The sequence below is a fragment of the Entelurus aequoreus genome, linkage group LG17 (genome assembly GCF_033978785.1).
Source record: "Entelurus aequoreus isolate RoL-2023_Sb linkage group LG17, RoL_Eaeq_v1.1, whole genome shotgun sequence".
Classification (NCBI taxonomy): Eukaryota; Metazoa; Chordata; class Actinopteri; order Syngnathiformes; family Syngnathidae; genus Entelurus; species Entelurus aequoreus.
The window spans coordinates 15,230,765-15,370,764 of NC_084747.1; the positions used below are offsets into that span (position 1 = coordinate 15,230,765).

Sequence of the window (140,000 nt, forward strand, 5' to 3'; positions counted from 1 at the left end):
ATATATATATATATATTCACACATATAAATACACCTATATATACATAAATATATATATACACATATATACATACATATGTACATATATACATACATAATACATATATGCATACATCTTTACATTTTACAGTTTATCATGGTTCTTCTATACTGCAAACATGAAAACAAGACATTAACGTATTTCCCCGTTACAAATATCATAACCCAATCTAAACTTCTTTTTTTTTTTAAACTTCTTTATTTCAAGAGATACAAAACAGCATACAGCAACAACGCCATCTTTCAAAACAGCAATATAATGATCAATAAAATTAAATATATCTTATAAAACATTTTGAAATGTGGTCATAAGAAAAATATCTTCAGTAGTTGCCAGACTATCATTACTATTCAGAAAATAAAGCAAGATATTAAAGCACAACTACTATACAGTACAGGTAAATATGAAGATCCATACATGACGTGACTACATACAACAGGAAGTGATTCCTACGTGACGTCACATAAACCAAAATATTTCCATAAAACAGAAGAAGATAAACATATTTAAAAACTCAGCTAAAATATGTCTCTTCACAAACCAGGACAACATTTGGTATTTCTTCTTCCAGGAAAAAAGTATATTGTTATGTTGTTGTTGTTTTTTTTAAACAAAACTTGCTTTGAAGATTTCAGCATAGGTTTGAGGACTCGAGCAGATTGTGGGCAAACAAGCGTATTCCTAGCAAGAAGTCAGATTAAAGCAGAGTGAAAATGTCACATACATGTGCTGTGGAAATAGTTCCAATATAGATTTTACTAAATGTTATAGCAGACATTTTTGAGTATAGAAAAGAACAGATTTGATGTTGTAAAAAAAAAAAAAAAAGAAGTTGTTTCAGAGTCCCTAAGATAGTCCATCATAAAGGGAAACACGTTTTAAAACAAAAAACTGAGGATGGGAATCTACAACTCATGATCCCATTTGATTTAGAGTTGAATGATCCGCCTACGATAAGCATTCTGCTTCCTTTATGGTATTCGTCATTAATACATGGTGTGTCAGAGTAACTATACTTGTTGTTTTAGAGGGTATGAAGAGGTCCATGGCATCCTTAATGCTGTCACTAATATAGGCCCACGCTGCATTGGCTCCTTGTTCTTTTGAGAGAGAGTTCTGCTTAACATCAGCCAAGTATGAACGCATTCCATCACAATGTGCTTTGCCGTTGTTCCAAACTTTACGATATTGCTGGAAGATTATAGTGAGCCACAGTAGATACCACACAGTGGTCAGAGGAGCCAAGAGGAGCACTGAGAGTGACAACATGATTGTCTGGCGAACTACTAAGGAAGACATCCAGTTTGGAGCAAATTCCATCCTTCCCAAACCTTGTAGAATCATCAACTAGTTGGCGGAGGCTTCAGAGTATAACTAACTCACGTGCTCAATCCCCATGAGTGTCACGTCTTTTTACTTCCCAGCCAGTCTCCATGATGGCCATTCCGATCCCCAAGAAGAATAATTTCAGACTTTAGGTGGAAGTCTTGGATAGAGTCAATATGCTCAGATATTACGTTGTCCAATGAGTCATCATCTGATTGTGGTCTGCACACGCAAAACATGGCCACCATGCAACCAGGTGTAGTTCCAGGCAAATCGAGTCGTGTTGTTGGTGTTCAAGATCGGGCATTCTGGAGGCGGTAAAAGCGTCACTGAAGAAGACGACGGTTCCTCCCCAGCTAGTCACCACAAACTTAACAGCAAGTCGGTTATTCTCCCGTGTGTGACCTAATGTGCTGGGTCAAACCTTGTCTGGTATGAAAGCTTTTATTGCAAACTGAACAAGTAAAGGGTTTTTCTCCTGTGTGTGTTCTCATGTGATCAGCCAAACTGTTCTTCTGAGAAAAGCTTTTATCGCAGACTGAACAATTAAATGGTTTTTCTCCTGTGTGTGTCCTCATATGTGGGATCAAATTTCTCTTGTGAGGAAAACCTTTACTACAAACTGAACATTTGAATGGTTTTTCTCCCGTGTGTGTTATCCTGTGTTGAATTAAATTGCTCTTATGAGGAAAACTTTTACCGCAAACTGAGCAATTAAATGGTTTTTCTCCTGTGTGTGTTCTCATGTGTTCAGTTAAATTGACTTTTTGATGAAAACTTTTACCGCAAACTGAACAAATAAATGGTTTTTCTCCTGTGTGTGTTCTCATGTGTTGGGTCAAACCACTCTTTTGAGAAAAGCTTTTACCACAATCTGAACAATAAAATGGTTTTTCTCCGGTGTGTGTTCTCATGTGTTGAGTCAAGTCATACTTTTTAGGAAAGCTTTTACTGCAAACTGAACAATTAAATGGTTTTTCCCCTGTGTGTTTCATTATGTGTTGAGTCAAACTTTGTCTGAAAAAAAACCTTTTACCACAAAGAGAGCAACAAAATTTTTCTTCTGTGTGTGTTCTCATGTGTTGGGTCAAACCACTCTTTCGAGAAAAGCTTTTATCACAAACTGAGCAATTAAATGTTTTTTCTTCTGTGTGCATTTTCATGTGTTCAGTCAAATACCTGTTTTGAGAAAAGCTTTTACCACAAATTGAACAACTAAAATTAAACGTTTTTACTCCACTATGCGTTATCATGTGTTGAGTCAAATGGCTATTTTTAGCAAACCTTTGGCCACAAACTGAACAAATAAATGGTTTTTCTCCTGTGTGCGTTCTCATGTGTTCAGTCAAATTGCTCTTTTTGGCAAACCTTTGACCACAAACTGAACAAATAAACGGCTTTTCTCCTGTGTGTGTTCTCATGTGCTGAATCAAATGGCTTTTTGCAGTAAAACCTTTCGCGCAAACTGAGCAGCTCAAAAGTTTTTGACCTCTCCTCTTTTTGAGGCATTCAGAGTGTTTGTTGTCGGTGTGAGTCCTCACATCACCTTCACAGTCTGTATCGCTGCTCAAAGTTACTTCAACCTCGTCTTCAGCCTCACTATCTGGTAGTGGAGATACAACTGTGTCTAGTTGTGGTTTCTCTTCATCATCTTCAGTCTTCACAGAGACAACAGTCAGTGGCAACTTGGTGAGGTCAGCTTCTTTTGACCCTAGAAGACACTCTCCCTCCTGAGTGATCCGGAGTTCTTCCTCTTCCTTTTTTAAGTGGGGTTGCTGTGGAGTCTTCTGCTTCGAAGTGGCGCTTCCCTCTACCGACTGAGAGGGAAGTTCTTCTGGATGACCAATCAGCTGCTGGACGTCTGCAGGACACAAACAACAGAAACACAATTTAGTTCAGACATGATCCATGAGAGGTTTCTCCTTGAACTCCCGCCCCACTTTCTTCTATGTACTGTATGTGTGTGTAGTGTTTCATGGCCATTCATTTAGTGCCTTGCCAGTGTCAGAATATTATAGTAAATGTACATTTTTTAAACGTCATTAGACTTCAAACTGTTTGATCAAGCGCACAAAAATATGCAGCCTCATCATCGTCCTTCAGGCCTGGCTCCTGAGCTTCCCATAGCCCAGCTCCCACCTGTGCCTACGCCACTCGTCTCTGCTCCACGCAAAATTAAGGCTCTGTCGATAGTAACAATACCAAGTCCTATATGGCGAGTTGCTCGTATTCCGACACGTGACTTCTTCCCAGAGGTCCAGTGGTGGTCAACCAAGCCAAGATGGCTGTCGTGCAGCAAACTATCTGAGTCCTGCATATGAGGAAAACATTACATTATGCAAGGGAATATATCCCTATACTTTATCCAAAAAAAAAATGTCCAGTGATATCAAGGATTATCTGTCAGTCGCGTTCCAAGAAATATCGAACTATCTTGTGCACCAGACGCCATTCTACAAGACAAAACAGATACAAATTGGGAAAAACATGGAGGTCTACAACTTATTTGTGTGTGGCTGGGTCAAGGAAATTGGTATCAAGACTCTCCCGGATAAATATTAGAAGTGTAAAATTGAATCGGTACAAATCGAAAACCGATACAAACTTTAGAGTAGTGTTTTCCCGATTCCAATATTTTGGTACCAGTACCGAAATGTATTTCGATACTTTTTGATACTTTTCTAAATAAAGGGGACCACAAAAAATGGAATTATTGGCTTTATTTCAACAACAAATCTTAAGGTACATTAAACATATGTTTATTATTGCAAGTTTGTCCTTAAATAAAATAGTGTACATACTAGACAACTTGTCTTTTAGTAGTAAGTAAACAAACAAAGACTGCTAATTAGTCTGCTGACATATGCAGTAACATATTGTGCCATTTATCATTCTATTATTTTGTCAACATTATTAAGGACAAGGTGTAAAACATAATTATTAACCTACTTGTTCATTTACTGCTAATACCTGCTTACTTTCTCTTTCAACATGTTCTATCTACACTTCTGTTCAAATGTAATAATCACTTGTTCTTTTGTTGTTTGGATGCTTTACATTAGTTTTGGATGATACTACAAATTTGCGTACAGGATCATACATTGGTCATATTAAAAGTCCTCATGTGTCCAGGGGCGTATTTCCTGACTTTATAAACATAATATACTTTTTTTTTTAAATGAAAGAAGATTTTGTGATGCTAAAAATATAGATGTAATCATAGTAGTATCGACTAGATACACTCTTGTACTTGGTATCATTACAGTGGATGTTAGGTGTAGATCCACCCATGGCATTTGTTTACATTCAGGTACGGCGTCATTAGCGGTGACACCGGTGAGCTACGGTGTGTAGTGAAGCATGTTACTACACATGTTACATGGTACTTTTTAGAGGTGGTATAGTACCAAATATGATTAATTAGTATCGCGGTACTATACTAATACCGGTATACTGTACAACCCTACTTTAGAGATATGAATACATCCTTTGGTGAGGCTCTAGATCGATATATATCTAGTAGTCATACCGAAGACTATAAAAATGGGACCCATCACCTCCCTGCTTGACGCTCAGCATCAAGGGTTGGAATTGGGGGTTAAATCACCAAAAATGATTCCTGGGCGCGGCCACCGCTGCTGCTCACTGCTCCTCTCACCTCGCAGGGGGTGATCAAGGGTGATGGGTCAAATGCAGAGAATAATTTCGCCACACCTAGTGTGTGTGTGACAATCATGGGTACTTTAACTTTAACTTTTTAAGGGTAGGTTGATGTCTAGTTGGAAAGTCATGAATCAGTTCATTGGAGCTCTGCTACGAAATATGGCCGCTCTAATCTTGCGTGACTTCTGTGTTGACGTGACACGAGAGTTACGTTCTTGTTTGTGGCTGACAAAAGAGCAACATGGCAGACAGCCCCGAAAGAGTTTAGAAACAACGCACCCCCAAATCTTTCATCTAAAGTGTAGTAAAGGTTTCAATCAATCAACCCATGTTTACTTATGTAGCCCTAAATCACGAGTGTCTGCCACAACGACATCCTCGGCTCAGATCCCACATCAGGGCAAGGAAAAACTCAACCCAATGGGACAAAGAGAAACCTTGTATTTCTTTGAAAAAGAATGGTTAGTTAGATCAAATTTGGCCATTTGTAAAGTTTGGAAAGCAGCGATAAAGTAGCGGCAGCACGACTAATCTGAACACCCTCCCCCGTTGTGTCGCCATGGAGACACTCAAGCCAGCAATGAGGGAGCTAAGGATGCTAATGCTAGCAGAGCTACCAACTTGCAAGACTAGGACACTGATTTGAAAGATTTCCAGCTCAAACTTCGCCACAACTCTGCGAGGTAATCACAACATCTGCTATGCTGTTCATTGTGCTAAAGACAAAGACCTGGCTGCACAGTAAGCAGCAGAATGGCACTTTGGAAAAGCATTTGAATATCTACACTAAAGCTGCGGATTAGTTTACTTTGTGGGACTTAATTGTATCTTGCACTTGTGTTACTGTGGTGTTATAACCCCTCTACTTGATGCACGGCTTGCTTTTCTCTGTTTTTAATTGTTGCTGCTTGAGCTAACAACAGTAGAAACCAGGTAGCTTTTCCAAAAAGTGTGTTGTTTACGTCTTCTTTTCAAAAAGTATATGGATTGCAATGCACTGAAGTTGATACTTCTATTTGCTTAATACCGGAACCACCTGATTTGTCTGTGTCTTTTAAAAAAATGAACTCAATAATGACATTGTTATGAGCTGATACATGACGATGGAAGTTAATTATCGTCTGTATTACAAAAGCTTTTTTTTTTTTAACACTGAATTCATGTTACTGAACTTTTTGCGTTTGAATTTTGTGAACAGAATTTTTTTTACAACAAATTATGCTGACAATTTCATTGAACAAAATGTGTTGGCAAAACGAGTGTGTATAAAAATGATGTGTATAAAAAAAATGCATTGTTTAAAAATACATTTTTTTCCAATTTAGTGTATACATTTTTAGCGTTTTGAAATTATGTGTGTTAAAATTCAGTGTAAAAAAATTCAGCGCTGAAAAATGTGCTGCTTCAAAAAGCAAGACCCACTTCCGGTAAATTAAGACTGGAGCAATCGACCCCGTCTCAGATCCAGCCAATGACGATTCAAGTTTGAAGTCTTTGAAAAAAAAAAATTCAGAGTAAATAATTTCAGTGTATCAAAATTCAGTGTAAAAAAAAAAGTGTAAAACATTTCAGTGTAAAAAAAAAATTTCTGTTTGAAAAAGCAAGACTCATTTCCTGTAAATGAAGACTGAAGTATGGATGTTAATGTGTGTCTTTTATTATGAAAGTGTTTTTTGACACTGAATTTATTTTTGCCTTTGAATTTTGTGAACTGATTTTTTTTTTTTTTTACATCAAATTATGACAATTTCTGTGTAAAAAAAAAAAGTTAGATTTCAGTGCTAAAAAATTCAGTGTCGAAAAACGTTCTGCTTCAAAAAGTAAGACTCACTTACTGTAAATGAAGACTGAAGTATGGAGGTTAATTTGTGTCTTTTATTATGAAAGTGTTTTTTTTTCCATTGTGGCTTGTGCAGCCCTTTGAGACACTTGTGATTTAGGGCTATATAAATAAACATTGATTGATTGATTGATTGAAGTCACGGGACACGGGTCTTGCAAAACAGCATAAAAAGCAGTGTGGTGTTCGGGTCTGTGGGACCCGTTTTCATTTTTTGTTAAAAGAAAAATGATACAATTAATTAATTTTTCAAACTGAGACTCACTGAATTTGGCTCATTTTCTGTGAAGAACATATATCACAAACATATTTAATGACCACACCCCATACACCCCCCCTACACATTTCTATTACATATAAGATGTCCAGTGTTGACAAACAATGTTGCAACCTTGTGTGAGAACCGCGGGTACAGAAACACAAAAGAAGAATCCCTGTGGGATGCAGAAACTGGCATTGGGATAAGGTAAACATCTGTTCAGTATTTAATCATAAAAGTGTTTGATTGTGAGGCATTAAAAGCCACAAAATGCAACGGGTCCATCAGACCCACAAACGCTGGCTGAGTAACAACAATATGAACATTACAAAAGGGTTAATTCTACTTAATTTTGTATATTATATGATGATGTACTGTATATTTTAACTGTGGGTCCCTATGCATAAGCTGTATGCTTCTAGAAATTACCCTTTTGCAGAACAAACTCTGATATTAACAAAAGAAACATTAACGTAATATCAAATTGTCTGTAAATAAATAAATAAATAACTGGGCTACCTGGGCATAATACAACATAATTAACATTTCAATGCGACCCACTGGATAATTCCCAAACTATAGAAATGATTCCAATGGTTAGAATCTGCTCTTTTGAGTGACATGCGGGTTGCTACGGTAACCATAGGAAGCTCCTTTTGAAACATGCCTTTTGCTAACAATTTTTTTTTCAATGGAATTGTCAGTATAATTTGATGCAAAAAAATTCAGTTCCCAAAAATTAAATGCAAAGAATTCAGTTACATGAATTCAGTGTCAAAAAAATATTTCATAATAAAGACACAAATTAATCTCCATACATGATACATTTAATTATTATTTTTTACTGGGCAAAGATTCCATCAGCGTCGAATCACATTCATTCGTAATGTTTTTAAATGTATTGTTAGTGAATCATATCGTAACCCACAATCATATCCAATCGCCAATTAAGACAGTGATGCACTCCCCGAGGAATTATACTTCATTTTTGCTGGGATAAGGTTGCTTTTCATGATTAAACTTCATATCTACAGCCATGTTTGTTGTTGTTGTTGCACACGCTGTTTATGAGTATGCGTGTTTTTCCTTGTTTTTTTTATTTTATTTTACGATAGATGTCCTTGTTGTGTATGTCCTGAAAGCTAATATATATATATATATATATATATATATATATATATATATATATATATATATATATATATATATATATATATATATATAAACAGAGACATATACATTAGGGATGTGAATCTTTGGGCACCACACGATTCGATTCTTGGGGGTAACAATTCGATTCTGAATCGATTGTCAATTCAAAGCGATTCTCAAGTGAAAATCTATACTTTTTTTAATAACGTTAAATGCCATTTCTATGATAAACTACATCATTCCTCCATAAAATAGATAAACAGCTCTAATCAATGTCTATATTACTTGAAAATAAAATTGGTTTTGTTTAATAACATGCTTCCCAAACATTTAATAATGTTAAACACAAATAAAATAAGAAAAATATTATCTTTTGTAAAGTAAATCTGTACAGCAAATCTGGGCATCTACATCAACAATATGATTTTCCTAAATGGCTAGACAGGGTTATAAAAAACATTTTAAATCTATTTTAGATATTTTTGAAATGATAAAGAATCGTTCCAAATAAGAATTGCGATTAATCTGAAAATGTTTTTTTTTACACCCATACTATACATATATCCATATATATACATACTGTATATATATATATATATATATATATATATATATATATATATATATATATATATATATATATATATATATATATATATATATATATATATATATATATATGTATATATATATATATATATATATATATATATGCACTACGGTTCAAAAGTTTGGGGTCACCCAAACAATTTTGTGGAATAGCCTTCATTTGTAAGAACAAGAATAGACTGTCGAGTTTCAGATGAAAGTTCTCTTTTTCTGGCCATTTTAAACGTTTAATTGACCCCACAAATGTGATGCTCCAGAAACTCAATCTGCTCAAAGGAAGGTCAGTTTTGTAGCTTCTGTAACGAGCTAAACTGTTTTCAGATGTGTGAACATGATTGCACAAGGGTTTTCTAATCATCAATTAGCCTTCTGAGCCAATGAGCAAACACATTGTACCATTAGAACACTGGAGTGATAGTTGCTGGAAATGGGCCCCTATACACCTATGTAGATATTGCACCAAAAACCAGACATTTGCAGCTAGAATAGTCATTTACCACATTAGCAAAGTATAGAGTGTATTTCTTTAAAGTTAAGACTAGTTTAAAGTTATCTTCATTGAAAAGTACAGTGCTTTTCCTTCAAAAATAAGGACATTTCAATGTGACCCCAAACTTTTGAACGGTAGTATATATATATATATATATATATATATATATATATATATATATATATATATATATATATATATATATACACATATATACACATATATATATATATATATATATATATATATATATATATATATATATATATACACATATATATATATATATATATATATATATATATATATATATATATATATATATATATATATATATATATATATATATATATATATATATATATATATATATATATATATATATATATATATATATATATATATATATATATATATATATATATAAAATAATTTTGAAAGATTGCACCCGATGGCCATAAGACAAAACTGCACTTGTTGTCCATAAAGATAAAAATAGTGTTCATGTATGAGATCTAGGGCTGCCAATTATGGCCAATGTAATAATTAATATTATTGTTATCAATATTGAAATCATGATTACTGATTGTTAGGTAAAGCCGTTTTGGGGTGTGAACATAATACCCTCATGTCATCTTTAATGTCTAATAAAAAGACTATAGATAAACGTTATCCATATATCTAAAGACAATTTTTTTTATTTTCCTTTAATAATATCAACTTGTCAGCTTTTTGTCATTACATGATGCCTTTATCTCTATTTTTACATTTGGATAGAGGGAGGTTTTGTTATTTTGAAGTTACCGGTATGTACATTTATATGTATATGTAAATGCTGTATCAGGACAGATCCATTAAGAGTTTGAGCAGCAATATGTCGTATAGGAATTAACTCTACACAATAAAACATTAACAAAATGATGTGTCACATGAATGGTTTTTGAAGTAATAACTTTGTGACATAAAAAAACAAGTACTGTAAAAAAAACAAACATGGCATTTACTTGTTGATATCAAAATAAAACACAAAGCAATTTGGCTAATGAAGATGAAGTCTAATAAACAAGCTTTGTTCTTCAACAACGCCTCCCTAGTGTTTCAGTACAACAGTTTGGCCAACAACAACAAAAAACCCGGCGTGATGCCTCTCACATCAAATACACAATCTTCGCAGCCTGCGTTCAATTCGATGAGATGACAAAACATTTTAGCTAGTATTGATGTTATTTTAACACTGATACAGTTTGCAGTTAAATAAAGGAGGAGTGAACATCCCAGTCAATAAAGTAAAGACTTTATAAACAAGTTGTGACGACATTCACGACACATCGCCTGCTGCAAAACATCAAAGAGTTTTCTACTTTGCTGTATACTTTTAGTGTGGGGACAAGTGTGTCTGTCTCCAATATTGTCCACACCTGTCTCCATCTAAACACAGCAGTGCGCTCTTAAACGCACGGCGGGAAGTGAGGGAAAATGACGTTAAACCAAGCGCTTGGCTCCGTTTACTCCGAGGGGAAATCTCTGCAGCAAAGTCCGTGTAGTTAGTCCGCCATGACTCTCAAGCCAAACACCGCTAGTGCGCACGTGCCTGGCTTTGTGTTACCTAAAATGCATTAATGAACGACGGCTTTTCGGTAATCAAAAAATTAGACGGTGTTACGAAACGTAGGGAATGTTATCGCAAATTATCATTGTACCGTTTACTGTTACATCCCTCGTCTATTAACAAGTAAAAAGTGGACTCTCACACTATTAACTAGATCCACTATGGACTGGACTCTCACACTATTATGTTAGATTCACTATGGACTAGACTCTCACTATTATGTTAGATCCACTATGGACTGGACTCTCACAATATTATGTTAGATCCACTATGGACTGGACTCTCACTATTATGTTAGATCCACTGTGGACTGGACTCTCACAATATTATGTTAGATACACTATGGACTGAACTCTCACTATTATGTTAGATCCACTATGGACTGGACTCTCTCTATTATGTTAGATCCACTATGGACTGAACTCTCACTATTATGTTAGATCCACTATGGACTGGACTCTCTCTATTATGTTAGATCCACTATGGACTGGACTCTCACAAGATTATGTTAGATCCACTATGGACTGTACTCTCACACTATTATGTTAGATCCACTATGGACTGGACTCTCACTATTATGTTAGATCCACTATGGACTGGACTCTCTCTATTATGTTAGATCCACTATGGACTGGACTCTCACAAGATTATGTTAGATCCACTATGGACTGTACTCTCACACTATTATGTTAGATACACTATGGACTGGACTCACACTATTATGTTAGATCCACTATGGACTGGACTCTCTCTATTATGTTAGATCCACTATGGACTGGACTCTCACTATTATGTTAGATCCACTTTGGACTAGACTCTCACACTATTATGTTAGATCCACTATGAACTGGACTCTTACTATTATGTTAGATCCACTATGGACTGGACTCTCACTATTATGTTAGATCCACTTTGGACTAGACTCTCACACTATTATGTTAGATCCACTCTGGACTGGACTCTCACACTATTATGTTAGATCCCCTATGGACTGGACTCTCACACTATTATGTTAGATACACTATGGACTGGACTCTCTCTATTATGTTAGATCCACTATGGACTGGACTCACACTATTATGTTAGATCCACTATGGACTGGACTCTCACACTATTATGTTAGATCCACTATGAACTGGACTCTCACGCTATTATGTTAGATCCACTATGGACTGGACTCTCTCTATTATGTTAGATCCACTATGGACTGGACTCTCACAATATTATGTTAGATCCGCTATGGACTGGACTCTCACTATTATGTTAGATCCACTATGGACTGGACTCTCACAATATTATGTTAGATCCACTATGGACTAGACTCTCACACTATTATGTTAGATCCACTATGGGCTAGACTCTCACACTATTATGTTAGATCCACTATGGGCTGGACTCTCACAATATTATGTCTTATCCACTATAGACTGGACTCTCACAATATTATGTTAGATCCACTATGGACTGGACTCTCACACTATTATGTTAGATCCACTATGGACTGGGCTCACACTATTATGTTAGATCCACTATGGACTGGACTCTCTCTATTATGTTAGATCCACTATGGACTGGACTCTTACTATTATGTTAGATCCACTATGGACTGGACTCTCACTATTATGTTGGATCCACTATGGACTGAACTCTCACTATTATGTTAGATCCACTATGGACTGGACTCTCACACTATTATGTTAGATCCACTATGGACTGGACTCTCACTATTAAGTTAGATCCACTTTGGACTGGACTCTCACTATTATGTTAGATCCACTATGGACTGGACTCTCACACTATTATGTTAGATACACTATGGACTGGACTCACACTATTATGTTAGATCCACTATGGACTGGACTCCCTCTATTATGTTAGATCCACTATGGACTGGACTCCCTCTATTATGTTAGATCCACTATGGACTGGACTCTTACTATTATGTTAGATCCACTATGGACTAGACCAGGGGTCACCAACGCGGTGCCCGCGGGCACCAGGTCGCCCGTAAGGACCAGATGAGTCGCCCGCGGGCCTGTTCTAAAAAAAAATAAAAAAAAATTAAAAAAAAAATAAAATAAAAAATATATATATTTTTTAAATTAAATCTACATAGAAAAAACACAGGATACACTTTCAATCAGTGCATCAACCCAAACAACCTCCCCCATGCACACTCATCCACACCCACTCACACAAAAGAGGTTATTTCTTTCTGCTACCAATATTCTGGTTCCCACAACATAGACAACACATCTGCAAGGGACACAGTCCCTGAAGCACACATGATTGTATAGGCTGCTGGTCCACTAACATTTTCATTAATTACTATTTTTTATGTCATTATTTTTATATTGTTTTACTTTCTTTTTTATCCAAGAAAATGTTTTTTATTTATTTATCTTATTTTATTTTATTTTTTAAAAAAGGGCCTTATCTTCAACAGACCAGGTTGTCAATGAAATTAGATTTGTTTAAAGGGTTTTTTAAACCAGGCCCAGTCCAGATAATGTCCAAGTCGGACTCAGCAACACACACCTTCATTCATGTACACAGAAAAAAATTAGGGAACACAACAGATTGCATATAATTTATAAACAAAATTACATTTTCAAAATAAGCATTTATGTACAGTCCAGATTATGTCCAGGTCACTCAAATTAGGGAACACAACAACAGATATCATATAATCTATAAACATAATTATACTTTCAAAATAAGCCTTTGGCATCATTATCGTTTTCAACCATGTAACTTTCTAAAGTTAGAAAATACTGAATAAATGTTTTAAAGAATGTAATACTAAGTGAATATCTGTTTTTGGCCTTAAAAATAAACATTTTACCGAGTACTATAATTAAATTGACTAAATCATGATTGTCAATGAACTCTCCTAAAATAACAGAAACCACATTAAGCTTCATAAACAAACCAATCCTTAAACACATTTTTTCAACTTCCACCCAAAACAAAGACACAATATGACAATACCAAAACAAATGCAGGGTGGATTCAGGCTCCTGACAACAAAATCGGCAATCATCTGACTCTGTCATATTCCATAATTTTAACATTTTCCCTGTGGGTAAGAAGTTATAAATAATTTTAATTTGAAAATAACGATTTTACACATCGATAGTGGTTTTATAGATTAGTTTGAATATGGCATCCCATGGCAACGGGCAGTCAAAAAAGTCCTCCCATTTTCCATTTGTGTTGTATGAGGCAGCCTTCAAAGATTTCTTTATTAAATAAAAATTATATATTTTTCTATTTATTTTAGTTCCTTTTGCCAACTAGAATTTCTTAATAGAGGTTCACAAACTAATAATTTAGTAGTTCCATAATTAATTATTTGTTTCCATCTTTTCCCAATTACTCCAGTTAGTTGATAAAATGAAAAGCTTGAGCAAGCATCACCATACATAGCTCTAAATTCATCATACTTCATCATTTTACCATTCTCATTGATAATATCATTGACAAAAATGATTCCTCTTTCAAACATATTTTTCCAAAAGAAAGTCTTTCCATCTATTACAATATTAGAGTTCATCCATATTAACTGCTGCAAAATATCGTCTCTTTTTTCTGGCACATAAAATTGAAAACACCACTATGAGTAGAGTGTTTCCTTTATGAACCCCGCCATGTTTCCCAGCAGACTCTCTGGGAGGGGATCACTTGTAAAAAAGGATACAATTTCTTTTGATACAGTACATGTTTTTTGTCCAACAGGACATTTGTGTACCACTCAATGTTTAAATACATCTTTGGAACAATTGATGCTTTTAAAGACAGACACATAGCTTCAAGGTTGAGAAGTTTCAGGCCCCCATATTCATACTCTTTGTACAAAACCTTTCTTTTAATCTTTTCTGGTTTGCCGTTCCAGACAAAATCGAAGACCCTCCGCTCATAAATCTTAAAAAAGTTTTGTGATGGAGCTGGTAATGACAAAAACAAATAAATAAAATGAGGAATAATTAACGAGTTGGCAATAGACATTTTACCATACAAGGTTAGGGATTTCCCTTTCCATAATTGCATAATTTTGTCCAGCTTTCTTAGTCGATTATCATAATTTACTGAGCCTAGATCTTCCAGACTTTCTGGGACAACAACACCAAGTATGTTAACTGATCCATCTGTCCACAAAACAGGCACTTTGCATTCCATTCGAAAGGACGTTCCCTTTAGATTTCCAATCCTTAACATTTTACATTTATCATAATTAAGCTTAAGGCCAGATTGCTGTGAAAATATGTCCAAAAGATTAAGAAGGTTCCGCAAACAATGAGGAACAATCTTATCTTTGTGAATCAGCCTTTTCTGACATGAACTTCATCAAGAACAAACACAGAACACGCCTCACTGATGCACATCTGCAAGACTCACTCAGAGTTGCAGTGTCAAGTTACACACCAGAGTACAACACACTAGTTAACAGCATGCAATGCCAGGCTTCCCACTAACTGACAAAGAAACAGATAACAGATTTGGTGTCCAGTTCAAAGTGTGACAGGATTTAAAAATTTGAGAGTTTACTTTTGTATTTTACATGAGTTATTATTTGTACAAACATGGTGCAAAGTAATTCATGATTTGTTAAAAAATGTTAGTGGCTAGCTAGTTAAAATGGGATATTGTGATTTCACAAGACTGTCTTAGAAGTGATCATTTGAAAATGTTCAATTTGAAAAATGTGCACTTAGAGAAAATATAAAAAATAAAGTGTTGCATATTGATATTTATCTGTTTCTATATATATTTATTGTGAGAAATCATTAAGATGATCAGTGTTTCCACAAAGATAAATATTAATAATAACAGAGTTAAAGGTAAATTGAGCAAATTGGCTACTTCTGGCAATTTATTTAAGTGTGTATCTAACTGGTAGCCCTTCGCATTAATCAGTACCCAAGAAGTAGCCCTTGGTTTCAAAAAGGTTGGTGACCCCTGGACTAGACTCTCACACTATTATGTTAGATCCACTATGGGCTAGACTCTCACACTATTATGTTAGATCCACTATGGGCTGGACTCTCACAATATTATGTCTTATCCACTATAGACTGGACTCTCACAATATTATGTTAGATCCACTATGGACTTGACTCTCACAATATTATGTTAGATACACTGTGGACTGAACTCTCACTATTATGTTAGATCCACTATGGACTGGACTCTCTCTATTATGTTAGATCCACTATGGACTGAACTCTCACTATTAGGTTAGATCCACTGTGGACTGGACTCTCTCTATTATGTTAGATCCACTATGGACTGGACTCTCTCTATTATGTTAGATCCACTATGGACTGGACTCTCACAAGATTATGTTAGATCCACTATGGACTGTACTCTCACACTATTATGTTAGATCCACTATGGACTGGACTCTCACTAGTATGTTAGATCCACTATGGACTGAACTCTCACTATTATGTTAGATCCACTATGGACTGGACTCTCTCTATTATGTTAGATCCACTATGGACTGGACTCTCACAAGATTATGTTAGATCCACTATGGACTGTACTCTCACACTATTATGTTAGATCCACTATGGACTGGACTCTCATTATTATGTTAGATCCACTATGGACTGGACTCTCACTATTATGTTAGATCCACTATGGACTGGACTCTCACTATTATGTTAGATCCACTATGGACTGGACTCTCACAATATCATGCTAGATCCACTCGACGTCCATTGTACCGGTCGCCCAGTTGGGGGTCCCCACATCTGCGGTCCCCTCCAAGGTTTTGTCATTGTCATCCCATTGGGTTGAGTTTTTCCTTGCCCTGATGTGGGATCTGAGCCGAGGATGTCGTTGTGGCTTGTGCAGCCCTTTGAGACACTTGTGATTTAGGGCTATATAAGTAAACATTGATTGTTTGATATACACAAAGACATCATGACTCTCATTAGCTACATTGTTAGCTGACTTTTGCTAGCGTTTATTTACGAGTTAGAATGCATTCAAAAAGACAAACATGCGTTCTTGCCTTACATAAGGACTGTGAATGACAGGCAAACTTCCAAAAAAAAAGTGCAGTTGCCCTTTTAAGGTATATTCGATTTTAAAACATGTCAAATTGATGTTGAAAAGACCAATTTTTTTAAACGCATCATGACACTATATTCTCACTCTGGCCATTTTCTGAAACTTGACAGCCCTGATGTTATTTTAGTTTTTGTATTACCTCCAATCCTCTGCAGGTTGATGTGGACATGTGGTCCAGTCTTCTCTTCACACACTGCACATCTCTTACTCTCTTCTTTCTTCGCATTCAAGCTAACAATCATGGCCGTTCTTTGTTTGCGGCGTTCAACAAAGTCAGCTAATTTATCATCAACGCTCTTTTCGGGGCTTCCGCCAGCCTCCAAAATGACGTTGTTGGAAACTTCAACTCGTTCATCTTCATTTGAAGTTCTGGTCTTTTTCTCCGTTGCTGATTCTCTTTCACGTTCTCTTTTCTTGAACGTCGCCATCTTAGCAGAGTCGTCCACGTTCTATCAAGTCTTCAATCTTCACTTCACTCCATCGCTCCAAACTCAACTTGCGTTTCGTGGGCTTTAGAAAAGAGGAATATTTAACAATCTACATAACCGTTAGAATATTAGTTTGAAACTTCTTCAGGAGGACAAAGCCGCTCTGTCGGCCATCTTGGTCACTGTCACTACAAGCAGAGTCCACGCATGCGCACCACGTCATTTCCGGTACGTGTATATATTTATTAAAATATATATTTTTAAACAATTGAAATATTTATTGTACACATTTAGTCATTCAATTATCTTTTTTTTTTTTTTTACTTTATTTTGATTTATATAATTATCGCAGGAGGCTGCAATATATATATATATATATATATATATATATATATATATATATATATATATATATATATATATATATATATATATATATATATATATATATATATATATATATATATATATATATATATATATATATATTGCAATATCGCCCATCACTACTACACATATATATACTTTGTATCCCTACAAAATAACACCCATTTCATCATATTTTAACAATTGTTCCTCTTTTTTTTATTGTACTAATTCTACAACTGATCAATAATGTTGCCAGTCAGTGTATTTTTTTTTAAAACCTTTATTTATCTCACTTTTATATTTTTTATTTTTTTAAATAAATGTTTTTATTGAATTTGACAGGTATTACAATATACAATAGAACAGTAATCACATTTCCTCCTTTTTTTCCCACCCACTTCCAAGAACAGCAACCCAACACATACCCCATACACACAAACCCCCCCACCCCCCAGGTCCTACATAAATTAAAGGTACAGTCACAAACGGAAAATAATTATTACATCACTTTCTTCTCAACATAGGCAGATAGTAAATATACACCCAGAATGAATATAAATAAAAAATAAAAAAAGGAAACTGGTTTGTGAAAGGTGAACTTTTCATGTGTCCTATAGCGTCTTTAATTTAGCTATGTAGTCAAGTCAGTGTATTTAAATTTTTTTTTTTTATAAACCTTTATTTATAAATTTTAACATTTACAAACATCCATTTTCTACCGCTTGTCCCGTTCGGGGTCGCGGGGGTACTGGAGCCTATCTCAGCTGCATTCGGGCGGAAAGCGGGGTACACTGTCCCTGGACAAGTCGACAGTTGAGAAATAATAATCAAAGTACCGTATTTTTCGGACTATAAGTCGCAGTTTTTTTCATAGTTTGGCCGGGGGTGCGACTTATACTCAGGAGCGACTTATGTGTGAAATGATTAACACATTAGCGTAAAATATCAAATAATATTATTTATCTCATTCACGTAAGAGACTAGACGTATAAGATTTCATGGGATTTAGCGATTAGGAGTGACAGATTGTTTGGTAAACGTATAGCATGTTCTATATGTTATAGTTATTTGAATGACTCTTACCATAATATGTTACGTTAACATACCAGGCACATTCTCAGTTGGTTATTTATGCCTCATATAACGTACACTTATTCAGCCTGTTGTTCACTATTCCTTATTTATTTTAAATTGCCTTTCAAATGTCTATTCTTGGTGTTGGCTTTTATCAAATACATTTCCCCAAAAAATGCGACTTATACTCCACTGCGACTTATATATGTTTTTTTCCTTCTTTATTATGCATTTTCGGCAGGTGCGACTTATACTCCGAAAAATACACTACCGTTCAAAAGTTTGGGGTCACCCAAGCAATTTTGTGGAATAGCCTACATTTCTAAGAACAAGAATAGACTGTCGAGTTTCAGATGAAAATTCTCTTTTTCTGGACATTTTGAGCGTTTAATTGACCCCACAAATGTGATGCTCCAGAAACTCAATCTGCTCAAAGGAAGGGCAGTTTTGTAGCTTCTGTAACGAGCTAAACTGTTTTCAGATGTGTGAACATGATTGCACAAGGGTTTTCTAATCATCAATTAGCCTTCTGAGCCAATGAGAAAACACATTGTATCATTAGAACACTGGAGTGATAGTTGCTGGAAATGGGCCTCTATACACCTATGTAGATATTGCACCAAAAACCAGACATTTGCAGCTAGAATAGTCATTTACCACATTAGCAATGTATAGAGTGTATTTCTTTAAAGTTAAAACTAGTTTAAAGTTATCTTCATTGAAAAGTACAGTGCTTTTCCTTCAAAAATAAGGACATTTCAATGTGACCCCAAACTTTTGAACGGTAGTGTACGTTAAGTACAAAAACAGTACACAACCGTACAAAAACAGTACAAAACAGCGCCAGGGGGTTGTAAATTCAAAGTAACTAGAATAGAATGCAATATATGTATATATAACAAACATACTTGCCAACCTTAAATCTGGAACACAGCATCATCGTTTTCACAGCTTTTTGGTTGTTAGAGGTAGAGAGTGTTTTAATTCAGAGTTCTAAATCTTTTTTAAAGGCACAAAAAACAGGTCGGGTATTGAGAAACTTACATTTATGAATACACAACTTAGCCAATAGTATAATGAGGTTGCAAAGGTAAAATTCCTTTTCAGTCAGTGTATTTTAAGCAGTCATGTTCATGCACGCGGTCACTGGTTTTAATTTAAAAAAAATATTTATTGAAATGACACTGTAATATAAAACACTACATACAAAACAGACAGAAAAAAAAAATTGTGGAAATGTACCGCGTCGTTGGCCAGCTGCAGGAGCTCCCACAGAACACGTATGTATTTAGATTTAGATTTCTTATCTGTTGTTTCTGTCATTTATCATATGTTTATCTTCTCCCTGAGTTTTTATTATATTCGTGCTCTATGTTTGTTCTGACTGTTCTGTTTTAAATTTTCTTGAATATTAGTTGTAAATGCTCTACTTTGTAAATTTTTTTTTTAAAAAGAAGAAAAAAAAAGAGGGGAAATAATTGTGTTTTGTACTTCAGTGTTTTTCAACCACTGTGCCGCGGCACACTAGAGTGCCGTGAGATACAGTCTGGTGTGCCGTGGGAGATATTCTAATTTCACCTATTTGGGTTAAAAATATTTTTTGCAAACCAGTAATTATAGTCTGCAAATGATGTGTTGTTGTTGAGTGTCGGTGCTGTCTAGAGCTCGGCAGCCGGTAGCTAATTGCTTTGTAGATGTCAGAAACAGCGGGAGGCAGTGTGCAGGTAAAAAGGTGTCTAATGCTTAAACCAAAAATAAACAAAAGGTGAGTGCCCCTAAGAAAAGGCATTGAAGCTTAGGGAAGGCTATGCAGAACGAAAGTAAAACTGAACTGGCTACAAAGTCAACAAAAACAGAATGCTGGATGACAGCAAAGACTTACTGTGGAGCAAATACGGCGTCCACAATGCACATCCGAACATGTCATGACAATCAACAATGTCCCCACATCGAAGGATAAAAACAAGTAAACTATTCTCGATTGCTAAAATAAAGTAGATGCGGGAAATATCGCTCAAAGGAAGACATGAAACTGCTCAAGGAAAATACCAAAAAAAGAGAAATAGCCACCAAAATAGGAGCGCGAGACAAGAACTAAAACACTACACACAGGAAAACAGCAAAAAACACCAAATAAGTCACGGCGCAATGGGACAGGTGGTGACAGTACACCTACTTTGAGACAAGAGCTATAGTGATGCATGCTTGGTTATGCTTTAAAGTCATATCCAACAATTTCGACAACGACTTTTTACTGTCAACTGAGTTTCTTTTTTTTAATGATTTCTGCTGGTGGTGTGCCTTCGGATTTTTCAACGCAAAAATTTACCTTGGCTCAAAAACGGTTGAAAAACACAGCTCTACTTTACGGCAGTATATATATATTTTGAAAATATAGGCATTTTAATACATATATATATTTTTTTTAGAACAAGCGGTTGCCTATCCCATCAGGCACAGGACATTGATACAACATTGACCATACATGCATGTCCTTTAAAACTGACTTTGAAACAATGTTGCAAACATAGTTGTATTTGTAAATTGAGACAATGTTGATGTCCAACGTTGTAGGTTGGGAAATTACCCAATTTCAAAGGTCAAATCAACGTCACAACCTGACATTGAAAGAACGTTCTCAAAAGCATGCATCGTTTCAACGTTGTATTTGGGTTGTGGAAATGGAAAATTGGATGGGAAATGACCAAAATTCAATGGTCAAATCAACGTCGGAACCCAACATTGATTAAACGTCGTCAAAAAGCATGTTGTTCTAACATTATGTTTGAGTTGCTCAACGTCAGGACCTAAATCAACACCTTCTCAACGCTGTTTTAATGTCTTGTGGCCGCTGGGATGTCACACTAATATACGTACAGTATATCCATCCATTCATCCAGCCATTTTTCAAACCTATAATATATATAAGGATTGTATATATTAAGGATGTATTTTACCTAAGGAAATGTTTTATTTAAAGGAAATATTTTACACACACAGATAATGTGCGTAATCACTGTTCCAGAATAAACATAAATCACCTTTAACCAAATATTAAGTTGTATATAAATCTAATCCATTGTTATTATTATTACTTAGGTTCCCACAAATGTAATGTAATAGAATAGAATAGAATTAAGAATACATATTATATATGATATTAAAAATAATATATGATATAATATGAGATACAATGATATAATATGATAAAATATAATATGGCATAATATGATAACTGCTAATCAAGTCAGATAGGAAATATTTGTGATATCAATAATACATTTGCTGAAACACAAACACACACGTGCGCACACACACACACGAGTTTGTGGTAACAACCATTTAACAATTATTTATAGAAAATAAAGAGACTCTTATGGACAATGTTATGGATAAAAAAAACTGTTTTCATTTTTAGTGTGTTGTTTTTTGATGTGGGGACACTTTCTACAAAGGGTCAAATGGGACAGAAATAAATACATCTTAAAATAATTACCTAAATGTGTCATTGATCAATACAATTTTAAATAAATAATTGTGTATTTAAATGTGTCGTGAAATAACTTATTGTAAATTATATTCACCACCTAACTATTTAATTAATTATTTTACAATTTAGTTAATTGGTAAATGTATCAAACTAACATTTCATATATTTGGACAATTTAAATGTTTCACAGTTAAACTCTTTCACAAATCATTTATTTCCTGAACCTGTGCGGCAGCTTCATGAATTTAATTCATCTGTCAAACTCAGCAAAGTCAGGAAATCCTAACTAACTATTGAAATTAAACCTAACTAAACTTAACTATTGAAATTAAATAAATGTGTCATTGATTTACTCTTGACCAGACATTTGCAGACTGCTATGCACTCTGTATGTTGTCTGACACTTTTGTACCAAATAAACCAAATTAAAAAAAATTAAATTGGTATAACTTTATTTCAGACATTCCATAGTTAGAAAGTTTTCCACCACAGAGCCGAATATAAAGCCAGATATAACAGAACATGTTTGAAAGCACTGCCTTAGGGGCATGTCTATGGATATTCTCATCCATCCAGCTCATTGTAATCTCAAGGCATTCAACTGGACTGTTTGGTTTGTCTTAGAAGACGTTTTGCCTCTCATCCGAGTAGGATTCATAAATTCATGCTCAAAGACAAGTTGGTCAAATTTAGTCAAGTGGCTGGTGCCATTACCTCAGTAGGCTTCATCAGTTCATGCTCATAGACTTACATCGGTCAGATCTAGTCTAGCGGCTGGTGTCAAAATCCCAAGTATTTATACTCCAAAACCAGGCGGGTGTGCCTGGGTGAAGATGGTTTCGCCCTATCGTAGTGAGAAACGAGCAATCCTAACTTTCAAAGCCAACGGCAGTCGTTGAAGTGTAATTCCCCCTCGTTAGCATTGAGGTATTGTGTGGCAGAATGATCTCTGTGGATCGACTACTACCAGTCCAAAATAGTCGGAATCACCCACGTTAGCATTCCATTCAGTTGTAAACAAATGGCACAAAGGAGCATCTGTGACCAGAATGTTTCTAACTCTTGTTATTTGTTGGAGGCTAAATTGAAGAGTCTCTTAGAAATGGTTGAAAGGACAGTGTTGTATGTGAGAGAAAGGTGGTGTCGCAGACCACCTCCTCTGTTCAGGGATAAACCGTTTTTTCAACCTTGACATAAATGGCTTCCCTCACTCCTCTTTCGTACCATCCGTCCTCCATGTCCAGAATTTGTACATTTTTGTTCTCGAAGAAGTGTTGTTTCTCCCAGAGGTGCAGGTAGACAGCTGAGTCTTGGCCTGAAGAGTTTGCCCGTCTATGCTGTGTCATGCGTCGGCTTAGTGGTTGTTTTGTTTCCCCAATATATGAATCAGTGCATTGATCATCACACTGCATAGCATACACCAGTTTGTTTTTGTAGGTGTGGAGTGTCCGGTCTTTAGGATACACTAGTCTGTCTCAGGGTGTTGCCTGGTTTGAAGTGTACTGGGATGTTGTGTTGGTTAAAAAGTATTCGGAGTTTCTCAGGTAGACCTGATACATGTGGAATGGCAACATTTTTTGCATCTGTCACCTTTTTTCCACTCTGTTTTTGTTATTTCTGGAACTGGATGCACTTTTCAGAAATGACCAGCTGGTATAACCACAGGGCTTCCCTCAAATGCCTGTGCTCTTTCTCTTTGGCCTGTGAGCTGGAAGGAACATTATCAGTTCAAAACTGGGTTCTGATAACGCCCAGTTTGGGTTCCAGTGGGTGGTGTGAGTCAAAAAGTAGGTATTGAATGGTATGTGTGGGTTTTCGGTAAAACCCGACATGGAGGCCCCTGTTTTCTCCAAAGTGGACATCACAGTCCAAAAAAGGCAACTTACTGTCTTTGACATCCTCACATGTGAACTTGATGTTTTTGTCCACTGAGTTATTGTGCTCAGTTAAGGCTTGCACCTCTTGGTTTCTGATTTTCACCCATGTGTCATCCACATATCTGTACCAATGACTTGGTGCTGTTCCCTTAAAAGAGCTCAGAGCTCTCTTTTCCATGTCCTCCATGTAAAGGTTTGCTACTCTTGGTCCCATGGCACAACCATGTTTTTGTCGGTAAAACGTTCCCATGAATTGAAAGTATGCAGTGTTCAGGCAAAGTTCCAGCAAAAGGCAAATCTGTTCTAGGTTTAGTGTGGATCTATCCTGTAAGGTGTGATCACCTGGTAGAAGTTGCCTCACGGTCTCTACTGCATCCTGGGTTGGAGTACAGGTGAACAGGGAGGTGACGTCGAATAAAATCATAGTTTCTTTTTTGTCCAGTTTTAGATCTCTGATCTTCGCTACAAAGTAAATTGAGTTTTGGACATGATGTGGAGTTTTGCCAACCAAAGGTGCTAAGATGTTGGCCACATACTTCTTTAATCCTCTTGGCCCCCTTGGGAGCATAGGGCGATGGTCTTCGCTTCTTGCCAGGAGATCCCAATCTTGGTCAGTTCATCAAGAGTGGACCGCCTCCAGTTGAGTTTTGGTCTCCCTGGCTTCCTCTTGCCTTGAGGGTTATAGTCCAGGGCTTGTCTTGCTAGGTTTCTCGGATCCTTCCTAAGTGTATGGCCGATCCATCCCCACTTTCTGCTTTTGATTTCATTTTGAATATGCTCTTGGTTCATGCGTCTCCACAGGTCTACATTGGATATCTTGGGCCACCAAATCCTCAGTACGTACCTGAGACAGTTGTTAATAAACACCTGTAGTTTATGGATGATTGATTTGGTGGTTTTCCAGGTTTCACAGCCATAAAGAAAGACAGATTTTACATTTATATTGAAGATTCTGATTTTGGTGTTTCTGGAGAGCTGGGAAGAGAGCCATACAGGTCGGAGAGTTCCAAAGGCATGTCTTGCTTTGCTGATGCGCAGCTCGAGATCTTTATCAGCTCCTCCATCTGTGCTGATGTTGCTTCCCAGGTAGACAAAGTCGACCACATCTTCCAGGGGGTGCTCCTCGATTGTGATAGGTTGATAGGATTTGGTGTTGAGCCTCATGACCTTGGTCTTCCCAGTGTTCATCCTGAGGCCTATCTGTTTACTGTGTTCATGCAATCTGGTGGTCTTGCCTTGAATGTGTGTGTGTGTGTTCCTGGGATCAGAGCCAGGTTGTCAGCAAAATCAAGGTCTTCTAGTTGTTCAAAAGGGTTCCACTGTAATCCTGTCCTCTGGCCATCCACTGAAATTTTCATTGTCCAGTCGATGGAGATGGCCACATACTTAGCAATTATGTATGTCACAGAGTTGATTCTGCTGACAATGGGTCTGAGGAGAGCCCCTTCTTTGTGTATTTTTGGACGGCCATAAATGCCAGGGATGGTTTCTTGTGGGTATAATCGGTAATACAATGTTTGATGGCTTCTGACTTTTGTAGAGTTTATAAGTACTCAATGATTCTCCTCTTGTACCCCCTTGTTGGGTCCAGAGTCTTTGAGAAGTGTAAGAAACTGGCTTTGGTAGTCAGTTGTGTTGAGAATTACGGTGCATCTCTCCTCATCAGCTGACAGGATTGGGATCCTTGCTTGGAGATGTTACTGCTCTACTCTTCTCATAGGAGAGGATTGGGAGTCTATGAGCATGAACCGATGAAGCCTACTCGAATGAAAGGCAAAAAGTCTTCTAAGACAAACCAAACAGTCCAGTTGCGATCGATTGAATGCCCTGAGGTCTCATTAGAGTAAATGAAGTTAAAGTCTAAGTTTCCCCCAGAAATAACTCACAACCTAAAGTGGGTTTCAGCTTTTTCCAAAGTATGTTGCAGGTCGGGAAAGAATCAAAGTCCATATAAAAAAAACTTGAGGCACATAGACTCCAATAGCTTTTATTCTACGGACGAACTGATTTTCTGAAAATTGAATTTACACTGTGTGCATGTACAAAACTATGATACAACATTGTCACAACACAAATGCAATTTCATGTTTACTTCTGTAATCCAAAAGGAAGGTAAGGAAAACACCAGCCATGTTGTTCAAATCCAAATTTGTGTAACTGCTGTTCTAATTCACGGGGGAGTCTGGTATCATACACACAGCAGATCATCACTTTTTAGCGGACTTCTTTTTTTTGTTTTTCCTCCTCTGTGTTTCATTATGTGTTGAGTCAACTTTGGTCTGCCCAAAAAGCTTTCACCGCAAACTGAGCATCTAAAGCGTTTCTCTCCACAGTGTGTTCTCATGTGTTCGGTCAAATGTTGCTTTCGAGTAAAGCTTCTACCGCAAACTGAACAATTAAATAGTTTTTCGCCTGTGTGTGTTCTCATGTGATCAGACAAATTGGTCTTTTGAGAAAAGCTTCTACCGCAGACGGAACAAATGAATGGTTTTTCTCCCGTGTGTGTTCTCATGTGTACAATCAAACTGCCCTTTTGAGAAAAACTTTGGCCACAAACTGAACAATTGAACGGTTTTTCTCCTGTGTGCGTTCTCATGTGTTCAGTCAATTGCCTGTTTTGAAAAAAACTATGACCACAAACTGAACAACTAAATGTTTTTTCTCCAGTGTGTGTTTTCATGTGTTGAGTCAAATTGCACTTTAGAGAAAAGCCTTTACCACAAACTGTACAAATACATGTTTTTTCTCCTGTGTGTGTTCTCATGTGTGGGGCCAAACTGCTCTTTTTAGTAAAGCTTTTACCACAAACTGAGCAGTTAAATGGTTTTTCTCCTGTGTGTGTTCTCATGTGTTCAGTCAAATTGCTCTTTTTATTAAATATTTTAGCACAAATTGAGCAGCTCAAAGTCATTTTACCTTTCTTATTTGTAGAGCATTCAGAGTGTTTGTTGTCAGTGTGAGTCCCCATATCACCTTCACGGTCTGTATCGCTGCTCAAAGTTACTTCAACCCCGTCTTCAGCCTCACTATCTGATAGTGGAGCTAAGAGCGTGTCTCGCTGTGGTTTCTCTTCATCATCTTCAGTCTTCACAGAGACAACAGTCAGTGGCAACTTGGTGAGATCAGCTTCCTCCCGTCCAAGAAGACACTCTCCCTCCTGAGTGATCCAGAGTTCCTCCTCTTCCTTTTTAATGTGGGGTGGCTGTGGAGTCTCCTGCTTCAAAGTGGACCTCCTCCCTGGCGACTGAGGGGGAGGTTCTTCTGGATGATCAATCAGCTGCTGGACGTCTGTAGGACACAAATAAACTTTAGCTCAGACAAGATCTAAGAGATGTTTCTCCTTGAACATGCTACCTACTTTCTTCTATGTACTGTATGTGTGTGTAGTGTTACATGGTCATTCTTTTAGTGCCTTGCCAAAATGATGGATCAATATTTACATGACTTGGCTTAGACTAGGACAAGTGGAGCTAGAATCACAGAAAAATAGAAAACACTCCTTCAGATACTACAAACCAAACCTAACATTTTAGGAGAGATGTACACTAAACCTTGTGAAAGTTTAACAGTCGTGTGTGTGACATCTCATGATTAGTTAGTTGAGTATTTGACGCTGCTGAACAAAATATCACAGCAATGAAACAAATAGGTAATAAATAACTGACTTATGGTTGGGTTGTAACCACTACATGTAAAATTAGAATTATTTTCTATAAAATGTATTAATATCTTTGGGTGACTGAAGTGGTTTAATAGGATTTACATTATTTCTTACAGGGAAACAGTTTCTTTTTTTTCTATATATACATTGTGGTTTTCAAAAATATCTTTAACACCGATTTATGATTAAAACCGAGGTTCTACTGTAGTGAGTCCAAAGAATTTGAGAAATACGTGTCCATGTCTGAGGATTGTGTTTCTTGTAGAATCATATGATACAATTTGGACTTTTTTAACATACATATTTGAAGTGCTGCGAATGGCAGGCGACCAGTCTGGGCTGCAACCTGCGCTTTGCCCAAATACGGCTGGGATAGGATCCATGTTACCCGTAACCCTCGTGAGGATAAGCAGCATAGAAAACAGATGGATATTTTTTCAAGGGGAACTGCACTTTTATCCTTCACAATTCGTATGTAAGACAAGAACACATATGTTTTTCTTTTTGTTTTTATGCATTCTAATTCGTAAAATACGACCAACGCAGATCATAGACGTAAGTGGCATGCCCGTGACCATCGATCCCTCAGGGGGTACCGCATCAAAAAGTGACATCAGTGTGTGTAAAGGATATCACCACATGGGCTCAGGAACACTTCAGAAAACCACTGTCAGTAACTACAGTTCATCACTACATCTGTAAGTGCAAGTTAAAACTCTACTATGCAAAGCGAAAGCTATTTATCAACAACACCCAGAAACGCCGCCGGCTTCGCTGGGCCTGAGCTCATCTAAGATGGACCGATGCAAAGTGGAAAAGTGTTCTGTGGTCTGACGAGCCCACATTTCAAATTGTTTTTGGAAACTGCGGACGTCGTGTCCTCCGGACCAAAGAGGAAAAGAACCATCCGGACTGTTATTTTCAGGTGGGTGCCATGATTGGGTTGATTTGCACCTATTATCATAGGCGCAAAGTTCAAAAGCCAGCATCTGTGATGGTATGGGGATGTATTAGTCCCAATCTGGAGAAATAACTGCACGTAACATTGAATGCCTGTGACCTTCGATCCCTCAGGCATCAATGTGTAAAGGATATCACCACATGGGCTCAGAAACACTTCAGAAAACCACTGTCAGTAACTACAGTTTGTCGCTACATCTGTAAGTGCAAGATGGGGGGCGGCACAAAATTAACTTAAGGCGGCCGCCACACAATTTTGAACGAAAGAAAAACCCTGTATAATTAATTAAATAAAACAGAATCCGGTGGTGGTGGTGGTGATGAAAAAATTATACTAAATCGTAACGGCCATTTAGTTATGCCCAAATGACGTCTGTTCATACATCGCGCTTCCAATGAGATCCCGTTTTTTCTTTTCCACCTTGTTAGTTAGGTTTCCTTCCTTGTGCTAATTAATACAGTGAGTAAATACACTAAAAGATGCACAGTGATTGACAAAGTTCATTTGATTTAGTTCATGTTCAGATGAGAAGAGAGAGAGAGAGATCAGAAGGCATAAGAAAAAGTATCTGCATTTGATTGTTTACATTTGATTATTAGCAATCCGGGGAGGGTGTTAGTTTAGGGTTGTAGCTGCCTGGAGGTGAACTTTTATTGCGGTTTTGAAGGAGGATAGAGATGCCCTTTCTTTTATACCTGTTGGGAGCGCATTCCACATTGTTGTGGCATAGAAAGAGAATGAGTTAAGACCTTTGTTAGTTCGGAATCTGGGTTTAACGTGGTTAGTGGAGCTCCCCCTGGTGTTGTGGTTATGGCGGTCATTTACGTTAAGGAAGTAGTTTGACATGTACTTCGGTATCAGGGAGGTGTAGCGGATTTTATAGACTAGGCTCAGTGCAAGTTGTTGGTCCCGGGGACTCACTACATTGAACACCTATCAATACCACAGCATGAGTATTGTGAATGACAAACAACATTACAAAAATAGTGGAGTTTGCCTTTGAACGCCGAATTTTCAAAGATCCAACATATATTTTAGTTTGTAACAGATAAAAACAAAAATGCAAGTATTTAAAAATTTTAACAGGCATTTGTAAAAGTGCTGCAAATGTTTGACAGACATTAGTCATGTTGGTGTTCCTCACTCGGAATCTGCCAGACTTAAGTTTGTTTTGAATATGTAATGTTTATATTGTTACTTTGCAATTTTGTTTAAAAAGGTCCTCACTTGATTGTCAGTTGAGTAATGTCCAACACTACCTCTGCCTAAATGTTCAATATTGACGTGAAACTTTGTTGTTCGATACTTTAATTAGTCATTTAATTTATTGTTTTGCTTGTTGATATCTGAGGGGGCCCCACAACCCTTCCTTGATATATCGTATTGCTTTTGATTGTGATTTGTATTCAAGTGCAACACTTTGCTAACAGACAAAGTATTTTTATTGTTATTATTTGTTTGTTTTAACTTCTAGATTTAAAAGTTTACATTTCAATTACGATGTTAAAATATACGAGAAATACACGTTTATTGCATTTGAAAGGATTTACATGAATTATTATTATTATGTATTGTCATTACATCCGCGGTTAATTTGGTCTAAAAAAATAATAGCAATAATATCGTTTATCAGCAATAATTTGTTGGTCAATATATCGTCAAGCGAAATGTGTTATCGGCCCAGGAGAGAGGGGCGGTATAGCTCGGTTGGTAGCGTGGCCGTGCCAGCAACTTGAGGGTTCCAGGTTTGATTCCCGCTTCCGCCATCCTAGTCACTACCGTTGTGTCCTTGGGCAAGACACTTTACCCACCTGCTCCCAGTGCCACCCACACTGGTTTAAATGTAACTTAGATATTGGGTCTCACTGTGTAAAAGCGCTTTGAGTCACTAGAAAAAAGCGCTATATAAATATAATTCAAAAAAATTCAACTTCCCAACAAAAAGTTGCCAGTAATTATATTATTTTTGTCCTTTTTTTTTTCCTGTCAAAAACCCGGGACTTTTTCTGACACAAAGTCTGGATTTTTTCTGTCAAAATGTCGGGATTTGTTTCTGTCAAAATGTCGGGATTTTTTTCTGTCAAAATGTTTGGATTTTTCTCTGTCAAAAAAATCGGGATTTTTTTCTGTCAAAAAATAGAGATTTTTCTCTGTAAAAAATCAGGATTTTTTCAGTCAAAAAATTTGATTTTTTTCTGTCAAAAAGTCTGGATTTTTTCTGACACAAAGTCGGGATTTTTTCCTGACACAAAATCTGGATTTTTTTCTGTCAAAATGTCGGGATTTTTTCTGTCAAAAAATCTAGATTTTTCTCTGTAAAAAATTCAGGATTTTTTCTGTCAAATTTTTTTTTTTTTTCTGTCAAAAAGTCGGGATTTTTTCTGACACAAAGTCTGGACTTTTTCTGTCAAAATGTTGGGATTTTTTCTGTCAAAAATCTGTATTTTCTCTGTCAAAATGTTGGGTTTTTTTCTGTCAAAATGTCTGGATTTTTTCTGTCAAAGAGTCTGGGCTTTTTCTGTCAAAAAATCTGGATTTTTTCTGACACAAAGTCTGGATTTTTTCTGTCAAAATGTCTGGATTTTTTCTGTCAAAGAGTCTGGGCTTTTTCTGTCAAAAAATCTGGATTTTTTTCTGTCAAAATGTCTGTATTTTTACCTGTCAAAAATTCTAGATGTTTCTCTGTAAAAAATTCAGGATTTTTTCTGTCAAAGTTTTTTTTCTCTCTGTCAAAAAGTCGGGATTTTTTCTGACACAAAGTCTGGATTTTTTCCTGACACAAAGTCTGGACTTTTTCTGTCAAAATGTTGGGATTTTTTCTGTCAAAAATCTGTATTTTCTCTGTCAAAATGTTAGGTTTTTTTCTGTCAAAATGTCTGGATTTTTTCTGTCAAAGAGTCTGGGCTTTTTCTGTCAAAAAATCTGGATTTTTTCTGACACAAAGTCTGGATTTTTTCTGTCAAAATGTCTGGATTTTTTCTGTCAAAGAGTCTGGGCTTTTTCTGTCAAAAAATCTGGATTTTTTCTGACACAAAGTCTGGATTTTTTCTGTCAAAATGTCGGGATTTTTTTCTGTCAAAAAATCTAGATTTTTCTCTGTAAAAATGTTTGGATTTTTCTCTGTCAAAAAAATCGGGATTTTTTTCTGTCAAAAAATCGAGATTTTTCTCTGTAAAAAATCTGGATTTTTTCAGTCAAAAAATTTGATTTTTTTCTGTCAAAAAGTCGGGATTTTTTCTGACACAAAGTCTGGATTTTTTCCTGACACAAAGTCTGGACTTTTTCTGTCAAAATGTTGGGATTTTTTCTGTCAAAAATCTGGATTTTCTCTGTCAAAATGTTGGGTTTTTTCAGTCAAAATGTCTGGATTTTTTCTGTCAAAGAGTCTGGGTTTTTTTTGTCAAAAAATCTGGATTTTTTCTGTCAAAAGTCGGGATATTACAAACTACAAGTGTGTGTATTTGTATTTAGTGATGTGACTTTTTCTGACCTGTTTACATCCAGTGAATGAAGTAGTGGTCAACCAAACCGATATGTCTACCACGCAGCAAACAGTGTGCAAGCTATCTGAGTACGCGAGGCGTCTAGATTTTACAGCTAAAGTCAGATTTGGGTAAAACAATCTAATTATGTAATAGAATTGATCCCTATACTTCCTAAAGGATTATCTGTTGGTTGCATTCCCAGACATGTCAAACTATCTTGTGCTCCACGACAAAACAGATGAACACAAACCGAGGTACTACACTGTAGTAAGTCCTAACTCCTAAATTACTCAGAAATAACTGTCCACGCCTGAAGAATGAGTTTCTTGTAGGAATATACAATGAGATTTGGACTTTTTACAGTTTAACAAAAGTGCGTTTTTTTAAACAATATATTGTGAAGTATCTAACATTCTACGATCCAAAATATATTTTGGGTTGTTTATAAAACTAAAATTCAAATGATTTGAATTTACTTTCGTAACTTTCTTTGACTTCATGAGCTGCGACACTTGTGGAGAACTTCCCAATCAAAAGTTGCCAGTAATCATATTATTCTTGTTCTTTATTACCTCCAATCCTCTGCACCTTGATGTAGACATGTCTTCTCTTCACACACTGCACATCTCTTACTCTTCCCCAAAATCATTATTTTCTTTACACAAGAGGTTGTTTTGCTCTTCCACTTTCTTCATTTGACTTTTGCATTCTTTCATCTCCTCTGATGTGAACTCCACTGCCTTCTTCAAGCTAACAATCATGGCGGCTCTTTCTTTACATTCTCCAACAAAGTCAGCAAATTTCTCCTCGACGCTCTTTTCATGGCTTGAAATAGCTTTGGAAGAATGAAACTTCCACTCACTCACCTTTATCTGCAGTTTCTGTCTTTTTGCTGGAAGTTGATTCTCTTTCATGTTCTCTTTTAGCGGACGTCGCCATCTTAGCATAGCAGTAGTCGTCCATCTTCTATCACGTCTTCAATCTTCAACCAGATGACACTCCATCGCTCCAAAGTCAACTTCCGTTTAATTTGGCTTTAGAAAAGACAAATATTCGGGGATCTATAAAACTGCTGAATCGTAAAAGTTCAACTTATTCAGGAAACACAGCCGCTTAGTTCGCCATCTTGGTCACCATTAATGTTTTTTTTTGGAGCTGCGCGATCCGTTTGCGCATGCGCCGAAAGTCAACAACTTCCGTTTCCTACAATACGTAATTTCCCCCCTAAGGCAGGGGTGTCAAACTCAAATACAGAGTGGGCCAAAATTTAAAACTGAACAAAGCCGCGGGCCAAGGTTGAACAAATTAACCTTTTAATAGGGACCCAAACAAGTTTTGTATTGAATATTGAACAAGCAAGGCTTATATAACTTTATAGTGACATGCAAAATCCAGTTTCAAATAATAATAATAATAATTAAAAAATATCAATGGCATATCAAATTCAATTTAAATAAAAATTGAATGCCTCTTTTCTATTTGCAGCCTTCTGAGGTAAATATCAACATTAACTTTTTCCACAGGCTAATGATAAATAAATGATAAATGGGTTATACTTGCATAGTGCTTTTCTACCTTCAAGGTACTCAAAGCGCTTTGACAGTATTTCCACATTCACCCATTCACACACACATTCACACACTGATGGCGGGAGCTGCCATGCGAGGCGCTAACCAGCAGCCATCAGGAGCAAGGGTGCAGTGTCTTGCCCAAGTACACAACGGACGTGACTAGGATGGCAGAAGGTGGGGATTGAACCCCAGTAACCAGCAACCCTCCGATTGCTGGCACGGCCACTCTACCAACTTCGCCACGCCGTCCCCATAAATTTGAAAATAAAATAACAAGGAATAAACCAACCATTTAGGACTTTAAACTGCTCAGTTTGCAACACACTGATCTAATCTGATGTGCCCAAGCCAGATACCTGCCATCTTTTCTTGGATGCTAGTTCATTAATGTCGGGGCTCAGACTTTGAGCTGAGGCAACCTTCATTATCCAACCAAGGTGTTCATCAGTCTATAATATCTCGTAGTCCAGTGGTCCCCAACCTTTTTGTAGCTGCGGATCGGTCAACGCTTGAAAATTTGTCCCACGGACCGGGGGTGGGAGTGTGGTGGGGGGTATTTTTATTTTTATTTTTTTCCATAAAGAAATACAATCATGTGTGCTTACGGACTGTATCCCTGCAAACTGTATTGATCTATGTTGATATATAATGTATATATTGTGTTTTTTATGTTGATTTAATTAAAAAAAAAATTAAAAAAAATGTTTTTCTTGTTCGGCCCGGTACCAATCGGTTGTTGGGGACTACTGTCGTGGTCCAACCGGACCACAGTCTTGGGGGCGTGCCTTAAAGGCAATGTCTTAATTTAACATCCTCTACGAGCTGTCGTCACATCCGCTTTTCATCCATTCTAACAACGTGACGGCCCAGTCACAAGATATGTGCGGCTTCTGTACGCACACACACGTGAATGCAACATATACTTTATCAACAGCGATACAGGTTACACTGAGGGTGGCCGTAAAAAACAACTTTAACACTTATAGAAATATACGCCACACTGTGAACCCACACTAAACAAGAATGACAAACACATTTCGGGAGAACATCCGCACTGTAACAAAACATAAACACAACAGAACAAATACCCAGAACCCTTTGCAGCACTAACTCCCCCCCCCCCCCCCCCCCCCCCAGGGGAGCAAGTGAAATTACACGGCGGGCCAGAGTTTGACACCCATGCCCTAAGGTAACCATCCATCCATTTCCTACCGCTTGTCCCTTTTTGGGGTCGCGGGTATGCCTTTTATTATTTCCTTTAAAACAACATGTCCGCAAAAACATCTAATGATAACATGAAACAATCGAAAACTTTGATAAATGTAAATGAAGTGTATCCATCAACGTCGTTCATACAATTTTCTCTGTTGTATTCATAAATTAATTGGACAAAACATGCTCGTTGCAAACTTTAATCAACTAAACTTTGTGGTGTTTTATGTAAATCAATTTAATTAAATTATGTTTCTAAGAATATAAATAATTAAATAATATATCACAATAAATAATAATAATAAACAATAATTAAATAATTAACTAAATGGTCCCTAGTGTGTGAATGTGGGTGTGAATGTTGTCTGTCTATCTGTGTTGGCCCTGCGATGAGGTGGCGACTTGTCCAGGGTGTACCCCGCCTTCCGCCCGAATGCAGCTGAGATCGGCTCCAGCGACCCCCCGTGACCCCAAAAGGGACAAGCGGTAGAAAATGGATGGATGGATGGAAAGTCAGAAATATGTATATTTCCTATCTGGCTGAATTAGTTGTCATTCATTTTTAGATTATTTCCCTATGTTTTTAATAACTTGAATTACTATACAACATGTACATGATTTTTTAAATGAAATATGGAGGGAATATGACATTTAAGATCCTTACTTTTGGGATAATGCTGTGTTTACTACCATGTCTAAATTGTATTTTTGTTGTGCAGCCAGCAGGGGTCACTGTAGTTTGTTTACACTGCTTTGTGTTGTGCTGGTCCTTCTTTTCACTTCGTGTTGAGTAAGTGATGTGCCATACCACTTATTTTCTTTCCGATCCGATACCGAGTAAAACTCAGGCTGGTGTCGGCGATACCGCTCCAAAACTGATACGTGTCTGCTAAAATTAAAACGTTGCATATTTTCAAATAATAACATATATATCTAAAAAAACAAAAAAAACAATGGTAAAACTGTAAGGAAAAATTAGCAACAAATCGGAATGTAATGAGAAAAAGCTGACATTTTTAAATTAATAATGTTAATATACTTAGGTTTTTGTCTTTAAATATATGTAATATCTGTTTTAGCATTAAAAAAAACAAATTTTATATATATATATATATATATATATATATATATATATATATATATATATATATATATATACATATATATATATATATATATATATATATATATATATATATATATATATATATATATACATATATATATATATATATATATATAATAAACAAATTAAAATAAATACAAAACATATATATATAGATATATTTTTTATTATATATATATATTTATATATAATTTTATAATGCTAAAACAGATATTACATATATTTAAAGACAAAAAACTAAGTATATTATCATTATTAATTTAAAAATTTCAGCTTTTTCTCATTACGTTCCGATTTGTTTTTTCTTATATACAAATATATATATATATATATATACAAATATATATATATATATATATATATATATATATATATATATATATATATATATATATATATATATATATATATATATATATATATATATATATATATATATATATATGGACTCTTAAAGACAATAACATTGAGGGTTGGAATTAATAATAATAATTATAATAATACCTGGGATTTATATAGCGCTTTTCTAAGTACCCAAAGTCGCTTTACATAACCCATCATTCATTCACACCTGGTGGTGGTAAGCTACTTTCGTAGCCACAGCTGCCCTGGGGTAGACTGACGGGGGTTAAATCACCAGAAATGATTCCTGGGCGCGGCACCGCTGCTGCCCACTGCTCCTCTCACCTCCCAGGGGGTGAACAAGGGGATGGGTCAAATTTCACCACACCTAGTTTGTGTGTGACAATCATTGGTACTTTAACTTTTAACTTTACGCCATTACATGGCAAATTGACGCATCCAGCTCACCATACAACAGTGCAGCTAAAAGATGTAACCTGTACCTGCAATAATTGTATTTTATTATATACCACCCTTGCATGTCCACTTTAAATAAATGCAACAAACTGGTCTCATCCTGCCGGCACAGAAACAAGGCACTGTGTAACAATGGCCACACCCCTATGTAATGTACCCTATATACACATGTAACAGCCACAGACACTTGAATAAATTTTTTTTTTTTTTTTTAATATATATATATATATACACACACACACGTTAGGTCAGGAAAAAGCACAAAGGCGATATCATCCCTACAAGGCTGTTTCACAGGTTTCCTGCTCGTCGGGGGATTCTATTTTATATTATTATTTTATTTTAATAAAATCCCCAGACAAGCAGGGAAACCTGCGAAACAGGCTTGTAGGGATGATATAGCCTGTGTGTTTTTTCCTGACCTAAAGTATATTCCGCTCTACCTCGGTATTGAGCACTGTATAACGGATAAACCCCAGAAACCTGAACTATATATGTTTATATATATATATATATATACAGCTGTCAAGTCCTGTTGACCTACCTCTGACAGGACGACAGCCTTCTCTTTCTGATGTAAAATTCCAAGCTCTTGCACGCACCCAAAGTTGGTTAGTCCAAGTGCCTAAAGTTATGTTTGGCCTGTGTGGACCGCTGATGACCGAGATACAGGACACGTTCGGCAGCTTGGTACCCCAAGGTCAGAAAGGTTAAGAACCACTGACAATAGAGGATACCTGATAACTTACACTCTAAGTCAGAGCTGTGCAAATATTTTGACTCGGGGGCCACATTGACCGAAAAAAATGTGTCTCGGGGGCCAAAGTGTGTATAAATGATATAGACACATTTAGCTGTAAAAATCTGCTGTACAGTATGTTTGTTTGGGTCCCTTTTTTTCCAGGAACACTAATACCAAAAGTCACAATGTTCGATAGAGTTCTAAAAAAGTTATGACAGACCGCCTCAAAAAAAACGGAATGGAATTTTACAGTTCTTTTACTGAATGGGACACCCAAAATGTACATTAAAATAAAGAAAGTGGAATTTACAATATTAACTATGAACAATAAAACACTGAATATTAACAACATATGAACGTTGCTCCTCTTTTACTTCTCAGACCAAGCAAAATGTAAAAAATGCCAAAATATGAATGTAAAGTGTAATAAACACCTACAATATGATATCACGTAAAAATCTGTTTCTGACACACGCGTTTCGGGCTGGCTGCTCTGAAAACAAACCCCGCCCACTCTGGTTTGTTCCAAGCCTGAGCTGCTCTGACATAGATTACCGTAATAACTCCTATAACACCCAAAAGCGCAGATTTCGGCCATTGAAATACTTTCTATAGTTCAAGAGTTACGGTAATTCAAAAACAGCACTGCACATCATAATGACGCCGACAGTTTTGATGTTAAAGGTCTAAAAAAAAATTATGTAGAACATCCAGAACAATTTAACGGGATGCATGCGACCCGCGGGCCAGATTTTGCCCAAGTCTGCTCTAAGTGGATGTAAAACACTATGACACAACATTGTCACAACACAATTTCATGATCATTTTGGTTAGGGCTACATGATTAATCATCCATCCCTCCATCCGTGTTCTCTCAATTACAACAAAAAAAAAAGAACAAACATCGGCAAACCAATTTTCTGCTACAATGTCCTTCTGCGAAAGCGCTCTTTATTAACATATGGCGCTCCAGACAGACATTTATTTTTAGCCACAAATTAAATTTGCTACATCATTAAAAAAAATGCATGGTTGCTGTGTTCATCGTAACTCCGCTTCACGTCAAATACCTCATCGCACCTGCTTGGCCAGAGAATGAAACTTAGCAGAAGGATGTGTGACTTTGCCGCTATATGTAGCGAGTAGAGGTACGGATTAAAGGTGAAAGAGAGGAGTGTGACTTGTGTCATGTATTTATTCGGTAATCAAAATCAAGCAGTCACGAAAGGCAAAGTATTCGCTGCATCAAGCGGCGATCCGCCACCACAAGCCCGAGCCTATGCAAGGCGTGCAGAAAACCTCCGGAAGCCACATAACCTTCATCACTACTATGGGCGCTAAGAAGACAAGCGCTTAGACACACTCTTTCGCCTACACTTTGCCTTCCAGGTGAAATAAGTAAACCAGTGGTGTTCAAAGTGTGGTCCAGGGGCCATTTGTGGAACACAGTTTTGCTATGGACCCAAGGCACACAGTACAAGTGAAATACACAATAATTTAATTAATGAGAATTTTTTTTTTTACCAAAAAGCCATTAAGTAACAAGAAATATATTAAATGATAGCAATAACATATAGACACATATTTATATTTTGATATAGATAACTTTTCTTTAGTTTTTATGTCAGTTTATTGCATTACAAATTAAATTATGTAGTTTAAAAAAAAGAAAAAGTAATCACAATCGAAAATCTAGTCTTCAAAAGACAATAAATATGGATTTAATTTTTGGCCCCAAATTGTACAGCCCTAACATCTGCAATCCAAAAGTAAAGTGAGGTAAATACTGTCTGTTGTTCTTAACCAATCCAAGTTGTGGAGCAGCGGTTCTTAGCATCATGCTAACTTACACGAGATCGTGTATGATATATCACTTTTGTTATATGCCAACCAGCACCATATAACACCAGTTATGGTATTCTGGCACACGTTAAAGGCCTACTGAAAGCCACTACTACCGACCACGCAGTCTGATAGTTTATATATCAATGGGGAAATCTTAACATTGCAACACATGCCAATACGGCCGGGCTAACTTATAAAGTGACATTTTAAATTTCCCGCTAAACTTCCGGTTGAAAATGTCTATGTATGATGACGTATGCGCGTGACGTCAATCGTTGAAACGGGAAGTATGCGGACACATTGAACCCTATACAAAAAACTCTTGTTTTTATCTCAAAATTCCACAGTATTCTGGACATCTGTGTTGGTGAATCTTTTGCAATTTGTTTAATGAACAATGAAGACTGCAAAGAAGAAAGCTGTAGGTGGGATCGGTGTATTAGCGGCGGACTACAGCTTACAGCAACACAACCAGGAGGACTGAGAGGTGGATAGCAGACGCGCTAGCCGCCGAACTCACCTTAACTTCCTCCGTCTCCGGGCCGCCGAACGCATCTGTAATCGGGTGAAGTCCTTCGTCGCACCGTCGATCGCTGGAACGCAGGTGAGCACGGGTGTTGATGAGCAGATGAGGGCTGGCTGGCGTAGGTGGATAGCTAATGTTTTTAGCATAGCTCTGTGAGGTCCGGTTGCTAAGTTAGCTTCAATGGCGTCGTTAGCAACAGCATTGTTAAGCTTCGCCAGGCTGGAAAGCATTAACCGTGTATTTACATGTCCATGGTTTAATAGTATTGTTGATTTTCTATCTATCCTTCCAGTCAGGGATTTATTTATTTTGTTTCTATATGCAGTTAAGCACGATGCTATCACGTTAGCTCCGTAGCTAAAGTGTTTCCCCGATGTATTGTTGTGGAGATAAAAGTCACTGTGAATGTCCATTTCGCGTTCTCGACTCTCATTTTCAAGAGGATATAGTATCCGAGGTGGTTTAAAATACAAATCCGTGATCCACAATAGAAAAAGGAGAGAGTGTGGAATCCATTGAGCCAGCTTGTACCTAAGTTACGGTCAGAGCGAAAAAAGATATGTCTTGCACTGCATCTAGTCCTTCACTCTAACGTTCCTCATCCACAAATCTTTCATCCTCGCTCAAATTAATGGGGTAATCGTCGCTTTCTCGGTCCGAAACGCTCTAGCTGCATTGAAAACAACTGTTGACGTCACGCTACTTCCGGTACAGGCAAGGCTTTTTTTATCAGCGACCAAAAATTGCAACTTTATCGTCGATGTTTTCTACTAAATCCTTTCAGCAAAAATATGGCAATATCGCGAAATGATCAAGTATGACACATAGAATGGATCTGCTATCCCCGTTTAAATACAAAAAAATCATTTCAGTAGGCCTTTAATATCCATTAAATACATCATTTATGGATGCATGAATAAGTCCAACATTGTCTTTCGTGGCTTAATGCTTAATTTGTGGACCCAAACAGATGTAAAGCAATGATGTACCTCCATACCTTTTGTACTTTTACTTCCTGTGAGTGTTACTTCAATTGTGGTCAACTAGATAGCCTGAAAAGTGCAGTTTGGTATTACTTATAAATGCTGAGAAAAGTATTTGTTCTTAAGAGAGTATCTATCCACTCCACCACATTCACATATTTGTGGATGATATTTGGTTTGTGTATTGAGGTCTAGTCTTTAAAATACACTTATATATCTGTGCTGCTAAAGGTGAATAAACAATAAGTATATTGAAGGTTTTCCCCCCATCTTGGAAAGGGACCGCCTTTAGGTCAACGGTTGCAATCCAGCAATTTCATAGAGAATAGGGAGGGTTTTTCTTCAGTGTCTTTCATTAAGTGTCGCGAAAAACACTTTTACCAAAAACTGAGCAACTTGATTGCTTTTCTCCTGTGTGAGTTGTCATGTGTTTAGTCAAATTTCTTTTTTGAGAAAACCTTTTGTCACAAACGGAGCAATTTAATTGCTTTTTACCTGTGTGTGTTTTCATGTGTTGAGTCAAATACCTTTTGAGAGAAAAGCTTTTACTACACGCTGAGCAACTGAATTGTTTATCTCCTGTATGTGTTCTTACGTGTTGAGCCAAACTGCCCTTGTGAGTAAAGCTTTTATCACAAACTGAGCAATTAAATGTTTTTTCCCCCGTGTGTTTCATTGTGTGTAGAGACAACCCTGCTCTGGAAAAAAAGCTTGTACCGCAAACTGCGCAGTTAAATGGTTTTTCTCCTGTGTGCGTTCTCAAGTGTTGAGTCAAGCTGCCATTTTGGGTAAAGCCTTTGCCGCAAACTGAACAATTAAATGGTTTTTCTCCTGTGTGTGTTCTCATGTGTTGAATCAAATGAGTCTTTAGAGAAAAGCTTTTCGGACAAATTGAACAATTGAATGGTTTTTCTCCTGTGTGCGTTCTCATATGTTTATCCAAATTGCTCCTGTGAGTAAAAATTTTAGCACAAACCGAACAGCTAAAACATTTTTTGCCTCTCTTCTTTTTAGAGTGTTTGTTGTCAGCGTGACTCCTCATATCACCTTCAGAGTCTGTATCGCTGCTCAAAGGTACTTCAACCTCGCCTTCAGATTCACTGTCTGATAGTGGAGCTAAGAGGTTGTCTACTTGTGGTTTCTCTTCATCATCTTCAACCTTCACAGAGACAACAGTCAGTGGCAACTTGGTGAGATTAGCCTCCTGTGGTTCTAGAAGACACTCTCCCTCCTGAGTGATCCAAAGTTCCTCCTCTTCCTTTTTAATGTGGGGTGGCTGTGGAGTCTTCTGCTTCAAAGTAGAGCTCTCTCCACACAGCGGAGGGGGAAGTTCTATTGGATGTTCAACCACCTCCTGGACGTCTGAAGGACACCAATGAAAAGAGTCTGATGTTTTGTCTTCATCTTCTTCAGTCTTCACAGAGACAATAGTCAGTGGCAACTGAGTGAGATCAGCCTCCTCCTGCCCGAGAAGACACTCTCCCTCCTGAGTGATCCAGAGTTCCTCATCTTCCTCTTTAACGTAGAGGGGGTGTGGAACCTCCTCATTCAAAGTGGAGACCCCCCCTTGCAGAGAGGGAAGTTCTTCTGGATGACCAATTAGCTGGGGGACGCCTGCGAGACACAACACAAACACACTTGAGCTCATATGGCTGTGAAAATCTTAGATTTTATCACAGACATTTTTTCATTGTCAGATTGTTTCTTACTTTTTAAAGAAACAAGAGCAATAATTAAAACCTTTTTTTTGTTTAAAAACTAGTCGTTTGAAAGGAGACAATGACACGACTTAAGATGACACATGGCACCAACATACACTACATCTTACTCTTAGCAAAATGTGTGTGTGGGGGGAGGTGTGGCTAGCGCGCCTGCAGGAGCAAAGGTCACCGCCTCTGTCTATGGGGCTGAGGACGAGCACCATCGGATGGGGGCGGGGCATGTGCTGACGGTGAGACACAGCTGACAGGTGATTAGATTTCCCAGGTGGTACATGTTAATGTAATCATCTGTTGTCTTTAACAGTGAGCGGCCGGGAGCAGAGGGGGAGAGAGGATACGGACGTGACTGAAAAGTCACGTTCTGGGGGAAAAAGACTTTTGATAAAACCTATGGACATTAAAACCTTTGTTAAAAACTGCACGCTTGGCTCTTGTGCTGGGTCTACAGTGGAACTGCTAGGAAGAAACTTCCACAGTGTGTTTTTAGAACAAATCTAAATTGCTCTTTTTATTTAATTTTTTTTTTTTAAAAAGGTCTCTTTTTTGAGACTTATTTAAGACCATAACAAATAACATTTAAGACATGAAAGAAAATAGGAAGCCCAAAATTCAAGACTAAAGTTTATGCCTTTATTTTAAACATAACATATTTTAAGTCCGCTTATGGTCGCACTGAAGACTTAATACAAGATTTGGAAAAAAATGAAGACATTTGAAGGCCTTAAATCGTACTCATTGGATTTTAGACTATTCAAGAACCCTCGGATGTTTCATGAGTTTCACTCTGCTTTCCATTGACTTTTTGCTAGCGCACTTGTTTGTCCACCGTGTGCTTGAGTCCGAGGCAACAACTGCCACAGTGCGCACAGAGCGACAACATGACTACTGCGAACAGGGAGGAGTTTGTCCCTAAAAACAAAAAAGTATGGTTTGTGGTTTGGAACTTGTTTGGGTTTGCGGCAACTGACGTGCAACAAGTGAGTGTCAGCACAGTTTGTTTACAGCTCATGGCAACAGAAGGCAGCAGCACAACTCCTTCCGCACTCAACATCAATGTTTGCCAACAAGAGCCTTTAGTAAAATTAAAAATGATGTTAAATGTTAATTTATCCATTTTATTTGTCATGTATATGTCCTTTACAGGGTCAAAAAGTGGCCTAGTGGTTAGCATGTAGTAATCTCCTTTTGGACATTTCTCCGGGTAGTCCGGCTTCCTCCCACATTCCAAAAATATGCATATTAGGTTAATTGTAGACTCTAAATTGAATGTGAATATGAATGATTGTGAATTGGCTGGCGACCAGTCTAGGGTGGTACCCCGCCTCTTGCCCCAAGTCAGCCGGGATAGGCTCCAGTTTACCCACGACCCTAATGAAGATAAGCGGTATATGGGTGGATGCATTTCATATTGTATTGTATTGTTTTTGTACGATTCAGTTTTAAACAAACCCTTTAGAACTAATTACAGTACTAACCAAAACCAAGGTACCACTTTAAAATGTTATTGAAAAAGAAGTGTCCGAGTCTAAAGAATTAGTTTTTTGTAGGAACATAGGATTACATTTTATATATATTTTGGTTTGTAACAGATCAAATCAAACATTAAAATGTTAAATTTAGCTTTAGTGACTTACTTGTACTTTAGGTCAGTCCCTCTAGGAGTTGCAATGTAATGAGCAAATCCAACCATCCGTCCATCCATTTTCTACCGCTTATCCATTCAACCAATCTTCGCAAAATAAGCACAGCCTCGCAACTTTTCACCATATTTTGGCCAATCCAATTTGTCTCTAAACGGCGCTCAAACACGCATGATCAAAATATGTTTGTTTGCTCTTATGAAGATGAAGGAGGAACAGCAATAGAATATCAACTCTTTATTGCTTTACACAAATGTTGTCCTCTAGTGCAGTGGTCTCCAACCTTTTTGTAGCTGGGGACCGGGTTCTTTTTTTTCTTTTTCATAAAGAAATACAATCATGTGTGCTTACGGACTGTATCCCTGCAGACTGTATTGATCTATATTGACATACACATACACAATATGTATATATTGTGTTTTTTATGTTGATTTAATTAAAAAAAAAATTAAATAAATAAAACTTTTTTAAAAAAATTATTTTTTTTTTTTTAATTTCTTGCGCGGCCCGGTACCAATCGGTCCGCGGACCGGTACCGGTGGTTGGGGACCACTGCTCTAGTGTACCTTAAACATACTTCCGGTTCTTCTCTAAGGCACTAAGCCAGGGGTGTCCAAAACTACGGCCCAATTTGGCTCGCCGACGTCTTCAAATTGGCCCGCAAGACATCGTGAGTCTTGTCGGCAGGGAGATTGTGTTAATTTTTAAAGGCTCGCGTTTTCTATGCTGCCATTTTGTCACCATTTAGTGGACAACATGAGTTTTTCCTGGTCAATGATCTTTAATTATGTCCCGAATGCGCAGCATTTATTTATACAAACAACCTTCTCTAGTCATGGCGCAAAAAAAAAAATCCAACCAACACAAAATGTCAACGGATATGGTCACTAAACTGTGTGGATATTATTTTAAGAAACGTTTAATCACCATAAAAGATTCAAAATTACACCCATCTACATCCGTTACAAAGCATGATGGGAAAAATGCAAAACACTCCCCAGACTTATTAATGTTTGGTGCATTTTAGCTTCTTGATATTTCTGATTGGTTACAAAACTTTAAGGAGGTCCTCACGGAAGGAGACAAGGTATAAGTCAAACTTTCACATACTCTTCATAACCAATTATATTATTTATATAGCCATTATAGTAAAGCACTAAGCCTTCTGGGTAATGTAGTTTATAGACATTTAGCAACCCACCGGCGTCCTGACTTCCTAGTTTATATGCATTTATAATTTATTTAACCTTTATTTATCCAGGGTAAGGCAATTCGGAATGTCATTTTATTTGCAATGCTAACCCAGCAAAGATGCAGAATTTACATGTTACAGATGTTGAAGTTTGATGACAATCTCTCATCGTCTCTCAGATATCAACAAAAATGTAAAGGTGTAGGAACATAAAAGAATGTTTAAGATGGACAAACACTTGTCAAGCATTAAATGTGAATGACAGAGCGGACAACTAGGATTCCATAACACATTTATAAACCAGTGTGGTAGGGATTGGGTGCAAAGTGGGTGACATTTTTTAATGTGTGTGAGCAAAGGCATTCGAGGTGGAGCACATGTGAGCAACATCAGACGTGCACACCGTGGCCATACCAGTAGCACACCTTTCTCGAACCTGACATCATACCAATTTGAAAGCCTCATTATTTTAATCAAATGACAGCAGTCATTTCCATGGGATTATTTTCTAATATAGGTGATTTGGCCCACTTACAATACAAATAACAGACATAAGTTAGTTTTTCATGAGCTATATGCTAGTATTGTATGTCTGTGTGGGGGTCCTGCTTTGGAAAGAATTACAGAAAGATTACATTTAGAAACATTCACATGTTGCACAATGAGATGTAAGCATGGGATAAAGAGTACATTCCTGTAACTTTCTGTCTGTAAAATATTTTTTTATGAGCATTTATGTAATCTAGTAACAGCATTTCATTATTAATATCTATAAATTAACATTCTGAATAAATTAGAGTACAATAAGCTCACATCTGATTGGGGAGTCATAGTGTAACAACCTGGAATTTACACTCAATGTGTGGTGTTGGAGTGGTCCGACTTTTTGTGTGGCCATAAACGCATCACTGGCTAAGTGCCATGAGAGCGGCTCCTGCTATTATGTCAAATGTCAAAGAGTTGCAGACGCAATGGCAGAGGGGTTAGTGCGTCTGCCTCAAGAAGGTCCTGGGTTCGATCCTGTGCTCGGGATCTTTCTGTGTGGAGTTTGCATGTTCTCCCCGTGACTGCGTGGGTTCCCTCCGGGTACTCCGGCTTCCTCCCACCTCCAAAGACATGCACCTGGGGATAGGTTAATTGGCAACACTAAATTGGCCCTAGTGTGTGAATGTTGTCTGTCTATCTGTGTTGGCCCTGCGATGAGGTGGCGACTTGTCCAGGGTGTACCCCGCCTTCCGCCCGAATGCAGCTGAGATAGGCTCCAGCACCCCCCGCGACCCCGAAAGGGATAAGCGGTAGAAAATGGATGGACGGATGGTCAAAGAGTTGGTTTAAGCCTGGTTTGTATGACTAGCTTTGCGAGATATACGTTTTTCTAATGTTTTAGGTCTGGTTACGCCCGACGATAAGCAGTTCTGCTCAATAAGTGGTCATCCTGTCCTCCTTAGAGCGTCTCAACAATAATAACAATAATTACCATCTTCAATATGATGAATTGGTTTCCCCCGAGTGCCAGCTAGAAGAGATCGCTGATAATATGCGTGTTCCAGTTGTATCCTCTTTGACAGGGGAGGCGATGCATCCGCTCTGTGTGTCCTCCGATGTCTTGTCGGCAGCACAATCATCGTGCTAAATGCAAACAGTGTTGGCACGGCATTTGTTCTCAACTTCTTTAGGCCGTCCGCTCTACGTTGCTCGTATTGTGTCTCATCAAAATGATCCTTTAAAGAATATGGGAAAAACAAGACCATATATTAAATAATGTACTGCACTGTAGAGGTTTGCACAGGGTTAGGATTTGTGCCAATGACGCATTACATGTACCTTTGCTCTGGACTTGGTAAACTTAAGTGAAATTACTGTATTTTCTGGACCATAGGGCGCACCGGATTATAAAGCACACCGGATTATAAAGCGCACTGCCGATGAGCGAGTCTATTCATACAAAAGGCGCACCGGATTATAAGGCGCATCAAAGGCCTACTGAAATGAATTTTTTTTATTTAAACGGGAATAGCAGATCCATTCTATGTGTCATACTTGATCATTTCGCGATATTGCCATATTTTTGCTGAAAGGATTTAGTAGAGAAAATCGACGATAAAGTTCGCAACTTTTGCTCGCTGATAAAAAAAGCCTTCCCTGTACCGGAAGTAGCGTGACGTCACAGGAGCTAGTATTCCTCACAATTCCCCGTTGTTTACAATGGAGCGAGAGAGATTCGGAGCGACAAAGCGACGATTACCCCATTAATTTGAGCGAGGATGAAAGATTCGTAGATGAGGAACGTTACAGTGAAGGACTAGAGAGGCAGTGCAGGACGTATCTTTTTTCGCTCTGACCGTAACTTAGGTACAAGCTGGCTCATTGGATTCCACACTCTCTCCTTTTGCTATTGTGGATCACGGATTTGTATTTTAAACCACCTCGGATACTATATCCTCTTGAAAATGAGAGTCGAGAACGCGAAATGGACATTTAAAGTGACTTTTATCTCCACGACAATACATCGGTGACACACTTAGCTACTGAGCTAACGTGATAGCATCGTTCTCAAATGAAGATAGAAACAAAATAAATAAATCCCTGACTGGAAGGATAGACAGAAGATCAACAATACTATTAAACCATGTACATGTAACTACACGGTTAAAAATTCTCAGCCTGGTAAGGCTTAAAGGCCTACTGAAAGCCACTACTACCGACCACGCAGTCTGATAGTTTATATATCAATGATGAAATCTTAACATTATAACACATGCCAATACGGCCGGGTTAACTTATAAAGAGACATTTTAAATTTGCTGCTAAACTTCCGGTTCGAAACGCCTCTGCGGATGACGTATGCGCGTGACGTAGACCGGGGAACACGGGTATGCCTTCCACATTGAAGCCAATACGAAAAAGCTCTGTTTTCATTTCATAATTCCACAGTATTCTGGACATCTGTGTTCGTGAATCTGTTTCAATCATGTTCATTGCATTATGGAGAAGGAAGCTGAGCAAGCAAAGAAGAAAGTTGTCGGTGCGAAATGGACGTATTTTTCGAACGTAGTCAGCAACAACAGTACACAGCCGGCGCTTCTTTGTTTACATTCCCGAAAGATGCAGTCAAGATGGAAGAACTCGGATAACAGAGACTCTAACCAGGAGGACTTTTGACTTCGATACACAGACGCCTGTAGAGAACTGGGACAACACAGACTCTTACCAGGATTACTTTGATTTGGATGACAAAGACGCAGACGTGCTACTGTGAGTATGCAGCTTTGGCTTCTAAACATTTGATCGCTTGACCGTATGTGCGCAACTTTTTTTTGCGTATGTACGTAACTTTTTTAAAATATATAAGCTTTATGAACCTTGGGTTAGGTGAACGGTCTTTTGGGCTGAGTGATTGTGTGTGTTGATCAGGTGTTTGAATTGTATTGGCGTGTTCTATGGAGCTAGGAGCTAGCAGAGGAGCTAGGAGCTAGCATAACAAACACGCAGGTGTTTTTATGCAGGATTAATTTGTGGCATATTAAATATAAGCCTGGTTGTGTTGTGGCTAATAGAGTATATATATGTCTTGTGTTTATTTACTGTTGTAGTCATTCCCAGCTGAATATCAGGTCACCCCCGGCTCTCACAGCATCTTCCCTATCTGAATAGCTTCAACTCCCCACTAGTCCTTCACTTGCACTTTACTCATCCACAAATCTTTCATCCTCGCTCAAATTAATGGGGAAATTGTCGCTTTCTCGGTCCGAATCTCTCTCACTTCATGCGGCCATCATTGTAAACAATAGGGAACTTTGCGTATATGTTCAACTGACTACGTCACGCTACTTCCGGTAGGGGCAAGCCTTTTTTTTTATCAGATACCAAAAGTTGCAATCTTTATCGTCGTTGTTCTATACTAAATCCTTTCAGCAAAAATATGGCAATATCGCGAAATGATCAAGTATGACACATAGAATAGATCTGCTATCCCCGTTTAAATAAAAAAAATTCATTTCAGTAGGGCTTTAACAATGCTGTTGCTAACAACGCTAAGGCTAATTTAGCAACTTAGCAACCGGACCTCACAGAACTATGATAAAAACATTAGCGCTCCACCTACGCCAGCCAGCCCTCATCTTCCCATCAACAGCCGTGCTCACCTGCGTTCCAGCGATCAACGGCGCGACGAAGGACTTCATCCGTGGGTTTGGCGGCAAGCATCGGCTAGGCGTCTGCTAAGTAAGTAGTCCTTGTTGTGTTGCTGTAAGTATTGTACTTAGCCGCTAATACACCAATCGATCCCACCTACAACGTTCTTCTTTGCAGCCTCCATTGTTCATTTAACAAATTGCAAAAGATTCACCAACACAGATGTCCAGAATACTGTGGAATTTTGTCGAAGAAAACAAGAGGTTTTTGTATCTGGTCGATGGGGTCCAACCACTTCCGTGGATTTTGTGACGTCACACGCATAAATCATATCCAAAGGAGTTTTTCAACCGGAAGTGTGGCAGGAATTTTAAAATTGCACTTTATAAGTTAACCCGGCCGTATTGGCATGTGTTTCAATGTTAAGATTTCATCATTGATATATAAACTATCAGACTGCGTGGTCAGTAGTAGTGGCTTTCAGTAGGCCTTTAAAGGCCTACTGAAACCCACTACTACCGACCACGCAGTCTGATAGTTTATATATCAATGATGAAATCTTAACATTGCAACACATGCCAATACGGCCGGGTTAACTTATAAAGTGACATTTAAAATTTCCCGGGAAATATCCGGCTGAAACGTCGCGGTATGATGACGTATGCGCGTGACGAAGGCAGTTGAACGCGTCATCTTGGAATAGGTCCCTCCCAATTTAAACAGCTCTGTTTTAATCGCTAATTTCCACAGTATTCAGGACATCTGTGTTGGTGAATCTTTTGGAAATTTGTTCAATTAACAATGGAGACTGCAAAAAAGAGAGTTGTAGGGAAGCGGTGTGTTGCTGCTGGATGTAGCAACACAAACCAAAACACAACCGGTGTTTCATTGTTTCTTTTCCCAAAAGATGGCGGCCAAGCTTTACTATGGAACAAAGAAGTCAAGCGAACACGGTTGGATTGGACGACACATACGAAGTACAGTGTATTATGCAGCGAACATTTCGAAAGATCATGTTTCGAAGAGGGTCCCTTGCGAATGGCAGAAATGGGAATCAGCACTCGTCGACTCGTGCTGAAGAAAGGTGCGAAGCCAACTATTTTCGATAGACCACGGACAAGTCCGGAGCACCCTACCCCCTCCACAAGCGGACAGACTGGGCACATGAGGTCTGCATTTGCCAAAAGGGAAAGGAAGAGGGTAAGAATCTTGATATCCAGTTTTCATAGTCAGACTACACTGTTCCAATATCCATTTCTTTGTTCTCAATTGTTGAAACCCCCCCACCTCCACACCCCGGATTGTAAATAATGTAAATAATTCAATGTGATTATCTTGTGTGATGACTGTATTATGATGATAGTATATATATGATAGTATATATCTGTATCATGAATCAATTTAAGTGGACCCCGACTTAAACAAGTTGAAAAACTTATTGGGGTGTTACCATTTAGTGGTCAATTGTACGGAATATGTACTTCACTGTGCAACCTACTAATAAAAGTCTCAATCAATCAACCAAAACTAACACACACAGTCATAGACTACTCCAGTGGTTCTCAACCTTTTTTCAGTGATTTTCCCCTGTGAACATTTTTTTAATTCAAGTACCCCCTAATCAGAGCAAAGCATTTTTGGTTGAAAAAAAGAAAAAAAATACAGCACTATGTCATCAGTTTCTGATTTATTAAATTGTATAACAGTGCAAGATATTGCTAATTTGTAGTGGTCTTTCTTGAACTATTTGGAAAAAAAGATATAAAAATAACTAAAAACTTGTTGAAAAAATAAACAAGTGATTCAATTATAAATAATATTTTGTACACATAGAAGTAATCATCAACTTAAAGTGCCCTCTTTGGGGATTGTAATAGAGATCCATCTGGATTCATGAACTTAATTCTAAACATTTATTTTGTTGAAGTATTATTCAATAAATATATTTATAAAGGATTTTTGAATTGTTGCTATTTTTATAATATTTAAAAAAAAATCTCTCGTACCCCTTGGCATACCTTCAAGTATCCCCAAGGGTATGCGTACCCCCATTTGAGAACCACTGGACTACTCCATGAACAATGAAATAAATTAACAATAAAATAGTCTACATATAATTATTGCTTCAAGTTCTAGTCAAGTTCTTCTGCAGTATAAAGTATCGTACATTTACTGACATTACTGTCAATAGTGTCAATACTGTCAATAGATTACAATAGACAATAATATAAAGTATTGTACATTTGTACATTTACAGACAATAGATCAGATCATGGACAGTACGACTACGGCATCAGTGGCGGATGCGGTGGATGAACCAATGGCAATGGCACTAGATTTGCCTGATGAGGAGGGCGATCAAGATCAGGTTCGATTTGTTTTCCTAATCAATGTTCAAATGGATTACAGTTCAAGCCCAATCCAAAAGTATTCATAATTAATGTAAATGAGGTATCCATATTACATGTAGCTGTTTCTCCATTTCCAGGGAAATACAAGAGAACAAGGATGCCAGACGGACTGGGTACCGATTGGGACAGCACCAACAGCAATGACCAGTAGCAAGAGCACCCAAACAGGGAAAATACATCATAGATCAAAGGGTATGTCTATTTCGGTGACGAACATGATTCTGCACATCACAGTACACATTGCACGCTGCCTGTGCAGAGTAGAGTAGACAGATAAATTAGGTGATTCAAAGACAATAATTATTATGTGATTCTAGTTTAATTTTAACAGATTATATAAAACAACTTGTGCTTGATTTTATTGCTAGGACACCAGGTGACCCCAGATATCCTCGAGAGGGTTAGAGCTCGGCCGGCCAGGGTTAGTGAAGTCCCATTGTCAAGTGTAGCAGCTCCATCTGACAGCCCCGAGATGCAGACTAACATAGCAGCTCCAGGTGTGTCTGGAATGCAAGCCAAGCTACGACCACCTCCTGCATTGTTTGATGAAGGACCAGCATCAAGTCCCACTGCGCCTTTTGTTGGTGGTTCTTCCGATGACAGCTATGTGCCGAGTGAGTCAACGACATCGGATCCGTGTCAATCTGACGGGTCGCCAGATCGCCCATGTACTCACCAGATGCATGAAGAGGGCTGCCACAAGGAACCGAAGTACATCATCTTTGAGTCGTGCCTCCAGAGTCTCGTCAAGTGGTGTCACTGTCCAGTCTGTGGCAGCCAGGACATAAGCCCTTCTTGGGATTCGAACGGTACACAGCTGACCATGACTCTTCAATGTGCATCATGTGACCAGAGGAGTAGTTGGAGCAGCCAGCCAAACATTGGCCCTTATGCCGCGGGCAACATCCTGCTGTCTGCTGGCATCCTCTTCGCTGGGGCATCTTCTGGCAAGGTGTTGCAAGTGCTGAACAGCATCGGAGTGGTCACGTATGTGAAGAGGACATTTTTCAACCACCAGGAGCTCATCCTGCAGCCAGCCATCAAAAAGGTGTGGGAGGAACAGCAACGGACGCACCTCACCATGCTGCAGGTGGAAGGCCGACCCCTCGTCCTTGGTGGTGATGGGCGAGCAGACAGTCCGGGACACAGCGCCAAGTTCGGTACCTACACCACAATGGAGCTTGTGGCCAATGTGGTTCTCGACCTTCAGGTTGTACAGGTACGACCATATAATCTCACTAAAACACTAGTAACACAATAAGCAGATAAGGGATTTTCCAGAATTATCCTAGTAAATTTGTCTAATAACATTAACCATTTCAATGTATACTAAGCCCCTTTTTCATTTTTTTCTTTGCTCATTCCTTTTCTGTTATATATATTTCAGAGCAACGAATGTCTTGGCAGCTACCATATGGAGATGGAAGGACTGAAGAGGATGGTGGAACTGCTGATCAGCTGGGACCTGGATGTCGGGGTGCTGGTGACAGACAGACACAGACAGATCGCTAAATGGATTCGTGAAAACATGCCCAATACACGGCACTGCTATGACATCTGGCATGTTGCAAAATGTTAGTTGGATTATTTGTATGCATGACAAGTTGTGAAGTAGTGTGTACATATCAGTGATCAGATGAATGCGATATTGTATTTAATCCACAAATTTCTGTTTTTTTCTGTTTGTAGCCATCGGAAAGAAACTGAAGGCCATCGCCAAGCATAAGGACTGTGAAGACCTGAAGCCCTGGGTGCAAAGTATAATCAACCACCTCTACTGGGCAGCAGTGTCTACACCGCCTGGAGAGGGGGAACTTCTGGTTGCCAAGTGGAAGTCTGTGGAGCGACACATTCAGAACATCCACAAGGACCATGGCGACCTCTTCCCAATTTGTACTCATGGACAACTGCAACGGCAAAAGAAATGGCTCAAACAAAGTGAGTAGGCAAATAAGTTGCCCGAAAGCAGTGAGGGACTAGCAGTATTTTCCTGCACATCTTTTGAAAGTCAAAAAATTCAGATAAACTTGTAAGTAAATAACCAGTTTAAGTTGACTGGAACATTTTTGTAGAAACGTTGTTCTATTTTAAATTTATGTTTAGGTTCACGCTCAGCAGTGAAACTGGAGGAGGTGGTCAACAACAAGTCCCTGCTAAAAGATATCGCCATGCTGTCGGGTGAACACCAGACTTCCAAGGTGGAGGCGTTCCATAGCCTTATCATACAGGTGAGAATTAGACTGATCGCCTGTAGGTGGTGTCGGTGGTTACCACCTGCCACTAGGACTTTGGTGGCCAGGGAGCAAAATACTAGAGCATACTAAATGAAGCCTTGATACAGTCAGTGTAAGCAAGAGAATGTTGGAGGTCCAACATAGTGGCTGGCATCTTGGTGAGAAAGATTGCAAACAATTCTGGCGTGGTGTTAACATTGAAAACAAAACAGCTTCATTACTGCAGGAGATCAAGCTTTAATAGCTGACTATTAACAGTTTAATACACAAACATTTGTATTCAAATTTACAAACAATTTATAAATTTACACACACATTGTATGGACGCATGACTGAATAAAGTGTCTTTTATCTTATACAGTTCGCACCGAAAATGTATGTCTTCTCATACATCGGAATGCTGTGCAGGTATGTTTCCACACTAATCTAAGTGTCACTAGTGTGTGCCATACTTTAGTACTAATTATTACATTATTCTGTTACCACACCTAGGAACCTGCTTGCTGGGCTGCACTGGAACGAAAATTCGAGCCGCCCTATAGCCACTACACAAGCGGGTGCTGAGCGCTATGCAGTACGCTACCCGAAGTATAAAGCAGGGGGCCATGTGGTCAAGAAAATCGCGACAGAGCCAACATACCGTAAGTGTAGAGGACACAAAACATGTAAACACTTGACACTTTGTATCATGATAATAATACTGTCAAGTTTCACTCTCCATGAGTATATTATGTTGTGAGCAGGAACATGTACAATTGTATTTTGCAGGCTACGTAGATGACTTGATCAGGGAGGTTGTTGCTGGCTGCAGACAGACCCCTGACGAGAGAACACCACTCAGCGTCACTGTGGATGTGCCTCCCTTCCTCTGCGATGAACTGGAGAAGCCAGACAAGGAGGAAGCCATCGCCAAGCACAGGAGTCGCTTCGGTAAGTGTGAAATGCCCTCCCGGTAACAGTTAGAGATGCTACCTCAGTAGAAGCATTTAAGTCCCATCTTAAAACTCATTTGTATACTCTAGCCTTTAAATAGACCCCCTTTTTAGACCAGTTGATCTGCCGTTTCTTTTCTTTTCTCCTCTGCCCCCCCCCCACGTGGAGGGGTTATTCCGGTGACCATGGATAAAGTGCTGGCTGTCCAGAGTTGGGACCCGGGGTATACCGCTCGCCTGTGCATCGGTTGGGGACATCTGCGCTGCTGACCCGTCTCCGCTCGGGGTGGCCTCCTGCTGGCTCCACTGGACCCTCACTAATATGTTAGACCCACTCGACATCCATTGCTTTCGGTCTCCCCTAGAGGGGGGGGGTTACCCACATATGCGGTCCTCTCCAAGGTTTCTCATAGTCATTCACATCGACGTCCTACTGGGGTGAGTTTTCCTTGCCCGTGTGTGGGCTCTGTACCGAGGATGTCGTTGTGGCTTGTACAGCCCTTTGAGACATTTGTGATTTAGTGCTATATAAATAAACATTGATTGATTGACTGATTGATTGATTGATTGATTTTATTGATTAAGTACAGTGGCCATGTAGATTCTGTTGCAGTCACTGCACGTCTTGGAACCCCGTGTAGTCCATCGATGGGAATGTTGTCCTAATCTTATGTACTACACAAGCTGGTAGTACCACCCTTATGTCCTTTCCCAGATATCCCCAGCAGAAGCGGACAAACTGTCGATAGGCTGTGTGTCGTCTCCGCCTGCAAGTAGCAAATGATGGCAGCTGTTATTATCCGGACATGGATACACAGTGACTCACTGTTCTCTGAGATTCAAAAGACATTGTCATGCATTCTATTCATTTGTCATTTACTGTTGCAGTAAATTGTAAATATTGTTGACATCTACGGTCCATCTATGTAATACTTCTATGATATATAATGTCATGTGCATTGTAGCACAGTACATTTCACAGAATAAGAATAAGATAAGAAAGTGCTCATTCTGACTTATCTTCCAAAGGTTGATAGAATAAAGAATTATTTAAACTTATTAGTGCCTCACTCATTTTGCTGTTGCTGCAGCATGCCATATTGCTGTTTGTAGGCGTTATACGCTGTCTGCAGCACCCATTCATCCAGACACACAGATGGAAAGCCATGGTGGTCTATGATGCACGTCTTCACCCCCTCCTCCTCCATCGTTCTGGTCACTGCCTCTATTTCACTACAGCAGACACACTCAGCCACTGTCTCCATGTTCACACAGTTTTGACATGTACACCTGGAAATAGAAATGTTCATAATATTTGTAAATCAATTCATATTATTGACACCTGCAATCTGCAAACATGTGGAATAATTAATATTATCATTGTCTTGTTGTGGATCTTATTAATCTGCATGCATATTTTTAGTATTGCCGGTATATGGAGCTGTGGCCCATAGAAATAATGGGTAATTAATTAGGTTTGACATTGTGTCAATGATAGATACTTAGTGTATAGATAGGCCTGGGGTGTAAGTTGTAACACTAACAGTAACACATTGTGTCAATGATAGATACTTAGTGTATAGATAGGCCTGGGGTGTAAGTTGTAACACTAACAGTAACAGTGCAAGACTAGGCCACAAACTAAAACTAGTCTATAAATAAATAACATATTACCATTCTGTATTCTCAAGGCGATCTATGTCGTGTGCTCCTCCAGCATCAATAGCAGCAGCGTCCTCCTGACCGTCTTCATCAGCGTCGGGTTCAAAGCGATATGGCTCTATCCCTCTCACAGCTTCTTCCCTATCTGAATCGCTTCCACTCCCCACTAGTCCTTCACTTGCACTTTCCTCATCCACAAATCTTTCATCCTCGCTCAAATTAATGGAGAAATCGTCGCTATCTCGGTCAGAATCGCTCTCAGATCTGGCGGCCATCATTGCAAACAATAGGGAGCTTTGCGGATATGTTCAATTGTCCACGTCACGCTACTTCCGGTAGGGGCAAGGCTTTTTTTTGTCAGATACCAAAAGTTGCTATCTTTATCGTCGTTTTTCTATTCTAAATCCTTTCAGCAAAAATATGGCAATATCGCGAAATGATCAAGTATGACACATAGAATAGATCTGCTATCCCCGTTTAAATAAAAAAATTTCATTTCAGTAGGCCTTTAAAGGGGTCATATTATGATTTTTTCTAAATGTAAAAGACTTCCTTGTGGTCTACATAACATGTAATGGTGGTTCTTTGATCAAAATGTTGCATAGATGATGTTTTACAGACCATCTTCAAGTCGCATTCTGACAAGTCGCTTCAGGTGGGCGGTCTTATTTACGTGGCTCACTTTCGACAGCGTCTTCTCCCCGTCATCTTTGTTGTAGCGGTGTAGCGTGCAAGGACGGGGGTGGAAGAAGTGTCAAAAGATGGAGCTAACTGTTTTAATGACATTCAGACTTTACTTCAATCAACAGCGGAGCAGCATCTCCTCATCCGGAAACAACAACGCCGGAAATGTGTCCCGTGAAAAACCGTCCGACCGGAACTCTCTAATAACTAAAGTTCTGTGGGTGAATAATGTAAACCCACTACACCACACCGGTATGTTTTATCGCTTCCATAGCGAGATATAAGTTAGAACTTTACGCTACTTTATATTAGAAATGGCAACAGCAGAGGGTGAATGTCCCATAACAAGAAGATAGAGAAAAAGAAGAAGCTTATCGACTACGGTGGTGGCACGGACTACAGTGGCGGACACGCGCAAATTTTCAGGACTTATGCAGATCTCAAATACACATCAGCAGGCACCAGAAGGTAAGAAAAGTTGGTTTTGCATAATATTGTGAAACAAAACGCCAGATAATATGTCTGTTATTGGGTGCCATTTTGCAGTCCTTATACACACACCACAGTAATACTTGTATCTCTGACTATGGTAGCCGTAATGGGCCGACAATCCATCAAGCGGTGTGGCTTCAAAGTCATACCAAAACATTTTGACAGATTTTTGAGTGCCGTGTGTAATGTTCTTTATTTTCAATGGAACATTTCAAGTTTTGGTGTTGTTTACTGGCGTCATATTGCAGTCTACACGTACCAAAATGATTCCCGGGCGCGGCGCCGCTGCTGCCCACTGCTCCCCAAGGGGATGGGACAAATGCAGAGGACAAATTTCACCACATCTAGTGTGTGTGTGACAATCATTGGTACTTTAATCTTTAATCTTAATCTCTTGCGTGTGACTACCATCTACTGGTCACACTTATCATTACACCATGTACCAAATACAATTGCTTCAAGGTCGGTACGCACAACCAGAATTATTCCGTACATTAAGCGCAGCAGGTTATAAGGCGCACTGTCGATTTTTGAGAAAATGAAAGGATTTCAAGTGCGCCTTATAGTCGGAAAAATACGGTATATTTATACCGTATTTTTCGGATTATAAATCGCTCCGGAGTATACGTCGCAACGGCCGAAAATGCATAATAAAGAATGAAAAAAACATATACGTCGCACTCGAGTATAAGTCGCATTTTTGGGGGAAATGTATTTGATAAAATCCAACACCAAGAATAGACATTTGAAAGGCAATTTAAAATAAATAAAGAATAGTGAACAACAGGCTGAATAAGTGTACGTTATATGAGGCATAAATAACCAACTGAGAACGTGCCTGGTATGTTAACGTAACATATTATGGTAAGAGTCATTGAAATAACTATAACATATAGAACATGCTATACGTTTACCAATCTCCTAATCGCTAAATCCCATGAAATCTTCTTCCTCTGTGTCGCTTCTAAACAACTCTGCCAACTCCAAAGATATGCGCCGCTTCCTCTTGCCGTTTTCTGCTGCATATTTCACTACGTCCAGCTTGTAATCTGCAGTATATAATTTCCTTTTTGGTGCCATTTTTGTTCAGTCCTTCTCAGTTTTTATAAGTTACCGCCAATGTTGAAATGATCCATTTTTATAGCTACGGACGTAGTAGCAGGTAGCATTCCATGACCCACAATGCACTTATGCCATGACGCACAATGCGCTTCTGCCATGACCCGCCCCCGCCAAATTTTTATTGGTTGACGTGTGTGTGTGACGATTGCTGACATGTGTGTGACGATTGCTGACGTGCGTGTGACGATTGCTGACGTGTGTGTGACGATTGCTGACGTGTGTGTGACGATTGCTGATATTCGCCTCGTCTCTTACGGGAATGAGATAAATAATATTATTTGATATTTTACGGTAATGTGTTAATAATTTCACACATAAGTCACTCCAGAGTATAAATCGCACCCCCGGCCAAACTATGAAAAAAACTGTGATTTATAATCCGAAAAATACGGTAATATGAATCTCTACAGACCAAATTACACGACCGTATCGACTATTGTTGGATACAAAGCCCACGAAATACAGATTTATCGTTTTAAAGTATGCGCTGATTGAGCAGCTGAAGTTCAATTTTTTACTCAATGTCTCATAGTTAAATGTAAGGCTAAACGATTAATCGACATCAAGGTTTTAATTAGTGCGATTACGTAACCGCATGAGGCGGAGTTGTTTTTTCCTCCGCCGTCACCGACGTTTGAGTGACAAGACATGTTGGCCACTCCGAATTGTTGAGCCTCGCGTTTCGTCCTCGCTTCATTCAAACGGGGAGACAAGATCTCACTCTGTGCATCCCGCTCAGGTTTATTTAACGGTAGAATTAACTGATGGCAGTGAGCCCTCTGTTCAGTCATTCAAAATCTTTGTCTCGGTGGGCCGAGAGCCACTTACCGAGACCGCACACACAGGAAGCACGTACAGAGAACCTTGCAACTTGCCAGTGAGAAGTTACGCAGCGTAACAAAAATTAGGAGGAAAAAAGGATTGTGGGACTATTTCAACTTCAAATCGGATGGGCAATATGAGCCCATCAACACGGGTGAACGAGCAAGAATGCCGTGATGTCAACAAAAGAAAAGACGTCCGACCTAGTTGGGACAAACAAAGCACTTTAAGATGTTCAATATTTAGATTACATTTTTGATTAAAAAAATGGGAGTCTACTTTTTTTGCTTGTTTATCTATTTAGTATGACAATGTTATTTACTAGTAGGGATGATACTCGAAACCGGTTTTCCCGGTTGTTTGATAATAAAAGAACCGAGTCCTCGGACTCGAATCCCTTTTTGAGAACCGGTACCCGTTATCGAGACCACTATAGTAAAGAAAAAGAGTTGATTCTTTATTCGAATCCCGTCCCGACCAGAAATGCTCCGTGGGACATCACAAGAAATGACGTCACGTAGCTCAGTCATTAGGAGCAGATAGCGAAAGCAGGAAAACAATGGACGGGAAAAAGCGCTCCAAGGTGTAATAAAGTTCAAAACAAAAGCTATAATCCATCGAATAACTTTACTGAGAGATTTGAGCAGGGTACAAACACTTTTACGACCAACCGGAAACATAGCAACCAGGCTAGCAACGCACCTCCTTTACGGCAGCTGTCGCAACGTTCTTAAATCAACCGCAGCACATACATATATATACAACATATCTCCCTTTTTTAACTTTTGTTTTTCTCTCCTTGTAAACAAAACAAAATCACACTGTATATGTGTTGTCTGTCTAATTATAAATAATGCAGACGAGGCGTGTTGGCTGAGTTCTTGACGTTTACTTTCACAGTGTGGCAACATGCAACACTTTTCGGGGCTACCGCGCATGCGCGTCACTCCCGTTGCATGCTGGGTAATGTAGTTGTTATATTCTCTAGCTCATAACATCTTTCCCCCTATAAAGAAATAATGTTAACTCAATAAAGTGTATTTCTTTTTATAGCTTTAACTTTTCATTTTTTAGCATTGTTACCACATTTGCAAACAACTTTTCTCTTCATAGAATTTTCTTTCAATACGGAAATAAAGTGCAAAAATGTCAAAGCATCATAACTAAATAAATGATAAATAACAAAATAACAAACAGTTATGTCAAATAGCAGCAGAAGTGCACTTTTTGGAGAGTTGTATTATTTTCAGTTTTGTGCCCAAGGGACTGATTTTATTTAACACTATATTATTATTTATACACCTACAGTGATCACAGAGACAGGTTGTTTTTGTGTTACTGTATATATTTGTTTTTCTGAAAAATCCCACTTAATATACTTTGGGTAACAACAGTCAATATTTATTTTTTTTATTTTATTTTTTTAGGTGAGTAACAGTCAATATTTATTTATTTATTAGATTTTATTTTTTTAATTACACAATAAAAGTGAGCTTTTGTTAAACCAAATATTGTGTGTTTTTTTCCATATACAACAACCTATCTGGACTCGATAAGAGAATCGATAAGGAATCGGTTCGATAAGAGGATTCGATAATAGGCTCGAACTGGATAATTCCTTATCAAACATCATCCCTATTTACTAGGGCTGTGAATCTTTGGGCACCACACATTCCTCCATAAAATAGATAACAGCTGTGCTAAATTTCTATATTACTTAAAAGAAAACTGTTTTTTTTTATATATATATATATATAAAATGCTACCCAAACATTTAATGAAGTCAAATAAAAACTACGGCAACAAGTGAAGTATCCCATGTTAGAATAATTTTAACTAAGTTATCACAAAATGTTGTGTTTCAATGAGTTCCCGGCGAGAAGACAAAAGCTGTCTTTGATCCTACCAAGAAGAAGGCTTGTAAAACTCCACTGTGTAGGATGGGAAGCAACATGAAGGTGTTATGTTTCTTTGATGTATTGTACTCCACAGAAAGATTTTGTCTTGACCAGAGAACTACAAAGCCGAGAGGAAGCAGGGCCTACTCCCCTCAAGGCACCTCTTCTTCGAACTGTTTTACGACCTCTTCTTTGAACTATTTTACGACCTTTTCTTTTAACTGTTTTACGACCTTTTCTTTGAACTGTTTGTAATCAATGGCGATGGCTGTTTACGACCCGTGTCCCTTAGAAACAGCTGTTGCCATGTAATGAGGGAAAGCCCAAATAAAAGAGGAGGCGTACAATCTTTCGCCAGAGCGTGATGGAGACTGTGCAAGAGTACAGCCCAGACGCCTCTCCTCAATTGAGCCAAATTTAATTCTGTCTCTGTTTAATTCCTTGCTTCTTGTCTTGTTTAATAGATGTCATCCGTGTTTGAACCTGACATCCCACACTTCTCTTTTTTAAAGTAAATCTGTACAGCAAATATGGACATCTACATCAGCAATAGGATTTGCCTGAGTGGCTGGATTTTTGATTTTTTTTTTAATTTATTAAGATTAGTTACAAATTAGAATCGCGATTCCTTTGAAAATCGTTATTTTGACACCCCTATTATTTACCTTCCAATTACAGTACAATGGTAAACAATTCTACAGTAATGAGAAATAAAAGTGTATATCCTTTTAAATGGTTACCTGCATTAATATTATTTATTATGATTACATTATAAACACTGTATCATTTTTTATCGATTATTCCTTCAGTTTAAGAGCATGATGTAGACAAAAGCTCTTAGTCTGTCTGCATAAAGCCAAATATATTTTTTAAGTACATGTTTGCATATTGTTTTAATGTGTGGCACCTTGAGACAATAATATGTTTATTCACAGTCAAGAAGTAAGACGTCTTCCTTCGCTTGTTATTCTCGCAGTTTTATGCATCAATATGTATAAAACATAAACCTCACAAATTGAATTGCACATTTGGAGAGAAAAATCGCAATTCGTTTTTTTCCCTTTTTTTAATTTCATTTGGGATTTAAAATGTACGTAAATACTACAACATGTTTATATTAATCAGATTTGGTCTTGACCTCTGTATGTATGATGAGATTATCGCAGATCTTCAAGATGCAACCTTTTAATCAAATTTGAATAATAGGATATTGAAACTGATTTAGTGTATTTAAAGATTTCTTTTTTATTTATAAATGAAATTGTAAATGGGTATTTGGTGGGTAGATTTGGAAATGTATTGTATTGTATCTTGTATATTATATGATGATGTATATTTTAACTGTGGATCCCTGTCCATAAGCTGTGTGCTTCTAGGGATGACCTTTTTGCAGAACGGACTCTGATATTAACAAAAGAAACAATAATATAATACAAAACTATGTCTGTGTGTAAATAAATAAATATATAGGTATTAGTTTGGATTATCAGTGACACATGCCGAAAAGTCGCAATTTTGAAGCAAAGTTTTGTTAGGCAAAGTGTATTCATTCATTCGGTGTTACTGAGAGTGAGAGGTATTCCACGTTTCCCATGTGTATGCATGCTTACCTCGCACAAGATACTGTAGTCGTTGGCTCTCCAGCCTTCCCGGCCAACGTTCACTTCCCATATTTTTCTCCTTTCTGGGTCGCGGGGAAAGCGGTGCATATGCTTCCCCGAGGTATTTCGATAGGAGCAGCCCGGTGCTGCACAACAGGGCATGTTTACACGTGGGAAAACTCTTCAAAACCCTGTGAATTAAAATCGATGTCCGATGAGGAAGTGCAAGCTAGAGTTAGCTAGCTATAGCAAATGTGCATGCATAGCGGTAGCTAGAGATGTCCGATAATGGCTTTTTTGCCGATATCCGATATTCCGATATTGTCCAACTCTTAATTACCGATTCCGATATCAACCGATACCGATATATACAGTCGTGGAATTAACACATTATTATGCCTAATTTTGTTGTGATGCCCCGCTGGATGCATTAAACAATGTAACTTTACCATGAATTGATTAACGTGGACCCCCGACTTAAACAAGTTGAAAAACTTATTCGGGTGTTACCATTTAGTGGTCAATTGTACGGAATATGTACTGTACTGTGCAATCTACTAATACAAGTTTCAATCAATCAATCAAAAACAAGGTTTTCCAAAATAAGAGAACAACTTCAACTCCAGCTATGGAAAAAAGTGCCAACATGGCACTGCTATATTTATTATTAAAGTCACAAAGTTTGGGGGGTGTATATTGTAGCGTCCCGGGAGAGTTAGTGCTGCAAGGGGTTCTGCGTATTTCTTCTGTTGTGTTACGGTGCGGGTGTTCTCCCGAAATGTGTTTGTCATTCTTGTTTGGTGTGGGTTCATAGTGGGGCGCATATTTGTAACAGTGTTAAAGTTGTTTATACGGTCACCCTCAGTGTGACCTGTATGGCTGTTGACCAAGTATGCCTTGCATTCTCTTAAGTGTGTGTGAAACACTGGGTCGGCACGCTGTTTGTACGCAGGAAAAGCGTACGGTAAAACATGGACATAGGGCCTACGTCCGTGTTTTACCGGATACGTACCGCTCCGTACAACGGCGTTTTAAAAAGTCAGTGATGTTACTTCTTGAAACCGATACCGATAATTTCCGATAATATCAGCCGATATTATCGGCCATCTCTAGCGGTAGCTTAACCCTTGTGTAATGTTCATATTGTTGTTACTCAGCCAGTGTTTGTGGGTACTGTGGGACCCCATTTTTATGACTTTCCTAGTTTTTATGAAAATCCTAGCGCCAACACTGATGGAGTTTTGGTGCGTGCAAAACAGCAGCAGGCGGCTGTGGCTTGCGGGCCGGTTCTAATACTAATCAAATATCAATCCGGGGGCTATAGATCATTCATTTGCGGGCCTTGACTTTGACACCCCTGATTTAGGAGATGGTTTCAAACGGAGTTGACCTAACTCGATATACTACAACTCTGTGTCTGGGCTTTTGTCAACATCCATCCATCCATCCATTTTCTACCGCTTGTCCCTTTCGGGGTCGCGGGGGGTGCTGGAGCCTATCTCAGCTGAATTTGGGTGGAAGGCAGGGTACACCCTGGACAAGTCGCCACCTCATCGCAGGGCCAACACAGACAACATTCACACTCACATTCACACACTAGGGCCAATTTAGTGTTGCCAATCAACCTATCCCCAAGGTGCATGTTTTTGGAGGTGGGAGGAAGCCGGAGTACCCGGAGGGAACCCACGCAGTCACGGGGAGAACATGCAAACTCCACACAGAAAGATCCCGAGCCCGGGATTGAACTCAGGACCTTCGTATTGTGAGGCACATGCACTAACTCCTGTTTCACTGTGCTGCCCGCTTTTGTCAACATTTGAAGTTTATTTTTCCTTCATTCAAATCTGCCAGTTATCACATAAAATATCATAAAAGTTGAGATCAAATCAAGTTGTCTTTCAAAATTCAACAACATGGTTGTTTGAAACATTTAGGAATGAGTAAACCTCCACTCCCTTGCAAAATGCTCAAGGTTTCATTCTCTGGTAGCAGCCAGCCCAGCTGGAACACTTCACTCTTCACTCAACACATTCGCCGTAACGTCATCAAAGCTCACAGCATTCGCACACAACGGCAACATTTGGGAAGCAGGATGTGTTGATATGAAAAAAGTAATCAAACAAAGCTTGTTTAGGTTTCACATACAGTATGTATCTCAAAGCACATAATTGTGATGCGTATAAGAACCCTTGAATAAAGTTTGGACCTGAGGCATCCCCAGTTTTTAACCCCAGTAGATGCACTAATAATATTATTAATAATAATATAACAACTATTTTGATGATACATTATTTCGATTTTTATTGTCCACTGATGATAATTCTGCATAAATCAGATACGCTACTTTACAATCTGAAGGGAAACTTGACATATTTATAATCATAATGACAGGTTGTATGATTATTAAAATACACATTCTGGCTATATTGGATTAATTTTGTCGGCATTATTTATTTTTTAAAAACACTAAATCATTTGGGGGTTAAGGGTTATTTAGGGAGCATTTAGCACCCCTAAAAAGGCCAAATGACACCACTGGTTGGAGCTCGTGATGAAACACATTTCTGATGAAACAAAGACCATCCATCCATCCATTTTCTACCGCTTGTCCCTTTTGGGGTCGCGGGGGTTCTGGAGCCTATCTCAGCTGCATTCGGGCGGAAGTCGGTGTAAAACGCATAAAACGTTGGCTACAATAGCCAATCGATGGGAGTGTTTACATGCAAAAGAGGATTATAGAGTAGATACACTATATTGCCAAAAGTCTTTGGCCAGCCATCCAAATTATCAGAATCAGGTGTCTTAATCACTAGGCCCGGCCACAGGTATATAAACTCAAGCACTTAGGCATGGAGTCTGTTTCTACAAACAGTTGTAAAAGAATGGGCCGCTCTCAGGAGCTCAGTCATCTCCAGCGTGGAACTGTCATAGGATGCCACCTGTGCAACAAATCCAGTCGTGAAATGTCCTCGCTCCTAAATATTCCAAAGTTGGCTTTATTATAAGAAAATTGGCTTTATTATAAGAAAATGGAAGAGTTTGGGAACAACAGCAACTCAGCCACGAAGTGGTAGGCCACGTAAACTGACAGAGAGGGGTCAGCGGGTGCTGAAGCGCATAGAGCAAAGAGGTCGCCGACTTTCTGCACAGTCATTTGCTACAGGGCTGGCTTTGGAGGTTGCCAGGAGAACGGTATATGTTGGACTGCATTGTGCCGAGTGTGAAATTTGGTGGAGGAGGAATTATGGTGTGGGGTTGTTTTTCAGGAGTTGTGCCAGTGAAAGGAACTTTGAATGCTCCAGGATACTTAAAACATTTTGGGCAATTCCATGCTCCCAACCTTGTGGGAACAGTTTGGAGCGGGCCCCTTCCTCTTCCAACAAGACTGTGCACCGGTGCACAAAGCAAGGTCCATAAAGGCATGAATGACAGAGTCTGGTGTGGATGAACTTGACTGGCCTGCACAGAGTCCTGACCTGAACCAGATAGAACACCTTTGGGATGAATTAGAACGGAGACTGAGAGCCAGGCCTTCTCGACCAACCATTGATGTGTGACCTCACCAATGCGCTTTTGGAAGAATGGTCGAAAATTTCTATAAAGACACTACGCAACCTTGTGGACAGCCTTCCCAGAAGAGTTGAAGCTGTAATAGCTGCAAAAGGTGGACCGACATCATATTGAACCCTATGGGTTAGGAATGGGATGGCACTTCAAGTTCTTATGTAAGTCAGGGCAGGTGGCCAAATACTTTTGGCAACATAGTGTATCTCAAAGCACATAATTGTGATGCGTATAAGAACTCTTGATTAAAGTTCGGACCTGAGGCATCCCCAGTTTTTAAAGACAGGGGAGGCTTAACCACAAGTAGATTCACTAATAATAATAATGATAATAATATAACAATAATTATGATAATACATTATTTTGATTATTATTGTCCACTGATGATAATCCTGCATACATCAGATAAGATACTTTACAATCTGAAGGGAAACTTGACATATTTATAATCATAATGACAGGTTGTATGATTATTACAATTTGCATTATGGCTATATTCGATTAAATGTGTCTGCATTATTTATTTTAAAAAAAAAAAAACACCAAATAATTTGGGGGTTAAGGGTTATTTAGGGAGCATTTAGCCCCCCTAATAAGGCCACCACTGACACCACTGACAACACAGTTCTGATGAAACAAAGACATAAATATGACAATATTGTGGACTTTCTGATCATGGAGTGCACATAAAACATTGGCTACAGGTTACCCACATATGCGGTCCTCTCCAAGGTTTCTCATAGTCATCCACATTGACGTCCCACTGGGGTGAGTTTTCCTCGCCCGTATGTGGGCTCTGTACCGAGGATGTCGTTGTGGCTTGTACAGCCCTTTGAGACACTTGTGATTTAGGGCTATATAAATAAACATTGATTGATTGATATGTTAATCCCATTTTTAGAAAGTCAACAACCTTATTAAAGTTTTTTTTTCCCATACAAATCTTGACGACAATACAGGCTGCATGTAAAAACCTTGTTATCGTTGTTCAAAAAGGTTGTTTCAACCAATTTAAGTCAATCATTCCTTTTTTAGTGCTTGTAAACTAGTGTGTGTATGCGGGACAGCGATGTCAGGAGTCTAATACTGTACAATAACAATAAGTCATATCAAAGAACAATATGGGGGTCACACAAATAAATTCTAGGCTCAGTGTTCTGGCGAGAAGTGCTCCATATTGGATTTCCTACCTTGCACCTACTCACGCGTATGAATCCAAGGAACGTGTTAAGGTAACCGCAATTAATGTAACTCTTTCATGTGAGTAAATAGTTATACTAACTAACTCTATATTATTGTATTTTGTCATAAGAGTACATATTTCACACTACAAATAATCAAATGTATGATTTGATTAGTTGTTTTTTTTGTTGGGAAACTGAAAGCATCGGATTTTCGACATCGTCACATCCAACCATAACATAATACATTGTACTTGATTGTTTAACAGTTTGCAGTGTAAAATATGTATATTAAATAACAACAAATATTTGTAGCTCTATTTAATGTAACGACTTGTCGAGAGTGGAGGCTGCCTTTCATCCGAGTGCAGCTGGGATAAGCTCCAAGCGGTAGTGAACGGATGGTAAATGGTAAATGGGTTATACTTGTATGGCGCTTTTCTACCCCTTTTTAAGGAGCCCAAAGTGCTTTGACAGTATTTCCACATTCACCCATTCACACACACATTCACACACTGATGGCGGGAGCTGCCATGCAAGGCGCTAACCAGGACCCATCAGGAGCAAGGGTGAAGTGTCTTGCCCAAGGACACAACGGACGTGACTAGGATGGTAGAAGGTGGGGATTGAACCAGAAACCCTCAGATTGCTGGCACGGCCACTCTCCCAACTTCGCCACGCCGTCCCCCATAGATAGATCGGGCGGGGGTCAGCAACCTGCAGCTCTCGAGCCACATGCGACTCTGTAGTGCTGTCCTTTTGGCTCCCTGGAGCTTTTGCTAAAATTTATGAAAATGTAAAAAGATGGGGGAAAACATTTTTTTGGTTTTAATATGGTTTCTGCAGGAGGACAAACGTGACACTTAATTGTTAGAAATCCCACTATTTATATTAAACATGCTTCACTGATGGGAGTATTTGGCGAGCGCCGTTTTGTTTTACTAATTTTGGCGGTCCTTGAACTCACCGTAGTTTGTTTACAGGCACAACTTTCTCCGACGCTGACACGGACATACGTGGTTTATGCCACTCCTTCTTCTTTGTCTCATTTTGTCCACCAAACGTTTTATGCTTTGCGTGAATGCACAAAGGTGAGCTTTGTTGATGTTATTGACTTGTTGGGAGCGCTAAATCCATTGGAGGAAGACAGCCTGAAGTTTCCTTTAAGTTGGACACACACATCTATACTTTTGGCCATTCTAAGTCAGTAATTTCCAGGAGTTATCGCACCCTCTGAAATGCATCCCTTTTACTAATGTTGTCCAACTTTGCAAAATGTGTAGAATAAATATTACATTTTAACATTTCTGTCAACAAAGATTTGCCTCAGCCTGCGACACATAGTCATTTTGATAGTAGGCTAATATAGACACTTGCATCATGTGTTGTCTTCATCATAACACTTATATACGACTTTTAAAGTCATTTTGATGGTAGGATAATATAGCTCACTGGATCGGTTCACAGCCGAGTGTCAAGCGACTGGGATGGGAATCAGCACCTCCAAGTCCGAGTCCATGGTTCTTGCCCGGAAAAGAGTGGAGTGCCATCTCCGGGTTGGGGAGGAGATCTTGCCCCAAGTGGAGGAGTTCAAGTACCTCGGAGTCTTGTTCACGAGTGAGGGAAGAGTGGATCGTGAGATCGACAGGCGGATCGGTGCGGCGTCTTCAGTTATGCGGACTTTGTATCGATCCATTGTGGTGAAGAAGGAGCTGAGCCGGAAGGCAAAGCTCTCAATTTAACGGTCGATCTACGTTCCCATCCTCACCTATGGTCATGAGCTTTGGGTTATGACTGAAAGGCATATTTGCCAACCTTGAGACCTCCGAATTTTCAAGTATTTCTAATATATATATATACATAAATAATCCGTTTATGAATGAGTATATCCGTTCGGCCACCGTGTTCAATGGAGAAGTCTGATCTACAAAATGTGCAGGCAGCATACCCCTTCCCCTTCGAGCTGTCCTGGATGAACTGAAATTATTTTTTCCAATCATTTTGGAACTTGCAAGCGTACTTCTTCTTCTTACTCGTCGTCGCCATGTCTCTTTTTCGTTCTTGTGCTTCGTCTCTGTTATGTTTTTGGACATTACTACTTGCCGTAGTTTGGAAGCAATGCATGATGGGAATCCGGCTGTTGTGTGTCAGTGTATTAACGTGCCAGCTGGAATAAAAACACGCTGAGAAATAGCTCCATGCCTGCCTACTTTATGGGTTATAGATAAACCTATGGATAACGGAGACATATATAATAGTCTCCTTTTCAGGTGAGAGAGGACGCTAAAGGCAGTGCCTTTAAGGCACGCCCCCAATATTGTTGTCCGGGTGGAAATCGGGATAAATTCGGGAGAATGGTTGCCCCGGGAGATTTTCGGGAGGGGCACTGAAATTCGGGAGTCTACAGGGAAAATTGGGAGGGTTGGCAAGTATGCCGAAAGGACAAGATCACGGGTACAAGCGGCCGAAATGAGTTTCCTCCGCCGGGTGGCGGGGCTCTCCCTTAGAGATAGGGTGAGAAGCTCTGCATCCGGGAGAAACTCAAAGTAAAGCCTCCACATGGAGAGGAGCCAGATGAGGTGGTTCGGGCATCTGGTCAGGATGCCACCCGAACGCCTCCCTAGGGAGGTGTTTGGGGCACGTCCGACCGGTAGGAGGCCACGGGGAAGACCCAGGACACGTTGGGAAGACTATGTCTCCCGGCTGGCCTGGGAACGCCTCGGGATCTCCCGGGAGGAGCTGGACAAAGTGGCTGGGTAGAGGGAAGTCTGGGCTTCCCTGCTTAGGCTACTGCCCCCGCGACCCGCCCCTCGGATAAGCAGAAGAAGATAGATGGATAGACACTAACATCGTGTGTTGTCTTCATTAAAACACTTACACAAGGCTTTCATTTTTTTGCGGCTCCAGACAGTTTTATTTTTGGTCCAATATGGCTCATTCAACATTTTGGGTTGCTGACCCCTCGGATAGATTGATTGATTGAAACTTTTATTAGTAGATTGCACAGTACAGTACATATTCCGTACAATTGACCACTAAATGGTAACACCCCAATAAGTTTTTCAACTTGTTTAAGTCGGGGGTCCACGTTAATCAATTCATGGTAAATACATTCATGGATTGGACTGAAGTGAAATCTTTTAATGCACATTTACACTTCCGCATTCCTTGGATTCTTATCCACTTTCTTCATTTGACTTTTGCATCCTTTCATCTCTGATGTGAACTCCACTGCCTTCTTCAAGCTAACAATCATGGCGGCTCTTTGTTTACGTTCTTCAACTAAGTCGGCTAAAATCAAATCGACGCTCTTTTCAGGGCTTGAAATAGCTTTAAAATTATGAAACTTCGAATCACTCACCTTCATCTTTCGTCTTTATCTCCGTTGGTGATTTGCTGGAAGTTGGTGGCGCTGATTCTCTTTCATGTTCTCTTTTAGCGGACGTCGCCATCTTAGCATAGCAGTAGTCGTCCATCTTCTATCACGTCTTCAATCTTCACTTCAGGTAACACCCCGTGGCTCCAAACTCAACTTCCGATACGTGGGCAAGATATATGTGTTGCTATATTTGCTATGAATCTGTTAAATCCTAAATTTGAAACTTCTCCGGAAAACCACTCGGTCCGCCATCTTGGTTTTTTTTTTTTTTTCGCTTTTTGGGATTCGCTGAGCTGTCCGATCGGTTTGCGCATGCGCCAAAAGTCAGTGACTTCTGCATTGTTTCACCCCAGTAAAAGGCATGACAAAAACTGGCTATTTAACACACTTTATTGTGTATATTTCATAAAAGAGCCTTTACTTAATACAACATATATAATAAACTAATAAAAAATAAGTTGCTTTTGTTGTTGCTGTGCTGCTCAATAGTTTTATCACAAAAATATAACCGTGCTATAACATTGCGCCACAAAAATATTTCTATTGGAATATTTACATGATTTACATTTGCAAACATTCACCCATTGCCTTAATTTTTTTTTTGTTACAAACTAATCCATCTTTTGAGAAAATGACATTTGGTCAGTAATGTACCTATTTAATGACAGATGTATTTTCACTGCTAAATATAATAGAGTAAACAAGGTCAGATAGCATATTTTCCAAACCCAGAATGTAGCACTTGTGATCTTCCTTACAGGTGTTTAAACCTGGTCGAAAATAAAATTATCAAAAATTATTCTGTTTGGATCAAAAGATCTGAAAAAAATATCTGAAAAGTTTATTTTCATTTTTATTTTTATTTTATTTTTTATTTTTTTATATATTTATTTATTTATTTATTTTTAAAAAAAATATATATTTTTTTACTTACGTTCTTTAGTTGACAGCATTTTTTTTCTTCAAAAATATCGTAATTTTACTATTGTTTGGAATATATATATATATTTATTCTCATTGATGCTTTTTATTGTTATTCTTATTGTAATATTTTTCTATTTTGTTTCCACTTATACCCCCATTATTTACTTTTTACTTTTAAATTCCATCTCAATTCTGTACACTGCTGCTGGAATTTAAATTTTCCTGAGGGAACTCTCCTGAAGGAATCAATAAAGTACTATCTATCTATCTATCTATCTATCTATCTATCTATCTATCTATCTATCTATCTATCTATCTATCTATCTATCTATCTATCTATCTATCTATCTATCTATCTATCTATCTATCTATCTTAGAGGGCTCATGTCAGCTCAAGACTTAGAAAAACTTGTACATGCCTTTATTACCAGTAGGCTAGACTATTGTAATGGTCTCCTTGCAGGTCTTCCCAAAAAAACTGTCAGGCAGCTACAGCTTGTTCAGAACGCTGCTGCTAGAGTTCTAACAAAGACCAAAAAATGTGAGCACATTACACCAATTCTTAAATCCTTACATTGGCTCCCTGTACATCAGAGAATAGATTTCAAAATCCTCCTGCTCACATATAAATCACTACATGGTCTAGGGCCCAAGTATATCACTGATATGCTCCCACTATATATGCCCTCTAGATCACTAAGATCTTCTGAGACCAATCTGTTAGCGGTTCCAAGAGTAAACTCAAATCAAGGGAGATCATCATTCAGTCACTATGCAACACATAGCTGGAATAAACTTCCTGAAGATGTCAGACTCTCCCCAACTCTCACTACTTTTAAAACTAGACTGAAGACTTTTATGTTCACCTTAGCTTTCAGCTAAATCTTTTAATCTTTTAACTTTTAACGTCTGCACTGTTTTTATTTGTATTGTCTGCATTTTAATTTTGCTTTTATTTTCTTTCATTTCACTTTGTTGTCTGTGAAGCACTTTGAGTCTGCCTTGTGTATGAAAAGCGCTATACAAATAAAGTTGCCTTGCCTTGCCTTGCCTATCTATCTATCTATCTATCTATCTATCTATCTATCTATCTATCTATCTATCTATCTATCTATCTATCTATCTATCTAAACAACGGTACGTATCTGATAACCTCGTGATGTGACGTTACATAAAGCAAAAATAATTGCTATAATTGGAAGAATATATACATATTTAAACACTCATTGTAGCTTTTTCATTACGTTTATTTTGAAATAAAGAAAAGTATATCAGTGATCAACAAATGGTGTTAGTATTGTAAGGAAGTCCATAAAAGAAGCGTTCGACTGAACACGTGACAACCAAAACATCAATGACGTCACACTGCTGACATCTAGTGGCGGTATTGGAAACTGCTTAGGATAAGAGTAAAAGAAAATAGAGGCAGTGCAAATAAGATCGTCCATCCATCCATCCATCCATTTCCTACCGCTTTCCCTTTTGGGGTCGCGGGGGGTGCTGGAGCCTGTCTCAGCTGCATTCGGGCGGAAGGCGGGGTACACCCTGGACAAGTCGCCACCTCATCACAGGGCAAATAAGATCGTCTTTATTGTCAATAATGTAACATAATAACAACACAACATTGTCACAACACTAACACCATTTCTTTATTCCAAAATAAACGTAATGAAAAAGCTACAATGAGTGTTTAAATATGTTTATCTTCTTCCAATTTAAGCAATTATTTTTGCTTTATGTGACGTCACATCACGAGGTTATCAGAAGATACGTACCGTTGTTTCCAAACAATAGTAAAATGACGATATTTTTGAAAAAGAAAATGCTGTCAACTAAGGAACGGAAGTAAAAATAAAATAAAAATAAAAATAAAAATAAAAATAAAAATAAAAATAAAAATAAAAATAAAAATAAAAATAAAAATAAAAATAAAAATCCATCCATCCATCCATTTCCTACCGCTTGTCCCTTTCGGGGTGGCGGGGGGTGCTGGAGCCTATCTCAGCTACATTCGGGCGGAAGGCGGGGAAATAAAAATTAAAATTAAAAATTAAATTAAAATTAAAATTAAAATTAAAATTAAAATTAAAATTAAAATTAAAATTAAAATTAAAATTAAAATTAAAATTAAAATTAAAATCCATCCATCCATTTTCTACCGCTTGTCCCTTTCGGGGTGGCGGAGGGGGGGGGGGGGGGTGCTGGAGCCTATCTCAGTTGCATTCGGGCGAAAGGCGGGGGAGAAAAAAAAACAAAAAACTAAGGAACGGAAGTTGCTGGTCTCCCGCGCATGCGCAAAGTGATTGAGCAGTGGCAAAGCGAAAAGACCAAGATGGCGGACTGAGCGACGTGGCTTTCCAAAAACGTTTCACATTTACTATCTTACAGCCATATAGATTCAAATGTAACATCATATACCTTAAGATTGGCCTTTTCCCAAAGCCGGCGAAATGGAAGTTGACGTTGGAGCGATGTAGTGCTATCTGAAATGAAGATCGAAGACGTGATAGAAGATGGACGACTACTGCATGATGGCGACGTCCTTTAAAAGAGAACATGAAAGAGAATCAGCGCCACCAACTTCCAGAAAATCACTTACGGATAAAAGGACGAAAACTGCGGACGAAGGTGAGCGGGGTGAAGTGATTTTGGAGGCTATCGTGAGCCCTGAAAAGAGTGATGATGAGACATGATTGTTGAAGAATGTAAAGAAAGAGCCGCCATGATTGTTAGCTTGAAGAAGGCAGTGGAGTTCACATCAGAGGAGATGAAAGAATGTTTAGCTGTTGTTACAAAGCAAAATATATTTTGGATCGATAAATATTAGGTACTTAAAATATGTATTGTGAAAAAGCAATTTTCTTAATGTGCAAATAGTCAAATCTCAATTATATGTTTTGATAACTGAACTATTTACTATTACAGTACAGTATTACCACTACATGACTATTTAAAGTTAAAGTACCAATGATTGTCACACACACACTAAGTGTGACGAAATTATTCTCCGCATTTGACCCATCACCCTTGATCACCCCATGGAAGTGAGGGGAGCAGTGGGCAGCAGCGGTGGCCGCGCCCGGGAATCATTTTTGGTGATTTAACCCCCAATTCCAACCCTTGATGCTGAGTGGAGGTATTGGGTCCCATTTTTATAGTCTTTGGTATGACTCGGCCGGGGTTTCAACTCACAACCTACCGATCTCAGGGCGGACACTCTAACCACCAGGTCACTGAGTAGGTAAAGTATTTAAAGTAGTACCTCCGTTTTTGTTAGTAATCTGAACAAAAGCTTTTGTTGAAAACCAAATCGTTAAAAAACCGTAAACAATGTCTCCATAAAACCATGATCATTTTGGCCACGGTAACAGTGATAAGAAATGTTCATGTTGTTACATCCCTGATATAGTGTTAGGAAAAGTATTGTGATGTATCGCAATATCAATTTGTTTCCCCCCGCTGGTTTGTAATATCATAATGTCCGTCAAAACAGGTGTTTTCTGTGACTGTAGCTCCACTTGTCCAAGCCAAGTCATGTAAACATTGATCCACCATTCTGGCAAGGCACTAAATGAATGGCCATGAAACACTACACACACACACACACACACACACACACACACACACACACACACACACACACACACACACACACACACACACAGTACACAGAACAATTAGTTGAGCGAGTTCAAGGAGAAACATCTCATGGATCACATGAGCTAAAGTATGTCTGTCTTGTTTGTGTCCTGCAGACATCCAGCAGATGATTGGTCATCCAGAAGAACTTCCCCCTCGGTCAGAGGGGAGCTCCACTTTGAAGCAGGAGACTCCACAGCCACCCCACATTAAAAAGGAAGAGGAGGAACTCTGGATCACTCAGGAGGGAGAGTGTCTTCTAGGACCACAGGAAGCTGATCTCACCAAGTTGCCACTGACTATTGTTTCTGTGAAGATTGAAGATGAAGAGAAACCACAAGCGAACAACATTTCAGCTCCACTATCAGATAGTGAGGTTGAAGACGGGGTTGAAGTAACTTTGAGCAGCGATACAGACTCTAAAGGTGATATAGAGACCGACCGCAAATACTCTGACTCTTCGAAAAAGAAGCAAGGTAAAAATTGTTTGACGCGCTCAGTTTGTTCGAAAGCCTTTAGTAGAAAGAGCAATTTGACTCAACACGTGAAAACACACATAGGACAAAAAACATTTGATTGTTCAGTTTGCGATAAAAGCTTCCCCCAAAAGAGCAATCTGACCGATCACATGAGAACACACACAGGAGAAAAACCCTTTATTTGTTCAGTTTGTGCTAAAAGCTTTACTATAAAAAATAATTTGACTCAACACATGAGAACACACACAGGAGAAAAACCATTTACCTGTTCAGTTTGTGGTAAGAGCTTTTCTCAAAAAAATAATTTAACTCAACACATGAGAACACACACGGGAGAAAAACAATTCCATTGCTTAGATTGTGGTAAAAGCTTTACTAAAAAGTGCCATTTGACTCAACACACGGGTACACACACTGGACTAAAACCATTTAGTTGCTCAGTTTGTGGTAAAAGCTTTTCTCGTAACGGCGATTTGACTCAACACACGAGAACACACACAGGTGAAAAACCACTGAATTGTGTAGTTTGTAGTAAAAGTTTTTCTCGAAACAGCGATTTGACTCAACACATGCGAACGCACACAGGAGAAAAACCATTTAACTGTTTAGTTTGTGGGAAAAGCTTTTCCCAGAAGAACAGTTTAACGGAACACATAAGAACACACACAGGAGAAAAACCATTTAATTGCTCAGTTTGTTGTAAAAGCTTTATTAAAAAGTGTAGTTTGGTTCGACACAAGAGAACACACATTGGAGAAAATGCATTTAGTCGTTCAGTTTGTGGTAAGAGCTTCTCTCCAAAAAATAATTTGACTCAACACATAAGAACACACACGGGAGAATAATCAATTAGCTGTTTAATTTGTGGTATGTTGCTCATATATTGCCACATTTTCCCAAACCTCAAAATAAGTTCACCGCTCACAAATATGTGAAGGCTTCGTACAAAGTAGGATTGATTATCTGGAGCATAATCTTATCTCCTCATGACCCCATGTCTTCCGCGTGTATGAAACGTCCCTGAATAGCAAAATAGATGATGCTTGTAGTGCTTGGTTACTCCTTCTTCAGATTAGACAGACCTGAGGAATTGTGTCTTCTTCAGTGATGCTTTCACCGCCTCCAGAACACCTGACTTTGAACGCCAACAACATGAATCGATCTGCCTGAAACTACACCTTCCAGGTCGCCTGGGGTTCATGTTTTGTGTCTACAGACCAACACAGAATCTCTCCAACATGCAGTCCAAAAGCAGCCAAGTTCTCTCAACCATGAAAATCTGTCCCAAAAATGTTCTTCTGGCACTTTAAAGACTAAAGGCCCTGATGGGATCTCAGCAACTGTACATAAAAACTGTGTGCTGGAGATTGCCCCAGTACTTGCCAAGATCTTCCAGATTTTCCTGGATACAAAGACAGTTCAATCCTTCTGGATATGTGCCCATATGATTGATAGTGTACCTAAGATGGGGAAAAAACGAACTCTATTGAACTACAAGCTAATATCCCTGCTACCTATTACATCCAAAGCATAATATGGGTCCACATTCACAAACACCTCGATAAACATCAAATTTAATCTGATAACAAGTACGGACTATGTGAGAAGCCATCTACAATTTACATGTTTTCTTATGTCACCCAGTGGTGGAACAATGCTCTCAACACGCAACAAAAATTGGAGTACTTGTCTTAGATATAAATAAAGTTTTTGATCGTGTAAGGCACTGCGGCTTCCTGACAAAACTGACCTCATATGGTATCCAAAGAGACCGACATGGTTAGGTACCATCTTTCTTAACAGACACCAGTCTGTCCTACTGGATGATTCCACTTCTTTAGCACTGCCTCCTCTCTGCTGGTGGATCACATCCTTAGTTTTGTGTTTGTTTAAAAAAAAAAATCCTTTATGACGGACTATATTAGGAAATCTGAAATAGTTTTTACTAAAACCCCTATTAGAAATATTTCCACAGATGTGAAGAATGCATGTTTGATTGATTGATTGAAACTTTTATTAGTAGATTGCACAGTACAGTACATATTCCGTACAATTGACCACTAAATGGTAACACCCGAACACGTTTTTCAACTTGTTAACACGTTAATCAATTCATGTATGCAACATTTTCATTCTGCTTTAATTTGACTTCTTGCAAGGAATGCGCTTCTTTGCGCAAATTATTCTCGAGTCTTGAAGCCAATACTGAACATTCTTAACCAATTTTTGTTAAAAAACAAACAAACACACAATATACTTTATTTGACAGAAGAAACATCAATTATTAATGTGGATTGTGAGGAGCCATATCTTTGTTATTCAAGTGTTTAAATATGTTTTTCTTCCATTTTATGGAATTATTTTGGTTTATGTGACATCACGTGGATTCACTTCCTGTTGTATGTAGCCACGTCATGTATGGATCTTCATTTTTACCTTTACTGTATAGTAGTTGTGTTTTAATATCTTGCCTTATTATCTGAAAAGTAATGATTGTCTGGCAACTACTGAAGTTAATTTCCTGTTAACACATTTTGAAAATTAATAGAAGTTTTTTATTTTTATGACACATTGTTGATGTTTTGTAAGACATGGTGTTTTGTATTGCTTTGTTATTGAAGTAAAACAAAAAAGTTCATATTTACATTTCATTGTGCACAATTTAATATCTTAGTTGCTCGGACAGTAATTTTAGATTAGGCTGTGATGTTTTTAATGGGGAAAGACGTCAATGTGTCTTGTATTCATGTTTGCATTTAAGATAGCTAGCGATTAGCGTGGTAGCTGCTAGCTAGCGACGTTATGGACATTAGCTGCTTGCTAGCATTCAGCATATTAGCTTTTTTCTCCAAGAAATGAGCAGCATTACCAGTCTGTGAGTTCATCCAAATCCAGTTACAATCACGGTTTTACGAAAAATTTTTATTCTAAATGGTAATTGTGACCTTCGGGAGTTTTCAAGGAACTTTAATGTCACACAAGCACACGTGATGGCACAAAATGTACTACAGCAAGAACAATGGTATGAACATGATCATTTAAATAGAGTATAATATATAGAGTACAGGTCAAAAGTTTGAGCACACCTTCTCATTCAATGTATTTTCTTTATTTTCATGACTATTTACATTGTAGATTGTCACTGAAGGCATCAAAACTATGAATGAACACGTGGAGTTATGTACTTAACAAAAAAAGTTGAAATAACTGAAAACATGTTTTGTATTCTAGTTCCTTCAAAATAGCCACCCTTTGCTCTGATTACTGCTTTGCACACTCTTGGCATTCTCTCGATGACCTTCAAGAGGTAGTCACCTGAAATGGTTTTCACTTCACAGGTGTCATAGTTTTGATGCCTTCAGTGACAATCTACAATGTAAATAGTCATGAAAATAAAGAAAACACATTGAAATGAGAATGTGTATCCAAACTTTTGGCCTGTACTGTATACTGTGCACGTTAATATGAATCTTATGAGAATAAATATAAAAATAGAATGTAAAAACAATGACAGCAAACCAAATACAAGACCAGTTCAGTGCAGTTGGGACACGTGTGCAAGGCAGAAGGGGTCTTAATACATATTTTTTTCTACATTTAAAACACTTCCTTGTGGTGTATAAAACATGTAATCGTGGTTCTATACTCAACATTTTGCTGCAAAGACCTTTATCTGAAAACAAGCCGTTTTGAGACGCGAGGTTGCAAGATGCAAATTTACCCCTCGTCACACTGCAGCCATGTTTGTAGTTTTAGAGAGAAGCTTCCCGCAAGGTACTGGGGGGAAAAAAGTATCTTACTTTACTACAATTATATTCATCTGCCCGGGAGTCTGTGCTGAGCAGCTGGCTGCCATCTTTAGCTCATCACTGGAACTGTGCCAGGTGCCCTCGCTTGCTTCAAAGCCTCCACCATCATCCCAGTCCCAAAGAAACCTGCCATCACCGGACTCAATGGAATCTATGGCCGTGAAGTCCTTTAGGAGACTGGCGTTGTGCCACCTGAAGGACATCACATCTCCCCTGCTGGACATTGAGCAAACAGATCAGTGGAGAACGCAGTCAACATGGGACTAAACCACATCCTGCATCACCTCGACTCCGCTGTCTGGTTTGGCTCGGCAACCAAGCTGGACAGATACCGACTGCCACGGACAATTAGGACTGCAGAAAAGATCTTCGGTGTCGACCTTCCACCCCATCCAGGACTTATACCGGTCCAGGGTCAGGAAAAGGGGAGGTAACATCACTGAAGGCACCTCCCACCCTGGTCAAAAACGGCTCAAACTCGTCCTCTTTGGCAGGCGATACAAAATCGCAGTCCTTCTCAAATACTGGTGTGGTGGAATTTCTGACCTTTGTACCATATTTTGTGTCTGTCAAAGTCCGGAAAGAGAGCAAGGTCGAAAAGCATTAAGGAGGACACTACAGAAGTGGAATGTCTGCTCGTTTCTCTTTTTTCTATTCTGTAACATTGGAAGAGCAAATGTGGCTTAGAGTTGAACGTACGGTCGGACTGACCATTGTACAAAATGTTTTGATGGTTTGTTATGGCTAAGGGATTCAAGGATGTTGCAGAACAAACAGGTCCAAAACAACTGGACCTTGACCCACCAGGGAGACAGATAAATAACCAAGTAGACCAAGTCTATGTATGATTCGCATGATTCTCGATTCATCCAACGTCTCCGTTAACTCATTCTCTTTCTATGCCACATCAATGTGGAATGCGCTCCCAACAGGTATAAAAGAAAGGGCATCTCTATCCTCCTTCAAAACCGCAATAAAAGTTCACCTCCAGGCAGCTACAACCCCAAACTAACACCCTCCCCGGATTGCTAATAATCAAATGTAAACAATCAAATGCAGATACTTTTTCTTTTTGTTATGCCTTCTGATCTCTCTCTCTCTCTCTATGTCCACTACTTGCTGTCCATATCCAACCCACCCCCCCCCCCACCTCCACACCCCTGATTGTAAATAATGTAAATAATTCAATGTGATTATCTTGTGTGATGACTGTATTATGATGATAGTATATATGATAGTATATATCTGTATCATGAATCAACTTAAACAAATTGAAAAACTTATTCGGGTGTTACCATTTAGTGGTCAATTGTACGGAATATGTACTTCACTGTGCAACCTACTAATAAAAGTCTCAATCAATCAATCAATCAAATGTTTGCATGGCAATTCAATCCAACCTTGTACCATTTGATTATGGGTAAATAAAACTTTTGTACTAAATTCACTTTTGTTGCTGTTTAAGATTCGGACATTCCACCACACTGGGGGTGGGGTGGGGGGGGGGGGTGCATGGTGCATGGTACCTTGGGGAACATACTTTATGTGCCGTACCAGAATATGATGAAGCCTATGTAGCGCTTGGCTTCAGTGTAACCATGGTGGGAGACGAGGAAAGACCAGTGTGTTGTTTCCTTTAATGTTAATAAGCGTACAATGTTATGCAGAGATATAGTTATAGCAATTTTATCCACAATTTATACTATTTACAGTCATGGTGGCGAGTGGGGCGCAAAATATTTACTACTTCCAGAAATTGTACAGTAAGTGATTTATGAATGAAAATATGTAGGTCATTTATCAACTAAAATACAAGCTAAACATTGACACGTACTGTACACGCATCAATCAATCAAAATGTATTTATATAGCAATTATCACAATTGTTTAAGAGCAGCTGGTTAAAAAAAATGGACGGATGCCTCAAAGGGCTTCACAAAGTCACGACGACGAAAGGGTGTGTGTCCACAAAATCTGTATTGGTTGTACCCACACCTATATCTGTGTCGTGTGGGGTTGTCTGTGTTCCTGCACAAAGAAAAGAGAAACTGTTTGGCCTACTTTCACTGCGAGTGGTACGATACTTTACAAACCTTTACTTCTGATATGCGGCTGGAGGGTCTTTATGGAAAGCTGTGTCCCAACGGAGCAAGTCTTTGCAGATTGTGTCTGGCAGCCTTTATCACAAGATGTCTGCTGGCTTGTTACGGCTCTCTGTGGAAACAGAGAGCCTTTAAATGTGTGCAGCTAGCTGTTGGATATCTTTTTTCAGTCTGTTGTGGCCAGTGCTCTGCACTTTGCAGTGGTTTGCATACACGCTTCGCTTTGTTTTGACACACAATACGGCGGACGTTGTCGGATGACGTCATCGGAAAACCTATCTATTGTGTGTAGAATTTTTAGGAAAAATATGAGTATATTCCATTTTGGAATAAGGCTGTAACATGAGAAAATGTTGGAAAGGTGAAGTGCTGTGAATTTTTTCCGAATGCACTGTGTGATCCAGTTCAAGAAACGGTTCAAACACATTTACAAAGTACAAATAAAAACAATCCTGATAAACGCTTATTGAAAATTAAATAATCTTAGTCATCTCATTATGTGAATCACAATTCAGCTATGAGAACTGTTGCGTTATTCTTTGATTTAAATTGTGTTGCAAATTGAGAACAAGAAGTGAACAAACGTGTTAGTAATTGCTACGCATTGATTGAAACTTTTATTAGTAGATTGCACAGTACAGTACATATTCCGTACAATTGACCACTAAATGGTAACACCCGAATACATTTTTCAACTTGTTTAAGTCGGGGTCCACGTTAATCAGTTCATGGTAGTGGAAAGGGGGTAGGAATAAATCAAATCTGCTTCTTCCTACTCCTTTTTTGGACATGGTGTAAATGACAAATTGGAAACATGTCATGTGTCATCTTGTAAATATATGCATATTCGAAAAAAACAACATTTTATAGCTAATCTGAAAAAAAGTATGTCCACAACGTAGTCTAAATTAAACGGTAACAAGAAGTATTAAAAGCCTCAAACCCAAAGATTTTACACACTTTAGTGGAACATCAAAATGCCTGATAAATTAAGTATTAAACGTTTGTTTACCTAAACTTAAACAAGAATATCTCGTTACCACTGATGCCGGTAGCGCGTTACTTAGTAACGCGTTAGTCTAATATGAAGTCTTTTTTCATTAACGACAAATCTAACGCGTTACTATTTCCAAACCAGTAGTCAGATTAAAGATGATTTAATCCAAGTCACTGTACGTTACTATTTTTTAATTTTCCCTCGTAAAAATAAGTTTTTTTTCTTCTTGCCGTCTTGGAAAGTGACGTCACGTAAGCGACAAGTCACGTTTTTAGCATGAGGATGACACACGTGTGCGACACCGAAGTAAACAACAATGGAGGGCGGAGAGAGAAGCGCGTTTTCAAGTTGGAAATACAGTCATTATTTGGAGTTAAAGAAGTTGGTCGGGCAGTACGTTGTCGAGGAAATGCTGCCCTTAAGCACAGTTGACTCGCCCTCGTTTCATGCCATAATAAACAAGATCCTCACTATGATCAACGCGGACTTGCCTCACAGAACATCCTTTTTGTCTTACCTGGAGATGGAGTATGAACAGATGGAGAGCAACCTGAAAGCCGCACTGAATGAGGAATAGACTGTCTGACAAGAGGTTTGAGAGGCTTTTGTTAATGAGGTACAACCACTGGTTTACTCGCCCCACGCCACTGTTTGACTCATAACTTGATTATTAAAAACAGAACAATTAGAGCTAACATGTGGTGTTATACTCTGTTTTGTAAAATCACACCTAGCTGCTCTGATGTTGTGAACAACAGGTTCAGTGTTCATAAGAAAAGTGAAACATAATTTAATAGTTACATTAGGGCTGGGCGATATATCGCTAAACTCGATATATCGCGGGTTTGTCTCTGTGCGATATAGAAAATGACTATATCGTGATATTGGAGTATACGTTCTCACGCAGTTGCTTTTATCTGTGGGAATTACACTGCATGCGTTCTTCACTCTTTCTTGCCTCTCCTTCTCACAGAGACAAAACAAGCGCACCTTCTTACATACGTCACATACTACAACGTCATACGCCCTCGCGGAGCATAGAGGTAGCGGCATGGGTAACGTTAGCTGTGTTGCGAGTGTTAATACGAGAGAAAGAAGGTGCAAATCTGGTAACAAATGAAGGAAGATTTAATTCCCAAGAAAAACAGCAGGGGGTCCATCGTCTGGCGGTGGTTTGGCTTCAAGTGGGAATATGTCGAACAGACAACCTTAATTTGTCAAGTGTGGGGCAAAAGTTGCTACAAAAAGTAGCATTACTGCTAATATGTAGCATCATTTGAAAAGTCACCTGCTAGAGAATGAAGAGTGCTTGACACTCCGCATGTCAACATCTCCTTTCAGTGCCACACCCACAAAATGCCGAGGCAACCATTTCCAGATCAACACCGTATAAAAAAAAATAGTCAACAACAGAAGGAGATAACGTCCGCAGGAACCTACCACATAGCGAAGGACATACACTATTTGATTTCCTATTATGCAGCTCATTTTTATTTGACACTTATTGAAATATCTTGTGTGACATCATGCACAAAAGTGCACTTTATTTGTTTTAAACTATTTTAGTGATTTTCTGTACAAAAAGTGTACTTTAATTTAGTGTTGTTTTGATATGTCATCTTAGTGACATCATGCACAAAAGTGCACTAATAGCTGGTTTTAAAATGTCTCTGACAATCTTGCACTTTCTGTTTTGAAATGACATGAATGTTTGTGCCACTGCTTAATAACTGTTTAATAAATACAGTTGTGGTAAATTGACTTAGTTGTGATTTCCCTCTCCGCATGAAAGTTTAAAATGAGCATATATTAATGCAGTATGAACAAGAATGTTTTAATGTAGACACATAGAATCATCATACTGCTGTGATTATATGCATCAAGTGTTCATTCAAGGCTAAGGCAAAATATGGAGATATATATCGGACATGGCCTAAAAATATCGAGATATTAAAAAATGCCATATCGCCCAGCCCTAAGTTACATGTATATTTGTAGGTTTTGCCAGTCAGGTAAAAAAGACAGTATTTATTTTATTTTATTTTATAAAAAAAAAATTTTTTTATGTCAACTGCTGTAAAGAAAAACTGATTATTTTTTTATATATAGATAAAACAAGTATTTATGTCCAGTAAAGAAAGACTGTCATTTTTTTTTTTAATATGTAAAACAACTATTTATGTTAAGTGCAGTTGTTGATGTTAAATAAAGTGATTATTGGCAAAACCGCCTTGTCATTTTTTTATGTTGAGGCGACAGGGGGTAATGTCGGTACCATGAATTGATTAACTTGGACCCCGACTTAAACAAGTTGAAAAACTTATTGGGATGTTACCATTTAGTGGTCAATTGTACGGAATATGTGCAATACTGTGCAATCTACTAATAAAAGTTTCAATCAATCAATGCTGAATGTAACTAATAAAGTAACTTGTAATCTAACTTAGTTAATTTTAAAATCAACTAATCAGTAAAGTAACTCATTTACTTTCTAAAGGAGTAATCATTAGTCATTAATCAGATTAGTTGTTCAAGGTAACTGTGGCAACACTGCTCGTTTCCAACTCCAATGCTTCTTCGACCCAAGTTTGTAAACAATAAACCAAAGCTAAGTTATGTAGCTAACGTAATAACTTTTGATATAACATTTTTTTGCATAGACTGCTCTGCAATTAAAAGTAGTGTTTATGAACAACATTATTTATATTGCTAGAGGTCGGTAAGTCTGCTTACTTTAAAAGGAGCTAACATTTCTAACTTCCTGTCATTACTTACCGTGTCATCGTCTCCTCCACTGCCATAAATAGTCGGCACCGACCCGGGCATTAAAATGAGTTTTCCTGAGAACCCGTCCTGATACTGGCCCAGGTTGGAGAAGCAGCAATCTTCGAAGTGGTTCGCACACACGAAGAGATACTTCTTCACAATTAAAGGCACATTGCCACGAAACACAAAAGTTAGCCAGGCTCTTTTTACCTTTTCCGACGAGGCAGAAAGTGTTGTGTATAGCGACCTGTGTTGGTTCACGCAACCAATGACGGAACATTTTCGTTCTACTTGTCTTCGTATCTTGGGCATTTTGGCCCAAGCACTGTAATGCTGAAAATGGCTCCAGCAAAAGCGGTTCACGCATGCGCGAATGTACGTCACTTCCGTCGACTTGTTTTACGGCACTGGCCGCCGTCGGCATAGAGATCTTATAAGGGTACGCAGCATCGAGCCCTACTGCCTACTGGCGCTGACGAGACGCAGGGCCGCCATCTTGGAGTGGTGATCCGCTCCACTCAGTGCAATTCATTTGGCAGGAGCAATTAACTGTCAGCTCATTTAATTAATCTTACCTCACTGAATACCACTGAATTTCAAGCGGTTTTTTGTCATACGTGTAGCTATGATAAAGGACACATGTTTTGGCGTGTTTACTATTCATAGTTTGCTTAATAGTAATAGAATATTCTTATATGCTATAAATGACCAGACGTCCGAGATCAAAACTGGGAATATAATCCCAGAGAAGGGGGAAAAAAACGGTCAGCTATTTTTAAATTCAAGAAACAATATGATTAGGTTATATATACATGCGTATATCCTACATAAACAATGTATGAATACATTAGATACCGGTATCTATATATCTTATAGGGACCTATAGACTGTATCTCTGTTGCTGCAGCAGCAGAGAGTTTATTCTGTTTGATTGATTGATTGATTGACTGATTGAAACTTTTATTATTAGATTGCACATTACAGTACATATTCCGTACAATTGACCACTAAATGGTAACACCCGAATAATTTTTTTAACTTGTTTAAGTCGGGGTCCACTTAAATTGACTGTCTTGACACTTTGTATTGATATTTTGTATTACATTCTTCCCTTAAATGATCATGTTTACAGTGATTGTTTTATATGTATTTTTTATGTATGTCGCTTTGGATAAAAGTGTCTGCCAAATACTTAAACATAAACATATGTAAACACCTGAAAGTCTTTATATCAGCTAAAACCATACTTGCCAACCTTGAAACCTCCGAATTCGGGAGATTGGTGGGGGCGGGGGGATTAGGTGGGCAGTGTCGGGGTGGGCGGGGCCGGGGGTGGGGTTAAGGGGGAGAAGTATATTTAGAATTAAGTTAAATTCAGGTATTTCTTATATATATGTATATATATATATATATATATATATATATATATATATATATATATATATATATATATATATATATATATATATATATATATATATATATATATACAGTATATATATATATATATATATATATATATATATATATATATATATATATATATATATATAATGTATTTTATTATATATATATACATATAAATAAAATAAATACTTGAATTTCAGTGTTCATTTATTTACACATATACACACATAACACTCCTTGTTGTATTTGAAAGTGCAATGCTTTGCAGCCAGTAGCACAGCCTTTGAAGGAGCATAGGTATGGGCAGGGTAATATACTGGGTTGGAGTCAATAACCAGGCGAGGTGATGAAGTTAGGTCTCTTTACTTCATACTTCAGAACCGACTCCCACACTTGCCGTCAGGGTGCGCAGTACAACGTAAACCGTCGGCCAACCAAAAAGTAACCACAGAACACTATACCCAACATTCACCAGGAGATGGCAACAAACAACTTAGATCACTCTATTATAGGCAGCATCTGTGAAATTTCATTTGCAGGAAAGGAGTGAGTTTAGAGTTGAATTGTCCATCCTCGTTCTATTCTCTGACTGTCACTCGTCGTCGCCATGACTGTCTCTTCTTCGTCTCTTCTTTGTCTCCTTCTTGTGGTGTGTGCAGTTGTGCACTCTCCAAAAGTCGTAGATGTTATAACGTGACTGGGCCGGCACGCTGTTTATATGGAGAAAAAGTGGACGCGACGACAGGCTGTCCTCACTCAGGTCCGCACGACCTGGAGGGGGCGTGCCTTAAGTCCGGCTGGAAATCGGGAGAAATTCGGGAGAATGGTTGTCCCGGGAGATTTTCGGGAGAGGCGATGAAATTCGGGAATCTCCCGGAAAATTCGGGAGGGTTGGCAAGTTTGGTGTCTCATGCACTGTAATGTCAGTGTCTCATACCCTGGATGTTTTTTTTTTAATCTCAGAATTAGTGTAAAGAAATACTATATTCTAATAGAAAAAATTTGGAAACGCTTCACAAATTTGCGTGTCATCCTTGCAGGGGCCATGCTAATCTTCTCTGTACCGTTCCAATTTTAGTATGTGTGTTACCTAAGCAACACATTTTAGGAGAGTGGCACAATAAGTATAATAATACTGTTTTTTTAATGTACGTTACAAACACGGTGGCAGTGTTACGACATTTTCACCATAGAAATAAAGAATTTATTGTTCATTGTTCTTTAGCTTCATATTTCAGATCATGTTTTTGTTTATGTGGAATCACGACCAGCAATGCTAAGAAACTCTGTTCCAAGTTCTAAATTAGAGCTGTCTGATTCGCTCTCACTGAGCCGTTGGACAAAGCTTCGAATTAACATAACAGACCTGTGATTGGTCCAGCCCCTCTTGAGTCCGCCCCATAAAGGTTGTGTTGTCACGCCAATTTTCTTCCCCCTACAACCCCCCCCCCAACAACCCCCCCCCCCCATTTACTTCCGGGGCTGCGTCCAATAAAATCACAAAGTTGCCGGGGGTCCTTAACCGGGATTTGGGAAGTGAGTCACATTGACGGTTGGCAAACGCTGGACTGTGAATGGGCAGGAGATGGCAGGCGCAAGTGACGGATCAGGAAGTGAGATGGGAGGAATTGAAACAGATGGCGGGAGGGGAGATGACTGGAATTTGGTAGGGGAAAAAAACAAGAGAAAGCGTAAAAAACAGAAACAGCAAGCGGATAGAGTCAACTTAGAAGGAACGGATAGTGAGGGAAGTGGTACACCAATAGCAAGTCAGAGTGAGGAATATAAAATTATCATCAAACTTTCTCAAGACGGTGCGTCGTTCGGTGAGTGGAACCCAATTCTGTTGACAAAAGCGATACATAAGTTTTTGGGTGAAGTAAAGAATGCCAAAGTGTTGCGGAATGGTTCATTGTTGATATTCTGTAAAAATAGTATGCAACAAGGAAAGGCCATAAGACTGGACAAGATTGATGGTAAAAAAATGCAGTGCTCAATACCTGAGGATAGGAAGAAGTCGACTAGGGGAGTCATCTCAGGTATACCTACGGTTGTGTCAGTTGACCAGATTAAAGATAATGTGGTGGGTGCAAAGGTTTTGGAAGCCAGGCGGCTGAAAGCGACCAGAAATGGAGAGAAGTGTGATAGCTTGTCAGTGTTGGTTACATTTGATGAGCCCAAGTTGCCGAGCAAAATTTATATAGGATATATGAGCTATGAGGTGAGACCATATGTTCCGCCACCACTGCGATGCTTTAAATGTCAAAAGTATGGTCATGTAGCAGCAATTTGCAAAGGCAAGCAAAGATGCGGTAGATGTGCAGGTGAGCATGAGTACGGTAAATGTGAAGTAGGGGCTAAGCTAAAATGTTGCAACTGTGGAGGAGAGCATACTTCTGCGTATCGAGGGTGTGAAATGAGCAAAAAAGCGGCTGAGGTACAGAGAGTCAAAAGCTCCCAGGGAATTTCATATGCAGAGGCGGTGAAGAAAGTAAAGCAAGCAGACGCCCCTAAACCAGTGGCAGAAGAAACAACACAGCACAGTGACAGCAGACCTTGTGGAGGATGTGCTAAGCCAGACATAAAGGAGGATATGCTGAGTGTAGGCAAGAATGAATTTGTACTGTTTATGGTTGAGGTGATCAACTGTTCGGCACAAACAAGCAGGAAAACTGAAAAGATTAAGATCATTGTGAGAGCAGCTGAGAAATATCTTGGACTGGAGGGGATAAGCTGGGAAGCAGTAGAGGACATGTTAGCTAGAGAAACACCTAACTCTCAGACATGGGCTGGTGGATCTTCATGTTCTTAATTATTTTACAGTGGAATGCAAGGAGTCTTACCTCTAACGGACAGGAATTTAAAAAATATGTGTCAAATTTGTCAGACAAACCGCATGTAATATGTATCCAAGAGACATGGTTAAAACCACAATGGGATTTTGTTATGTATGGCTACACTGCAATAAGGAATGATAGGGAAACTGGGAATGGTGGAGGAGTGGCAACATTTGTGAGGAATGGGTTGAGATATAGTTTAGTCAAGATAGGAAAGGAGCAAGAATCTATTGTAATCAAGGTATGGACAGAAAAGAGTAGCATTACAATAGTAAATTACTATAACCCATGTAATAGACTAAGTACTGATATATTGAATGATGCAAGTGGGCCGACACAAGGGAAGGTAATATGGTTAGGGGACTTTAATGCGCACAGCACATTATGGGGGAGCAATAATACAGATGCAAATGGGTCAATAATAGAGGAGTTTATAGATGATATGGGTTTGGTGTGTATCAATGATGGAAGAGGTACAAGGTATAATAGCTCACAGAATACAGAGAGTGTAATAGATCTAACGCTCACATCCACTATAATTGCAGGTGTTAGTACTTGGGAAGTATTGAATCAGTCAACAGTAGGAAGTGATCATTATCCAATAATGGTCAAGATTGGAATAGAAATACATCAAGAGGGGGGAGCAAGGACACCAAGGTGGAGGTTGGATAAGGCAGATTGGGGTGCATTCCAAAAAATAAGTGAAGGCAGGTGTGTAGAGCTACTGGGAGAGAATATAACAAATATAGAAGAAATGAATGGAAAATTGGTAACGGCAATGATACAGACAGCAGAAGAAACTATTTCAAAGAGTAGAGGAAGCAAGCGGAAAAAGAGTGTGCCATGGTGGGAGGACAATTGTAGCAAAGCAATAAAAATGAGAAATAGAGCATTCAGACAGTTGAAAGTTCACCACACGCTAGACACATTGATACAATACAAAAGAGCACAGGCAGTAGTTCGGAAAACAATAAGATCAGCAAAACGGACATACTGGAGACAATACTGCAATAAAATTGGGAGAGAAACACAGCTGGCAGAAGTGTGGGGAATGATTAGGAAAATGAGCGGCATAAAAAGTAACTTTGAGATACCAGTGATGCATAGCAATAATACAACAGCAATAAGTACTGTAGAAAAGGCAGAGCTCCTAGCAAAGACATTTGTGAAGGTTCACAGCTCAGAAAATTTATCTGTTAAAGCTAAGCAGTGTAGAGACAACACCCTTGCACAAAATATAGGAGGTACAGAAAGAAGAAGCATATTGTCAGGAGAAGACCTGGACTTACCGTTTACTCTATTTGAGCTGAGGAGAGCAGTTTTAAACGCACGACAAACTTCACCAGGGAAAGATGGTGTATGCTACAGTATGTTAGCTCATATGACGGATAGTGCACTTGAAGCAGTGTTAAGGCTATTTAATAACATATGGGACACAGGTAAACTCCCGTCGACATGGAAGCAATCAGTTATAGTACCAATATTAAAACCAGGTAAAGACTCATCAAATCCCTCTAGCTATAGACCCATTGCTTTAACATCACATTTAGGGAAAACTATGGAACGGTTGGTGACAGAGAGACTGTCACATTTTCTTGAGAGTAGAAACCTTCTCTCAAACTATCAAAGTGGATTTCGCAGGGGAAGAGGGACAATGGATAGTGTCTTATGTTTAGAGTCAGAAATTAGGAAAGCCCAGACCAACAGAGAAATGGTGGTGGCGGTAATGTTTGATATTGAGAAAGCATACGATATGTTATGGAAGGAGGGACTACTCATCAAACTCAAAAAATTAGGTGTGAATGGAAAACTGTACAACTGGGTGTTAGATTTTATGGTTGGAAGAACAATAGAAGTGAAAGTGGGTACAGAATATTCTAAAATATATCAAGTTGAGAATGGAATACCACAGGGAAGTGTCTGCAGTCCAATCCTGTTTAATGTCATGATCAATGATATTTTTGAGCAAGTGGAGCGAGGTATAGGGAAGTCATTGTATGCGGATGACGGGGCATTATGGATAAGGGGGCGGAATCTTGCATATATTCAGAAGAAATTGCAGGCAGCAATTAGGACGGTGGAGCAGTGGGCAGATGAATGGGGTTTTAAGTTTTCTATCGCAAAGACACAAGGGATTTGCTTCTCTAGACGTCACAAAGAGGTTTCCTTGAAAATATATGGTCAAAAAATTGAGCAGGTTAGTGTCGTTAGACTGCTTGGAATGTGGATGGATGAAAAGCTGACTTGGCGGCAGCATATTGACAAAGTGAGGGATAAATGTAAAAGAGTCAACAATCTCTTAAGATGCCTTTCAGGAAGACACTGGGGTGCAACTAGAGCGTCACTGCTGAATATATATCAGGCCATCATGAGAGCAACGCTAGACTATGGGGGCATAGGCTATCTAGCAGCAGCAGACAGCCACCTGAAAAAGCTGGATGTGCAGCAGACACAGGGTCTGAGAATATGCAGTGGGGCATTTAAATCCTCTCCAGTAGCAGCCATACAGGTAGAAATGGGGGAACAACCATTAGGGATCAGGAGACTGAAACTGCTGTTAGCGTACTGGGTCAATCTCCAAGGGCATAGTGTTTCACATCCTGCTAAAGCCATCCTAGAGGACTGTTGGGAGCATAATGAGTCACATTTTATGAGTTTTGGGTGGATAGGAAATGTAAAGGCAGTACAAGCCGGTTTAGGTCATATTCTATTCAGTCCGACAGTCCCATACTCATGTACTCCTCCCTGGTTGTTCATAGAACCGACAATACATTTTGAAATACAGCAACAGTTAAAGAAAAGGAATAGGCAGGCCTCTGCGGGAGGGGTAGCCGAAGGCTATTTGGAAAAACATTTCTCAGACAAAACGCTGATTTTTACTGATGGGTCAAAAGACCCTGATACTGGAAGAACAGGAGCTGCAGTTTTCATTCCACAATACAAGATACACATCAAGAAAAGAACCACAGACCATCTATCAGTATTCACAGTTGAGCTTGCAGCTATCATTTTAGGGTTGGAATGGATAGAAGGAAATAACCATAAAAATACACTAATAGCATCAGACAGTTGGGCAGCACTTACAAGCATCAAAACCATGAAGTCATGTAGGCAAGATCTCATTTTCAAAATATATAATCAACTGCACAGAATGAATAAGAGGGGATTAGCTGTTTGCTTCATCTGGGTTCCTGCCCATGTAGGGATAGAAGGGAATGAGGGAGTGGATATTCTGGCCAAACAATCACTCAGATCACACACTGTAGATATGGACATACCGTTATGTAGGGAAGAAGGTAAATCAATAATCAAGAAACATGTGGGTAAAGTGTGGCAAGAATATTGGGACATCCAAGACACGGGAAGACACCTTTACAACATACAGAAACACGTTGGGTTGGGAAGGAGGAGGGGCAGGAGCCGGAGGGAAGAAGCAGTGATCACACGACTTAGGATAGGGCACACAGGACTGAATAGTTCACTACACAGGATAGGAAAACACCCTGATGGCAGATGTGACCAATGTGGGCAGGATGAAAGTGTTCAGCATGTGTTGTTAGAATGTAGAGGGTATGAGGAGGAAAGGAGAACGCTAACAGCAGCGGCAGAGGAATCCAGGATGATATTAAGTGTTGGGAACCTGCTAGGAGCAGAGGCAGAAGCTATGCTCAAACATCTTATGGCATATCTGATAGACACAGGCCTAATGGAGAGGATTTAAGTTCCCTATTTAGTTGTTTTGTTTCTTTATTTCTTTATTTTATTTTCTTTTTTTTTCTTTATTTTTCTTATTATTTATTTTGTTAATTATTATTTGTATTTATTTTGAACCCCAATTTACAGTCCCACACTCCAGTCCAGTAGGTGGCGGTAATGCACCTTTGTTGGTTTGCCAACCGCCAATAAACTCCATAGAAGAAGAAGAAGAAGAAGAAGGGTCCTTAACCGGCACGCGACTGTCCTGTTTCGCGCCTGTACAAAAAAACAAAACAATATTCGATTTCTTCAGATTCCAGCAGCTGTCAAAGACGAAGTCAAATTCAGACAACGACGACGGTAATTTATTACTTAAAAATGTTTACGTTTAGTGTGTCAAAGTTTTGGGCTTTTTTTCCATGAATAGCGTTAACGTTGTGGTGTGCGTTTTAACACGTTTAACACGAGGAGGAGAAGTGGGGTTGTATTCTTCGACACATTTAAACAATTAACGCAAATAAAACATGTTTTGATCGTGTGTGTGCAAGTACTGTATGGTTTAACTTTGTAACGTTACTGTTGTGGTGTAACTTTTAGCATGAGGAGACATCAAGCAGCTTGCTGTGAGTGTTGTCTTCAATTCAACACGTTTAAACAACAAACGAAAAAACACGTTTAATTGTGTGTTTGAAACGAAAAAAACATGTGTTAAATGTAACAGACATGTCTTATTTGTGATTAAATCGGCGCAGGGAACAGTGTATGACTTTGTTTGTTTGGAGAACAAAAGGAATCCTAAGCTAAAATGGCTGCCATCATCCCCATCAAACTTTTTTTCCCCCCTCTACTACTGTTGTTGCTGGTACACTACCACAAGTACTACTACTACAAATACAAGTACTACTACTACTACACTACCACAAGTACTACTACTACTACCACTACTACTACTACAAATACAAGTACTACTACAAATACAACTACTACAAATACAAGTACTACTACTACAAATACTGCTACTACTACTACAAATACAAGTACTACTACTACAAATACAAGTACTACTACTACTACAAATACAAGTACTACTACAAATACAAGTACTACTACTACTACTACAAATACAAGTACTACTACTACTACTACTGTTGTTGCATATGATTCTTCTGCCACTGGGAATATTTGTATATCATTGTTTACATGTAAACTACTAGAAGTACAACCATACATTTACAATGCATATAATTGACATGCTTAGTCAAAAACACATTAAAGGCCTACTGAAAGCCACTACTACCGACCACGCAGTCTGATAGTTTATATATCAACGATGAAATCTTAACATTGCAACACATGCCAATACGGCCGGGTTAACTTATAAAGTGCAATTTTAAATTTCCCGCCACACTTCCGGTTGAAAACGTCTAGATATGATGACGTATGCGCGTGACGGAATCAGTTGATGCGGAAGTATTGGTACCCCATTGAATACAATACAAAAAAGCTCTGTTTTCATTTCAAAATTCCACAGTATTCTGGACATCTGTGTTGGTGAATCTTTTGCAATTTGTTTAATGAAGAATGGAGACTGCAAAGAAGAAAGTTGTAGGTGGGATCGGTGTATTAGCGGCGGACTACAGCAACACAGCCAGGAGGACAGAGATGGATAGCAGACGCGTTAGCCGGCGAATTCACCTTAGCTTCCTCCGTCTCGCCGACCGCATCTGTGATCGGGTGAAGTCCTTCATCGCACCGTCGATCGCTGGAACGCAGGTGAGCACGGGTGTTGATGAGCTGATGAGGGCTGGCTGGCGTAGGTGGATAGCTAATGTTTTTAGCATAGCTCTGTGAGGTCCGGTTGCTAAGTTAGCTTCAATGGCGTCGTTAGCAACAGCATTGTTAACCTTCACCAGGCTGGAAAGTATTAACCGTGTATTTACATGTCCATGGTTTAATAGTATTGTTGATCTTCTGTCTATCCTTCCAGTCAGGGATTTTTTAAATTTTGTTTCTATATGCAGTTAAGCACGATGCTATCACATTAGCTCCGTAGCTAAAGTGTTTCGTCGATTTATTGTCGTGGAGATAAAAGTCACTGTGAATGTCCATTTCGCGTTCTCGACTCTCATTTTCAAGAGGATTATAGTATCCGAGGTGGTTTAAAATATAAATCCGTGATCCACAATAGAAAAAGGATAGAGTGTGGAATCCAATGAGCCAGCTTGTACCTAAGTTACGGTCAGAGCGAAAAAAGATATGTCTTGCACTGCATCTAGTCCTTCACTCTAACGTTCCTCATCCACGAATCTGTCATCCTCGCTCAAATTAATGGGGTAATCGTCGCATTCTCTGTCTGAATTTCTCTCGCTGCTGGTGTAAACAATAGGAAAATATGAGCATTCCTTCCCCCGGAGTCGTCACGCTACTTAAATGAATGAATGAATGATCTTTATTGTCATTGTGCATGTACAGGTACAGGTCCAACGAAATTTAGGTTGCTTCCCTAAGGTGCTTTGCATTTAAAAAAAAAAAAAAGAAGAAGAAACCACACTATATATACAAAAACAACACAATATACACAATATGCAATATGGCCTAAGACCACTCTAAGAGGCAATGTAAAAAAAAAAACGAGACAGTAAAAAGTATAAAGTGACTAGTGAACTGACTAGAGAGGAGTAATGCTGGTTCCCAGTGTGCTGAGGGGGTGGGAGTCAGCATTTCCTACCTCCTATGCTGTGCAGGCATTTTATTTTGGATTAAAATATGTAAATAAATATGAGAAATATTGTCCAGTTGGCGTGTAATCGCTGATTGCACAGTCCCGGATCGTGATTGACCGGTGGCATGAGTTTTTTTTTTTTTTTTTTTTTTTTAAATTTTTTTTACATTCCAGCTGCGTTTAGTGCAGTTATGGCCCGGGGGTAGAAACTGTTCTTGAGTCTATTTGTGCGGGTTCGCATGGTTCTGAAACGTCTGCCGGAAGGCAGCCGATCGCAGTGGCTGTTGCCGGGGTGGGATGGGTCCTTGAGTATGTTGGCTGCCTTCTTCAGGCAGCGGGAGTTGTACAGTTCTTCCAGGGAGGGGAGGGGACACCCGATGATTTTTTTGGGCCGATTTGACGACCCTCTGGAGAGCTTTCCTCTCTGCTGCTGTGCAGCTGCAGAACCATACGCAGATGCAGTATGTGAGGGATGCTCTCCACAGAAGGACACCAGTAGATCCTGTCTCAGGTGGAGATTCCTGAGTACTCTCAAGAAGTAGAGCCTCTGCTGTGCCCTCTTGACGATAGCCGTGGTGTTGGTCCTCCAGGACAGGTCCTCCTCCAGGTGAACTCCCAGGAAGCGTAGGGATGAGACTCTTTCCACACAGCCCCCGTCGATGTACAGGGGCTGTATGGTAGTTTTTCCTCCTCCTGCTGTCCAAGATCACTTCCTGGGTCTTGAGCTGGTTTAGCTACAGGTTGTTCGCCCTGCTCAACACTGCCAGCTGCTCCACCTCGTCCCGGTATGCCGTCTCGTCGACCCCAGAGATGCAGCCCACCACCGTTGTGTCATCGGCAAACTTTATGATGTGATTGCCGGGGTGGGTGGCTGTGAAGTCGTGGGTGTAGAGTGAGTAGGGGCAAGGCTTTTTTTTTATCAGATAGCAAAAGTTGCGATCTTTATCGTCGTTCTCTACTAAATCCTTTCAGCAAAAATATGGCAATATCGCGAAATGATCAAGTATGACACAGAATGGATCTGCTATACCCGTTTAAATAAAACAATTTCATTTCAGTAGGCTTTTAAATGCTGTTCCCCCGGATAAAGCAAAAAGATTTAACTAGATAGAATAACAACAATAACTGTGTTTATAAACGTGCATGTGACTTTATGCTTTGTTTTGGCAGACAATAGCTTCCTTGGAAACACAACATGGATTTTCACCCATTGTTTGTGTTTCATGGCTTCTGCACTGAGCTAACCCTGGAGCGTATGGCGGAGGCAACCAAGGTGGCGAAAAATAAGTAATCGATTACAATTACATCGATTACAACTAGCGAGCAAGTACACAGGTAACGTGGACGGGGGGTGGAAGCTTTGCTGCTGCGGCGGCCATGAAAATCCATTCCGGTCTCATTTGATGTCTAATTGTGTTCAGGAGAGCTTATTGGCATCCAGCACCTGTATGCGCAGACTGGCGCCGTGCTGCAGTCCCACGCCGTGGATTATCCGGACCAGCCTGATGACTCAGCTGACCTGAAAGACGAGCAGGGGGACGAAGACCAACTCGAGGATGATGAGGGTTACGATGACGTGCCAGTGGGAATCGAGCAGTATCCAGGTGACCGCCATTCCTTCCCTCCCGATGATGAGCCGGCAGAAGAGAAGTAAGAAGTAAGTGTCGTCTTTCTCCTGACTTACCTGACGATTTCGAACGTGAGTAATAAAGATCTGTTTTTTGACACAGGATGTGTTGGGTCCAGACGGGAATGGCGGATACCAGCATGTCTGTCGCTTGGCCACCGCCCTTGTTGCGCTGCTGCGCCAAATGTTTGTGCAACCTCGGCAGGAGAGGCATATTATCGGACTTTGGCAAAAGCTGACAGACGTAGACAAAGCTCCTCTCAGCCTTCCCCCTCGCCACGCTCCCAAGCTGAACAAGGGACGCTTCAAGGTCTCCAGGCAGCACCACTTGGAAGGGATGGCCAGTGTAAAACGGTACATGCGCAAAACAATTTATTTTATTATATCAACTTGTGTCCTTTGCAAGACAATTTATTTTATTTTTCAATGTGTGTACTAATCAGTGTGATGTTGGTGTTCTTTCCATCTAGTTTGTACATCGGGCGGGGCGCCGAGGTTGCGCACTCTCCGGACACAAGCAGGTTGATGGAGGCCGTCTTTATTCAGCAGTCGAGCCACCACAGGCAAGAGCGCATCATTTCGGGGTTCCGGCAGAGCCGATGGTCGCTGATAATGCGGGACTACACGCGCATTCGCGAGAACCTGTCCAGCAACCGGGCCATCAAAGCTGCTGGCTGCAGCATTCGCCTCTTGGAGGTCAACCACCGCACGCTCACTCAATGGTGACGCTTGTGTAATAATACTATGTATGCTCCGTAAAACAGTGCTGATTATTGATGGAAATGCTAATACATTTATGTATATATACACACAGGTTCAACAAGCGGTGTAAGGACGGCCTAGCTTGCACACGGAGGGGGCCTGTGGTGCCAGAACTCTACCGTGCTGTTGTTGTTGCTGCTGCACCACCAGGGTACCACGCTCAACTGCCTGGTATCGGAAAAAGAAGGCACACAGCCTAGGTCAGGGGTCGGCAACCCGCGGCTCCGGAGCCGCATGCAGCTCTTTGACCGCTCTTTGACCACTCTGATGCGGCTCAGCTGCATACTTGCCGACCCTTCCGATTCCTTCCGATTTTCCCAGGAGACTTACGGATCTCAGTGCCTCCCGGGGCAAATATTCTCCAATTTTCACCCTAACAACTAAATTAAGGGCATGCCGTGTTGGCACTGCATTTAATATCCTCTATAATAGGGATGTGCGTATCGATCCTGTGGTATCGATATATCGATACTCACACGCTACTCATTTGGCATCACTTTTCTGAAAAAAGAATCGATATAAACAAAAAAACGGCGTGTGGGGGGTGCAAGCATCACTTTCAGATGTTTTTGATGACTTACTTAACTTACTATGTGCTGGGACACCCCTGTACCTGGCAGAGTATAGAGCTGGCCCAGTCACGTGACAGGAGACAGCGAATGAGCGTCGTCAACGTGCAACACACACACAGCCAGCCGACAGCGATGCAGCCAGGCATATCCAGTGTTGTTAGTCATGTTTACTGAATTTTTTTGTTTAAATGATTATCCTAAATTCAAATAATTTCCACACAGGGGAATTTACTGTTAGTTGAAAATTGCTTGAGTAATTAAAACAAGATCAGAAAGAGATACAATTAGGAGATTCTTCATCTTTGCATTACAGTTTTATTTTTTTCCAAGAAAATCTTGAATATATGATTGAATGTGATTTTGGTTTTAATCTGGAACATGATTTCTTACATTTCGAAAACATTAGCCTATTTCATATTTCATTAATTGCTAATTATATCACAAACTTTAAAAAATAACTGCAGCTTCTTGCAATTCGGATTTGACTGTTAATTGGAAAGCCCTAATATTTAATTATTATTATATATAATATATAGTTATTATTATATATAATATTTAATTTATTTTTCATATTTATGTTATTTATTTTAATTTTACTTTTGTTATATATTGACCATAATAAATGTGGTATAAATGGTCTGTATTTGTCTTGTGATTTGTCTTAAATAATAACAATAGTAATAATATTTTTGACTGACAAAAAATTGCCAATTAGAAATTATTGGTATCGGTATCGATGAAAATGCAAGAAAAAGTATCGGTATCGTATCGAATCCTAAAAGTGTGGTATTGCCCATCCCGACTCTATAACCTGTACAACCAGCGTGCCAGCCCGGCCAGATGTTGTATGTAGCGCCTACGTGCACACGTGGGAGACAGCAAGGCATACTTGGTCAACAGCCACACAGCTTACACTGATGGTGGCCGTATAAAACAACTTTAACACTGTTACGTTACAAATATGCGCCACACTGTGAATCCACACCAAAAAAGAATGACAAACACATTTCTGGAAAACATCCGCACCGTAACACAACATAAACACAACAGAACGAATACCCAGAATCCCATTCAGCCCTACACTGACGCCACCGTCAGTGTAAGCTGTGTGGCTGTTGACCAAGTATGCCTTTCTGTCTCCTACATATGCAAGCAGAAGTAGCATTCAACATGTGACTAAATAAGGACGTTGCTTGGGCAGGCTATAGAGGGTGCTAAAGTCAGTGTCATCATGCCCTAAATTTCGGGTGTCTCCCTGAAAAATTGGGAGGGTTGGCAAGTATGACGCTGTCAAGCTATCATGTAAAATTCTCGGGCCGCACTAACATTCAGTTGTCATATTAAGATGCGGGCTGGGGCGCGTGTCTGAGACCCCTGGTTAAAACATAGCACAAAGCAATAAAAGCTTTGTATGCAGTGTTATTTCATTTTAAATTTCAAAAGAGTTTCGTGGCTCCCATTGTTTTCTTTAATTTGTGAAACTCGTCAAAATGGCTCTTTGAGTGATAAAGGTTGCCGACCGCTGGCCGAGGTGGTATTATGGACATCGACGACCTCAAGCGAACCGAGACATTCAAGTGCAAACGAGACCTCCTCCAACACGAACATTATTGTTTTTGCACTTTTTGGCTTCTTATTAAATAACTTTTTTAAATAGATTCAATCTTGCACTTGGAAAGTTTAAGTGTGGGCTTTAGTTGATATAACACTCCCGTCAGGGGGTGCATTCTACGGCGGGGGTGCATTATCCAGCACAACAGCGGCGCATGGACTTAATTTATAAGTAAAGGTAAGACCATAATAACGTTTTTTTTTAATTAAATGTGCTTTCTTGTGTGCTACAGTTTGTATGTGTAAAGTTAAAGTTAAGTTAAAGTACCAATGATTGTCACACACACACTAGGTGTAATGAAATGTTTCCTCTGCATTTGACCCATCCCCTTGTTCACCCCCTGGGAGGTGAGGGGAGCAGTGGGCAGCAGCGGCGCCGCGCCCGGGAATAATTTTTGGTGATTTAACCCCCAATTCCAACCCTTGATGCTGAGTGCCAAGCAGGGAAGAATGCTGGTATGAGCTTTTAAACACAACCTGTTAACTGCTGCCAATCAAATGGTGAATAAGATACTCTTTAGGGTTCATATAATTGTAAATCTGACTGTGATGAAGTCAGTGCCTCACCAGCCATGAACCTCACCGCACGTCACTGATTTTATATATATATATATATATATATATATATATATATATATATATATATACATATATATATATATATATATATATATATATATATATATATATATATATATATATATATATATATATATATATATATATATATATATATATATATATACTTCATCATTCTATAATACATTATATTTATATAGAATTCTACACAGTGCTGAAAGACATTTTAGAAAACAGAGAAAATAAGAAAATAACTAAATTAAAAAGATTTATGGAATCAAACCTTCTCTGTGCCTTGTGATGGAATTACAAAGTTGCCAATGTTTTTCCAGGGCTTGGAAAATAAATCGTTGGTCAGTGTTATATATATTTGTTTTATAGCATTATTGTGTCGGTTGTAATTAGAGATGTCCGATAATATCGGACTGCCGATATTATCGGACTGCCGATATTATCGGCCTATAAATGATTTAAAATGTGATATCGGAAATTGTCAGTATCGGTTTCAAAAAGTAAAATGTATGACTTTTTAAAACGCAGCTGTACGGAGTGGTACACGGACGTAGGGAGAAGTACAGAGCGCCTATAAACCTTAAAGACACTGCCTTTGCGTTCCGGCCCACTCACATAACATCTACGGCTTTTCACACACACACAAGTGAATGCAAATGCATACTTGGTCAACAGCCATACAGGTCACACTGAGGGTGGCCGTATAAAGAACTTTAACACTGTTACAAATATGCGCCACACTGTGAACCCACACCAAACAAGAATGACAAACACATTTCAGGAGAACATCCGCACCGTAACACAACATAAACACAACAGAACAAATACCCAGAACCCCTTGCAGCACTAACTCTTTCGGGACGCTACAATATACACCGCCCCCCCCAACCCTGCCCACCTCAACCTCCTCATGCTCTCTCACGGAGAGCATGTCCCAAATTCCAAGCTGCTGTTTTGAGGCATGTTAAGGAAAAGAATGCACTTTGTGACTTTAATAATACATATGGCAGTGCCATGTTGGCATTTTCAGTTGATTTATTTTGTAAAACCTTGTTACATTGTCTAATGCATCCAGCGGGGTATCACAACAAAATTAGGCATAATAATGTGTTAATTTCACGACTGTATATATCGGTATCGGTTGATATCGGAATCTGTAATTAAGAGTTGGACAATATCGGATATCGGCAAAAAAGCCATTATCGGACATCTCTAGTTGTAATCGAAGTCAGTGTTAAGAAAAATGACAAATAAAGTCTGGGCTGATATCCAGAATACAAGCACAAATCATACAATAGCTAACTAACTCAGCCAGCTGCAGAAACTGACAACAATGTCGCTGGTAGGCATAAATGCAGTACAATAATCTTCGATTCCCAAACTATAACTAATAATAATGTTCCCTCTTACATGTGAAAAGTAATCCCCCGTGACCGGTTTTCCACGGTCCACCGATTTGCACAAGAACACGTCGCACAATACTCTGCCATCGTGTTCTTTCTGCTGCTCAAAGAGGAGTAGAAGACCGGTTCAAGATGGCGGCCGACCTTCCTGCGCCCCAGCACCCAATGCGGCATCTATTCATGGGAGTAATCTATTCATGTGTGACGTCTACGGCTCAGGCTGGAAGGCGAAAAAGAGCAAGATGGCGGAGTGAGCGACGTGGCTTTTTCAGGGAAGTTTCGCATTTGCGGTCTTACAGATATATAGACTCAAATACAGCATCATATATCGCAGGATTTGTCTTTTCCAAAGCCCGTGGAACGGAAGTCGGGTTTGGAGCGATGGAGTGTTATCTGAAGTGAAGATTGAAGACGTGATAGAAGATGGACGACTACTGCTATGCTAAGATGGCGACGTCCGCTAAAAGAGAACATGAAAGAGAATCAGCGCCACCAACTTCCAGCAAATCACCAACGGAGATAAAGACGAAAGATGAAGGTGAGTGTGTTAAAGTTTCCAACAATGTATTTTTGAAGAGAGCGGTGACGAGAAATTATCCGACTTTTTTGAACAATGTTGCAATTTAAAAAAAAAAAAGTTCTTAAATTGCATAAAGTCAAAATCTCAATATATTCTCATTCTTCGAACGTGGACATTTATTTTTTAGTCAAAAACACTACGTGGTTATTTACAGCTAGAATTCACCAACTCGAGTATTTCATATATATATATATATATATATATATATATATATATATATATATATATATATATATATATATATATATATATATATATATATATAGTGGGGCAAAAAAGTATTTAGTCAGCCACACATTGACAATCAATGGGTGGCTGACTAAATACTTTTTTGCCCCACTGTATATATATATATATATATATATATATATATGTATAAAATACTTGACTTTCAGTGAATTCTAGCTATATATATATATATATATATATATATATATATATATATATATATATATATATATATATATATATTTATTTATTTATTTTATTTACATATAAATAAAAGAAATACTTGAATTTAAGTGTTCCGGTGGCTATCCATTAGATGGCAGTATTGTCCTGTTTAACTTCTCCGTTCATGATGAGTATATCATTTCGGCCACCGTGTTCAATGGAGAAGTCTGTTCTACAAAATGTACAGGCAGCATACACCTTCCCCTTCGAACTGTCCTGGATGAACTGAAATTCTTATTTCCATTCGTTTTGGAACTTGCAAGCGTATTTCTTCATCTTGCTCGTCGACGGCATCGCCATGTCTGTAATTTCCTCGTTCTTCTGCTTCGTCTCCTTGTTGTGTGCGCAGTTGTGCACTCTACTCTCTAAAAGCCCTAGATGTTATGACGTCATTGGGCAGGCAAGCTGTTTATATTGTGAGAAAGCGGACGTGAGAACAGGCTGTCCCCACTCAGTCTCAGGTCCGCATTGAGCTGGAGGGGGCGTGGCCTCCAGTTCCGGCTGAATACCGGGAGTTTGTCGGGAGAAAATCTCTGCCGGGAGGTTGTCGGGAGAGGCGCTGAATACCGGGATTCTCCCGCTAAAAACGGGAGGGTTGGCAAGTATGGGTTGTGCTGATGCCTTGAGAGACTGTGCTAGACATTAAGTTGACAGCTTCGGCTTTTAGCTCGATGCCTAGCGCTCTCATCTAGAAGAGTCCGGATCGAGCCCAGGGCAGGATGCAGTAAGGACCAATTAGGTTACACTTAGTGTCTGTCAACTGGTGATAGTACATGTCTTTAGAGTTTTGTGTGTCAGTAAACATCCCATTTATGTTGGTGTTGTTTAGGGAATACGGGGACAAATACACCCAGAACCAGAATGAGATGTGACATAGCACACCTTAAATTGCCCATAGACAAGATGGAGGACTGCAGGAATTAATGTAGGTCCTGATGACAGAAGGAGGTACAGTATTGTGTGTCAGGGGTCTAGCGACAGGAACAAAATTTGCAGGCACAACCGAGACTTGCAGGCACCTACAGTATGCTTAAGCAACGGAGCTGACGTAAACAATACGTGGTCTCTCCAATCCAATCCAGTCCACTTTATTTATACTGTATAGCACAATGTGAAAAACAAAAGTTTCACTAAGTGCTGCACAGTCGTTAAAATATAGGAATAATTAATGTACCAGTAGAGTGGAAAAACGAGTTGACTTTACATGCTTAAAGGCCTACTGAAATGAATTTTTTTTATTTAAACGGGAATAGCAGATCCATTCTATGTGTCATACTTGATAATTTCGCGATATTGCCATATTTTTGCTGAAAGGATTTAGTAGAGAAAATCGACGATAAAGTTCGCAACTTTTGCTCGCTGATAAAAAAAACCCTTGCCCCTACCGGAAGTAGCGTGACGTCACAAGCGGTAGTGCTGCTCACAATTCCCCGTTGTTTACAATGGAGCGAGAGATATTCGGAGCGAGAAAGCGACGATTACCCCATTAATTTGAGCGAGGTTGAAAGATTCGTGGATGAGGAACGTTAGAGTGACGGACTAGAATGCATTTCAAGAGATATCTTTTTTCGCTCTGACTGTAACTTAGGTACAAGCTGGCTCATTGGAATCCACACTCTCTCCTTTTTCTATTGTGGATCACGGATTTGTATTTTAAACCACCTCGGATACTATATCCTCTTGAAAATGAGAGTCGAGAACGCGAAATGGACATTCACAGTGACTTTTATCTCCACGACAATACATCGACGAAGCTCTTTAGCATGAGCTAACGTGATAGCATCTGTCTCAAATGCAGATAGAAACAAAATAAATAAATCCCTGACTGGAAGGATAGACAGAAGATCAACAATACTACTATCAGGAGACACCGAACCAAACACTGGACATGTAAATACACGGTTAAAGGCCTACTGAAAGCCACTACTACCGACCACGCAGTCTGATAGTTTATATATCAATGATGAAATCTTAACATTATAACACATGCCAATACGGCCGGGTTAACTTATAAAGTGACATTTTAAATTTGCCGCTAAACTTCCGGTTCGAAACGCCTCTGAGGATGACGTATGCGCGTGACGTAGCCCGGCGAACACGGGTATGCCTTCCACATTGAAGTCGATACGAAAAAGCTCTGTTTTCATTTCATAATTCCACAGTATTCTGGACATCTGTGTTCGTGAATCTGTTTCAATCATGTTCATTGCATTATGGAGAAGGAAGCCAAGCAAGCAAAGAAGAAAGTTGTCGGTGCGAAATGGACGTATTTTTCGAACGTAGTCAGCCACAACAGTACACAGCCGGCGCTTCTTTGTTTACATTCCCGAAAGATGCAGTCAAGATGGAAGAACTCGGATAACAGAGACTCTAACCAGGAGGACTTTTGATTTGGATACACAGACGCCTGTAGAGAACTGGGACAACACAGACTCTTACCAGGATTACTTTGATTTGGATGACAAAGACGCAGACGTGCTACTGTGAGTATGCAGCTTTGGCTTTTTTTTGCGTATGTACGTAACTTTTTTAAAATATATAAGCTTTATGAACCTTGGGTTAGGTGAACGGTCTTTTGGGCTGAGTGATTGTGTGTGTTGATCATGTGTTTGAATTGTATTGGCGTGTTCTATGGAGCTAGGAGCTAGCAGAGGAGCTAGCATAACACGTACCGTACCTACGTGCGCGTCACGTACGTAACTTTTTAAAAATATATAAGCTTTATGAACCTTGGATTAGGTGAACGGTCTTTTGGGCTGAGTGATTGTGTGTGTTGATCATGTGTTTGAATTGTATTGGCGTGTTCTATGGAGCTAGGAGCTAGCAGAGGAGCTAGCATAACACATACCGTACCTACGTGCGCGTCACGTACGTAACTTTTTAAAAATATATAAGCTTTATGAACCTTGGATTAGGTGAACGGTCTTTTGGGCTGAGTGATTGTGTGTGTTGATCATGTGTTTGAATTGTATTGGCGTGTTCTATGGAGCTAGGAGCTAGCAGAGGAGCTAGCATAACACATACCGTACCTACGTGCGCGTCACGTACGTAACTTTTTAAAAATATATAAGCTTTATGAACCTTGGGTTAGGTGAACGGTCTTTTGGGCTGAGTGATTGTGTGTGTTGATCAGGTGTTTGAATTGTATTGGCGTGTTCTATGGAGCTAGGAGCTAGCAGAGGAGCTAGGAGCTAGCATAACAAACACGCAGGTGTTATTATGCAGGATTAATTTGTGGCATATTAAATATAAGCCTGGTTGTGTTGTGGCTAATAGAGTATATATATGTCTTGTGTTTATTTACTGTTGTAGTCATTCCCAGCTGAATATCAGGTCACCCCCGGCTCTTACAGCATCTTCCCTATCTGAATAGCTTCAACTCCCCACTAGTCCTTCACTTGCACTTTACTCATCCACAAATCTTTCATCCTCGCTCAAATTAATGGGGAAATTGTCGCTTTCTCGGTCCGAATCTCTCTCACTTCATGCGGCCATCATTGTAAACAATAGGGAACTTTGCGTATATGTTCAACTGACTACGTCACGCTACTTCCGGTAGGGGCAAGCCTTTTTTTTATCAGATACCAAAAGTTGCAATCTTTATCGTCGTTGTTCTATACTAAATCCTTTCAGCAAAAATATGGCAATATCGCGAAATGATCAAGTATGACACATAGAATAGATCTGCTATCCCCGTTTAAATAAAAAAAATTCATTTCAGTAGGCCTTTAATGCTGTGCCGCCTGTCGAAGCCTGGCAATGCTGTTGCTAACGACGCTAACTTAGCAACGGGACCTCGTCAGAGCTATGATAAAAACATTAGCGCTCCACCTACGCCAGCCAGCCCTCATCTGCTCATCAACACCCGTGCTCACCTGCGTTCCAGCGATCGACGATGCGGTCCGGAGACGTAGGAAGTCAAGGTGAGGTCGCCGGCACTAGCGTCTGCTATCCAACAAAGTCCTCCTTGTTGTGTTGCTACAGCCAGCAACACAACAATACACCGATCCCACCTAACACGTTCTTCTTTGCAGCTTCCATTGTTCATTAAACAAATTGCAAAAGATTCACCAACACAGATGTCCAGAATACTGTGGAATTTTGTCGAAGAAAACAGAGCTCTGTGTATTGTGTCCAAACACTTCCGTGGACCTCGCGACGTCACGCGCATACGTCATCCTCCAAAGGCGTTTTGAACCGGAAGTTCCCCGGGAATTTTAAAATGTCACTTTATAAGTTAACCCGGCCGTATTGGCATGTGTTGCAATGTTAAGATTTCATCATTCATATATAAACTATCAGACTGCGTGGTCGGTAGTAGTGGCTTTCAGTAGGCCTTTAATTGCTTCATTGTATCCAATAAACCATATGCAATTGCTGTATATTTACAATCCGCAAAATATATGAAAATTCCGTCTAAACATTACGTCACTGTAATAACGCTTCTGCACTCTGACCATGTTATTAGATCAGTCATACTGGGAATACGAAACAATTGGAAAGACATGTGCTGTTTATCATTCACAATCCTTATCAGAATCAGCTTTATTGTCATTACGCAGGGTAACAAGATTGAGGCCATTCCATACAGTGCGATGTGTGCATGCAAGAAAACAATGTGTAAATATATAAACATATAAAAAATATAGAAGTGCAAAGAAAGGTGTGGAAGAGAACAGTGTACACTCTATACTCTCTGTACAATGTACACTCTATACATAGAAGGCAGTTATGAGGCACAATGGGGCAGTCCGTTCAGGGTGGTCATGGCCCTGGGGAAGAAGCTGTTCTTTAGCCTGTTTGTCCTGGTTTTATGTAAGACAAGAACACATGTTTGGCTTTTTTAATGCATTCTAAGTTGTAAATAAAAAGCAAACAATTGAGTGAACAGATGGAGTGTCCTCTATTGCTATTGTTGACTCAATGAGCCGGCGGATGCTCTTGGTTCGTCTGAAACTTGCTAAAAGTCAATCTACAGTATAATTCAGTGTTTTTCAACCTTTTTTGAGCCAAGGCACATTTTTTGCGTGGAAAAAATCCGGAGGCACACCACCAGCAGAAGTAATTAAAAAACAAAACTCAGTTGACAGTAAAAAGTCGTTGTCGCAATTGTTGGATATGACTTTAAAGCATAACTAAGCATGCATCACTATAGCTCTTGTCTCAAAGTAGGTGTACTGTCACCACCTGTCACGTCACATCATGACTTATTTTGAGTTTGGTGGTGTTTTCCTGTGTGTAGTGTTTTAGTTCTTGTCTTGCGCTCCTATTTTGGTGGCTTTTTCTCTTTTTTGGTATTTTTATGTAAAAAGTAAAGTTAAAGTACCAATGATTGTCACACACACACACTAGGTGTGGTGAAATTTGTCCTCTGCATTTGTTCACCCCCTGGGAGGTGAGGGGAGCAGTGGGCAGCAGCGGTGGCCGCGCCCGGGAATCATTTTTGGTGATTTAACCCCGAATTCCAACCCTTGATGCTGAGTGCCAAGCAGGGAGGTAATGGGTCCCATTTTTATAGTCTTTGGTATGACTCGGCCGGGGTTTGAACTCACAACCTACCGATCTCAGGGTGGACACTCTAACCACTAGGCCAGTGGTTCTCACATGGGGGTACGCGTACCCCTGGGGGTACTTGAAGGTATGCCAAGGGGTACGTGAGATTTTTTTTAAATGTCTGTCAAAAAGAACTGTGAAAAGAAATGCAACATTGCAATATTCAGTGTTGACAGCTAGATTTTTTGTGGACATGTTCCATAAATATTGATGTTAAAGATTTCTTTTTTTGTGAAGAAATGTTTAGAATTAAGTTCATGAATCCAGATGGATCTCTATTACAATCCCCAAAGAGGGCACTTTAAGTTGATGATTACTTCTATGTGTACAAATCTTTATTTATAATTGAATCACTTGTTTATTTTTTTTAACAAGTTTTTAGTTATTTTTATATCTTTTTTTCCAAATAGTTCAAGAAAGACCACAACAAATTAGCAATATTTGCACTGCTATACAATTTAATAAATCAGAAACTGATGACATAGTGCTGTATTTTACTTCTTTATCTCTTTTTTTTCAACCAAAAATGCTTTGCTCTGATTAGGGGGTACTTGAATTAAAAAAATGTTCACAGGGGGTACATCACTGAAAAAAGGTTGAGAACCACTGCACTAGGCCACTGTAGCAGTTTCATGTCTTTCTTTGAGCGATATTTCCCGCATCTACTTTCTTTTAGCAATCAAGAATATTTCAGTTGTTTGTATCCTTCTTTGTGGGGACATTGTTGATGGTCATGTCATGTTCGGATGTACTTTGTGGACGCCGTCTTTGCACCACAGTAAGTCTTTGCTGTCGTCCAGCATTCTGTTTTTGTTTACTTTTTAGCCAGTTCGGTTTTAGTTTTGTTTTGCATAGCCTTCCCTAAGCTTCAATGCCTTTTCTTAGGGGCACTCAGCTTTTGTTTATTTTTGGTTTAAACATTAGACACCTTTTTACCTGCACACTGCCTCCCGCTGTTTCCGACATCTACAAAGCAATTAGCTACCGGCTGCCACCTACTGATATGGAAGAGTATTACACGGTTACTCTGCCGAGCTCTAGACAGCACCGACACTCAACAACAACACATAATATGCAAACTATAATTATTGGTTTGCAAAAAATATTTTTAACCCAAATAGGTGAAATCAGATAATCTCCCACAGCACACCAGACTGTATCTCACGGCACACTAGTGTGCCGCGGCACAGTGGTTGAAAAACACTGGTATAATTAATGCATCTCTCACCTGGTAGTAGACACATGTGGCCATGGACAGACAGGCTGACCAACTTTCACGTCCCCCAAGAAGGCGAAAAAGACACAAAAACACGCTAGTTGAGGCATATTTTTTAACCCTTCGTGAGGATTCTGTTCGAATCTTCATCTAAACGGAATTATGTGAGCGTCCCGTCGGTTGGCATCCCAGCGAGAGTGGAAATTGTGCAGTAAGTGTTTGTTTTATAATGGTTAGTTTGTATGTATATTAGCACCTAGCAATGATGCTATAGTTTTTCAATAAAGCTGCATCCCTTTAGCTCTCGCCTTCTAAAACTTATCGCTCATCTTCTTTGTGTTCGGGCTCAAAAATATAAGGTTCTGGATTATAATTTTTCCCGAAGTAATCAAAGTCTGTTTGATTAGCATTGTTGTTGATGGGGAAGGGATCTGTGGTTCGACATTTTTAGAATACCTTTGTTCCCTCAAACATTTAAGCCAGGAACACCAAGCTTTAAAGTACAAATTTGTTTTGTCTGTGCTTCTTGAGCAAAGTAGTTTTGACCAGGAAGGTCATATAACAAGTTAATTATATCTGGCTGCTTTTTAAATATGCTTTTTTCTATACCGTTGCAACTAGGAACATATCTATTCACACAAAGTTTATGTCTTCATCATTTTCAAGCGCATCCATCTCCCTCGCCTTGTTTATTTGATAGAATCGTGTAAATTACAACTCGACACGCTGTCATGAACGCTTCCTCATCAACACATTATTGTCTCAAATACATACATCTCTCTAAAATATACCGCTATAATTCGTCATATCGGTTTATTTCCCAGCCCTAATTCACAAATTCCTTGTCTACTGTTATTACTTACCATTTCATTGTCTCCCCCATTGCTATGAATAGCAGCCCGCCATTAAAAGTAGTTTTTCGGAAAATCCGTCATTTTGTTAAGGTTTGTGGGTGAAGCGGGACTCTTCTTTGCACACGCTCGGAGCAAATTATTTTCAGTTAAAAGCACATTGTCACGAATGGTAGAAAAAGCAAGGCACTTTTTGTCAGGTTCAAACACTGATGACATCTATTAAACAAGACAAGAAGAAAGGAATTAAACAGAGACAGAATTAAATCAGGCTCAATTGAGGAGAAACATCTGGGCTGTACTCTTGTACAGTCTCCACCACGCTCTGACGTAAGATTGTACGCCTCCTCTTTTATTTGGACTTTCCCTGATTACGTGGCAACAGCTGTTTCTAAGGGAGGGGGGTCGTAAACGGCCTTCGCCTTTGATTACAAAACAGTTCAAAGAAAAGGTCGTAAAACAGTTCAAAGAAAAGGTGCCTGGAGCTTGCAGCAGGTCCTGCTTCCAAACCGCTTTGTAGATCTCGGGTCAAGACAAAATCTTCCTGTGGATTACAATAGAAGAAAGAAACTGACGCCCTCATGTCGCTTCCCATCCTACAAAGTGGAATTTTACAAGCATTTTGCTTGGTAAGATCAAAGACAGCTTTTGTCCTCTCGCAGGGCGAGCTGAACTCAATGTAACACAAAGTTGTGTGATAACTTAGATACAATTATTTTGACACTTTTTACTTCAGATGAGGCTGAAAGTTTGTGTCGTGACTTGCAACCAACACCAGAGCGTTTTCTTTATATATTGACCTACAAATTATTGCCATTGTTTTTTGGCGACCAAATTAACCACTGATCTAATGACAATACATAACAATAATGGACGTATACATTTTCAAATGCAATCAACTTGTATTTCCCGTATATTTTAACATTGTATTTGAAATGTAACCTTTTAAAAACCAAGGTAAGTAAAACAAAAAAATAGTACAAATGAAATGTAGTCTGTAAGTAAACTGTTACACTTGAGTAAACATCACAACCAAAAGCAATACATTAGTTATTTTTCTGTTACGAAGGGGTTCTGGGAACCCTCAAATATACACAACCAAAAAAGTAAACAAACTTGGCTAAATCCAGATATTCTGACCAAAATGATCATGGTTATCATTATTATCCTGGTATTGTTGAATGTGCTCAAAAAGTACCTATACACACACTATAACTCTTATTAACCAAGTTGTAATTTTTTTAATAATTAAAATAAATGGCAACACAACATTCCTTTTTGGCAGAGGAAACATCAAATATTGTTCTGGCTTCATAAGGGCCATATTATTTTTATTTGTTTAAACATATTTAAATATGTTTATCTTCTTCCAATTTAAATTATAGAGGGTGATCAGTTGTTTCACTTCTGGTTTATGTGACATCACGTTGAGTTCACTTCCTGTTGAAAATATCTCGTTTCCGTCTGTTTCAACTTGACTCTGTCGAGTTTATCGATCACTTTGTGCAAAAACAGCACATCCTTTATGTGTGATGTGAATACTGTAGCTCAGTTGATTAGACAGTAGTGTGTTTGTACAAGTTTAGATTGGGGAATGACGTTTCGTAATGGGGAATAATGTCAGAATAATTGTATCTAAGTTATCACAAAACTTTGTGTTGCCATGAGTTCCCGGCGAGAAGACAAAAGCTGTCTTTGATCCTACCAAGAAGAAGGCTTGTAAAACTCCACTGTGTAGGATGGGAAGCAACATGAAGGTGTTCTGTGTCTTTGATGTATTGTAATCCACAGAAAGATTTTGTCTTGACCCGAGAAGGAAGCAGGACCAGACTCTCCTCCAGGCGACCTTTTCTTTGAACTGTTTTACGCCCTTTTCTTTGAACCGACCTTTTCTTTGAACTGTTTTGTAATCAACGGCGATGGCTGTTTACGACCCCCGTCCCTTTAGAAACAGCTGGTGCCATGTAATCAGGGAAAGTCCAAATAAAAGAGGAGGCATACAATCTTTCGTCAGAGCGTAGTGACACTGTACAAGGGTACAGATGTACGCGTTTCTCCTCACTGAGCCAAATTTAATTCTGTCTCTGTTTGATTCCTTGCTTCTTGTGTTGTTTAATAGATGTCATCAGTGTTTGAACCTGACAGGGAATAACGTTAATGTCTGTTGTTTGCATGTTAGTATTTAAGCTAGCAAGCTAGGGCCAGTCCGTCAGTCCGTATCAAAGTGCAGTTATTAAGGATGGTTTTGCGACCATTTTAATTTTATACGGTAATACAATTATATACATGGAGTCTATTAGATTGATATAAATGTCAGGAGTAAATAAATAATTAATACAATACCAGTTTTGTTTTTGTTTTTTAACTTAAATTATATTTGGGGTTTTGTTTAGCACTTTGCCTGTCCTTGCTATTAAATGGACACAAGTTGAATAGTTATTTTTTTATTTTTGTACAGCCTAATGAACAGCCTAGTTGCAGTATAATTAAATATTTATGAATGAATTAGCCATTTTTTTTGTTTGTAAGCACATGCCTAAAAATATCCCGAGCTGCATTCAAAAGTTAGTCAGTTTATAATCTGATTTGTCGACTAATCGGTAAAATAGACGATAACTAGTCGACTAATAAAATAGTCGTGAGTTGCAGCCCTTTTCTATATCTGGGGTTCTTATAATTTTTGACCTCTGGTCGCAACTTTTCCACAACAGAGGGGCCCACTAAAATATTATAAATAACAATGAAAAATATATATTTTTTTACATATAATTATGTGGCGCTAAAATAAATAAACTAAAAAAGTTATATATAACAGTAAATATTTTTCTTAACTAAACCATCAATAAAATTAAAGTTCAAACGAAAATAGAGCTTCCCCACTTTAGTCTTAATTCTTGTGCTTAAAAAAACTCCTGTATGACTTTTGCTCCAGACTTCGGTTTATTTGGCATTGTCATTACTGCCACAAGTGGTGGAAAACTGTATTAGAACTGAGTTAAAAAAATGTTTTGGGATATTTTAGGATATTGAATCTGTCCCAATAATTTACGCTTATTTTCATTGTTGCTGTGCTATTCGTTTATGTATTTATTTGTTACATGTTATTAATTGTTTTCTATTGGATTTCAACTGCACCTAACAGAGTAGCCACTTGTATTTACATAATGCTTTATGCTTGATGTCAATAAAGTGTTTGATTCCATCGATTGCAATTGCACAGAAAATTAAGTTTCTTGCTACCTCAATGTAAACAAATATATATATATATTTTCCGAAAATAATAAACATTTTACAAAAAAAAATACATTGTATGAATTTAACGATGAACGATATAGTGATAGTATTACCGTTTAGAACTAAAATTATCGTAAAACCATGATTGATAACCACACTAAACTCATACTTTTTTAACTGCAAGCTACAGCCAGATCGCCAGCTAACTTAAATGCTAACATGAATATAGGAGACATTAACGTCTTTCTCCAATAAGAAACGATGTAATAAACTTATATAAAGACTTTACTGTCTGAGCAACTAAGATGGTTTATTGTGCATATTGAACCAACAAGCTGGGCTCTCTTAGCAAAAAGTGATTGGTTTATACTTGGAACAATGATGACAATAGGAAATGAAAGTGAAGCTCCCCAAACCCCTGTTTCTGCTTTATCATTAACAACACTAAAACCTTTATGAATTAAAATGAAAGAAGATAAACAAATTAACACTAAAATGAAAATAATATGGCTTTTAAAAAGTAAGGTTTATTATGCCAAGAAAGCATATTGTGGGTCTATTTATTTAATATTTGTTTATAAAACCTGGTTAAAAGATTTCAGTAAGTATATAAGTACTTTTTGAGCACATTCAACAATACTGTGATGATAATAACATGATAATTTTTGGTCACAATAACCATAATAGGAAATGTTCATATCTTTACATCCTTATTATATTGTTAGATAAAGTATATATCATGTTCCCCCCTTGCTAGTTTGAAGTATCTTAATGTCCACGGAAACAGATGTTTTCTGCCAAGTCATGTAAACATTGATCCGTCATTCTGGCAAGGCACTAAATGAATGGCAATTAAACACTACACACACATACAGTGCATACAAGTAAGTGTGTATAGTGAGTTCAAGGAGAAACATGTCATGGATCATGTCTGGACTTAAGTGTATTTGTGTTGTTTGTGTCCTGCAGACGTCCAGCAGCTGATTGGTCATCCAGAAGAACTTCCCCCTCAGTGGGGGGTGAGCTCCACTTTGAAGCAGGAGACTCCACAACCACCCCACATTAAAAAGGAAGAGGAGGAACTCTGGATCACTCAGGATGGAAAGTATCTTCTAGGACCACAGGAGGCTGATCTCACCAAGTTGCCACTGACTGTTGTCTCTGTGAAGATTAAAGATGATGAAGAGAAACCGCAACCAGACAACCTCTTAGCGCCACTATCAGATAGTGAGGCTGAAGACGAGGTTGAAGTAACTTTGAGCAGCGATACAGACGGTGAAGGTGATATGAGGACTCACACTGACAACAAACACTCTGAATGCTCTAAAAACAAGAGCGATAAAAATAGCTGCTCAGCTTCTTTAAAAAGGTTTGCTAGAAAGAGTGATTTGACCAAACAAATGAGAACACCCACAGGAGACAAAACATATAATTGTTTAGTTTGTAACAAAAGCTTTTCCCAAAAAAGCAATTTGACAGAGCACATGAGAACGCACACTGGAGAAAAACCATTTAATTGTTCGGTTTGCGGTAAAAGCTTTACTCTAAAAATTAATTTGACTCAACACATGAGAACACACACAGGAGAAAAACCATTTACTTGTTCAGTTTGTGGTAAAAGCTTTTCTCTAAAAGCGAATTTGACTCAACACATGAGAACGCACACAGGAGAAAAACCATTTAATTGTTCATTCTGCAGTAAAAGCTTTTCCCAAAAGAATGGTTTGACTGAACACCTGAAAACCCACACGGGAGAAAAACCATTTATGTGTTCAGTTTGCGGTAAAAGCTTTTCTCAAAATAGCAGCTTGACCGAGCACAAAAGAACACACATAGGAGAAAAAACGTTTAATTGTACAGTTTGTTGTAAAACATTTACTAACAAAAGCTATTTGACTCAACATATGAGAACGCACACTGGTCAAAAAACATATAGTTGCTTAGTTTGTGGTAAAGGCTTTTGTCGAAACGGCGAATTGACTCGACACATGATAACACACACAGGAGAAAAAACACTTAATTGTTCAGTTTGTGGTAAAAGCTTTTGTCGAAGTGGGGATTTGTTAAAACACATGAGAACACACACAGGAGAAAAACCATTTAATTGTACAGTTTGTGGTAAAACCTTTTCTCAACAGAACAGTTTGACCGACCACGTAAGAACACACACGAGAGAAAAACCGTTTAATTGCTCAGTGTGTGGCAATAGCTTTTCTCAAAAGTGTAGTTTGGTACGACACATGAGAACACATTAAGTTGTTCAGTTTGCGGTGAAAAATTCCATCATAATGCAGAGGCTATTAGACATATTAGAACTCACACAGGAGAATAGTCAATCAGCTGTGGTTTTTTTTTTTTTTTTGTCTTATACTTCTCAAATGTGTTGACATCCACCAAAGCCCAGGACCTCCTCACAATAAGTTGTCTGATTATTTTACAAATATCCATTGTCGATGTACAAAGTGGGATTAAATGGAGCATAATCTAATCTATTTATGATCCTGCTTCTTCTGTGTATCTGAAACTAAAGCGTAATATAGACGATTTTTGTAGTGCTTGGTTACTCCTTTTTCAGACGAGACAGAGCTGATGAGTCTTGCTGGGAAGGAATTGTAGTCTTCTTCAGTGATGCTTTTGCTGCTTTCAGAATGTCTGACTTTGAACCCCAACAACATAAATTTTAAACTACACCTTCCAGGTCGCCTGGTGTTCATGTTTTGTGTCTACAGACCAACATCAGATGATGACTCAGTGTACAAAAAAAAATCTCCTAAAGTTCTCTCAAACATACATTTTTGTCCCATAAATGTTGTTATAAAACTGCTTTCTCCTGACTCTTCAAAGACTAAAGGCCCTTAAGGGATTTGGACAATTGCACTGGAAAACTGTGTGCTGGATCTTTCCACAGTACTTGTCAAGCTCTTCCAGATTTCCCAAGACACAAAGACAATTCCGTCCTTCTGGAAATTTGCCCATGTGATTGATAGCCGAACCTAAGAACGGAAAGAAAGCAACATCTGTTGAACTACAGTTGAGGCCAAAATTAGTAGCCCCCATTGTGAAATTAGACAAAACTCTTGATTACTCTCTGGAAATAACCACATTAACAGCAAGTGTTTATACTGCATGTGTTTCCAAAATAATATATATTATATTATATTATATTATGTATATTATGTTTGTTTTGATTATTGTATTGCTAAACTGAATTGAAACAAGAAAGGGAAAAATTAGACGTTCAAAATTATTACCGGTAACCACCTTGGCAATTAATAGTAGATAGTGTACCCTTTCTAATCCACTACTGACAACAACCTCTTAGTACAGGCCTGGGCAATCATTTTGACTCTGGGGGCCAAATGTAGAGAAAAAAATGTGTCTGGGGGCCGGTATATCTATGTATGTGTATATATATATATATATATATATATATATATATATATATATATATATATATATATATATATATATATATATATATATATATATATATATATATATATATATACAGTGGGGCAAAAAAGTATTTAGTCAGCCACCCATTGATTGTCAATGGGTGGCTGACTAAATACTTTTTTGCCCCACTGTATATACATATATATACATACATACATATACACTACCGTTCAAAAGTTTGGGGTCACCCAAACAATTTTGTGGAATAACCTTCATTTCTAAGAACAAGAATAGACTGTCGAGTTTCAGATGAAAGTTGTCTTTTTCTGGCCATTTTGAGCGTTTAATTGACCCCACAAATGTGATGCTCCAGAAACTCAATCTGCTCAAAGGAAGGTCAGTTTTGTAGCTTCTGTAACGAGCTAAACTGTTTTCAGATGTGTGAACATGATTGCACAAGGGTTTTCTAATCATCAATTAGCCTTCTGAGCCAATGAGCAAACACATTGTACCATTAGAACACTGGAGTGATAGTTGCTAGAAATGGGCCTCTATACACCTATGTAGATATTGCACCAAAAACCAGACATTTGCAGCTAGAATAGTCATTTACCATATTAGCAATGTATAGAGTGTATTTCTTTAAAGTTAAGACTAGTTTAAAGTTATCTTCATTGAAAAATAAGGACATTTCAATGTGACCCCAAACTTTTGAACGGTAGTGTATATATAAGCTGTGAAAATGTGTTTTACAGTATGTGTGCTTGGGTCCTATTTTTAGTAACATCAATACAACAATAATGTCTGATTGAATGCTAAAAACGTTATGACAGACCGCCTTTAAAAAACGGAATGGAGTTTTATATATTTTTACTGAATGAGACATCCAAAATGTACATGAAAATAAAGAATGTGGTATTTACAATATTAACTATGAACGATAAAACACTGAATATTAACAACATGAACGTTACACCCCCTCTCCATCGACATATTTTACAATCAAGCTAAACACAACAAAAATGCAACAAACACAGCGAAATATGAAAAAACCCACTTACAATCTGATATATCTGACATATCACTAAGCTTTAGAACTTTGTTGTAAAAATCTCCTTCCGCGTCTGTCCCTGACATCCGCATTTCAGGCTGGCCGCTTTGGAAACACTCTGTGGAAACGCTCCCCACCCACACTGCTTGGTGCCTCGTCTGAGCTGCTGTGACTTAGATTACCATAGTAACTAATTAGATGACCATAGTAACTAATTAGATTACCATCGTAACTAGTATATCATGCAAAAGCGCAGATTCCAAACGTTGAAATACTTTGTATAGTTCAAGACTTACGGTCATTTGAAAAAATCACTGCACATCATAATGGCAGCTACACTTTCCATCTTAAAGATCTAAAACAAATATTTGGGAATGTTCGCTGGGCCAGATTGAAAAGCTTAAGGCATGTGGCCCCTGGGCCTTAATTTTCCCAGGTCTGTCTTAGTCATTATTTTCTTGGTTGGCACATGCCTCCTGGGGGGTTTTGGCCCATTCTTCCATTGCAAATTGTTCCAGCTGGTCCAAATTGTGTGGTTTCCGAGCATGAACATTCTCCTTGAGCACCTGCCACAGATTCTCAATAGGATTGAGGCCTGGGCTCTGTGTGGGCCACTCCAGGGCCTTGGTATCGGTATCCTTCAGTAACTATTTGACCAATTTCGATATGTGCCTCGGTCATTCTCTTGCTGTTATAAAATTGTGTTCTCTTGACACTTCAAAGATCAATGGACCTGATGGGATCTCAGCAACTGTACTTAAAAACTGTCTGCTCTTCCAGATTTCCCTGGACTCAAAGACTGTTCAATCCTTCTGGAAATGTGCCCATATGATTGATTGTCGTACCAAACAAAATCTGTTGAACTATAAGCCAACATCCTTGCTGCCTGTTATATCCAAAGCATAATATGCGACCGCATTCACAAACATCAAATTCTAAGTGATAACAAGTAAGAATTCCGCAAGAAGCAATCTACAACTGACATGTTTCATTAGGTCACCTAGTGGTGAAACAATGATCTCGACACACAACAAAAAATTGAAGTACTTGCCTTAGATATAAAGAAAGATTTTAATGGTGTATGTCAAAACTGACCTAATTTGGTATCCAAAAAGACCGACATGGTTAGGCATCATCTTTCTTAACAGACACCAGTCCGTCCCGTACTTCTTCAGCACTGCCCCCTATCTGCTGGTGGATCACATCCTTATTTTTTCCTTTGTTTGAACATTTGTTTTCCCTTAATGAATTCTGAAATAACTTTAACAAAAATTCCGACTGGAACCATTTCACGGACGAGAACAGTGCATGTACACTACCGTTCAAAACTTTGGGGTCACCCAAACAATTTTGTGGAATAGCCTTCATTTCTAAGAACAAGAATAGACTGTCGAGTTTCAGATGAAAGTTCTCTTTTTCTGGCCATTTTGAGCGTTTAATTGACCCCACAAATGTGATGCTCCAGAAACTCAATCTGCTCAAAGGAAGGTCAGTTTTGTAGCTTCTGTAACGAGCTAAACTGTTTTCAGATGTGTGAACATGATTGCGCAAGGGTTTTCTAATCATCAATTAGCCTTCTGAGCCAATGAGCAAACACATTGTACCATTAGAACACTGGAGTGATAGTTGCTGGAAATGGGCCTCTATACACCTATGTAGATATTGCACCAAAAACCAGACATTTGCAGCTACAATAGTCGTTTACCACATTAGAAATGTATAGGGTGTATTTCTTTAAAGTTAAGACTAGTTTAAAGTTATCTTCATTGAAAAGTACAGTGCTTTTCCTTCAAAAATAAGGACATTTCAATGTGACCCCAAACTTTTGAACGGTAGTGTATGCAACATTTTCTCTCGGCTATCATTTGACTTCTTGCTAGGAATACACTTGTTTGCCCACATATGCTGGAGTCCTCAAGCAGTAGTAGTAGTAGTATGGCTCTAAAGAAGGTAGGTAGGTAGGTCTTTAGTGTCATTGCACAAGTACAACGGAACTTTGTTTACAGCACAAACCCATTCAAGATTAGACAAACAAACAGTGTACAGGGTTACAGAACAGGAAAACTGATGGGTCGCCACAAGGCGCCCCGTAAAAGATGGGGAAAAGGTAAACGCTGGGGAAGGATGAGTAAAAAAATACAATCAAGACTGGGCTCCTGAGGGGGCACAGTCTGGAGTGGGAAAAAACCTCCATAGCAAAGCACATATACATATTACAACATACATCTCCAGATATCTAGCAACAGAGGGGAGGGAGTCGGGACTACGGTGGAAGGCTGCAGCTCTTCAGGCGCTGCCCAGCCGTCCATCACCCCTAAGGGATTCACGTCAAGGGCGTTGAATGGTGTGTGGCGTATATTTTTTGTGGATGCATGTTTGTGTGTAAGCCTGCCGCGTGTCTCTGTTCCGCGGCCTTGGTGTCGTGCAGTCGCTAGTCCAAAGTCAACAACAACAGGTGTGTGTCCATGAGAGACAAGAAGGGAGTTTGTTGTGTCTTCGCTGCACTGTCCTTCGGGAGAGTCTCGAAGCCAGGGAAACAATCCAAGTTAGAATGTTTTGTATGCTCGTGAAAATAAAATTTGCTTTTCACTCTAAATTGTCTATGACTGGTCCTCAAAAATTCATCATGTGGGGCAGACAGTCCGATGTTATCCAAATCACAAGAGTGTCCACAGTTCTTCCCGCATCCTCCAATCCTTGGTGGCAGCTTTGGGGTACTTTGAAGACTGCCAGCAACTTCCAATTTGTGGACAAACCAGAGCAACGCTTACTCCAATCAGCAGATGTCCTGTTGTCATAATTCCGAATAGGTGGATACCTTCACGTCCTCGACAGAAAAGGGTCGCCAGGCACGCGGCACTCCTTCTCCCAAGAGTCCTGTCGCGTATCCGGCAACAACCGCTCCGTCACGACAAACAGGTTCCCCCAAACCCAAGATCTAGTCAATTTCGTTGATGCTAGTTAAATAGTTCCAATGTTTAGATTTGCAGAGCAGTGCAAAAAGAGGCAACAAGAAAGTTAAGATAAGACAAGACAAAGAAGCAAGCAGGAGAGATAAGGGAGAGGAAAGGGGAGCGTCCGCCCTCGATGAGTGCCAGAAAGATGAAGCCTCCCAAAAGGAGCCCCTTCGTATCGCGCATGCACCTATCTCAAGGCGCGCGATATAACCCGGATGCAGATACCATTCAATAAAAACGTGGCAACAATTGTACTATTTGAAGAACAGAACATTTTGAAGTGCATCGATGGGAGAAAATAAGAACCAGATTTATTTAAGAGGGTGTCATGATTCGTTGCCCGGATCATGTTTTGTATTAGTTAAAGACTCCCTTAGTTCTGTTTCAGCACCCCTGGGTTTGTGTGTTCTTGGTTGCTATGGCCGCTGATTAGTGTTCGGGACGCTAACCTGGTCCCGGGCACTAATCAGAGAGCTATTTCAGTCTGGCTGTCTTGTTTGCTCCATACGACAAGTAACGTGTGCACTGCAAAAAGTCAATGTTCAAAAACAAGAATAAAAAATACAAAAATTAGAGGTATTTTATTTGAACTAAGCAATATAGCGGTATAGCTCGGTTGGTAGAGTGGCCGTGCCATCAACCTGAGGGTTGCAGGTTCGATTCCCGCTTCCGCCATCCTAGTCACTGCCGTTGTGTCCTTGGGCAAGACACTTTACCCACCTGCTCTCAGTGGCACCCACACTGGTTTAAATGTAACTTAGATATTGGGTTTTCACTATGTAAAGCGCTTTGAGTCACTAGAGAAAAGCGCTATATAAATATAATTCACTAATTCACTTCACTTCACTTATCTGTTAATAGAACAAGAAAATGTGGCTTGTCAAGACTTTCCAAAACAAGTAAAATTAGCAAACCTCAATGAACCCAAAAATACCTTAAAATAAATATATTCTCACTAATAACAAGTGTACTATTAATGAGTACGTATTTTCTATTGTTTCATTGAAAATAAAACAGCAAAGTCGATTTGGCTGTCATCTGTTTTAATATGAGACACAATTGTGTCAAAGTCATGATTTTTTTTTTTCATGCTTGGAATAAGAAATTATTACTTTAAAAAAGTAGTTTTATACTTGTGAGTGTTGATGACACAGCTTTGCAACAGTTGATATTCTAGTTTCAAGCATGTTTTACTCAATATAGCTCATCAAATCTCAGCAACAAGCTGTAATATCTTACTGAGATAATTTAGGACCAAAACCCTTAAAACAAGTAAAACACTCTAACATAAAATATGCTTAGTGAGAAGAATTGTCTTATCAGACAGAAAATATATCAAATATCACCCTTATTTGAGATATTTCATCTTACTTAGATTTTAGTTTTTGCAGTGTGAATACCTTAGTGAGTCCTGTTTTTGGACTAAGTAAGCTTCGCCATAGCTTCCCATGCTATCGACATGCTTTTCTGTTTGATTTATTTTTCCTGACGGATTTATGGTAAATAAATCATTGTCTTACCTGCACCCTGCCTCCGGAGTTCCGTCTGCATCCTGGGAAAATGGGTTATGGGTTATACTTGTATAGCACTTTTCTACCTTCAAGGTACTCAAAGCGCTTTGACACTATTTCCACATTCACCCATTCACACACATACATTCACACACATACATGGCGGGAGCTGCCAAGCAAGGCGCTAACCACGACCCATCAGGAGCAAGGGCGAAGTGTCTTGCTCAAGGACACAAAAGGTGCGGGGGCAGAGAACAAACACACCAGAACCTAAGTATACCACAGTAAGGAGCCGCAGATGCCTGGTGTGACATCATAGGGCAACTGGAAAAACAAGACATTTATCCGCGCTAAGAGGAAATAGGCGCCCCCCAGTGTACGGGAGGCACACGGCGTATGACAAATAGTTGCATTAGAGAGAGTTCATGGACACGGGGACTTCCCACGTTGGTGTGAAAATACAACAAACTGAACTATTTGAAAAATCAGACTATTTTGTCAATGGAGTGAAATCTTGAAAGCCATTTTTGTTTAAATAAAAAACAGACATACAAATGCCCCACTATGGACTGGACTCTCACTATTACGTTAGATCCACTATGGACTGGACTCTCACACTATTATGTTAGATCCACTATGGACTGGACTCTCACACTATTATGTTAGATCCACTATGGACTGGACTCTCACAATATTATGTTGGATCCACTATGGACTGGACTATCACTATTATGTTAGATCCACTATGGACTGGACTCTCACTATTATGTTAGATCCACTATGGACTGGACTCTCACACTATTATGTTAGATCCACTATTATGTTACTATTATGTTAGAGCCATTTTTGTTTAAATAAAAAACAGACATACAAATGCCCCACTATGGACTGGACTCTCACTATTACGTTAGATCCACTATGGACTGGACTCTCACACTATTATGTTAGATCCACTATGGACTGGACTCTCACACTATTATGTTAGATCCACTATGGACTGGACTCTCACAATATTATGTTGGATCCACTATGGACTGGACTATCACTATTATGTTAGATCCACTATGGACTGGACTCTCACTATTATGTTAGATCCACTATGGACTGGACTCTCATAATATTATGCTAGATCCACTCCACGTCCATTGCACCGGTCGCCCAGGGGGGGTCCCCACATCCGCGGTTCCCTCCAAGGTTTCTCATTGTCCCATTGGGTTGAGTTTTTTCTTGCCCTGATGTTGATGTAGGATGTTGTTGTGGCTTGTGCAGCCCTTTGAGACACTCGTGATTTATGGCTATATAAGTAAACATTGATTGATTGATTGATTGATTGAAACAAATATACTTTCCTTGGCAGAAGAAACATAAAATACTGACCTGTATTCTGAAGAGCCATATTTTTGTTATTTGAGTGTTTGGATATGTTTATTTTCTTCCATTTTATAGAATGATTTTGGTTTAGGTGACGTCAAGTAGGTTCACTTCCTGTTGTATGTAGACACGTCCATGTATGGATCTTCTAATTTGCCTTTACTGTATAGTTGTACGGTATACTGGTACTACTAAAGTACTGCGGTATTAATTAATTAAAAAACGGTACTATACTGCCTGTGAATATTACTACTACTACTACTAATAATAATACTTTTTTCTTTTACGGACATAACGGCACCGTCATCACATTGTAACATTGCTGATAAACCGTCCAGAGGCGCATGTTAGGCAACGCACACGCACGTAGTACCTACAAGCAGAAACAATGTGAAGACGGAAGAGGAAGAATGGACGCTGTCAGGTTCAAACACTGATGACATCTATTAAACAAGACAAGAAGCAAGGAATTAAACAGAGACAGAATTACATTTGACTCAATTGAGGAGAGACGTCTGGACTGTACTCTTTGCACAGTCTAACCACGCTCTGACGAAAGATTGTACGCCTCCTCTTTTATTTGGACTTTCCCTGATTACATGGCAACAGCTGTTTCTAAGGAACGGGGGTCGTAAACAGCCATCGCCTTTGTCACAAAACAGTTCAAAGAAAAGGTCTGTTCAAAGAAAAGGTTCCTGTAGGGAAGTCAGGTCCTGCTTCCTCTTTGCTTTGTAGATCTCGGGTCAAGACAATATCTTTCTGTTGATTACAATACATTAAAGAAACAGAACACCTTCATGTTGCTTCCCATCCTACACAGTGGAGTTTTACAAGCCTTCTTCTTGGTAGGATCAAAGACAGCTTTTGTCTTCTCGCCGGGAACTCATGGTAACACAAAGTTTTGTGATAACTTAGATACAATTATTCTGACAGAGGCCCTTTTGCCAAAAACCTAACAATAAAGGTGAAGCTATGAACACTGAAGCGCCACTCTGTAAGCGGCGCTATCAAACATGGCTAGCTAGCTAGCGGCTAACGTCCATCCCCAGTGTTTTAGCTACTTCCAAATCACTAATCCTCGCCACTATGGCAACAAATAAAGTGCGTTTCTTACAAGTATCATCCCTGCAGGACGAGGAATAGCTAAACATGCTTCACTACAAACCATAGTGAACAAACCGAATGCGCATGTTGCCCGCCCTCTTAAAAGGGGAGGGGGTGTCGCACTAATATACAATGAAAATTTCAACCTTACCCCTAACCTAAATAATAAATATAAATCGTTTGAGGTGCTTACTATGAGGTCTGTCACACCGCTACCTCTCGACCTGGCTGTTATCTACCGCCCCCCTGGGCCCTATTCGGACTTTATCAGTGAATTCTCAGAGTTCGTTGCTGATCTAGTGACGCACGCCGACAATATAATCATAATGGGGGACTTTAATATCCATATGAATACCCCATCGGACCCTCAGTGCGTGGCGCTCCAAACCATAATTGATAGCTGTGGTCTTACACAAATAATACATGAACCCACGCATCGCAACGGTAATACAATAGATCTAGTGCTTGTCAGGGGTGTCACCACCTCCAAAGTTATGATACTTCCATATACTAAAGTAATGTCCGATCATTACCTTATAAAATTTGAAGTTTTGAGTCTTTGTCAACAAGCTAATAATAATAATAACTGCTATAGCGGCCGCAACATTAATGCTGCCACAACGATGACTCTTGCTGACCTACTGCCTTCGGTAATAGCACCATTCCCAAATTATGTCGGCTCTATTGATAAACTCACTAACAACTTTGACGATGCCTTGCGCGAAATTATTGATAGTATAGCACCGCTAAAGCAAAAAAGGGCCCCTAAAAGGCGCACCCCATGGTTTACAGAAGAAATTAGAGCTCATAAATTATCATGTAGAAAACTGGAACGCAAATGGCGCGCGACTAAACTTGAGGTTTTCCATCAAGCATGGAGTGATAGTTTAATAACTTATAAACGCATGCTTACCTTAGCTAAAACTAAATACTACTCAAATCTCATCCGCCTCAACAAAAACGATCCTAAATTTCTGTTTAGTACAGTAGCATCGCTAACCCAACAAGGGACTCCTCCCAGTAGCTCCACCCACTCGGCAGATGATTTTATGAATTTCTTTAATAAGAAAATTGAACTCATTAGAAAGGAGATTAAAGACAACGCATCCCAGCTACAACTGGGCTCTATTAACACAAATACGACTGTATATACGACGGACACTGCCCTCCAAAATAGTCTCTCTATTTTTGATGAAATAACATTAGAGGAATTATTACAGCGTGTAAGTGGGATAAAACAAACAACATGTTTACTTGACCCACTTCCTGGGAAACTTATCAAGGAACTGTTTGTATTATTAGGTCCATCAGTGTTAAATATTATAAACTTATCACTTTCCTCCGGCACTGTTCCCCTAGCATTCAAAAAAGCGGTTATTCATCCTCTGCTCAAAAGACCTAACCTCGATCCTGACCTCATGGTAAACTACCGACCGGTCTCCCACCTTCCGTTTATTTCCAAAATTCTCGAAAAAACTGTTGCACAGCAGCTAAATGAACACTTAGTGACTAACAATCTCTGTGAACCTTTTCAATCCGGTTTCAGGGCAAATCACTCTACGGAGACAGCCCTCGCAAAAATGACTAATGATCTATTGCTAACGATGGATTCTGATGCGTCATCTATGTTGCTGCTTCTTGATCTTAGCGCCGCTTTCGATACCGTCGATCATAATATTTTATTAGAGCGTATCAAAACACGTATTGGTATGTCAGACTTAGCCTTGTCTTGGTTTAACTCTTATCTTACTGACAGGATGCAGTGCGTCTCCCATAACAATGTGACCTCGGACTATGTCAAGGTAACGTGCGGAGTTCCCCAGGGTTCGGTTCTTGGCCCTGCACTCTTTAGTATTTACATGCTGCCGCTGGGTGACATCATACGCAAGTACGGTGTTAGCTTTCACTGTTATGCTGATGACACTCAACTCTACATGCCCCTAAAGCTGACCAACACGCCGGACTGTAGTCAGCTGGAGGCGTGTCTTAATGAAATTAAACAATGGATGTCCGCTAACTTTTTGCAACTCAACGCTAAGAAAACGGAAATGCTGATTATCGGTCCTGCTAGACACCAACATCTATTTAATAATACCACCTTAACATTTGACAACCAAACAATTAAACAAGGAGACTCGGTAAAGAATCTGGGTATTATCTTCGACCCAACTCTCTCGTTTGAGTCACACATTAAGAGTGTTACTAAAACGGCCTTCTTTCATCTCCGTAATATCGCTAAAATTCGTTCCATCTTGTCCACTAGCAACGCTGAGATCATTATTCATGCGTTCGTTACGTCTCGTCTCGATTACTGTAACGTATTATTTTCGGGCCTCCCTATGTCTAGCATTAAAAGATTACAGTTGGTACAAAATGCGGCTGCAAGGCTTTTGACAAAAACAAGAAAGTTTGATCATATTACGCCTATACTGGCTCACTTGCACTGGCTTCCTGTGCACTTAAGATGCGACTTTAAGGTTTTACTACTTACGTATAAAATATTACACGGTTTAGCTCCAGCCTATCTCGCCGATTGTATTGTACCATATGTCCCGACAAGAAATCTGCGTTCAAAGAACTCCGGCTTATTAGTGATTCCCAGAGCCAAAAAAAAGTCTGCGGGCTATAGAGCGTTTTCTATTCGGGCTCCAGTACTCTGGAATGCCCTCCCGGTAACAGTTAGAGATGCTACCTCAGTAGAAGCATTTAAGTCCCATCTTAAAACTCATTTGTATAATCTAGCCTTTAAATAGACCCCCCCTTTTTTAGACCAGTTGATCTGCCGTTTCTTTTCTTCTCTCCTCTTCTCCCCTGTCCCTTGCGAGGGGGAGTTGCATAGGTCCGGTGGCCATGGATGAAGTGCTGGCTGTCCAGAGCCGGGACCCCGGGTGGACCACTAGCCTGTGCATCGGTTGGGGACATCTCTGCGCTGCTGACCCGTCTCCGCTCGGGATGGTTTCCTGTTGGCCCCGCTGTGGACTGGACTCCCGCTGATGTGTTGGATCCACTGTGGACTGGACTTTCACAATGTTATGTCAGACCCACTCGACATCCGTTGCTTTCGGTCTCCCCTAGAGGGGGGGGGTTACCCACATATGCGGTCCTCTCCAAGGTTTCTCATAGTCATTCACCGACGTCCCACTGGGGTGAGTTTTTCCTTGCCCGTATGTGGGCTCTGTACCGAGGATGTCGTTGTGGCTTGTACAGCCCTTTGAGACACTTGTGATTTAGGGCTATATAAATAAACATTGATTGATTGATTGATTGATAGGAGGATACAATAGCTAAATGCTAACAGCAAGCTAGCGCTCCCGAATGTAAACAAATGCCATGTGTGAATGTACACAGACATCGACTGTAACTATACCAAGTAAAAGAGTCGTATATAGTGGATACTACAATGAATACATCGATATTTTATTGTTTATAAAATCAGGAAAAAGTTCCTAGACACAGGATAACTTTGATTATGACCCTGTAACTACTTGGTATTGGATTTATACCAGAATTTGTAGTGAGGGAAGAGTGGGTCGTGAGATCGACAGGCGGATCAGTGCAGCGTCTGCAGTGATGCGGACCCTGCATCGGTCCGTCGTGGTAAAAAAGTAGCTAAGCCGGAAGCTCAATTTGACCTCTCAATGACCAAAAGAACAAGATCACGGGCGTAAGCGGCCGAAAAGAGTTTCCTGCTTCAGGTGGCGGGTCTCTCCCTTAGAGACAGGGTGAGATGTTCTGTCATTCGCAAGCAGCTCAGAGTAAAGCCGCTCTGCTCCTCCACACCGAGAGGAGCCGGCCGGATGAGGTCGTTTGGGCATTTGGTCAAAATGCCTCCCGAACGCCTCCCTGGGGAGCTGTTAAGTTAAATAATGAGACAAAATATGAACTTCACACCATAAAAACAACTTCAGACATGAATTGTAGATGATAATATTTGTAGCAGGAAATCAACTGCAAACAAACGTTTGCTTTTTCTCATCAGTGTCACATTCGCTGTTATGGTTGGAGGGAGTTGAGACGGCACAGACACCAGGGGGCAGTAATGTTCAATGATTTATTATATATATATATAATAATAATAAACAATACTAACTAACTATAATTAAACTCAGGAATGGAGTGTGCGACCAAAATCCAAGAGTGTGTGTGTGGTGTTACACTATGTGTGTAATTAACTGTTGTGTGTTACCGTGATGTTGGATGAGGAAGCAGACAAATCCAAAGAGGGCTAGGCAAAAGGGGTCCGTGATCCAAGTGAGGTCCGTGGGGCAGAGAGAGAGGCGACAAGGTCCAAGTCGAGGGAGGCAGTCAATATCCAGGGCAACGGAAGGAAAACAGGTTCACCATCGAGAAACTAAGTTCCCGCCAGGATCCTAGGGTCCACTGGTCCTTATACCGCTTGCCCACATCAGTCTCAGGTGTGCAGATTGCTGATCGTCTGCAGGCTTGTCGCTGCGTGGGCGTGCTGTGGTCAGCGCGAGCAGGGGCGTGTCCGAACGCGCTGCCAGCAGAGGTCCCGGCAGCTCCAGCTGCCGAGGAAAAATGGGTTTGAGTCTGCGCCGTGACATTCGCAGCAGCACTGCACTCGTTATGTCAATCAAATACGTTACTTAGCGATGCACAAATAAGTCCAACTAGTCTTTTACGCACTAGTGCTTAATTTGTGGACCCCTCAGATGTAAAAACATGATGTACATCCAGTTTTTTTTTTCTCTAAATACCGTGAGTGTCAAATGAAGTCTAGTTGAGGTAAGCAGTAACGTCTTGGTGATGATAAACGGTTCCAACCTTTAAAAAAATACTATTCTTAAGAGTGTATTGATTAATTGGTTGAAACTTGTATTAGTATATTGCACAGTACAGTACATATTCCGTACAATTGACCACTAAATGGTAACACCCGAATAAGTTTTTCAACTTGTTTAAGTCCACGTTAATCAATTCATGGTAATGTAAAAACCCACTACATCCCATTTTAACCCTTGTGTAATGTTCATATTGTTGTTACTCAGCCAGCGTTTGTGGGTCTGATGGACCCGTTGCATTTTGTGGCTTTTAATGCCTCACGATCAAACACTTTTATGTTAAAATACTGAACAGATGTTTACCGTATCCCAATAAACATCTGTTCAGTATTTTAACATAAAAGTGTTTGATTGTGAGGCATTAAAAGCCACAAAATGCAACGGGTCCATCAGACCCACAAACGCTGGCTGAGTAACAACAATATGAACGTTGCACGGAAAATTTCTCCGCCAGTTTCTGCATCCCACAGGGATTCTTCTTTTGTGTTTCTGCACCTGCGGTTCCCACACAAGGTTGCAACATTGTTTGTCAACACTGTCTGCTCTCATTTTCTCGCACATTTGACACTCTGATGTTCTGTGTACCTACACTTTGTCCTCCTCCTGTCTAGGCCTGTTGTGTGTGTGTGTGTGTGTGTGTGTGTGTGTGTGTGTGTGTGTGTGTGTGTGTGTGTGTGTGTGTGTGTGGTACACAGTACATCAATTTCCACACTTCTATTAGCCAGTGGACCCAGACATCTTATATGTAATAGAAATGAGTAGGGGGGGGGGGGGGGGTGTATGGTGTGTGGTCATTAAATATATATTCTGATATATGTTCTTCAGAGAAAATGAGCCAAAGTCAGTGAGTCTCAGTTTGAAAAATTAATTAATAGTATCATTTTTCTTTTAATAAAAAATGAAAACGGGTCCCACAGACCTGAACGCCACACAATATTTTTTCATGATCGCTTTTATATTTCCCTCTAAATATTTTAAAATATGCCGTAAAAAAAACAAAAAAACAGTAGCCTAACGGGACTCTCGAGCATCGCCTGAAACCCACAAGTACCCGGATGTGCCACTTGGTCACGTAATTGCAAACCAGCTCTAGTAAAATGCCTTTATTTTGAAAAAATAGCGGCAGTCAAGTCGAGACCGGAGGTTCCTGAATTCTGGCGCATGCGCAAACGCATTGGTCAAAGAGGAAAAGACCAAGATGGCGGACTGGGCGGTTGTCGCTTTCCGGGGTAGTATCACATTTACGACCTTATAGCCATGCAGATTCACGTAGCGCATCAAATAGCACAGGTTTTGTCGTACCTAAAGCCTACGACAAGGAAAGTTGAGTTTGTCTCGATGAAGCGTTATCTGAAGTGAAGATTGAAGAACATGGACGACAGCTGCTATGCTAAGATGGCGACGTCCGCTAAAAGAGAACATGAAAGAGAATCAGCGCCACCAACATCCAGCAAATCACCAACAGAGATAAAGACGAAAACTGCAGATGAAAGTGAGCTGGTTGAAGTTTCCAACAACGTCATTTTGGGGGCTATCGTGAGCCCTGACAAGAGTGTCGATGAGAAATTAGCCGACTTTGTTGAAGAACGTAAACAAAGAGCCGCCATGATTGTTAGCTTGAAGAAGAAAGTGGAGTTCACATCAGAGGAGATGAAAGAATGCAAAAGTCAAATGAAGAAAGTGGAAGAGCAAAACAACCGCTTGTGTAAAGAAAGTCAAGGATTGGAAGAAGATATTCTGGGGAAGAGTAAGAGATGTGAAGAGAACATCCTGCCTGCTGGACCACATGTCTACATCAACGTGCAGAGGATTGGAGGTAATAATAAAGAACAAGAATAACATGATTAATGTCAAATTTTGATTGATAAGTCAAATAATTAAATTTTATTTATATCTAATATTACGAAGCAAAATATGTTTGTTGGATCAATGTCAGGCACTTAAAATATGTTTAGTTAAAAAGTACTTTTCTTAAATTGCAAAAAGTCAAAATATCATTGTATTTTTCTCCAAAAAACTAACATAAAACGTGGTTACTTCTTTCTTAATAACTGAGGACTCAAAACAGTAGTACTTCAGTTTGTTTTTTTTAAATGTATCATAAAAAAAATTAAACAATTTCTGTGAAAAATATAATTTGTCTTTGCAATATGGACGAAGATCATTATCTTGATAAGTCCTTTTGTATATTGATGATGGTATCCAATTTCATATTTTTGCTGTAAATTATATACATACACGAAATTAACACCAATGTTCAATCAATCAATGTTTACTTATGTAGCCCTAAATCACGAGTGTCTCAAAGGGCTGCACAAGCCACAACGACATCCTCGGCTCAGATCCCACATCAGGGCAAGGAAAAACTCCACCCAATGGGACAATGAGAAACCTTAGTGGGGACCCCCCCCCCCCCCCCCCCCCCTCCCTTGGGCGACCGGTGCAATGGACGACGAGTGGATCTTGCATAATGTTGTGAGAGTCCAGTCCATAGTGGATATAACATAATATTGTGAGAGTCCAGTCCATAGTGGATCTAACATAATAGTGAGAGTCCAGTCCATAGTGGATCTAACATAATAGTGAGAGTCCCGTCCATAGTGGAACTAACATAATAGTGAGAGTCCAGTCCATAGTGGATCTAACATAATAGTGAGAGTCCAGTCCATAGTGGATCTAACATAATAGTGAGAGTCCAGTCCATAGTGGATCTAACATAATAGTGAGAGTCCAGTCCATAGTGGATCTAACATAATAGTGAGAGTCCCGTCCATAGTGGAACTAACATAATAGTGAGAGTCCAGTCCATAGTGGATCTAACATAATAGTGAGAGTCCAGTCCATAGTGGATCTAACATAATAGTGAGAGTCCAGTCCGTAGTGGATCTAACATAATATTGTAAGAGTCCAGTCCATAGTGGATCTAACATAATAGTGTGAGAGTCCAGTCCATAGTGGATCTAACATAATAGTGTGAGAGTTCAGTCCATAGTGGATCTAACATAATAGTGAGAGTCCAGTCCATAGTGGGGCCAGCAGGAGACCATCCCGAGCGAAAACAGGTCAGCAGCGCAGAGACGTCCCCAACCGATGCACAGATGAGCGGTCCACCCCGGCTCCTGACTTTGGACAGCCAGCGCTTCATCCGTGGCCACCGAACATGTGCCCCCCCCCTCCACGAAGGAGAGGGGGGCAGAGCAGAAAAGAAACGGCTGATCAACTGGTCTAAAAGTGCTAATCTTTTTTTATTTTATCTATTGAGCTTATTAAAGAAAGTTAAAGGCCTACTGAAATGATTTTTTAAAATTTAAACGGGAATAGCAGATCCATTCTATGTGTCATACTTGATCATTTCGCGATATTGCCATATTTTTGCTGAAAGGATTTAGTAGAGAAAATCGACGATAAAGTTCGCAACTTTTGCTCGCTGATAAAAAAAAGCCTTGCCTTTACCGGAAGTAGCGTGACGTCACAGGAGCTAGTATTCCTCACAATTCCCCATTGTTTACAATGGAGCGAGAGAGATTCGGACCGAGAAAGTGATGATTACCCCATTAATTTGAGCGAGGATGAAAGATTCGTAGATGAGGAACGTTACAGTGAAGGACTTGAGAGACAGTGATGGACGTATCTTTTTTCGCTCTGACCGTAACTTAGGTACAAGCTGGCTCATTGGATTCCACACTCTCCTTTTTTTATTGTGGATCTCGGATTTGTATTTTAAACCACCTCGGATACTATATCCTCTTGAAAATGAGAGTCGAGAACGCGAAATGGACATTCAGTGCCTTTTATCTCCACGACAATACATCGGCGAAATGCTTTAGCTACGAGCTAACGTGATAGCATCGTGCTTTAACTGCATATAGAAACAAAAAAATAAACCCCTGACTGGAAGGATAAATAGAAAATCAACCATACTATTAAACCGTGGACATGTAAATACACGGTTAATGCTTTCCAGGCTGGCGAAGCTTAACAATGCTGTGCTAACGACACCATTGAAGCTAACTTAGCAACGGGACCTCACAGAGCTATGCTAAAAACATTAGCTCTCCACCTACGCCAGCCAGCCCTCATCTACTCATCAACACCCGTGCTCACCTGCGTTCCAGCGATCGGCAGAAGGACGAAGGACTTCACCCGATGCGTTTGGCGGCCCGGAGACGTAGGAAGTCAAGGTGAGGTCGGCGGCTAGCGCGGCTAGCGCTCCAACAAAGTCCTCCTGGTTGTGTTGCTGTAGTCCGCTGCTAATACACCGATCCCACCTACAACTGTCTTCTTTGCAGCCTTCATTGTTCATCAAACAAATTGCAAAAGATGTCCAGAATACTGTGGAATTATGAAATGAAAACAGAGCTTTTTGTATAGGATTCTACGGGTACCAAAACTTCCGTTACTCTGACTTCGTCACGCGCATACGTCATCATACCCCGACGTTTCAGCCGGATATTTCCCGGGAAGTTTTAAATGTCACTTTATAAGTTAACCCGGCCGTATTGGCATGTGTTGCAATGTTAAGATTTCATCATTGATATATAAACTATCAGACTGCGTGGTCGGTAGTAGTGGCTTTCAGTAAGCCTTTAAAGTACCAATGATTGTCACACACACACTAGGTGTGGTGAAATTTGTCCTCTGCATTTCACCCATCACCCTTGTTCACCCCCTGGGAGGTGAGAGGAGGAGTGAGCAGCAGCAGTGGCCGCGCCCGGGAATCATTTTTGGTGATTTAACCCCCAATTCCATCCCTTGATGCTGAGTGCCAAGCAGGGAGGTAATGGGTCCCATTTTTATAGTCTTTGGTATGACTCGGCCGGGGTTTGAACTCACAACCTAATACATATAAAAAGCACAAGGCAGAACTTTAAATAGTGTTTTTAGTTCCGGCTTTTCTTTCTTTCCGAGGTGTTTATTAATTTTCAATAATATACAGTACTCGCCAAACCCTTTTCTACACTCGAAAATAACCCTCTCGTCCTCCCACATAGTCACCCAACTTAATACCTTAAGCTCTACACAAAGGCTTTACATATCCCTTCTTAACTAAAACGGTAATTTTTTTCATCAAAATTCACAATGATAGCGACAGCACAATCATAACACTATCATTAGTCAGAATCCTGGTCATATAGCAGCAGCATGGTCAGCACAGGGATGCCAATGGCCCATCAAAAATGCTAGGAATTGATAAAAAAATAATTAGAGAAATAACAAAAATGAAAGCACTCTTATTCCTGTACATGTGTAGTGGGTTTATCAAAAGAGAGTAAAAGAGGCTATAAAGTAAAAAAAAAAGTGTTTAGAACCCATCTATCCATCTTCTTCCGCTTATCCGAGGTTGGGTCGCGGGGGCAGCACCCTAAGCAGGGAAGCCCAGACTTCCCTCTCCCCAGCCACTTGGTCCAGCTCCTCCCGGGGGATCCCGAGGCGTTCCCAGGCCAGCCGGGAAACATAGTCTTCCCATTGTGTCCTGGGTTTTCCCCGTGGCCTCCTACCGGTCGGACGTGCCCAAAACACCTCCCTAGGGAGGCGTTCGGGTGGCATCCTGACCGAATGCCCGAACCACGAGTGTCTTGTCATCATCTGGCTCTTCTCGATGTAGAGGAGCAGCGGCTTTACTTTGAGTTCCTCCCGGATGACAGAGCTTCTCACCCCATCTCTAAGGGGGAGCCCCGCCACCCGCCGGAGGAAACTCATTTGGGCCGCTTGTACCCGTGATCTTGTCCTTATGTTCATAACTCAAAGCTCATGACCATAGGTGAGGATGGGAACGTAGATCGACCAGTAAATTGAGAGCTTTGCCTTCCGGCTCAGCTCCTTCTTCACCACAATGGATCGATACAGCGTCCGCATTACTGAAGACGGCGCACCGATCCGCCTGTCGACCTCACGATCCACTCTTCCCTCACTCGTGATCAAGACCCGAGGTACTTGAACTCTTCCACTTGGGGCAAGATCTCCTCCCCAACCCGGAGATGGCACTCCACTCTTTTCCGGGCGAGAACCATGGACTCGGACTTGGAGGTGCTGATTCCCATCCCAGTCGCTTCAAACTCGACTGCGAACCGTTCCAGTGAGAACTGAAGATCCTGGCCAGATGAAGCCATCAGGACCACATCATCTGCAAAAAGCAGAGACCTAATCCTGCAGCCACCAAATCAGATCCCCGCAACGCCTTGACTGCGCCTAGAAATTCTGTCCATAAAATTTATGAACAGAATCGGTGACAAAGGGCAGCCTTGGAGGAGTCCAACACTCACTGGAAACGTGTCCGACGTACTGCCGGCAATACGGACTAAGCTCTGACACTGATCATACAGGGAGCGGACCGCCGCAATCAGACAGTCCGTTACCCCAAACTCTCTGAGCACTCCCCACAGGACATCCCGGGGTACACGGTCGAATGCCTTCTCCAAGTCCACAAAGCACATGTAGACTGGTTGGGCAAACTCCCATGCACCCTCAAGGACCCTGCCGAGAGTATAGAGATGGTCTACCGTTCCACGACCAGGACGAAAACCACACTGTTCCTCCTGAATCCGAGGTTCGACTATCCGGCGTAGCCTCCTCTCCAGTACACCTGAATAGACCTTACCGGGAAGGCTGAGGAGTGTGATCCCATGATAGTTGGAACACACCCTCCGGTTCCCCTTCTTAAAGAGAGGAACCACCACCCCGGTCTGCCAATCCAGAGGTACCGCCCCCGATGTCCACGCGATATTGCAGAGTCTTTTCAACCAAGACAGCCCCACAGCATCCAGAGCATTAAGAAACTCCGGGCGGCTCTCATCCACCCCCGGGGCCTTGCCACCGAGGAGCTTTTTAACTACCTTGGCAACCTCAGCCCCAGAAATAGGAGAGCCCACCACAAATTCCCCAGGCACTGCTTCCTCATAGGAAGACGTGTTGGTAGGATTGAGGAGGTCTTCGAAGTATTCCCTCCACCGATCCACAACATCCACAGTTGAGGTCAGCAGAACACCATCCCCACCGTACACGGTGTTGACAATGGTGGTCCAGAATCGCTCAGGAGACTCTGCTAGGCGTTCCCAGCAGACCCTCACAATGCGTTTGGGCCTGCCAGGTCTGTCCGGCATCCTTGCCCACCATCGTAGCCAACTCACCACCAGGTGGTGATCGGTAGGAAGCTCCGCCCATCCCTTCACCCGAGTGTCCAAAACATGAGACCGCAAATCCGATGACACAACTACAAAGTCGATCATAGAACTGCGGCCTAGAGTGTCCTGGTGCCAAGTTCACATATGGACACCCTTATGTTTGAACATGGTGTTCGTTATGGACAATCTGTGACAAGCACAAAAGTCCAATAACAAAACACCACTCGGTTTCAGATCCGGGTGGCCATTCTTCCCAATCACGCCTGTCCAGGTTTCACTGTCGTTGCCAATATGAGCGTTGAAGTCCCCCAGTAAAACGAGGGAATCACCCGGGGGAGCACTCTCAAGTACTCCCTCGAGTGAATCCAAAAAGTTTGGGTACTCTGAGCTGCTGTTTGGCGCGTAAGCGCAAACAACAGACAGGACCCGTCCCCCACCCGAAGGCGGAGGGAAGCTACCCTCTCGTCCACTGGGTTAAACTCCAACGTGCAGGCTCTGAGCCGGGGGGGCAACAAGAATTGTCACCCCAGCCCGTCGCCTCTCACTGCTGGCAACGCCAGAGTGGAAGAGAGTCCAGCCCCTCTCGAGAGAACTGGTTCCAGAGCCCTTGCTGTGCGTCGAAGTGAGTCCGACTACATCTAGCCGGAACTTTTCCACCTCGTGCACTAGCTCAGGCTCCTTCCCCCCCAGCGAGGTGACGTTCCAAGAGCTAGCTTATGTAGCCAAGGATCAGACCGCCCAGCTCACATTGCACCCGACTTCCATGGCCCCTGCTATGGGTGGTGAGCCCATTGGAGGGATATATATATATATATATATATATATATATATATATATATATATATATATATATATATATATATATATATATTAGGTGTGTAACGGTGCATGTATTTGTATTGAACCGTTTCGGTACGGGGGTTTCAGTTCGGTTCGGAGGTGTACCGAACGA

At 39.5% G+C, this 140,000-nt stretch overlaps 7 protein-coding genes and 1 non-coding gene across 12 annotated transcripts in view; 4 read left to right on the forward strand and 4 right to left on the reverse strand.

Annotated features, from left to right (window-relative positions):
• Window positions 1-264: 264 nt before the first annotated feature.
• Window positions 265-17,687, reverse strand: LOC133632480 (gastrula zinc finger protein XlCGF57.1-like). Its single transcript, XM_062024916.1, has 2 exons — window positions 17,206-17,687; window positions 265-3,227 (listed from the first exon to the last, which is right to left on the reverse strand). Exons 1-2 carry the CDS (start codon window positions 17,492-17,494, stop codon window positions 1,753-1,755), a joined length of 1,764 nt encoding a protein of 587 aa, XP_061880900.1. The 5' UTR covers window positions 17,495-17,687; the 3' UTR covers window positions 265-1,752.
• An 8,598-nt stretch (window positions 17,688-26,285) lies between these two features.
• LOC133632527 (zinc finger protein OZF-like) lies at window positions 26,286-33,560 on the reverse strand. Its single transcript, XM_062024995.1, has 2 exons — window positions 33,278-33,560; window positions 26,286-27,592 (listed from the first exon to the last, which is right to left on the reverse strand). The coding sequence occupies exons 1-2, from the start codon at window positions 33,372-33,374 to the stop codon at window positions 26,493-26,495; spliced, it is 1,197 nt and encodes a 398-aa protein (XP_061880979.1). The 5' UTR covers window positions 33,375-33,560; the 3' UTR covers window positions 26,286-26,492.
• Window positions 33,561-38,918: 5,358 nt separating this feature from the next.
• LOC133632488 (zinc finger protein 391-like) lies at window positions 38,919-72,186 on the reverse strand. Of its 3 annotated transcripts, XM_062024936.1 has the most exons (4): window positions 71,887-72,186; window positions 63,790-63,971; window positions 47,266-47,509; window positions 38,919-42,849 (listed from the first exon to the last, which is right to left on the reverse strand). In XM_062024936.1, the coding sequence occupies exons 2-4, from the start codon at window positions 63,940-63,942 to the stop codon at window positions 41,591-41,593; spliced, it is 1,656 nt and encodes a 551-aa protein (XP_061880920.1). In that variant the 5' UTR covers window positions 63,943-63,971; window positions 71,887-72,186; the 3' UTR covers window positions 38,919-41,590. The 3 variants fall into 3 exon arrangements, with proteins under 3 accessions (XP_061880920.1, XP_061880921.1, XP_061880922.1); XM_062024937.1 differs by lacking the exon at window positions 63,790-63,971; XM_062024938.1 differs by lacking the exons at window positions 47,266-47,509; window positions 63,790-63,971.
• LOC133632466 (uncharacterized) lies at window positions 50,798-56,055 on the forward strand. The gene is made up of 10 exons (XM_062024886.1): window positions 50,798-51,122; window positions 52,180-52,290; window positions 52,411-52,525; window positions 52,702-53,552; window positions 53,721-53,907; window positions 54,023-54,271; window positions 54,437-54,561; window positions 54,929-54,975; window positions 55,060-55,208; window positions 55,336-56,055. Exons 1-10 carry the CDS (start codon window positions 50,961-50,963, stop codon window positions 55,521-55,523), a joined length of 2,184 nt encoding a protein of 727 aa, XP_061880870.1. The 5' UTR covers window positions 50,798-50,960; the 3' UTR covers window positions 55,524-56,055.
• Window positions 72,187-75,103: 2,917 nt separating the features above from the next.
• Window positions 75,104-79,843, forward strand: LOC133632516 (oocyte zinc finger protein XlCOF6.1-like). Of its 3 annotated transcripts, none has more exons than XM_062024984.1 (3): window positions 75,104-75,456; window positions 76,584-76,943; window positions 78,018-79,843. In XM_062024984.1, exons 1-3 carry the CDS (start codon window positions 75,342-75,344, stop codon window positions 78,020-78,022), a joined length of 480 nt encoding a protein of 159 aa, XP_061880968.1. In that variant the 5' UTR covers window positions 75,104-75,341; the 3' UTR covers window positions 78,023-79,843. The 3 variants fall into 3 exon arrangements, with proteins under 3 accessions (XP_061880968.1, XP_061880967.1, XP_061880966.1); XM_062024983.1 differs by having other exon boundaries at window positions 78,052-79,843; XM_062024982.1 differs by having other exon boundaries at window positions 76,584-79,843.
• Window positions 79,844-89,024: 9,181 nt separating this feature from the next.
• LOC133633018 (U6 spliceosomal RNA) lies at window positions 89,025-89,128 on the reverse strand. The gene has a single exon (XR_009821755.1). It is a non-coding gene; the product is annotated as a U6 spliceosomal RNA (small nuclear RNA).
• Window positions 89,129-103,902: 14,774 nt separating this feature from the next.
• Window positions 103,903-140,000, forward strand: part of LOC133632504 (zinc finger protein OZF-like) — a 50,179-nt gene continuing 14,081 nt past the window's right edge. Inside the window, exon 1 of the mRNA XM_062024963.1 lies at window positions 103,903-104,386. Within this exon, the coding sequence (XP_061880947.1) occupies window positions 104,272-104,386 (115 nt within the window). The 5' untranslated portion in view covers window positions 103,903-104,271. The remainder of the gene's footprint in view (window positions 104,387-140,000) is intronic.
• Window positions 116,706-118,227, forward strand: LOC133631892 (zinc finger protein ZFP2-like). The gene has a single exon (XM_062024072.1). It carries the CDS (start codon window positions 117,022-117,024, stop codon window positions 117,988-117,990), a length of 969 nt encoding a protein of 322 aa, XP_061880056.1. The 5' UTR covers window positions 116,706-117,021; the 3' UTR covers window positions 117,991-118,227.

Coding starts and splice junctions, on each gene's coding strand:
- LOC133632480 (XM_062024916.1), bottom strand. CDS start 17,494: ATGGCGACGTTCAAGAAAAGAGAACGTGAAAGAGAATCAGCAACGGAG. Junction 3,228..17,205: donor CAACCTGCAGAGGATTGGAG/GTAATACAAAAA, acceptor TGTGTCCTGCAG/ACGTCCAGCAGCTGATTGGT.
- LOC133632527 (XM_062024995.1), bottom strand. CDS start 33,374: ATGGACGACTACTGCTATGCTAAGATGGCGACGTCCGCTAAAAGAGAA. Junction 27,593..33,277: donor GACAGAAACTGCAGATAAAG/GTGAGTGAGTGG, acceptor TGTGTCCTACAG/ACGTCCAGCAGCTGATTGAT.
- LOC133632466 (XM_062024886.1), top strand. CDS start 50,961: ATGGCAGAAATGGGAATCAGCACTCGTCGACTCGTGCTGAAGAAAGGT. Junction 51,123..52,179: donor CCAAAAGGGAAAGGAAGAGG/GTAAGAATCTTG, acceptor GTACATTTACAG/ACAATAGATCAGATCATGGA. Junction 53,553..53,720: donor TCGACCTTCAGGTTGTACAG/GTACGACCATAT, acceptor TATATATTTCAG/AGCAACGAATGTCTTGGCAG.
- LOC133632488 (XM_062024936.1), bottom strand. CDS start 63,942: ATGCCCTGTTGTGCAGCACCGGGCTGCTCCTATCGAAATACCTCGGGG. Junction 47,510..63,789: donor ACTACAGTATCTTGTGCGAG/GTAAGCATGCAT, acceptor TATTCTTTAAAG/GATCATTTTGATGAGACACA. Junction 42,850..47,265: donor AATTCATCATATTGAAGATG/GTAATTATTGTT, acceptor TGTGTCTCGCAG/GCGTCCCCCAGCTAATTGGT.
- LOC133632516 (XM_062024982.1), top strand. CDS start 75,342: ATGGACGACTACTGCATGATGGCGACGTCCTTTAAAAGAGAACATGAA. Junction 75,457..76,583: donor GACGAAAACTGCGGACGAAG/GTGAGCGGGGTG, acceptor TGTGTCCTGCAG/ACATCCAGCAGATGATTGGT.
- LOC133631892 (XM_062024072.1), top strand. CDS start 117,022: ATGAGGACTCACACTGACAACAAACACTCTGAATGCTCTAAAAACAAG.